Source organism: Perissodus microlepis, chromosome 7, assembly GCF_051167445.1.
Source record: "Perissodus microlepis isolate ML-2025 ecotype Zambia chromosome 7, ASM5116744v1, whole genome shotgun sequence".
In the NCBI taxonomy this organism is placed as follows: Eukaryota; Metazoa; Chordata; class Actinopteri; order Cichliformes; family Cichlidae; genus Perissodus; species Perissodus microlepis.
In genome coordinates, this window is record NC_140467.1 from 41,345,036 (window position 1) to 41,486,560 (window position 141,525).

At 40.0% G+C, this 141,525-nt stretch overlaps 10 protein-coding genes across 18 annotated transcripts in view; 4 read left to right on the forward strand and 6 right to left on the reverse strand.

The window, feature by feature from the left end:
• Window positions 1–8,871: 8,871 nt before the first annotated feature.
• Window positions 8,872–23,198, reverse strand: nt5c2l1 (5'-nucleotidase, cytosolic II, like 1). 3 transcript variants are annotated; one of them, XM_084935087.1, is made up of 19 exons: window positions 23,035–23,198; window positions 21,995–22,068; window positions 20,276–20,393; window positions 20,060–20,155; window positions 17,258–17,349; window positions 17,079–17,136; window positions 16,869–16,962; window positions 16,723–16,776; window positions 16,564–16,647; window positions 15,915–15,950; window positions 15,723–15,830; window positions 15,575–15,641; window positions 15,305–15,475; window positions 15,177–15,228; window positions 14,608–14,668; window positions 12,805–12,981; window positions 12,624–12,714; window positions 12,494–12,532; window positions 8,872–9,826 (listed from the first exon to the last, which is right to left on the reverse strand). In XM_084935087.1, exons 1-17 carry the CDS (start codon window positions 23,091–23,093, stop codon window positions 12,625–12,627), a joined length of 1,491 nt encoding a protein of 496 aa, XP_084791213.1. In that variant the 5' UTR covers window positions 23,094–23,198; the 3' UTR covers window positions 8,872–9,826; window positions 12,494–12,532; window position 12,624. The 3 variants fall into 3 exon arrangements, with proteins under 3 accessions (XP_084791213.1, XP_084791212.1, XP_084791211.1); XM_084935086.1 differs by having other exon boundaries at window positions 8,872–9,830; XM_084935085.1 differs by having other exon boundaries at window positions 8,872–12,532.
• A 1,301-nt stretch (window positions 23,199–24,499) lies between these two features.
• slc2a11l (solute carrier family 2 member 11, like) lies at window positions 24,500–45,447 on the reverse strand. 3 transcript variants are annotated; one of them, XM_084935082.1, is made up of 11 exons: window positions 45,358–45,447; window positions 30,602–32,901; window positions 30,346–30,506; window positions 29,850–30,218; window positions 28,848–28,996; window positions 28,567–28,754; window positions 28,225–28,335; window positions 27,513–27,614; window positions 25,773–25,848; window positions 25,529–25,656; window positions 24,500–25,425 (listed from the first exon to the last, which is right to left on the reverse strand). In XM_084935082.1, exons 2-11 carry the CDS (start codon window positions 30,617–30,619, stop codon window positions 25,219–25,221), a joined length of 1,509 nt encoding a protein of 502 aa, XP_084791208.1. In that variant the 5' UTR covers window positions 30,620–32,901; window positions 45,358–45,447; the 3' UTR covers window positions 24,500–25,218. The 3 variants fall into 3 exon arrangements, with proteins under 3 accessions (XP_084791208.1, XP_084791209.1, XP_084791210.1); XM_084935083.1 differs by lacking the exon at window positions 45,358–45,447 and having other exon boundaries at window positions 30,602–30,700; window positions 31,718–31,786; XM_084935084.1 differs by lacking the exon at window positions 45,358–45,447 and having other exon boundaries at window positions 29,850–29,979; window positions 30,094–30,218; window positions 30,602–31,410.
• Window positions 45,448–45,665: 218 nt separating this feature from the next.
• kcnn2 (potassium calcium-activated channel subfamily N member 2) lies at window positions 45,666–72,653 on the forward strand. 2 transcript variants are annotated; one of them, XM_084935081.1, is made up of 9 exons: window positions 45,666–46,448; window positions 46,849–46,944; window positions 61,186–61,604; window positions 61,892–62,033; window positions 62,190–62,300; window positions 62,379–62,506; window positions 64,311–64,319; window positions 67,106–67,175; window positions 70,585–72,653. In XM_084935081.1, the coding sequence occupies exons 1-9, from the start codon at window positions 45,666–45,668 to the stop codon at window positions 70,858–70,860; spliced, it is 2,034 nt and encodes a 677-aa protein (XP_084791207.1). In that variant the 3' UTR covers window positions 70,861–72,653. The 2 variants fall into 2 exon arrangements, with proteins under 2 accessions (XP_084791207.1, XP_084791206.1); XM_084935080.1 differs by lacking the exons at window positions 64,311–64,319; window positions 67,106–67,175 and having other exon boundaries at window positions 70,585–70,730.
• A 2,137-nt stretch (window positions 72,654–74,790) lies between these two features.
• drg1 (developmentally regulated GTP binding protein 1) lies at window positions 74,791–85,713 on the forward strand. Its single transcript, XM_084935090.1, has 9 exons — window positions 74,791–74,990; window positions 76,551–76,674; window positions 76,803–76,978; window positions 77,084–77,153; window positions 79,828–79,997; window positions 80,676–80,806; window positions 83,339–83,506; window positions 83,652–83,774; window positions 85,344–85,713. The coding sequence occupies exons 1-9, from the start codon at window positions 74,952–74,954 to the stop codon at window positions 85,441–85,443; spliced, it is 1,101 nt and encodes a 366-aa protein (XP_084791216.1). The 5' UTR covers window positions 74,791–74,951; the 3' UTR covers window positions 85,444–85,713.
• A 6,706-nt stretch (window positions 85,714–92,419) lies between these two features.
• stard7 (StAR related lipid transfer domain containing 7) lies at window positions 92,420–97,875 on the reverse strand. Its single transcript, XM_084935091.1, has 8 exons — window positions 96,927–97,875; window positions 96,518–96,681; window positions 96,301–96,350; window positions 95,803–95,913; window positions 95,535–95,617; window positions 95,329–95,428; window positions 95,146–95,230; window positions 92,420–94,581 (listed from the first exon to the last, which is right to left on the reverse strand). Exons 1-8 carry the CDS (start codon window positions 97,379–97,381, stop codon window positions 94,403–94,405), a joined length of 1,227 nt encoding a protein of 408 aa, XP_084791217.1. The 5' UTR covers window positions 97,382–97,875; the 3' UTR covers window positions 92,420–94,402.
• Window positions 97,876–112,561: 14,686 nt separating this feature from the next.
• slc20a1b (solute carrier family 20 member 1b) lies at window positions 112,562–123,765 on the forward strand. The gene is made up of 11 exons (XM_084935092.1): window positions 112,562–112,890; window positions 113,922–114,637; window positions 114,847–114,987; window positions 115,599–115,684; window positions 115,966–116,062; window positions 119,346–119,465; window positions 120,692–120,949; window positions 121,071–121,701; window positions 121,797–121,982; window positions 122,107–122,191; window positions 122,377–123,765. The coding sequence occupies exons 2-11, from the start codon at window positions 114,295–114,297 to the stop codon at window positions 122,530–122,532; spliced, it is 2,103 nt and encodes a 700-aa protein (XP_084791218.1). The 5' UTR covers window positions 112,562–112,890; window positions 113,922–114,294; the 3' UTR covers window positions 122,533–123,765.
• Window positions 123,766–124,867: 1,102 nt separating this feature from the next.
• Window positions 124,868–127,935, reverse strand: LOC146383690 (uncharacterized). 3 transcript variants are annotated; one of them, XM_084935094.1, is made up of 13 exons: window positions 127,811–127,934; window positions 127,606–127,659; window positions 127,475–127,501; window positions 127,224–127,274; window positions 127,096–127,131; window positions 126,992–127,012; window positions 126,871–126,906; window positions 126,723–126,758; window positions 126,568–126,600; window positions 126,463–126,477; window positions 126,229–126,267; window positions 126,103–126,135; window positions 124,868–125,247 (listed from the first exon to the last, which is right to left on the reverse strand). In XM_084935094.1, the coding sequence occupies exons 1-13, from the start codon at window positions 127,863–127,865 to the stop codon at window positions 125,234–125,236; spliced, it is 450 nt and encodes a 149-aa protein (XP_084791220.1). In that variant the 5' UTR covers window positions 127,866–127,934; the 3' UTR covers window positions 124,868–125,233. The 3 variants fall into 3 exon arrangements, with proteins under 3 accessions (XP_084791220.1, XP_084791219.1, XP_084791221.1); XM_084935093.1 differs by having other exon boundaries at window positions 126,723–126,761; XM_084935095.1 differs by lacking the exon at window positions 127,606–127,659 and having other exon boundaries at window positions 126,723–126,761; window positions 127,811–127,935.
• Window positions 127,936–129,838: 1,903 nt separating this feature from the next.
• pcyox1 (prenylcysteine oxidase 1) lies at window positions 129,839–136,886 on the reverse strand. Its single transcript, XM_084935096.1, has 7 exons — window positions 136,637–136,886; window positions 136,281–136,425; window positions 134,625–134,831; window positions 134,369–134,543; window positions 134,071–134,282; window positions 133,828–133,980; window positions 129,839–133,729 (listed from the first exon to the last, which is right to left on the reverse strand). Exons 2-7 carry the CDS (start codon window positions 136,399–136,401, stop codon window positions 133,059–133,061), a joined length of 1,539 nt encoding a protein of 512 aa, XP_084791222.1. The 5' UTR covers window positions 136,402–136,425; window positions 136,637–136,886; the 3' UTR covers window positions 129,839–133,058.
• A 301-nt stretch (window positions 136,887–137,187) lies between these two features.
• On the forward strand, window positions 137,188–139,494 carry timcc (TIM double twin CX3C motif chaperone). The gene is made up of 3 exons (XM_084935099.1): window positions 137,188–137,578; window positions 137,656–137,796; window positions 138,893–139,494. The coding sequence occupies exons 1-3, from the start codon at window positions 137,492–137,494 to the stop codon at window positions 139,079–139,081; spliced, it is 417 nt and encodes a 138-aa protein (XP_084791225.1). The 5' UTR covers window positions 137,188–137,491; the 3' UTR covers window positions 139,082–139,494.
• A 45-nt stretch (window positions 139,495–139,539) lies between these two features.
• The window catches only part of gmcl1 (germ cell-less, spermatogenesis associated), a 9,098-nt gene continuing 7,112 nt past the window's right edge, over window positions 139,540–141,525 (reverse strand). For both annotated transcript variants that reach the window (XM_084935098.1, XM_084935097.1), the window contains exon 15: window positions 139,540–141,525. This exon is cut by the window's right edge and continues 389 nt beyond it. The gene's annotated coding sequence lies outside the window, so the exon portion shown is untranslated.

Below are 141,525 nucleotides of genomic sequence, written 5' to 3' on the forward strand. Positions count from 1 at the left end.
TATTACTGATGCATTTGAGTTTTTTCCCCGTTATTTATTCCAAGGGGGGCTGGGAGTCTCTGGGTAGAGGGGACAGATTGAGCCCCTTGTGGCAAATTTGTGACACTGAGCTGTATAAATACAAACAGAACATGTGTCAACAAGCAAAATCACAAATTATTAACCTGCGCTGACATGATTCATAGTAGACTGGTGAACAGTTTCTATAATTTTTAGTCGAGCACTGAAAGGCATTTTGTTTATTTTTGATATCCTCTTTACTTCTTCATAAACTCCACTCATCTTTTTTAAAAACTACCAACTTTACTAACTTTAATAACCCTCACCCTAACTTTTAGAAGACCGCCATAAACCTTTGATCACTGGTTTGTGGTGCATGATAATGTAGTTGTGACCAGCTATAAGAACATTTTTTGTAGGCTTTGTAGGTCTCAGTATCCAATTTTGTCTTCTTGATTCCTGAAGCTGAGTAATTTACATTAACGACATTATCATGATCTCTATCAGAGAAAAAAATGATGGTTCTGCCTTCAGTCAAATTTCTATTCACCAACTTTATTTATTGTGTGTTTTGTCTATTTTTTAACAAACGAATTACACTTAAAACAAAAGTATAGTGAAGGCGAGGGAGTCTCTGACCGTAAGAGTACAAAAGGTGCAATTAAACCTTTGAGCGACTTAATACATGTGCATGCGCAATGTTTATTCACTATTTCCTTCCACTAAATATCATAGTTATTGCCATTACATGGATATATGGAGAACATTTTTGAGGTGAACTGAAGAGCAAAACGAAAAGTATTGTGATTACACTTACTAAAGATATAGTTCAAATGTTATATATGATATGGAAATGTATTAAAAATGTGAGCTTTCTTTAAACACAAAGGTAGGTTCCAGACAAATGTACACACTGCTGTAGATTCTGACTTTACCTATGAGACATATAACTGGCTATTACAGGCTTTTAAAACTCCAGTAATGGAAAAGCTACATATAAATCACAGATACAGGGCACATGAAAATCTTTCATATTAAATTGTGTATTAAAGCTGCTGCCTACAGCTATTTCCCAAAACATATAACTAATTAGAAAAATCATGTTTATAACAAAAACATATTTTTGAACAGCCATGAGGTATCAAGGTGGTAAAACAAAATTCCAGGAATGCTTCTGAGCTCCTTAAAGCTCTTAAAACACAAAATCAGGGTTAAAGATAAAGAAGAGGGGGAAAATGTGCCGCCTTGTGACTTATTCTTTCACGTGTCCTGCCCTGTGAACTTTTGGGTCATCAGATAACGAGCCATCAACATTTGTGATTACATTTCTCAGGTAAAACCGCGGCACAGAGCTGAAGTGATGAAGTGTAAGTGAAGATGGATCGTGGGCTCCTTTGCTGTTGTGCTTTAGGAGCCATGTGTACTGTTGGAGAAGCTGTAAAGGCTGTGCCACCCACACAGCTGGAATGTCATGTATGCAGTCCATAGAGTCTGTTTCAAGAAAGAGGAGAGAGGGGGGAGGTGAGGTGGGGAAACCTCTTTTAGGAAGGGAGCCGGTGCTCGAGGTGGGGTCTTCTACTACTACGTCTTCCACTACTAGCACTAATACTACTGCTGCTACTTCATGAAAAAAGATGAAGCAGAAAACACCTCTTTCCACTGACCAAAACCTTCTCCATTAACCTTTTTCTGTGTGTGGGAAATTATCAATGACGATCCATCACAGTTGTTTGGTCTTCAGCCGACGAGAGGCGAGAGGAAATGTTGAGGGGGAGAGACACGTAAGATGGAGGGATAGGGGGTTGGTAGAGGTTAAAGGGCAGAGGAAGAAAGGAGGTACATTTTCGGAGGATGGGAGGTTGGGAAAAAGAGAGGGAACAATAACTCCCATGTTTAAAAGGCTTTTCTCAGCCCCCATGACACCTCACACAGGCAGCAGTTAAAATCAGGCCTTTGTTTTTTAGCTTTTAGCTGGTAATTTTCTCCCAAGCTCGAGCTCAGAAGAAACATTTTGTGAAAAATGAAACATTTTTTTTATGTTTAAAAATATGTTTTTTGCTTCTGTTATTTGCTTAATGAAAGGAGGATTTGAGTGCACCACATCCTGTGTTTCTATAGGTGTATTCCTTCTTTAATGTCCTCTAGATTAACCAGTTTAATTAAGGTGTAGCTATCTCTGTTTTGGGAAATACTGATCTTCTAAATGTTTTTTAAAGTTAAACCAAAGAAGAAAAATATTTGAAAAAATCTGATAAAACTGAATTGTTTGATCCTTTTAACTCGTGGTTTATTTATTAAATTATATCAGACGTAATTAGCTCATTTGGTGTGAAAACATCAGCCCTAAATGTCAGAAATGTAGATAAAATGTCCTAAAAGGTGTAAAATTAACTGATAGATGTGTCAGGAACTGCAGTATATATGTGCATGAACGAACGGTGACATTATTGGTGTGTTTTCAGTGATAGCTGCTTTATCAGAAACTGTAAACAAATTTGCTTTATTAACAGTTTATAGTTTAAACCTAAAATGTAAAGGTTGAATTGTGGGATCCTCGTAAATGTGAGTCAAACACTGTATTTAAATCAGGAAACACATGTTTGAAATAATCATAAAACATGTGTTGTTTTAGTCTTTGTTATTTTCAGAATAAATTATTCAGTTCTGTAAATCTCTTAAATTACAGTTATTAAAAAAAATCCAACTGGATTTCCCTGAACTGAAGAATGCAAATCGTCATATCTGAATTAAACACAGCTGAAAATCAACCTTTGGTAACCACAAACCTGATTTGAGTTTAGCTGTAAAATGGTTTAAATTGTCCAATCAATAAATGTCTTTTATCTCCTTTTGTTTGATGTTATTTTATTTCAAAATATAAATATGTAATTGTGTCACATTTTAAATGAACAAATCTGAAAAGAAAGTATCTCTTTGTACTTTCTAAATTTGATTCCTTTTATTTTACCAAAGGTAAACCAAGTGTGTACAGAGTCTAATGAAGTGTATTCAGTTTTATAATCTTACAAAATATATACATATAAATTCATTTTAACAAATAATCAAGTCGTATCATAGATTAGTCGTTGCTGTGTCTTTGAAACAGTAAAATGTTTTTTTTGTAAAAGTAATTATGTCTCAATCCTGTTAAATACTCATTAATCTTTCCTCAAACATTTTTGAAAATATGCTTATTAATAATAACAATAATAATAATTCATTTTCACTCCTTGTGAAACCAGATTTTTATTTTAAATCCAGCCTGAAGCAGCAGTGAATCAGCTCATTTCTCCAAATTGTTTCTGAAACTATCTATTTCCTTTTAATAAATTAATTTCTTTAATGTGAAAAACAGGTCTATTTCATACATCCACCTAATATGGATCCACTCATTTTCACATATTGCATGTCAGTGTTTTTAAACAGATTTCCAGTGTTCCTGGTGTATTTATCAGATTCATTAAAACTGCTTTCCTCTCTGTCTGTTTCTATTTGGTTATGAATGAGGACAGAAACAATGTGTGAAAATGGGCTTCAGCAGCAGTGATAAAATCAGAATATATATACCATAATTGGTCTTTATGATCAGTTTCAGAGGTAGTAATAAACGTTGACAGGACTCGGTCCAGCATGCGGACAGTCACAGGAGGGGAAAAAAGCCTCTCTGTGTGGATTCAGATGGGACATCACTGGCCCAAACCTTCACCGGATCCATCATGCCTCGCCTTACATCAAACATATTTTGCCGACTGGCTGCACAATCAGATCCCTTCTGAGTGGGCTAGAGTCGGGTGGGTGTGTGGGGAGTAAAAAGTGGGCCCTCTCCCACTGGATAATGCCATTATTTCAGCTCCTCTGGCCAGGAATGCCAAATTTCACAGCCCGCTACTCCTCTCTGTGCGTCAATCAAAGCTCTGCGAGGGGCCGAGGCGCCCAGTAGGTCCGCCTCCAGCACCGTGTGATCCGATCCAAGCATTGATCCCTCACAAGCTGATCCATACAGGCTAATTATGGATATTCTTTAAAAGAAAAACTGTCGTAGTGGTTTAAAGCCTGTCCAAGTTGAATTTATTATTCTAGTTTCTTTTAATAAAGGTTGCATATCGGCGTCCACTATGGACTACATACTACTTCCGCCTTCCTGTCATAATTATATTAAATCGATTATTTTAAATTTTGGGTCACTCCTGATGATCTGATCCGAGCTATCCAAGCCGTGAGAATAAGCTGGACTTAGTCCACATTTTAACTAATGAGAAGCTTACTGTCCCCTCAGAGACCAATTACACACCAACCATAATCTCCTTTATAAGCGCACAAAAGGTTTGTGCGCCACGCAGTAAACGCAATAATTAGTGATTAAGTATCCAGATAATGTGCGGGGCAGATGATGAGAAATTTGTGAATGGGAAACATTTAATCAGGTATTCGTTGTACGCTGTGACGCTTCCACGCCCGCAGCCAATCCCGTGCGCGCTGAAAATGTCGAACACGCCGAAACCAAACCAATGGCGCATCATATAGCAAAGACTAGCGCAAGAAGAGGCCAATCAGCGGGAGGCATGCAAACGAGGAATTTGCTCCGGCAGGCTCTGAATGTCAAGTAGTCAAAGATGGAGTCCGGGTCTGCGAGGCCGTGTGCTTGTGCATGGAAGACTTGCGATTTTTTCTGACTCTCCGAGCTCCGCAGATTTGATCCGTATCCACCCGCAGCCTCGCAGGATGACGGCTCGAATCCTCAAACTAGCGGAACGCGAAGTGTGGTTTGTGGAGAGGGCTGCTTTTCTTTGTTTTATGGACAACTTTTTTCCCTTTTCTCCCCCCTCTCCCCCCCCCTCTCTCTCTCTTTTTTTTTTTGCCCATAACGGATTGTCCCTCCCTGGCTTGATACTATTCATGATTTTGGAGGAGGAGGTTATGAAGGTGGAGAAGGTGGAGGAGGGGGAGGTTGGCCACGATGAGTTGTAGCTGATTTTTATTTATTTATTTTTAAATTCTTTTCTTTTTTGTGTGCGTAAATTGTCAGGAGCTCAGTGCAAACTTGGAAGTTGCAAAGGTCGAGATACGAAGATTTTCCTGTTTCTGTGACCTAAAGGAGCAAAACGGCGATAAGAGTTGAGTGAATCCCGCGCGCTGCGCATCTGGAAGCTCGCTTCAAAACTTGATCAGGACACGATTTAACGCCTTGTGGACACACACCCCGCGTCCTGCACCTTATCGCGCCGTTATCTTAGTGCGGTGGGTCTCTCCGAGGGGGGTTCGGTGGGTGGGGGGGACATTTTCACGGTGCTAGCGTGTGCGTACGTTTAGTGCAGCCTATATGCTGTTGTGCAGTCTAACAAGTCGTCAGTATGGTTCTGTGGGTTTGTGAGAGCTGGCCGGAGTGGCTCGCACAGCAAAGCCAGCGCTTCTAGATGGCGTATAGGCCGCTCACAGAGATGTATGGCGGATAAAGCTCCCAAGAACAGGTAAAAAAAAGGGGGGGGGGAAAGAAAAAAGGGGGTGGGTGGGGGGAGAGGAACACCTTGAGGTGTATTTATAGGAATCGTCAGATGTCTGAGGAATGAGGAAGCTACGCTGTGTTCTGGACGCTTGCAACGCCTCTTTCCTGTCATGCTATAGATTCTGTACGTTGTGTAACTGCGCACCCATTGTGTAAACTTGCAGGATTTGCTTCACTTTTATTTCCAGGGATTGCTACAGTTTACTAATTTTTTCCTGTATTGATGCAAACTTTTTTTCAGTTTGAATATGTTAAATAATTTAGCTCAATTTTTCCCCCACCATGTGTTCGTTTTGCACAAAACTAATATTTATTTATTTATTTTTAAAATGTGTTTTTATAGTTTGGCATTATCAGCCCTGGCTCTTTGAATCCTTTGAGAGAGTGTGTGTGTGTCTGTGTGTGTCCCCCCCTCCCCTGTTTCCAACCTCCCATTTCTCCACCAAAATTAGAATGCATGTCATTCACTGGAGAGAATAGTATGGGCCCACATGCTGGGAAATTCCCTTTCTCCCAGGGTGAGAGTAACCAATGCTGTTTAATTTGGGAAGTTCATTTAACTCCTCAGCTGAAAAGCTATACTGTTAATCTGTGACATCCTAACTTTTGTTTCCAGGACATGCACGCTTGCAGGGCTGAACTTTTTTTGAGCTAAACCCATGACTTTGTGCAGAAGTAATAATTTGTTTCCGGTTTAATTTAGTTAGTTTGCAAACTAACTTTACTTTTTTTCCCCCTCTTTTTTTCTGATCCAACTGTGTGTGTGTGTGTGTGTGTGTGTGTGTGTGTGTGTGTTTTAATTCATTTGTGTGATTTAAGCGACTGTTTGTTGCAGGGCTGAGAAAACAAGGTGGGTAGTTGAGTCAGTATGTGCAGTGGAGGCTGATTGTGTCCATGTTGTTGTCCACTGCCCTTTTTCTGTTGCACTACTGGACACTGAGATGAGCAGTGCAATATTAAAAGGGCATTGGCTGATGAAACAGACACTCAAACCTCCCTTTACTGCCTTAACTCTTAACCTGCGTGTGAAGCGATTTTTTTTTTTTTTTTTTTTTTTTCTCGGGTGTGCTTAAATGTGATGCAACTGTGTCTCCTGCTGCACGGAAACCTGTAGACTTAAGTCCACACTCGACAGACGTTATCAGCCACATGGAAGAAGACAGGTAAATTTGCATTTCAACACCCACCTTCTTGTTTTGTTATAAATAACACCTTTTCTTCTTATTTAAGCGTAATTGGAGTTTGGCTGTGAAGAATGGCTGTAACCCCCCACCCCCCACCCCCACCCCATGTCCACGTGCTGACACATGCTGAGGTCAGCTGCTTTGACAATGTTGCACTACTGTACCATCCATTCTAGCAGTGCAATAGTATTGTCATAGCATTTGGCCTCAGTTCACACTAAAACCGGTGCTTAAAGGGCTCGCTTCAGACGAGCTTGTGTAGAAGTAAAGCCAGTGTCTGATAGCAGGTAGCGGCAGAAAGCCTCCTAAGCTGTTTACCTAGTACTGTATTTACAGAGCAGAGTTTACACACATTTTCTAGGCTGACATAAGTCCTTGTGACCAGAGTTTTAGGTAATGGTTCACAAATAAGGCACATGAAGTGAAGAAGACACACATATGGTACAGTTGGGTTTTTCTTTTTTTAGGAGGGGTCAAGCTTGTGATGGAAATCATCACATATTCCCATCAGGCGCCAAACAAAGTGTGAATTTAACTTAAAAACAAACACACACAACTGTAGATGGATTTGAAGTAAAAGCGGACATTGCAGTTTATTTATGTTAAAATGATTAAACAATCAAGTTTTTCTCTTCTTATCAGACTTCTACCTTTTTTCTTCATGGTGTTCTGTTGTCAATGAGATGGTGAGCATGGATGATGGGCTAAAATAAGCAGATGAAAAAGAAAAGGAGGAGGGGTGGGAGGTCAATGTATGTGGGTTTTTTTTTTTTTTTCTTTCTTTCTGAGCATCCTCGGTGGTAGCAGGTCGATGGGGGGAGGGGACGTTTGTGAGGAATGTAGGGAGCAAGGCCCTCTCACCCTCTTGCCTTTTGCCTTCCCTTTATTTTCTTTCTTCCTTCTCTTTCCGTGTCGAGATTAGGTGTCACTGCTCCTGTGTGCGTGCGTGCGTGTGTGCCTCGTGTTTGAACCCTGAAGTAGGAGAGCAAAGACGTTTGTTTTGATGACTGTCAGCGGACCTTTCTGGGTGGAAATGTTTAACCACAGTCCAGTTGCTGTTACAAGCTGCTGGAGAAGGACTCAAGGCATTATTAAAAACAGACAGGAAGCATATTTTGGGGCACAGATTGCCCCGCTGCAGTAAAAGGTTTCAGGTGAAAAGAAGGATTGCTGCGACTGTGTAGTAAAGCTGGTTTATAGAATCTCATTAGGTCTCTCCAGAAAGGAACAAGGGAAAAAAAAGACAAAAAAGAAAACGTATGATATTAATAATACATTTTAAATGGTGACAGAGGTGTTTCAGATGTAAAGGTGGGTCTTTGTGATTGCTCACCAGAGGGAAAACAAAAGCAGGCTTCAGTCACTTGACTGTGTGAAATTCTTCCTGAGTAAAGAACGTGACTTGTTTAGGCTTGCTTGCAATGCTTGCTGGGAAATCCTGGAATGTGTGGAATGGGGGACGGTGGTGCTTCTGCAGCTATCTGACTGCATAGAGCAGCAAGTATCCTGCAGTGAAACCCAACATGTCAGCAGTGCTTTTTGAGCAGCTTAAAACCTCAATCAGAGAATGCACGGTTAAACTCCAGGCAAGAGAAGCTAATTAAATGATTACATGAACTCAATTACAGAGCAAACGCTGTGCTTGTTTTGTTTGTCATTTATTTTTGGAGCTACTGCTCATGAGTTAATGTGTTTGATTTAGTTTTTGGTAATGTACATTTTTGAAAAGGAAAAAAAAAACAAGTTAAATTATGTGATGCATTTATATAATTGATCTTAAACCAAGTAAATGTGTATTTCTTTTAAATAATTTATTTAACAGGTTTATGAAACCTTTCTCATTAATCTGCTGTCATGTTCCTCTGTCACCCTCTCTCTAAATAAAGTCAGTTAAATTTACATCTTTGTCTGTTTTTTATTTTTCTTGCAAAAATATGGGTTTAAATGAAATCACACGATTGCACAGCAGATGCGGCATCCTCATAAAAATATAAACTGCCCTTTATACTCCAGTGACAAAGTCTAAAAACTAATTAGAAAGTAGAGGGTGGAAAAAAAAACATGAAAATTGTCAGTTTTTGTACCGAAACTTTGAAATCCCTGCAGGCCTTAAACGGACGGTTTAGCAGGGTGCACTTGCAGCTCCGACAGTTTTGATGCACAAACAGATTTTTGCTCTGGATCTTGTTGCAAAATTGTGTTGCATTTATTAAAAACATTTTTTATTTATTTATTTATTTATTTTTTGCAAAACTTACAGAACTCCATTTTTAATTTGAGAGGAAACTAGAAAGTTTACAAAGATGGCAAAAATCCTGCCTTAAATAATCAACTATTGTGAGTACGTGTGAACCGTATCGGTGTTATTGTTTCGTGGAAAAAATAAAAGCATATATTTGGGTTTAAATTTCACTTGGTGTAGACTATCCAGTCAAGTGGAAGACGGGGAAAACACTCAGAGCTTCACATGCAGTGAGGAAAAATGTTTGTAAATGCAAACAATGACACAGCAAAGGCATAGGATCAACAAAGTGAAAATCATTAGGTTTAAAATTCATATGGCAAACATTAGGGGGTCAAACTCATCTGACTTCATGGGCCTTATACAGCCCAGTTTGACTGTAAGTGGGCCGGAGCAGTAAAAACCACCAGTAACTTTCAAATTACACCTCCAAGACTTTCCATTTGTTTTACTGTAAGTAAGCACAATTTATTTTTAAATGTTTATATTTACTGAACCTTCCGTTTGCAAAGTAGATGATGAACAAGAAATAAAATATGATTTTTTTAGTTTGTTGTGAACAATAGTATCTTATTTGTAGGCTCAGATCTAAAACCACTTTGGCATTCCATACATTTTCACTCTCGTGCAGTGATGCTGCTTTCGCTGCATAATAAAGCAAATAACTGGAACTATTAACGATTTCTTTGGCATTTTCACACTTTGCAAAGCAATTCAGTGTGGTGACATTTTTCACATTCTAATAAATGCAACAAACAGTTCAGAAAGGCCTCCAACCAAAAGCACATTAGCCACTGTGTTTAAATCAAACAGCAGGTTCTGGATGCTTCGACGGTGTGATGAGCTCTCTGGAGAGCAGACATGCTGTCATCGTTCAGCCGGGGTGCCATGTTAATCCTGTCTGATGATAAAATACATCTAAACTGTAGCAGTAATACACATGTTGCATATATTGTAAAATATTTGCATAATTGTTCCCATTATATGCTTTTAGAAATTCATAACCACAGACTCTTTCACCACGTTTGTGCACTTGGATTTTGAGTCACATTCATTTCCCCCCAAAGCAGAGAACATATACGTGTTTTAAGGGATTTCACCAACAGTATTATGGCTACTCATGTTTCAAATTCTCCTTTAATATCATGATAAAAATTATTGCTGTGAATTTTGTTTGCCAAAAATAATGCTGGTGTGAAACTCTATTAATGTGACGGCCCTATTTTGGATCCTGATGGCATTCCTCTTCCTCCTCTATTTATGCAGTTAGGCTATTAAAGGAGTGATCAGACGCTAAATTATTTTAAAGAGAAACAGTTATGATTCACAGTTCTTCCATCAGAGAGCGGTGTGGTGGCTATTGTGTGATGCGTAGGGTAGATTTGTATGTTAGTCTGATTTTTGGACAAGTCTAAAAAGGAAATTATTGTATTTTAGGCAGGGAACAAGTTTCCTATTTTATATAATCTCTTTTGTATTTCAGCAACTTTCAAAATATTTGAAACAGGAAGCAATGCTTTATTTTCAAATTAATAATGGGAGCTGGTACATTTGAAAAGAAAAGCAAAACTTGTCGTTTCTCTCGGCTCTTTTCTTTGCTGAGAGATAAATGAAGATGCACAGCCTCTCTGCTGATGTGCTGACCGTGCCCATCATTTAACCCTCTTCAAAGATTCCTCCCTGCTGCAGAGAGGCAGTTTAATGCCATCCAAAGGACAGGCGCTGTAGTGCAGAGGCAACTAGTGCATCTGACACAATCACAAAATGCTCGTTATTTGCTGATGTGATAAATGATTAATGATGAAATGAAAATTTAACACAGCGACAAACTGATCATCAGAGCCTGCTTTAGTTTCACTGAACATCAAATAGCAGCGGACGCCGAGTGTGGGTTATTCTCACAAAATGCATTCATTCAAAAGCAGATTAAACAGAAGCGATCAGCTGATTTGTGCAGGTGAGAAAATACAACAGGACAAAGCGAACACAATGACTCAAGAAACAGCAACAATAAACACGGGTGACCAACAGACAATGGGCAGGCAGAAATCCAAATAAACCAAAATAGCCCCGATACAAGAAGTGAAATCATCAAGGAAATGTTTATGTGCCTGTTTTGACAAGGAGGAGGAGGAGGGATTGAAAACTGAGCATTGGATTTACCTCTCGTGGCTTATCTGAAAACAATCTGAAGCAAGCAGCGAAAAAGCGCAAAAAAGTTCAGCTGTGTTAATCTTAAAGCAGCTGAAAGTTTGAAATGTTTTTAAAACAATGATGACTTTAGATTAAGTTAGATTCACGTTTAATCTCCTCACACAGGAGATTCCATCATCTTTACTAATGCTCTAAGTAGTTAATAAATTAAATAAAATAACACGATCAGCACATCACTGTGAAGCTGAAGTTTGGCTCCAGAGTGAAGCGTCACTGATGGTAAAGGATTTCACCATTTTCACCATCGTGACACTCTGATAGAAAATTCATCCACAATCACACATGAGCGCTGAAATCCTACAGTAACAACAGAGAGAAAGTGTGTGTGTGTGTGCGTGTGTGTTCCTGAGATGCAGAAGGAGAACAAATGCTAAATGTTCAGGTGCCCTGTGTCCTGCAGAGCCACACATATTTGTGAGTGTGTTTAGGTGTTTGCTCATGGATTGCATCACATCTGTTTATGTTGGTGCTCTCCATGATGAATGCATACCCAGATGGAGGCTCCTGTTATTAACATCTGCTTCTGCTTTGATGTATTCAAAATAAATGTAACTTATTTAAGTTTAACGATCAAGACGAGCTTCTGCAACAGCTGTGAGATAAATGTTTCTGCTATAAAAGTGATGAGAGCTTTTTGGAAGATTAAATATTTGTTTAAGGAGATAAAACTATTTAATATGTTTGTTGTGGGTATAAAAATAAACTCATTCAACCACACAAGAATCAATCCTCAGGTGGGCTGCAGAGGTGATCAGGCGCCACCCACTGGACAAAAACTTTAATGCAGAAAGTAAAATCTTTAACTAAAGTATGCTACATTGCTATATTTTTAAGATTTTGCCTCCTAGTTTAAACGTTCTGTTGCTGAGCTTTAAAATAATAATACTTATATTTTTGTGTGAAAAATCACATCTAAAAACTGGGATTGCAAAAAAACTACAAAAAAAGCCATTCTGAATATTATTTCTCTCTCTTAGAAAAAATTGATTTATATGCTTATTTGGGAGCTTTACTTCATTGAAAACAATAAAAACGGATTTTATGAATGTTTTATTGAACCAATTCAACGGATTATGGAGTAAAGCTCCTTTTTTTGAACATTTTTTAAAAAATAAACCATTACATAACCTTTAAAACTAGAAGTAAAAACACTGAGTTTGTTTCTGTTTGAAATCCTAAACTGTCAGCGTGTTTGAGTTTTACCAAAAGTCACATTCTGCATGTGGAGCACTAAGTTAATTTCGTGCTAATGTGTGCACCTTAGGTTTACAATAAACCCTTCATGTGTGCACGGGTACAAGCAGCCGTCTTCAGTGTGTGAAATGTTAATGACAAGAAGATGCACATTACTCTGTAGCTTCTTCATCCCTGAGTCTGACTCTGCCGTCACTGCAATGGAAGAAACAAATGAACTACTCATGAACTTTTTAACATGAACAAATGTAGAGAAGAAATACAGTTTATCATAAAGATCTGTTACCTCAGTTTTTGTTTGTGAGAGGATAGCTGTTGAGAGTAAGCGGCGATGACACAAAGTCTGGAGATGCCTCAGAAACAACCTCATGGGGCATCTGAGAGAGAAAAAAAAAGACTCTCAGGATAAATGATGAAAGAGACAAACATCTCCTTTCTGTGATGTTTGACCAAAGAAGAGGGCTGACCAGGACTGGAGGAGCCATGAAGAGGTAATTGACGGGGTAATGCATCAGATTCAGGCAGGAGGAAGAGTACAGATCTGCATAGCGCATGAGCTGGCTGGCGAACAGCGTCTGCCTGGAGCCGCTGCGCAGGAGGCTGCCCATCTGGCCATATGACATGTCCATCCTGTAGGTCAGCAACTGCAAGTATAAAATAAACAATGCAGTGGCTTAATGGCACACATCACATCGAACATTTTAAATGTTGATGAGTGAAAATATACCAATCTGACTTCCTGCTTAGTCCAATTTAATTCTAAGAAAGTTAACTTTTTTGGGAATAGACTTCTTATAGACAGAGGGAGTCAAAAGTCATAATCTACCTCTGATGTGTTGATTTAAGGAGATTCGTGTTACGCTCAGGAGCGTGCAGAGGTTTCCCTGCAGTCTTGGAGACCACAGATATTATCTGTTACTCGGTCATTAGTGTTACTGTCCTTCTACAGTTTTCATAGCAGAGTGCAGTTGCTGTTGTGTTGGAAATCATGTTGCACCATGAGTGTCCATGGAATGTAAATTTCCACAGAGGAAATGTGTCAGTGTACAGTTCAAGTCTCTGGCATGAGAGACACATTCCAGGAGCATGTTCATTCTTGCTCATTCAGGGATGATTTCTTGTTCAAAAACAACTTCATTTTAACCATGAACTTTTTTGTACTGTTTTCTTTTATTCTGTCCTTTTAGCAGTAGACTGCATATGAAAGCTAGACACAACCTCAGGGTATGAAAACTAAAGCATATTTTGAGGTGCCTTAAACCTGTATTTTTTCCAAAGGCCAGCAGGGGGCATCACCACCAGCTGGCTACAAGTCAGAATGTATAAAAGTCTATTATAAAATGATTCCCTGTTCACTTGATTTATGACCTCAGCAAACACTTTTATTGTTAACACTCATGGTTATAAGTTTTAAGTCTTACTGAAAAGTTGATTGTGGTCTGGTTTATGGAAAGATTGGGTATCCTTCAGTATGACACATGAATGAGTTATATCCTCAGGTTTTTTTGTAGCCAAACTCACCTTTTGCTCCTCGCTACCACTATTGAACAGCCTTTGGTGGACTCTGTTCCATCTTTTTCATACAGTCTATGGTACTGGGCGTGTCAGTGTAATCGGGGATCGTAAACAGACTCCGAACAGTTTCCATAAAATACAAATCAGCACATGATTTCAACATCGAAGCCAATTTTATGTCTTCCGTACTGTTAACATGCCAACACCTGTATTTACTATTAAAAAATACACTTATTCTGTGAAGCTTAACACTATGGGTGACTTGTGCCAACTAGTGCTGCAACTCTGTGACTGTGGAAAGTTACTCAATACTTTAAAAAGTGTAGTTTTAACCATATGTAGAGCGAAGGAATAGAAACACTGTCAAAGTGGTGAAGTGAACTGTAATGGTGCTGAACGACAGTTATGCTGCACAGACACATTTGGGTTTTCTTCTGCTACAATAGTGAAGCATTGCTATCGTAGTGGTAGATTTTAGAAGTGCATTTATGCATTTAAAATGACATAAAATGTATTCTAGGTATATCTCAGGACATATGAGACATATTTATTTCATGGTGGTGATAATTTAGCTCCCATGCAGGACTTTGAGCTTTCAACATACAGAGAATGAGGCAGAATTTGAATCCAAAAAAGCATTTCTAATACCAGCTGAAGGTACAGTGTAGGTTGTACGAATGCATTGAACTTTACGCGCATCCACAACTAAGGTGTGGAAATCTTTAAAATACTGTGTTGTGGTGTGCAGAGCTCACCTTCATTCTCATATGAATGGAACCGATGTCACGATATTCTTGACTGGTGGCGTCTGGGTGCCTTCAAAATACACATATAGAAAAATGAACACGTGCTATGTCACTTTATCTAACTGTGTCACATGTAGGAAATGAAAAATCAAATGCTAGTCTTATCAGCATTAGTGTTAGTGAGTAAATACGCAGCGAAGAGTTCTCTTGTTTGGAATCTCAAGAGCTGCAAAACATCAACAAACTTGTTTAATTTCCAGTAAAAATGCATGAATTAATAAAAAATTTAAAATCTTACATATGGTTACTGAATAAAATGTTAGTCTATCCCATCTATTCATGACACAAGATGGGATTTTTTTTTTTTCCAAAACTGGGGCTTGTGGGTGCTTGTGCTCCACCTGCTAGCCACATATAGAACCCTGCACCTTATGAGAACATGTTGATTATTTCATTGGGTTTAACTATTTTAAATTATAGTAATGGTAAAGCACACCGATCTAAAAACTGCAGATCTGAGTGCCTTTCAAATCTAAACATATCTACAGGAAATATACCGAAACAAAAAATAGACTCACTTGTTAAGTTCAGCTAAGTAGAAATCAAGACACTTGAGCTCCTCAAAGATATCTGAAAAACCAAGTACTGCATCAAAACCATGACACCACAGTAAAACAGCACACAACGAGTGGATCATTGTTCTTACTTTTCCTTTCCTCCCACACTTGCAGCTCTTTGGTGAGCTCAGGAACGACCAGGAAAGTCTTCCAGCCCTGTCGCTTCTTAGACTTCAGGATGTCGCCAAAGATGTGATCTCCGACATAGAGGATGTCCTTGCCTATGACGCCCAGCAGATCACAAACAATGTCTGAGGATCCTGTAACCAGAAAACACAAGTTAAGCAGCTGATACTGAACAGAATTGAACTTTACTAATAAGGACAAAATAGTCGAAGGAAAACTCAGTGCTGTCTCACCTCCTGAGTAGACTGTTCCATGCTGGAGGTCACCGGTGTATGTCCCGATGCGAAGCTTTCCTGTGTTCTGTGTATAAAAATGAAACAAATTACTGGAAACTGTTGATGCTCAACATTGTGATGCAACTCTTCAAACACTCTTTCACACCGTGTCCACTTGTCTCAGCACAGTCCCCTCTGCAAAGAACAGCGGCTTTTTGGTGTCCACAACGACAAGGTCGAAATACGAGCGCCAGCTCTTTTTGGGGCTTCCAGGCTGGAAGGAAAAAAAAAAAAAAATGTCATTCTCATGATTCTCTTTAGAGGACAGAAAGTCCAACCACAGTTGAAGATGCCTTACCTTCACATTACTTTCCAGCAGGTATGTCATGATGACCTTGATGAAGAAGGTAAAGTGTAAAATATACAGTTAGAATGATTTATAAGGCAGAATTATCATTTACAATGATCTCATAAACATTAACAGGTCGCTTCATTAGGTCTACCTATTCAACTGCTTGTTAATGCAAATATCTAATCAACCAATCAAATGGTAGCAACTCAGTGCATTTAGCTGTGCCAGAACCCAGAGAAGCCAGACTACTTTGAGCCATAAAGGAAACAGTATCTCAAACAACCACTCATTACAAAAAAGCTATGTAGAAGAGCATCTGAATGAACGCAGTCTTGAAGCAGATAGGTTGCAGTAGCAGAAGACCACACTGTGTGGCTCTCCTGTTAGGAAACTGAGCCTACAATTTACACATTTTCCACCAAAACTTGACAAAAGCTCATTGAACATTGCCTGTTCTGAGATTTCTTGATTTTGGCTTCAACATTCAGACTCAGAATTTGTTCTCCGAGGAAGGGCCTTGTTGAATCTATGCCACGAAGAATTGAGGCAATTCTGAAGGAAAAAGGGGTCCAACCTGGTAATAGCAAGGTGTAGCTGACGATGGGGGCATTGATTTTCCGTTGTAGTTGGAAGGTTTTAGTCATGGCACACTCACCTCGGTGTAGTAGTAGTCACTGTTAGTGGCGAGGAAAACCTTGGCCACCTCTTTGATCCGGGTGAGGAGCACAGGGAGGTTTGGCTGTAAACATTTATACTTTCAGTGGTTCAGTCTGCTAACATAAACTCAGACTGATAATCTTTTCAGTTTACTCACATCTCTGACAACATATTTCTCCAAATTCTTGGTAGTTAATTCTTTCAAGGATCCCTAAAAAACAGTTTGAACATTTTGTAATTTTGAGAAGTCCACACATTTTCTTTGTGTTTAACGTTGCACTTTGGCGGGTTTTGTGAACTCACCGTATCATGAGTGTAGTCCACGGCATCTCGAACATCCTGGAACATGCTTCTGTACGACATTAGCAAGTCACCGTGCTGGAAACCTTTCAGGAGGCTGGAAGAGTTTAACACAGGTATGGAAGGGACAAAGAGTTTATTCAACAGTGAATATTTCTCCAAGTCTTGGTGGGATGATAGTTTAATATAATATGGATAAAATATGTGACTTACTTTGTGTATCTGGTACATCCAGTAAAGAAGTCAACCAGGCAGGCGTAGAGATAAGTCTCTGCAGGGTGCATATAAATCGTAAATTGTTTATAATGCATAGGAAAATTTGAAAAATTGTAGAAAAGCAAAGACGCTAAACAAAATTTACACAAAGTATAGCAGAGTGCAGGATTTTATACCTGAAAGATTGAAGAGAGTGTTCAGGATGTAAAAGCGATCAGTGTCGTCTCTCTGGATGAACATGTTCGGGTAATATTTGTGAATGTCTTCACTGTGGCACAAAATGATAACACGAATCAATGTTAACAACCCAGATGCACTGACTGGCTGCAGAGAAAAAAAACATTTTTGCAAACGTGCATGAATTTACATCTAGTTTGTGTAAATTCTTAGTTTTGAACTCACTTGCTTGTACTGACTGCTGCGATTTACAAGCAAAAAAGAAGAAGTTGACAGCCATTTCAGTGAGACAATATAAAGGCCAAAACAAAACTACTCAATTTTGAGATTTTTTTTCTTCCTTGTCTGTTGGATATCAATGCAAACCGGTGTTTGTTCAGTGAGGTAATATCTCATTTTCATATTTAAAAGGAAACCTGATGTTGCTTTTTTTATAACAACAAAAAAAAGGTAGGACTTAATTACACAAGTGAGATAGCTGATGCTGATAACTGTTTGTTGACATTGTGTCAATATCAAACAATTTTATGCTGACTTGATTTTTTTAAAACAAGTTTATGGAATTACAGCCATGTTCATACCCCCATTTTCAGAGGCTCAACAGTAATTGAACAAACCAAAATTACTTTATATATAAGAATTGCTTATAATACTTCAATAAAAATCCTTTGCAGTCAGTAACTGTCTGAAGTCTAAAAGTCTAGAAGAATGGATGTCACCAAGTGCTACGTTTCTTCCCTGAAGTTTATTTGGGATTTTCAGTCTGATGATGGCCTTCTTCACTTGCACTGACAGCTCTTTGTACCTCCTGTTGAGAGTTTCAAATATAGTTATGCACTTGGACCAGGACCTCACCTGGCTATGAAACTGTCAGTGAGCCCTCTGTCACAGAAAATAGGGGACTGTGTATAAAAATTACTGTAATGTAATTTTTGAATTAAAGCTGAAAGTTTATAAGTTAATCACATCTTGATTGTTTAATTGAAATTTAACTCTAGTGGTATATATAGAGGTGTATATTATTACTTCATAACATATATATATATATATATATATATATATATATATATATATATATACAGGGAGTGCAGAATTATTAGGCAAATGAGTATTTTGTCCACATCATCCTCTTCATGCATGTTGTCTCACTCCAAGCTGTATAGGCTCGAAAGCCTACTACCAATTAAGCATATTAGGTGATGTGCATCTCTGTAATGAGAAGGGGTGTGGTCTAATGACATCAACACCCTATATCAGGTGTGCATAATTATTAGGCAACGTCCTTTCCTTTGGCAAAATGGGTCAAAAGAAGGACTTGACAGGCTCAGAAAAGTCAAAAATAGTGAGATATCTTGCAGAGGGATGCAGCAGTCTCAAAATTGCAAAGCTTCTGAAGCGTGATCATCGAACAATCAAGCGTTTCATTCAAAATAGTCAACAGGGTCGCAAGAAGCGTGTGGAAAAACCAAGGCGCAAAATAACTGCCCATGAACTGAGAAAAGTCAAGCGTGCAGCTGCCAAGATGCCACTTGCCACCAGTTTGGCCATATTTCAGAGCTGCAACATCACTGGAGTGCCCAAAAGCACAAGGTGTGCAATACTCAGAGACATGGCCAAGGTAAGAAAGGCTGAAAGACGACCACCACTGAACAAGACACACAAGCTGAAACGTCAAGACTGGGCCAAGAAATATCTCAAGACTGATTTTTCTAAGGTTTTATGGACTGATGAAATGAGAGTGAGTCTTGATGGGCCAGATGGATGGGCCCGTGGCTGGATTGGTAAAGGGCAGAGAGCTCCAGTCCGACTCAGACGCCAGCAAGGTGGAGGTGGAGTACTGGTTTGGGCTGGTATCATCAAAGATGAGCTTGTGGGGCCTTTTCGGGTTGAGAATGGAGTCAAGCTCAACTCCCAGTCCTACTGCCAGTTTCTGGAAGACACCTTCTTCAAGCAGTGGTACAGGAAGAAGTCTGCATCCTTCAAGAAAAACATGATTTTCATGCAGGACAATGCTCCATCACACGCGTCCAAGTACTCCACAGCGTGGCTGGCAAGAAAGGGTATAAAAGAAGAAAAACTAATGACATGGCCTCCTTGTTCACCTGATCTGAACCCCATTGAGAACCTGTGGTCCATCATCAAATGTGAGATTTACAAGGAGGGAAAACAGTACACCTCTCTGAACAGTGTCTGGGAGGCTGTGGTTGCTGCTGCACGCAATGTTGATGGTGAACAGATCACAACACTGACAGAATCCATGGATGGCAGGCTTTTGAGTGTCCTTGCAAAGAAAGGTGGCTATATTGGTCGCTGATTTGTTTTTGTTTTGTTTTTGAATGTCAGAAATGTATATTTGTGAATGTGGAGATGTTATATTGGTTTCACTGGTAAAAATAAATAATTGAAATGGGTATATATTTGTTTTTTGTTAAGTTGCCTAATAATTATGCACAGTAATAGTCACCTGCACACACAGATATCCCCCTAAAATAGCTAAAACTAAAAACAAACTAAAAACTACTTTTTTTAGTTTTTTGGGTTCATTGAGAACATGGTTGTTGTTCAATAATAAAATTATTCCTCAAAAATACAACTTGCCTAATAATTCTGCACTCCCTGTATATATACATATATATGCTGTGTTGAATCCAACTGGCCCAGCCTTGCTTGGGCTTTAGTCTTTATGTTTCTGTCTCTTTCTCTCTCCCTGTCCTCACCTCGATGATCTCTATTATTCCAAACAGTACAAAATAGATTATACAAACATTTTTTTTACTGTATTCACTTGTTTCCGACTTTACCCTTTGAGGAACTGAAAGCCATGACTGCAGACTAATATATTCCCATTTGAATCCACCTTCAGGAGGTTCCCATATGTAGTGTCAACCACTAAACCACTGAGGGGGAGAAAAGGGGAGAAGGTTTATCAATAATAGACAAGAACAAAAAAAATATATAAGAAGAATTGATTGGCTACTTCATTGTGGCGTAAATCGTTAGAGAGACTTGGAACTAACCGAGTGGGGAAGCTGGGGTCATACTTGTAGCGCAGAATCTCATGAGGGTATCCAATGGATACCATCCTGTCTCTTATCTGCTCAAAGCCCAAGCTCTCGTAGTCGGGAGACGTATACGCTGCAAGCAGAAATGCACACAGCGAAAGCATGAATACACAATCATCCACTGTTGTGCAGCTTGTTTGAAAGGAAAGTCAGAAACTATAATGAAGAATTCAGTACAGAGAGTTCAAAGTTATGAATGAAGACAACATGTAGCATCTTCAGGGTGATTTAATATTTTATACACATGCTGTAAAAAATATGATAAGCAAAATATAGTTTAAAAATGAACAAATATAGATTAAGTACCTTATACTTCATTCTGCTCAGGGAAGGGTTTTATCCTTTGTTAAGTAATAATGACTTTATTGGTTTATGCCGTAAAACAGCTAGTAACAACTTTGTAAGTTTTTTTTCCTGACATTTTTTTATTGCTATCAGGTAAAAGTATACCAAAATAGTTTGGAGAAATTTAAAATGCATCCCAAACAAGAGCTCGGGTCTCGGAAGTTTAACATAGCAAGAAATACCACCTATCTTGAAGATTAAAAAAAAACCACTTCATAAAACTTGGCGGGGACTAATTTTCTAATAAATAAACTAAAAATGTCACTATTACCTGAATATTTTTTAGGTCAAAATTGTTTTATATAGTCACTCACTTAGATCTTGAGTGTGCTGGAACAGTGAAACTCTCCTTTCTATCAGTGTAAAGAAGTTTAAAGACATGAGGACATTTCAGTTTTTCTACATAACATGGAAAGACATGAAATCTAAGAAATAAATGTGTAAAATTACAGAAAGTGTTCTGGTAGTTCAGTGCCCAGAGAAAATTAAAATGTTTTAACTACAGTGGAACTAATAATTATTTATTTTGTATGTCTGTGTGTAAAAAATGAAAAAAAAACTATTGAAAGTGAATAAACAGGACAGTTTCTGACAGTTAATTGTTTATCTGTTACTTTGGTGTTATATGAATGGTCATCGAGACGTCTTTATCAGCAGGAAAAACTCTAAAATTTACGAAACAACATTTAAAACAGCAACATTTATGCCCACTTGTCCAGTGGGCTGCTAGAGTTTTTGCAAGGCAGATTTTGCTCTAGAGAGTTTAGAGTACTTGTAAGCAATACTTCAATTATTTTTTCTTAGACATATTCCTCACTTGCTGTTGTATTTATTCTTGTGACCCAAAAACATCTCATACTTACAGAAATGTTAGTTTTACATTTCCAGCATTTGAACATGAACAATGAGACGGGATAATCAATGGAGGAAGATCAGTCATGGTATCCTGTTGGTATCTAGACCATTATACACTCTATATATTGTACTATAGATAAATAGGTGGCATTTTTTTTTAAAAGTGTGCAGTAAACATAAATTAAACAACCAAGTTAAAGTAAAAGTAAAAATGACGTTATTACATAGTTATACATAAACTGTACTGTTCTTGGCCACAAAAACACAGCGAAAGTGTATCAAATGTAAACATTGTATAGCTGACATAATCACAACACTGCAAACTTAAGGATTTGTAGGTAAATAATAATCCCATGACTCTCTGTGCTAGACACAGTCATGTTCCTCAGTAAGCAAGGAGAAGTACAGATAACTCAATATCAAATAGAAGAAATAAGGACGATTAAACTTTTTTTTTTTTTTGCTTTTACTTACTTGCTAGCGTGTAGTCCATGTCAAAGCCATAGCATTTAATATTTTCCAGCGTCAGGCTTCTGTTGACAAACACCCTGTGATCAAACAGAAACACAGCTGAAAGCACAGGGTCATAGAAATGCATTTTTTATGCACTAGGGTCAATTTGATGTTTTCATTTATCAGAATGGGTTTCCTAAGGTTCAGTTTGCATCTTGGCTTTTTGACATCAGGTCTGCCCTGAGATGTGGATTAAATGAATCTTCAAGGGGCAGAAGTCATTTAGTGTGTGAAGCTATGATTTCATTTCTCTTTTCCACCAAAGAAATTCAGAGACTTCCATACTTAGTTTGAACCTATCCTACCCTTGAAGTCCCTCAAGTCGGGGTGGTGCTGGGTGGAGGCTAAAGATGTTATCAAAACCAATATCATCACAGATGTTTGAAATGACTGCCAAATACTTAACATGGTGTATTTTGAACAACATATTAAAAATAATCATGACGTATTTTTAACACTGTCATTTATTTTCTACATCACTTGCCCCCAGATGCTACCTTTTAACCACACAGAGCAGGGAGGCCTGTCTGCAGCACCAGGATGGCCCAGTCTCAACCTTTCCTGACAGTTCATACATATAGAGTTGCTGTAAATAATTAATCTGCAAGCTCTTGTTCTGTGAATGTGTTTCTCCTGAGTTCCAGGCAGAAAATAAAAGCTGTCAGCGAGGGAATGTTTCTGATGCAGAAACACTTACTGACAGGAAGCAGCTGAATAAGCTGATGATTCAAATAGTCATACAGGGTTAGAGTGCAAACTTTCAGAATAGAGAAATAGGTCAGAATGTCAGAAAGCACTGGAAGTTGTGGAAATATACCTGTGGATCTTTTAAATTTATTTTTTGCAATTCATTGTCTAACTTATTATATGTGTTCTTTTTTAAAAAATATATTGTAAAACCTTAGAAATTCTGATCGTGTAAATTCATCTTTAGGTTAAAAAGTGTTTCAATTAGCAGCAGTTTACATATTAGTGTGCAATATTACCCCAGTTGAACTTACTTTTGTTCAAGGCGCCTCTTCTTGTCCTCGGTGGAGATGCTTGTGTCCATTGCCTCCATGGTCCACACCTGCTGATGTGCAGCTCCTCTTTTCAAAGAGGTATTTAAATTCTCAAATGTACCCAAAACTTTGTAGGCGTGCCGTTGAGCGTCTTCTCTGTTTTTGTGCACATGTTGAAACCCCTCCTTTTGACTAAGTGCTCATTAATGACGTAAATGGCTGTGGGACACGCGCACGCAGCCTGCCGCCCCCCTGCATTGACACCCATGGTGCTGCGGAGCTTTCAGCTTGGAGTGGGTAGATTGTGTTATCAGAGGCACACACATGTGCACAGGCTACATGTGTGCGTAACTAATGGGAGTTTCCTGATGGCTGTCAGTCCCGCTGCGACTCGAGCAGCTCAAGTACAGGCTGCATGTATCAAAGCAAAACATTTCTGATATTTGATTTATGAATCATTTGGTTTGCGTTTCATGTGCAGAAGCGTTATCAGCAGCACGCGCTCAAAGTAACAGCAACAATTTGGAGACATACTGTCCAATTTCACCCAGAAACACATCCTCATCCTCACATTTATGCACAAAGCAGCCTTAAGGGTCACCAGGAAGAGAAAAACTGTATACAAGCATCCATACATTGGAAATCATTTTAATTTCTCTTTCAGTCTCCCTCTCTTCGTTTTTACACTGTTAACTTCTTCGTAGTTTTGTATTCATATGTATAGTGTCACACAGGTGGTTTTACGTAATTGAATGATGTCATTTTGTTTATGCATTGTGAATGTAAAAAGCCCAACAAGGGAAAAGTGTTGGAAATAGGCAACAGCTATATACTATGTGCCGCACATCAGTCTCATGCTCCATATTATATATGTTTAACATATATGTTAAACTGCATTGCCCCTTTAAAAAAAAAAAAGAAAATGCGTTTTCAAGTATGCTTTTAAATCTCTTCACCTTTTAGTAACTTACATCAAACTTGAGCTTCGCAGTTTTTGTTTTTTGTTTGTTTGTTTTGTAGCAAATATTATTTGTAAAACTCATGTTTAGTACATTTGTGGTTTGTGTACTGCGGTTGTTTCACTATGTGCTGTACTGTAAGTCCCTTTGGGCTGGGACTTATCTGCATGACACACCACCATGACATAACCAACCCTCTTTTTCTATATATAGTGTCACACAGGTGGAAAAACGTCATCAGTATTTAAACGGCACTCCAGTGATACAACAGGTCAGGGTGGAAAAAGACTGTGGAGCAGTTTAAACTATAGAAATGCATCATGTTTCAGATGAGTTAAATATTATTGTGTAATTTATGTTTGATTTACCACATTTGAGGAGAAATTAAAAATCATAGCTTATAGCAAAAAGCACAATAGCAAACACAACAATATTTTAAGGTCTGATATTAAAGTTTTAGAGTAAAGTAAGAAAACGCAAATAGAAAAAATGCTGCTACAAATCACTTTAAAATCATTTTTTTAATAATCAAACAAGAGTGAAAGATCTATAACGTGTCAGTAATGTCAAACTCACAATATGGGTCATGGGCCATATGCAGCCCACTTTGATCATAAGTGGGCTGGACCAGTGAAACTCTCCTTTCTTTCTGTGTAAAGACATTTAACTACACACTGAATCCCTAAGATGTCTTAACATAAGAAAAAGAAGTGCAGTTACAACAGCACAGCTCAGTTTTTCTACGCCATATACTATACTGTTGTAGTAAATGAAAGAAAGTTCGGGCATAAACTGTAAGAAAATGTATGACAGAAATGTTAAAAATTACAAAAAAAGTTCAGGTATGAAAACAGAAATAAATTATTCATTGACAGAAAATGTCCTGTTTTATATTTTATTTTTTGTTTGTTTGTTTTTTATCTTACTGCGTACCCATTGTAAAGAAAGAAAAAGAAAAAAAGAAAAAACTTTTTTATAGTAGATAAAATGACTTTTCTGTCATTTATTTGTTTTTTGTATTACGCAGTTATTTTGGTGCAGTATGAATGTCCTTCATCAGTAAAAGAAAACAAAAACAAAAAAAACACCTCTGTGCTATGTCCTTGATGACCAGTTTAATCCTAAATATTTATTAACGTCATTCATATCCTGTCTGTCTGACATACAGTGACTAATTCAAGCTGCACATTTAACAGCATATTTTCATTTTTTTAAATAAATCTAATCACAGTTTGGTTTCGTATGATATGATTCTATTGGCGTACTTCTCAGTGACGTCTTCTCTTTTGGGTTTGCAATGCATCTTATCAAATTCTGCAGCGATCTCCAGCGGTGTCTTATTTTTGATATCGGGGACGTTGAACTTCATATAAAGCCCACAGATGAAGCAAGAAAACAGAAAAATGAGAAAGCAAAAGTAATCCAGTTTCTCCTGGAAATAAAGCATTTGGAGGCAATTTGTCAGTCCTTGTGCTTGACACATTTCAAATGATCTTAAAAATATGCCACATTTTACATACTTTTAACATACTTACCACTAGGATGGGGAAGACCATCCCAACCACAAACAGGCATAACCAGTTGAGGGTGCAAGAGATTGTGTACGCAGCCAATCTGAAAGGCTGAGCAAAGAGTTCCCCTGGAAGACTAGGTGTAACTCCAACTTTGGGGAAAATGTACATGCTACAATAAGATCTCCTCATTGTTTGGTCAAAAAGAAAAACTTCTTGGTGTTAATTTTACAGTCTTTAGAAATATTAGCTTGAGAGATAAACGTACCTGGACCAATGGCAAAAAAGACTATACAGAGGAAAATGAGGACCATGCTGCAGTACGGCATCCAGGAGACCCAACTCTGAGGAAAACGAAAGGGTTTAAGTTTGTTTATTTATTCAAATATGCAGATGTATACACTATCTGTCAAAGGTTTCAGAACACCCCAATTTTTCCAGTCATTTATCGCAATTCAAGTCATTCAAGTCCAGTGAATAGTTTGAAATGGTACAAAAGTAAGTGGTCAACTGCCAGATGTTTTTTGGTTTTTTTTATAAAGGTAAGTTTACCCAAAACTAAAAAATAATATACATTTCAAAATTATTTAAAAAAGGTCTTTTTCGGGGAACACAAAATGGGTTAACAATTTAAAGCTGTCCTTCAGCAATGGAGGTTGATCAACCCTTGAAAGCTGGTGCTACTAATTGCTACAGGTGTTCCAACTTTTCTGGATTACTTACTGCCCCCTCTGTCTGCATAAAAGCAGTGCTAGAACACACTGTAGTACCATGCCCTCGTGAGCATCAGTTGAACAGTATTGTACTACAGAAAGTGTGTGGCTACAAAAATGGCGAGAAAAATGGAAGAGAGACAGACCATCATAGCACCTAAAAATGTAGGTAAAGTAAAGGTGTCAGTGAATACAGTTTCCTTCGACATCAAAAGGCACTCAGAAACTCAGACGGGAAGAGCTCTGGCAGACCCAAAGCCACAACTGAATCAGAGGACGAGTTTCTGAGAGTTAACAGTTTGCGTGATAGGCGGCTCACAGGACAACAGTTTCAAGCACAGCTTAATAGAGGTCGTAATAAGCAAGTCCCAGTTTCAACTGTGAAGAGAAGACTTTGAGCAGGTTTAACAGGACAAGTAGCAATAAGAAAGCCATTGCTAAGAATAATCAGAATAAGACAAAAGGCTTGCCTGGGCCATGAAACACTGCCATTGCACTACTGAAGACTCGAAGAAGGTATTATGGACTAATCAAAATTTGAAATCTTCCCATCATAACTACCCTTTCAAGTAGGCGAAAGGATGGTTTCACAGTGTGTGGTATCAACTGTTAAACGTGGGGAAGGAAATTTGATGGTCTGGGGCTGTTTTCCTGGATCCTAGTTCGACGACTTGTACAGAGTGAGAGGGACCCTGAACCAAAACGGCTACCACAGCTTTCTGCAGCCCCAAGCAACACCCTCGGGTATGCGCCTAGTTGGGGTTTATCCTACAGCAAGATAATGACCCAAAAGATAAGTCCAAGCTTTATCAGAACTACCTAAAAGAATAAGATAATAAGCTTGAAAACATGGAGTGGGCAGCACAGGCTCCAGACCGAAACCCCATCATACTGGTTTGGGATTAACTGGAAAGAAGAGTGAAAGCAAAGCAATCTACAAGTGTCACACATTTATGGGAACTTCTGCAAAAGATATGGGAAGAACTTCCTGAAGAATATTTGATTTCTATTGCAGAAAAAATGCCACGGGTGTGTTCAGCTGTTATATCTGCCAAAGCTGGCTACTTTGATAAATCAAAACTTTAGAATACATTTTTGTCTATAAATTGATTCCATGATTTCTCTTTTAACTCCAACAGCTTATTTGTACTATGCTTTCATTTCAGGGTGTAATGAGACATTAAACAGCGTAATTGTCAATTAAAAAATGGAAAAATTAATGTGTCCTAAAACATTTGACTGGTAGTGTATATATAAATATATTTTTAAAAGTGGTTAGTTTTGCAGTGACTTACTTGCAGGTACAAAGTGATGGTGAGGAAAACTAGTGTCACAGACATTCCTGCGTAGCTTCTGAAGAGCAGGGCCGTTTTTCCTGTTCTGTTAATAATCATGAACTGCAACATGAGAACAGATTTAGCCTGCTGCTGTAAATGTTTTGCACAGAATTAAAATTAAACAATTAATTAAACAGCCACATGGGGGAGCTACGATTACACATGAAAACAGCTGCCACAAGGCATTCACATCACTGGTGAGACCTCCAGACGTTTTTTCCCTTAAATGATTTGATACATCAGCAGGAAGTAAATAAAACAAACATTAATGATAGAGTGTTTACAGGATGTTAAACACAAAGTTTCCCTAAAATTGCCTTGTGCTAAGTGACTAACATTTCAACAGAAGTCTGAACAAAGAAATAAGGTAGATAATTATATTCAGTCCATATCAGGTGTACAATGTATAATTGGTTGATTAGCACTTGTAATATATTGGACGATGAGTCATAGGACACAAGTTGCCCTTGTTAGTTTTTGTCCACTCTGGCTCCACCAGCTGAAATGCTAGTCTGTTTGCACAAGTAAACACCTTTGGATCAGTCATTGTGCTGCACTACTTTTTGTCCTTTAAAGTTTGTCGTCCTTGAGCTGAGCACCTATATTTTGCTGGACAGTCCATTTTTTATTGGATACAAACATGATTGGATATCAGTGAAAGAGTACTTACACAGGATACAACAGTAGAAAATTCACAGAGCCCTGTCCCCAAGGCAGCGTATCGTAACTTTTGTTCTGGGATTCCCGCCGCACGAAACACATCAAAAGAATAAAAGTACACCTGTAGAGAAGTTAAACATACACAGATAAGAAACTGTGTAATGTTTCTATTCATTTTACTGAAACTGGCCAGTTTTCCTGCTGAATATTTCACTGTTATTGTTAGTTATGTATTTATTACATTTTATTATATTTAGACATTACAGGATTTTTTAAAAGAACATAATCTAAAAAAGGAGATTACAGAGACTGGTGAAAGAAAGACTCCTCTCTTTCTAGCATATACACTCACAGCATTGATGCCACAGAGCTGCACTGAGGTGAAAGTTACAGCGACAGTGATCAGCTGCCAGCGGACCGTTTTGTTCTGAATCAGCTCCAACATTGAGTAGCTGCGGACACTCTGCAGGGCAGCTTTCTCCTCCAGCATCTCCTCGATCTCTCTGCTGTAGTCCTTATTGCCCCAAAGCTGCTTTAAAGCTAAGGTGGCATGAAAAAACATGAGATTTAAATGGTAAGTTAACAGTGACTAAGTAAAAAAAATCCCCTAAGGCTAAAAATGTTTTTGTACACCTTTTTCACAGGCTCGTTGGTCTCCTCTGTCCAGCAACAGGAAGCTGGGAGATTCTGGCAGGAAGAACAGGGTGATGAGTTGAAACAACCCAGTGAAACCGATGAAACCAAGCAGCCAGGGCCACAGCTTCTCTGTACCAAGTAACTCACTGCAAGTATAACATCAATAGTCAAGTTATCACAGGTTAATATCTAAAATAGCAACATGCTTCCAAAAACACAGTTATGAAAAGTTTTAAAGGGCGAAAGATTTTTGCATATAATTCTTTCATACATGGTAACAAAGTGCAATAAATTGCACTTAAATAAATTGCAAATAATACGAACCATAAAGGACTGTTATTCAGAAATACAGTTAAATACTATAAAAACCTTAAAGTAGTGATGTTGTGTAGAATGCAAATAAAAGCTGAATGCAAATGATTTTCAAATTTCAGATTTTGTTCAAAATAGAAAATATATGTTGTTTAAAATTTCATGTAAAATATTAGCTCATGATGAATTTCATGGCAACGAGACAGCTCAAAAAAGCTGGGAATGTGCAATGAAAGGCTGGAAAATTAAGTTTTACCAAGGAGTTGAAGGAACATTTTGCATCTAATTAGGCTAACGGTAACAGGTCAAAAGAACATCTTACAGAGAAATGGCCAGATGAAATTTACCAATCCACAAAAAAATGTCTACAAATATGTGAATATGTCCCACATTGTAATACCACATGATCTGACCCTTTGCAGTCCTGTTGCATTGGCTGCAGTGACTCAGTCAAAATTAAGACCTGATCGAAATGCTGTGGTGAGCTCTTAAGAAAGCTAAATGAATGCTCAAAGCAGTGCTGTGAAGAAGAGTGAGCCAAATTTCCTCCACAATGAGAGAATGATGAAGTTATACAGAAAATGGTTACTTCTGGTTATTTCTGCTGAAGGTGTTAGAATCACGAGATGTACTTAGTTTTTCACAGGACTGTGAGATACTTTCGTTTTCACATGTAGGCTACCTCACCTGATCCCCAGCAGTTGACCAGAGAACTTCCCCAAAGACATGAAGGAACCAATGAACACGCCAACAATCCCTTTCAGCTTCTGAGGAGCGATTTCCATGACGTACATTGGATAAACTGCAAGACTGGCTCCTAAAGTAACAGGAAAAATCAACAACACCCACATACACAATCTGACCAGATTCAATGAGGTGACTGTTTGGACAGCCGGGAAACTAGCTCCAGTGAGTTTGCTCAAAAGGTTACCTGAATTAATGCCAAAGAAAAATCGTCCTGCCATGATCATCTCAAAGGACATGGCTGTTTTACTCAAGAGCATCAACACGCTGCCAAGTATAGCCACAAAAGTGTTTAACAAAAGGCATCGCTTTCTATGGGACAGGAAAACAGAGACTTAGAGCCTGAGGCCAACGCAGAACATCTATTTATGCATGTCTTTGACAGTGCCATGTTAATAGCTAAACAGAATATGGAATTTTTAGGCTCATGTACACCAACCTGCCAAATTTTGACGCTAGTGAACCAGCTGCTAGCGACCCCAGTAAACCCCCAATGCAGAAAATGGACACTGTGAAGGACCAGATGAGCGAGAGCTGCCATGGCTCCAGGGAGAGACCGTATCTTTGCACGCATGTTTGCTTCACCAGTTCCTTTATAAACTACAACAAGGTGAACAGGTATAGACTTGTCTATGCATGCTGAAAATACAGCTTAAGATTGTCTGTATTTTAATTTAGTAAAGTATCTCACTTACAACAGAGGGGGAGGTCATCACAGACACGCTGTATCCATAATGAAATGTCCCACCGATACCACACACAAAAATGGCAGCAAATACAACAGGATAAGCTACCTGTAAAAATGTTTTAAAAAAAATTAAGCAAATGTTTTTATGGAAAATGTAGGTACATTTTGTTTAACGTCAATCATGCTAAATAATCAAATTTAAATTTTTCAATACCACATTTCCCTAAACTTACATCTGTCAGTCTGTATGTTCAATTATTTTTATGGATTGTGTCAATTCTCCATATACAGCAGTCATTTAAATATCAAAAAAAAAAAAAGAAGTTTTCCTTTCATTTATATGCTTGAGCCAGCCATTCACAATTCAAAAAACGTAATGTAGACATAAAAATAGTTTTAACTGTTACCTACCAGGAGTTCTAAGTGCTGAATCATTGTTGTAGGTCTGTCGCTTTCGGGTGAGAAGTCTTTTCAGATCATTCACATGGATGCAGCACACATTTAACTGAGCGCTGAAATGATTAACTTTTTTGTGGGCCAAAGAATAAAGGTGTTTGGAACAAAAACAACAACTTAAAAAGTTATGTGTCTGATATGGAATAAGTCATGTGGGCATGACTTTTGTTTGCTTAAGGATTCTGCCCAGTGATCATGAAAGACTCTTAACCCTCTCCAGGCAGACGTTGCAGATTTGCAACAGTTAAGAACTAACAACCTGATTACCCCACATACATATTTTACGAGTTTTTTTTACTCAGAAGTACCACTGCAGGACTTGGTTGCGCATTAGCAACAAAAAACTTAATCTGGGCCTGAGAGGGTTAACAGGCTGCTCTAAAGAAAAGTTATTTATTGTCCTGCAATCTGTTTAAAAGTTTGAAAAAGTTACACAGAGAGAGACAAAGACGTGATTATGAAGTTAAGCCAAAACCTTTAACCTCTTTTTATTTGTCTCAAAGCTTAGTGGAGAATTGCATCACAAAACACAACAGGAAAATCATCTCATGGAAGGGACACAAATGTCACAGAGGACAGAGCCATAAGTCTCAAAAGAAGGGTTACATTTTGTCAGTAAACATTAAGCTACAACCAACATCAAAACTTCCTTAATGTTTGCACATACCTCATTCAGTTATACAGTGAACAGGAGAAACTGGATGTTGCTGGAAGATTCTTCTTCAGCAAAGAAAGAAACACATTGGTCTTGCACTTTTTGTACATATAAAAAAAATAAATATTGTGTGGGAGTTTCTTTTTATTCTAAATCATCCTTTGTTAATTGTGTATAGTAATCTGTCTTTGAAAGGCACAGGGAGATGTCTATTTATTCAAAGTGTTGCTTCTTAGGTTTGATACCCAAATTAAGCTGTTTCAGTCGTTTCCACTAGAAAAACAAGAGTGGCCCAACACACCTATTATTACAAAACTCTGGTTCCAAAGTCAGAATCACAAATATAAACTATCAACGAACGATCAAAAGCAGCAGTAAGACGCTTCACTGTGAAAAGCGCAAATTTTGTTACATAACATCTGGTTCTCAAAAGTAAGCCGGTTCTCCAAAAAGGACAAAAGCTGTGCACAACTGTCCCAAGGAGACAGTGTGTCTGTGTCTGACACATGATGCAGCCAGATGTCACACAGCTGACCTCCAGAGAGGAAGCAGAGTCAGCTTCAGACTAAAAACACTGTCAATAAAGCACTGAAAGACCAGAACTTCAAAAAAAAAAAAAATCCTGCTTTTGCAACTGCCGTTGAGGCTGTATTTTCAGCTTGACTGAAGGAGAAACGGCTGAGACTTTATGAGAAAGCTGTAAGACTTTTCTTACGGAGTCATTACTGCGAACTGAATGATGAACCAGTGTGTTTTTTCTTTCTTTGGAGAACCACACATGCACCCTCAGATCAAATTATAAAGGATTCAATCTCTAACTTGGTCTCCAAATTGACTCGTTGTCAATAGTGAAAAGGACTAAAGAAACAATGGGGATAAAGGGGAAAATGATCTTCATCTGAAATCAGTAAAAGATACATAAATATATATTTCACCAAGGAAGGCAAACCTACATACATATAAAAAAAAACACAATATTCATGAAAAACCTACTAATGCAGGGCAAAAATAAAACCATCAGTATCAATGTTGTACAGGTTGCACACGTTGCTGTTCAATTCTCTGACTTTGTTGTTGGATAAAAGTTATTTTGAATAGGTGTGAGTCTCTATGTCAGACTTCCCACTCTGAGAAGCATAGGCCGATCTTCTTTATAAGCCTGTAACTGCAGCCACATCCACCTGCCCATCACTCTCCTGTGTGAAGAGAACATTCCTGTCAAAATACTGTGATGATCTATCAAAACAAACAACTAGAACTTAAATACAATACACTGGTTTTAAATGGTGTTGGTGAAACATGAGCAAAGTTAAACCATGAGCAATCTGTGTTGTGTGCTAACTGAGACCAGCTATACCAAGCAAACATGGCTGGAGCCCCAGATGGGTCCCAAGCCCATACTATGTGCCCCATGGTACACTATCACCATGACCTGGTGTGGCTTTGTAGTATGTTTGCTGGGTACTACAAAGACACTTCAACATTATGATGCTTTCTTTGTGCTAGCTATCCTCAGAAAACATAAAGACCCCGTCAGCAATAATAGGGGTGACATCAGCGTTATCGACTTTCTTTGTTAACTCGTGCTCTCTCCTTTAGGCTCTGTTCTGAAAAGTTCTGAAGCTGGGTTTATTTAAACATGCTCTGCCGTCTCCCACTGGGGAGGTTTCTGACCAAGTCTTCTAAGCACTTACATATCACATGATTGCTAACTCAGTTGCACTCGGTCCCCATCAACATCAGAGTCAACTTTCATTCAGTAAAATGACTAGATGCTACAATGCCTGGTAATGCATTGCTTCAAATGGAGAAAGTCTTGAGGGATGGCTGTTATGAGGAAAGGCAACCCACAAACTTTACCAGCGAGATACATCATTGTGTGCCTCAACTTCACAGGGTGTTTTTGTCTTTTATCCCCAGGCTAATCCACCATTTTTTACCTTCCTTGGTTAGGTTTAGGGATTAGAGATCTGATCTACATTATCATATTAAAATTTGGGACACATCGTCAGTAGTGGACCTTGGATTCATCGGGTGTTTTGGCCATTATCACTAGATACCCTCATCCAAGGAGGCCCTGCCAGGGTTGATCAAGCCCCAGAGTGTGTCAGTGTGTCAATTTAAAATAAACTTTTAAATTGTTATTTCTCTTCTACTTTCTTCTGTTTAGTTTTCTACAATTTATTTTCTTCTATCAATTCACCACAACTGAGAAATAATACTTACCTCTCTAATATTTATGGAGCCTCACTTCTTCAAAGGGATAGAAAAGGTGATAGAGAAGAGTAAGACAAAAGAGACAAGATAGGAGAGAGCAGAGAGCGCCTGGCATCCCGCACCTCCTCACCAGATCGGGCTGTGCGCTCTACTTCCCCACTGCCTCCCAGAAAAGGGGAGAAGAGCAGAAAAAAATTTTCTTTTTCTTTTTTTCTCTTTCATTCCTCCTTTAGGTTTCGCTTTCATGAACTGCACAGCCCCCAGTAGGCTCTTAGCCAGCTGTATCAGTCAACCAGCAAAATTTCTACTGTTAGGTTTTCTACCCTTTTGACACCCTCTCCTGAGGCAGGCCCACCACGGGTTGATCAATCCTGGGTGTGTGTCTCGCAGTTAGCAGACTGCCTTAGCTACCCAAGTGATGTCAGCCCTCTTTAGCCATAGCCAGTGACTGGTCCTCTCAGCAGTGTTAGCTAATTCTCTTATAGCCTGCTGTCGTGCCTGTCCTCTGATCCCAATCTCTCTAAGCAGGTTTGCTGTTGTACTGGCAACAAAGCACCTGCACCCCACTTCCACCGGGCACACTTTGATCTCCCAGCCTCTGTCCTCTGCCTCAGCTTGGCATAGCGCAGTTTCTTACGCTCAAATGCTTCTTCAATTGCTTCCTCCCATGGTACCATCAGCTCAGTGACGTACACAAATTTTTGGGAGTTAGACCAAAGGACGCGGTCTGGTCGCAGAGTAGTTCTTACGATCTCTGTGGGAAAAAATTAGCCTCTGATCCAAGTCCACTTGTATCTGCCAATCCCTGGCAACCTTCAGCGAGGTTGAAGGGCTAGTCCTCGGCTTGTCCCCCTCCCAGACAAATGCTGATGAATACTGACGCTCCTCTTGGTTCATGAAAGGTCGAGCGTTGATGGATTTTATCTTGCTCTCAATTTTCTCAGCTAGACACCTGAGGACCTGATTGTGTCTCCATGTGTATCTGCCCTGAGTAAGGCTAGTCCTACAACCAACCAAGATGTGCTTGAGTGTTGCTGTGACTGTACACAGGGTGCAAGATGGGTCCTTTCCAAACCACAGCTGCAGATTTATTGGGGAAGTAAACACATCGTATGTCGCTCGGATGATGAAACTTAGCCTATTGGACTCCATTCCCCAGATTTCACTCCATGTGAGTTTCCTCTTTTCAGCACTCTCCCAATTCATCCAGCGACCCTGCTTGGCCAGCGCTATGGCTCTGGCATGTCTTACTGTTTCCTCCTGTTGACGCACCTCCTCCACCACCATTTTTTGACGTTCGGTTACAGATTCCTGTTGCCACAGAGGTGTTACTGCTCCAAGACCAAATCCTCTTCTGCCAAGTTGGACGTGACCCACCACGTCACAATGGCGAAGAGCAGATTTGGCCTGTGGCACAGCTGTGGCTGGGGTCCACTTCCTCCCTGTTGCTAGGGTGGGAGCAGTGCCTCTCACTATTGGGTCCCGGAATTCCGTGAGTGAGATCTCAAGCCTCAATTTAGGGATAGGCAATGACAGTATCCGTTCACTGTAGATTCCAACTCTGCTGAGGAATTTGGGAAGTCTGAGCCACTTCTTAACGTAGGAGCTCATTAGCCTCTTTAGTTGATTGGCATGACTGAGTGAGACCTCGTACATTGTCAACGGCCACAGTAGCCTGGGTAATAACCCAAACTGGAAGCACCAGAGCTTCAGTTTCCCTGGGAGTGCAGTGTTGTTAATCCGCTTGAGGTCGTTAGCCATGTTCTGCCTTAGTTGTTCAAGTTGCCACATCTGCATTATACCACTGTCCCAGGCTCTTGATGGACTTCTCTAAGACTGTTGGAATTGGTTCTCCACTGATATAGAATTGCTCGGCTGTCAGTTTTCCTTTTATGATGGAGATGCTGTGAGATTTACTTGGCTTAAACTCCATTCTTGCCCATTCAATGTTTTCCCGGAGCTTCTGTAGCAATCACCTAGTACATGGTTTTGTTTTTGTAATGATGGTCATGTCATCCATGTAGGCTCTAATGGGAGGAAGACGAAGGCCACTGCTGAGTCTCTCACCTCCCGCTACCCACCAAGATGCCCGCATGACCAACTCCATTGTCATGATAAATGCCAGAAGAGAAATCGTGCAGCCTGCCATAACTCCAATTCCTAGGTGCTGCCAGGCTGTGGTGGTGTTCTCAGCTCTCACACAAAACTATAAATCCTGAAAATAGGTCTTGACCAGTCCTGTGATGTGGTTTGATACACTGAAATAGTTGAAGGCCATCCACAAGATCTCATGCAGAACTCTTTCTTGGCAGTTTGAATCTGGTGCCAGATGACGGTGGCATGCTCCAGACATCCCGAGAAGCCCCGGATGCTGGCCTTCTGCACTGATCTGTCAGCATAGTTATTTCTTTGCAAGAAAATAGATAGTCTTTGGACCAAGACACTGAAGAAGACCTTTCCCTCTAAGTTCAGCAGGCTAAACTGACGAAAGTGGCTGATGGATGAGAAGTTCTTCTCCTTAGGGATCAGAATACCTCCTGCTCTTCGCCAAGCCCTTGGAACCACTCCTTTATGCCATGCTACCTCCATCAGAAGGTGAGAACTGTTTATTTTATCTGGCAGGGTTTGGCCTGGGATGTTATGAGAGAGAGAAAGATACCACTGAAAGAAAATCAAACTGAAATCTGTGGTAAAACAGCAAATACAAGGGTGAAAGTACAAGTTAAAATAGGAAAGCTTGTTAAACCTAAATCTGAAGCAAAGTCAGCAGGTTTTAAGCTGCATTTATCAGATTGAACTGGTGATTGTACAAATGTACTTTTTATGTCTCCATTAAATTTTAATTTAATTAAGGTTCATTTAGATAATGCTTCAAAATAACTGCTCAAATAAATGTCCAGAGTGGTTTTGAGTGGGTGCAAAGCAATGAGACTCTTCTCTTCTATATTCGAAGAACTTCAAACTAAACTGTGTCAACAACTACCAGATATCCATAAGACAAACCCTAATAACCCTGGTGATCCCTAGCCCTTTTATTTAGCATCACCAACAGGACAAATGTTCACTTAATGGTAATGATAACAATAATAATATTATTAATATACATTCTGTATATAGACAGCCAAAGCGTCCCCGCACAGAGATGGAGGCAAAACTCATTCTTGTTTTAAGTGGTCTCTTGTGAGCCCTCCAGTTTAATAGAAGTGCAAAATGAATCAGTGAAGAGCGCCTTAAATGAAGTCAACCTGAAAAGCTGCTCCAAACCGAGGTGTCACTTAGCATTTTCATGAGTGCTGTTATTTTTCCATTGCATTTATCCAAACTGTCTTCACTTTTATCCAAGCAGTTTCGGTTCTTGCAAACTTTTAACCACGGCAGAGATTTTGTTTATATTGTGTATGGTGTAAGAATGTTTAGTAACACAAATGGGAAAAGCAGCACGGTGGTGCAGTACTTAACACTGTCACCTCAGATGAGTTTGCATGTTCCTCCCATGTATCTGCGTGAGTTCTGTCCGGGTCCTCTGGGATCCTCCCACAGTTCAAAGACAAGCAGTTAGTGGGGTTGGGATAATTATTGATCCTAAATTTCCTAGAGGTGTAAATGTGAGGGCAAATGGTTGTCTGTCTCTTTGTGTTGGCTCTGTGATAGTCTGGTGTTTTCTCTTGTCATGTGTCAGTGACATGTTTTGCATCTTCCATCCCTTGCACTGACTTTAGATTTGGAACAATGTGTCAGTTTCTCCATTTATATTCCCAGGAAATAACTCTGTATTTCTGAGTCTGGACTCTTTGTTTCAGGCTGTCTCAGAAACACTTGGCAGTAGAAACTGACACTCAAGGCCTGGTGCCAAACTTGTGAAGTCCTCCTAAGTAGACGGAGACCCATGGCAACGCTTGATCACGATAAATAATGAATGCCTAACAGGTTCACTTTACAAGGAGCTTTTCAGGTTCACGCACACACCTTCTATATCCTCATTAACTCCAGTCTGGTCAGGGTGACTTAAACTGTCTAACAGTTTTATAACCTCTCCTCTTGGCTGATTATTTCCAGAAACACTGCACCCCTGCTTGGCAGGAATCAACCCTTTCAGCTAAAATGAAAGGCACATGATTGCAATAAATTATGGGGATGGGGGGGTCTCTATCAGAACTTCCACTGACTCTGTGGAGAATCAGGCTAAAGAAAACTGTTGAATAGGCTTCCTTAGAGCACACACAAAGCAATCACAATCCTACTTCTATTCAATGAACTTAAACTAAAATCACTTTTTTATAGTTCAGGGAGGTGAGGTTGTGATAATCACTTGATTAAACATACAGATGAACAAAAGGGGAGAAGCAGAATATCAAACTGAAGATATAACCAAGCCAGTCTGAACGAGAAACTCAGAGAAACCACTAAACACACAATAGGAAGTGGAAAAACTGGCTAGTTGATCAAGACTGGAGGAAAGCACAAAGAATAAATTTACGCAAGGGAGGCCAGGGTGAGCACAAACAGTTCACAGCAGAGCAGGCCATCACAAGGACAGGAAAAGAACAAAGACAGGATGAGGCACAAAGAAAAGTATTTACCAAAATAAAACAGGAAGAGCAGATAACTGAGACCCAGAAAGGACACACACACACACACACACACACACACACACACAAAGAGAAAGAAAGACAGACAAGAAAGTACCCAAAACACAAATAAGGATTAAAATAAAACTGGAACTAAAACTCAAATACTTAAAAAAAGAAAAAAAGAAAAAAAAAACTATGAAAATTGACTGGTGCTTTCACCGATCAGACATAACATTATGACTATCTGTCTAACATTATCCTGGCGGAATAGACTCACTAGTCCCCTAAAGGTGTGCTGATGTATCTGCACCGAGATGCAAGCAAGTGCTCGTTTAAAACCTGATACAGAGAAACTCGTTGTTGTGCATCCTGGTCTTATTTTTTACCCAGTAAGAAGCGCACAGGCACCCAACCATCCACATGATGTAAAAGAAAATGTGATTCATACGACATGACCGCCTTCTTCCTGTGATGGCATCAGCCACACAGGGGTAAATCAGTCCATTTTTTCACTTTATTAGTTTGCTTTGCAGTTTTCTTCATTAATATAATTCATTAATAATTTGGTTAAACCTAACACTGATATTACGAGGCGCGCACATAGTAGCATCGTGTGGTTTTTCTAAAATGTTTTGTTATATTAATTATGTTTCTCTTTCTTTGAGTTCCCTGGGTTTGGGCGGTGGCTGTTTCCTGTCTGGGCAAAAAGCGTGGCTGAGGACTCTGGGAACAAAATGCCTGCTCAGCAGGACCAACCATGGGCTTACCAGGAGCAGGGGTGTTTTAGGTTTAGTTAGGTTATTCTGTGCTTAGTTAATATTAGTGTGTTTTTGTTTTCCCCCCTATTGTGTGTAAATGGTTTGGCCAAATCATTATAAAAGCTACCCTCATGTGTCTTTGTAATTAGGTCAGTTTGTGAGTTGTGTCTCACTTTGTTTTTTGTTTAAGTTTCTGGAAATTACTTTTCGTAGAGTTATATTTAGTTGACCTCTTTTATGGGCCTGCTAAGTATGTTTTTGAATGTTGTTAATTTTGGACTTTTTGAGGGTTAAAATAAAGAAAACCCTTTTTGAAGATACTTTTTTGCCTGTGTCCTCTTTGCTTTGGTTGCTTGGTCCCTCACACTTCCATTGCTCTGTGGTCCGGTTCTAATGCTCATGTGCCCGTCTGCAAACTTCTGCAAAGTGCTTTCTAACTGTTACTATCACACAATCAGAGTCCAATAGATGCATGAGAAGTAATTTAAGGTTCAGTATCCTGAACCTTGTTGTTGTGGTGTTCATATCTCATACAAATGCCGTCACTGGTCTTTCAGCTGCATTGCTATAATGACCGCACACATATTTGGTGGTGCTCAATTGTAATGGAAAACATCAGAAACTGAGATGTGTCAAGTTGAGCCATGTCAGCCGAGTCGAGGCGAGTAGGTGCTAGTGGAAAAGGACTTTTTGACTTGTGGACCCAGGTGCTGCACCGCCAACACTCTAAATGACACACAACCATCTCTGTCCAACATGTCTGTGGGAGAACATGCAAACGCCACACAGAAAGGCTGAGAACCTCCAAACCCAGCATCTTCTTGCTGTGAGGTAAGAGTACTAAGTGCTACACCACCATGCTGCCCAGAATTAGACTCTCCATGCTTAATACAGAATTATTATTCCAGAGAAGTTTTCTTTTGTTATCTGCAGTGTTGGGGAGTAACGGAATACATGTACCGCCGTTACGTATTTAAAATACAAAATATGAGTAACTGTATTCCGTTACAGTTACCGTTTAAAAAAGGTGGTATTTAGAATACAGTTACTTTGTTGAAATAAATGGATTACACGGCGGTAGTTCCCTGTTTCATGTTGTCGCGGGTCAGGACTGTTTGGGTTTTGTTGAGCTGTCATCGAGCAAAAACGGGAGCTGGAAGCATGTAAATATAATAATAACCACTGCAGCCAAGAAGAGTGCCTGACAAGCCCAGTAGTAAGTAAGCTATTAAGACTCGACTATACACCGTGTTCGTGTTTTCCTCCAAAAACAATAAGTTCTGTTGGAGCAGCTTTTCAACGCTTCTCTCTGTCTCTCGCAAGCAAAGTTGACCCAGACAACAAAGTAAAGCTAGTTTTCGGCCCGACACAGAACCCACCGTATTAGCCAGAGGTCCCTTTACTACGGTTCGGAGCCGCGGACCTTCAGTAACAATAATAAATCACAGCAATAGTACATTCACGTAGTTGTAAACAGCATGATAATATATTAAGTAATCCAAAGTATTCAGAATACGTTACTCTCATTGAGTAACGTAACGGAATACGTTACAGAATACATTTTGGGGCATGTATTCTGTAATCTGTAATGGAATACATTTTAAAAGTAACCTTCCCAACACTGGTTATCTGTAGGTGGGGTTATAGAAATGATCAAAGAACAGCAAAGGGGAAAGGCACAGTTGACGTCAGACTTTCAGATAACCCCTCATTTAAGTTGCTGTGCTCAAAGCAGTGTCCTACTAGGTACTCGAGCGATGCTGCATTTCTGGATCCATAATTTGTACAAAATGACAAAGAGTGGTACTTTCAGGTTGTCAGACAGACACACACACACACACATAATTTGAAGAAAAAACATGCTGAGCTTGTCAGGGTTGTCCTCAAAGTGCCACTCACAGTGGATACATTTTCTAATCTCCAGTGGCAGGAAAGAGACAGATGAAAACAAAGCAAGTTTAATAAAAGGATTTTGCAAGTACTGATGTTAATTATGTTCAGATACGTAAAATATGTCTTTGTGTTTTACTACTAAATCTTCATTTCTTGATGCTACATGCCGCAGTCAGAAACCTCACTCCTCACTTTGTGTTTCACATTCATCTTCAGTCTTCTTGCCATAAAACACACGAAAGTCAGACAGACTAATTAGGCTGCGAATTTCTGCCAATGCATGCATGGCTGCTGCCCATTCTCCAGATTACAAGTGACACATTTACAGATGAATCAGCACAGCAGCACTATATCACTCTTCCTCATGGAAATAAGCTTGAAACTGAGAGTCAAAATCCCAGGTTCCATGACGCGCCATCGTGCCCTTGAAGGTGCCACTTAAATCAGATTGCCAGTAAATCTGCGTCTCAACACAAATGGCTCTTCTGTCAGGTGTGACGCACCTAAAAGCCCTCCGTAATCAGGTATCAGCGACATTAGAGGAGGAATTGTAGTGAAAACAGATGCAAACTGATGCTGGAGTTAAAGTTTCTCACTCAAGTCAGGTATCCAGTGTCCATATGACTCACAGCTAAATAAATCATGTTTAATTCATTCCCAGCACAATGGAGGTGGGTGACATTGATCTTGAAATGCCTCAAGAAAGTACTTTCCCTTCTTTATCTATCCATCTACAGAATCACAATGTAAATAATTACGTACGCATATTTACATTGAAATACGAATCATTTATGTGCAGATGGACAACAGCAGGATACCGCCCATTATAAGACCAAATGATAATAACAATTATAAGACTTATTTGTCATTTTACATAAGAAATATGCATTTAAACATTAATTAATATTAAATGGGTATTTAAAAATAAAAATAAAAAACATTAAGAGCAGACACTCGTATTTGTACATGTTGGACATGACTGGGCTTGTCAAGAGATTATATTGAAGGCAGTATCACCTTGAGCAATTTTAATACTGTTTTGTCACCAAAGCGTCTAAATAAAGATGTTCGGGAATCTGTTTTGGTGACACTGGGTTCAGGTGCACGACTCCGTCAGATGTGCTTTGAAAGGAAGGAGCAAACTATACTGTTGACTAAGCAGGCTGTTAACTTTGCAGCTTCCTTCTCTCCTCACTTTTTCCTAACCTACTTGTCAGTATGATCAAAACACAGTCCAGTAGATAAACACATGGAGTTGCGGAGCAAACTGGTGCTGACTCTGTAATTGTGTAAGGAAGCATTATGTTTCTCTTTCAAGGTACATCAGAGGCAAGAATGGAGAAATGGCACAAAGGAGGACAGACATAACTCTGGTGCAAAACTCATGAATCTAATCCTGGAAATTTCAACACACATTCCTGTCGACGGAACCAAAGCTACACACGTTCTCTTAATTACAGTACAGTTTAAGCCTGAATGAACAGAGATAGCATCCTTTTAGATTGTAAATGCAAAGGCCCATATATTCAGTCATGTGGAAAAGGAACTTTTTCACATGACTCCATGTAGTCCTGTAAAAAACGAAGTACTCCATTACTGTTTCTAAAGAAATTAAGAGGGTAAGTAGCAGCCAGGTGCTGCTAATCAAAGGTACTTGGTTAATTTATCATCAGCAAATGTGAGCACCTCTGAAAAAGCATCGGTTTTGACGGTTTGCTGCTCTGGAGCATTCAACTGTGTGTAAACACAATGTCACACTCTGTGCAGAAGTTGATGTCCTAACAAATTCACTCCAAAGTCAGATCATGCAATGTTCAGAGAAACTGCAAAATGTTATATCTCGAACTCTACAGGCTTCAGTTAATGTGTTAAATGTTAAAGGTAAAGTTCTGAAAAAAGCTGAACAACTGTGTCTTGTTTGGAAGGATTGCCAAGAAAACGTCTTCCATGTCTAATAAGAGCATGACAGCAAGGCTCAGGTTTGCAATGTTGCATCTGAACAAACCACAGAACATCTGGAGCAATGTCCTGTGGACAGATGGGACCAAAACGGAGATGTTTGGCAACAATGCACAACACCATATTTGGAGAAAACCAAATACACTATATTAGCACATATCAGCACGCCTTGCAGGACGCCTTGCAGACATTGAGTCGACTATGAACTCTTCTGTATATCAAAGTATTCTATAGTCAAAGGTGACTGACTGAAATGCTGCAGCTGGATCTTAAGAGAGCTGTGCATAGATAAAGCCCATAAATCTCAATGAACAGAAGCAATGCTGTAGAGAAGAGTGGACCCAAATTCATCCCTAACGATGTGACAGACTGACAAAGTCAAACGAAAACCATTATTTCAAGTTATGTTATTCCACAAAGACCCAAAGTTTTCCATGGGACTCCATACGGTCCTGTGAAACACTTTGGTTTCATATAACTGGATGTACATTATTCAACACGAGAAAGCAAAAGAGCAAAAAGGCATGAATATAAAACGATTTATCTGGGTTTATTCTCTAGCTTAGAATTCACATTCATGTTTATTCTTCCTTGTTTGGTGCACGCAATTTTGAAAGAATAAAATGTACACCATCACAGCTGCCAGCATCTCATTAGAATATGTGCTTCCTGTCTCCTTGTCCACTGAAATCTCTCTCTCCCCTTCTGTGCAACCACTAGAAGGCGCAATAACTAGTTCCTCTGAAGTGAGTAACTCGATCATAAATCTGTACCTGGGTGGGTTAGCCAGGCTTTAGCAGTTTTAAAATACTATTTTAACTAAATATAAATTACCTAGAATGTCTGATTTTATAACTTCCTGTTTTTCCCATATTATTGTGCATATGATTGTTCTGGATCTTGTGGTTTTTTCCTAAGATCTGGAGTTCAATTAGAGCTTCTCTTTTTTTTTGCCTTATTACAAAAATAGAGTGTTATGACATTGTAAAATAAACATATTTTTAAATTACCTAAGAGGACAAACATGTTGCTGTTCTTACGGTGTAATTTCAAAACACCGCTCAAAATGCTTTTAAGGACTAAAATGGTCTGCCCGTTTTGCAGAGAAACGAAGGCTAAGATATCTGACAATGCTTTCTATTTAAAGTGGGGGGGAAGAAATGACCATTCAGCTTCAATGAAGGCTGTTTTATTTGCCTTACAGAAAAGAGTCCATAGACTCCCATAGATTGCGTGCGATTTGTGGCTTGAATTAACGAGCACGGCTCTCATTCACCGGACTTCACAGAGAGAGAGAGGGAGAGAGAAGAAGAAGCTTCCGGCTCGTGAAGGCGAGAGATGTCACGTGGCGTGTGCATCAGCCAATCGGGAGTAAGTGCGCATTGCGATCCTGTGCTGAAGGATTGTTTTATTGAGGGGTTGGTAGTGATCAATGGGCGAGTGGAGCAGTCCACGGCGTCGAAGTTTCTGAGTTTGAAGACTCAAATTTTTTGTCTGTGAGCTCCAGTAAACAGCTCCAATTAGATTACTGCAGGAAAACACATGCACTTTAATACTTTACCACGCACTCTCGTGCAGTTCAAACTTTTGCGCCCGTTTGGAGCTGTTTTGTTGTTTCTGGATCTACGCTTTATGCTTAATTTACATATTGCGTAGAAGGGCAACTTTACGACTTCACTGCAGATGAAGCAAAGAAATCATTCCGAGCAATCAAACTGCGCAGCTCGCACTCAAATCCCACCGCAAACACAACAATATAACTCCAATAGCGCCAAACGGCCCTGTGACTAAATTTGCTGCTGCTGCTGTTACGCCGCGATGTGTGGATGATTGGGTTTCGGTCTTTGTTTTATGCCACAGCTGCTCAATCTCGGGCAGTTGGTTGTATTTCCTCGGGGTGATATAACTCTTGGACTCCATTAATAAGGCAGCCACCAGCGCTCACATCAATCTGGCTGCGGAGACACAGGGCCGTTGCTCGCGAAGGCGTCACGCGCTCAACGGCCAATGAGCTGAATGAAATCAGCACCTTGTTGTAAATCACGGGTGACAGCGAGCTACTTGTGTTTCCTCTCAAGTCAAGAAATTGGAAATCAGTCCGGGTTTTATTAATAGGAGGTGCTGATGTGTTGTTGGGGGCAAAAGCTAAAATGCACCTGTGGGAGTGGCGGTGTCTCAGCAAAGCAGAGCTGCACTGATCAAGGGACGTTTCACAAATCAATAGAAATAATGAGAAATAAAAAAACACACACACCTTGAGTAAGTTTTCCCTGTGTGTCTTTGTAAAGGTGTGACAGTGCAGGTGGGAGGAAGCAACAATTCACTCGCTTATATTGATGAGAATGAAACGAGGCTGGGCTTCAGTTCCTGTGGTTGCAACCTTTTCATGACGTTGAGACAGTTGTTTTGGTCCCCTCTGCCCAATCGGAGGCTCCTCTCACACATCTACCGGAGCCGAAATGGATCTATTCATGCAGCAGCTCTGTCCTCCCGTAAGGACCGTGACGCCCTTTGTCGGGGGCTCTGTGGCGCCTGGTCGCTGCTTTAAAAAGCAGCACTGACATGGAAACCCCATTACAGCTGCAGAACGATTTCTTCCCAGAGCAGCACCTCCAGCACTGTAAGTACCAGCACTACTGCGGACGCGAGGATCGCCTCGGCAAGCAGCACGACCAATGCTGCACCTGCAATAATTGCACCTGTGATGCGAGAAAAAGCCTCGTCTTTCGCGGGACGTCGCCGGCCACTGTGGGAACTTTAAGGGCACCTTCGGAAACGTCTTCGAGGCAAGGCTGCCAGTACAGCGTCTGCGAGTTCACACCTTCTAGTCATGGTAGTTCATCCAGACATCATCATCATCATCCTCACCATCAGCAGCAGCAGCAGCATTGCCGCGATAGGCAGCGGGGCAGCCTGGGCAGCAGCCACAAAGACAGTAACTCCTACAATGAAATAGCCATGAGCAGCTGCAGATACAACGGCGGCGTAATGCGGCCGCTGAGCAACTTGAGCTCGTCCCGTAGAAACATACACGAGTTTGATTCCGAGTCCCAGCCTTTGCAGCCCATCTCCGCCGCAGATGCGTCGGACACTTTAGTATCCAAGCCGGAGAATAATTCAAGCACCCTGATGCCTTACGCATCGGGAGACGGAGGGGGAGGCTGCAGCCACAGCGGGGCCAAATCGGGTAAAAAGAAGAACCAGAACATTGGGGAGAAGCTGGGGCACAGGAGGGCCTTGTTTGAGAAAAGGAAACGGCTCAGCGACTATGCTTTAATCTTTGGGATGTTTGGGATCGTTGTTATGGTTATAGAGACTGAACTCTCATGGGGAGCGTATGGAAAGGTGCGTATAGCCCACTCAAAGTCCGTGCCTCGCAGTCCCATGTAGGCTAGAGTTGGTTTAGGGGACATGTGACTCACGAAACAAGTGTTTTTAACGTTAAACAACTTGTGGTAGGATAAAGTGTTCTCAGGCAGGTCCCAGGTACGCAGGCCAAAAGGCCCACAGCTGTCCAGCCATGAAGGGGGCCCCCCACCACCATCACCTCCAAAAAAATGAATGGGAGAAGAAGCTGCAATGTTAGAATTTGTTGCACTGTGTCCTAAAAAGCTAAATCATGCAGTTTTTACTTACTTATTTATTTATTTTGGCACATTAGTAGGAGTTACTCCAGCATGTAAGACAAGATCTTCTGTCATGTTGTTGTGTCTTCTTTGACTTTACTGTCCTTGCTCTTTTGCAGGAATCCCTATATTCATTAGCTCTAAAATGCCTGATAAGCCTTTCTACAATCATTCTCCTGGGGCTGATTATCATCTACCATGCAAGGGAGATACAGGTAATGCTGATGCACTCTGTTGTTTTTTTGTTTTTTGTTTTAATCAAAGATTGTTTTATCAGTTTTATGTCTAATCTGCTGTATTTCTGCACACTTTTTTCCCTTCTTTTACACTGTTACAGGTTGATTTTAAAGTCATTGCTGCTCATTTAGTGTCAGATTTAAGTATTTTGTGCATTTAATGCATGAACATTGTGAAACGTGTGAAATGTGTGCTTGTTTCTTTGCCATCTTTTTTTTTCTTTCAAAGAATCAAAGACTTTCTGCAGCCCTGTGAGTGTGTAAATGATGGGAGAGGTTGTTGCACTGGTGCTGTTGTAGGCCTAATCATCAGCTATTGAAGCCGCATTAACAGTTCATTATAGATATTGGGAAGATTAAGGAACTCCTCGCAGGGTTGAGTGGATGAATGATTATTAGCCTGAGATGCTCCAACATGACAGTTTTATGACCATGCCTCGGAGCATTGTTGCATTACTGTGCTTCAGTACTCATGTCTTTGCCACAAATTTTCACTTCCTGCAGCATGGGCCTCCGTTGCATGCCAGACGGCTTTCATGTGCCTGATGTGTTTCTGTCTCTTTCTTTTTAAATTCACCTAAATGGGAAAAGCTTCACCTTAAAAGAAACACCACCCAAGCATTTTCTCGAATCCTAAACAACGCCATGTTTAATCATGTTAATGGAGTTTCTTACCTTTGCACAAGAGGGTGATTTTAAAAATGCCTTCAGCTGAACTGTAAAAGCTGATCCAGCTGTTTTCATCTGACCTTATTTCTTCACTTTGTTGCCAGTCTATTTAGTCTCAAACTCAAGACGTAGCCTCATTTTGTTTATGAAATAGTGCATTACACTTTGATAAAACATCACTTCTTACCTCTTGCATCTGGCAAACAGAATCTTCATCAGCTTTGTTGGTATATTTAGCAGCTACAAACCCCAGGAGAGGATCAGTCATTAAAATAGCCCAACAGTAAAATGTGTCACTGCCTTGAGATCTCTCATTGTAAACCTTTCTTCATAAGAGATGGTAGAAAGGCATCATTATCATATTTCACCGTACAACAGAAGCTGTTTCATTTCCCCTGCAGATGGTTCCCAGGAGCTGTGTATAAATTAGAAAGAAAATCATACGTTGGTATGAAAGTATCAAACCCATTTTTTTCTTCTTCTTCCTCTTTTTTTTGGCCATTGGATATTTCTGCTAAAATACAGAACAAATAAATAAATCCATAAACAGAGCTTTTTTTCACCATTTGCTTATGCAGCTGCCGACCGGTGTAACAATTTAGTTTTGATGTAAAGAGACATTCTTTGTACACAGCATGTTTCTATTTAGGTAGAGGTATCAAATTAGTCCTGCATCAGTTATTGTTCCCATTCACAGGAAACCAGTTTGCTGAGACGCTGAGACTACTTTTATGTATATATATCCTTGCTGCAATGTTACAGCAACACATCTGTATATTATAAACATGGATTCAAGAAGTTTAAATCTCTTTTCTCTGCTTAAAATGACTCTGAGGAACTGCTGTTTCCTGAGCTCAAGTGATTATTTTAGCTCTAAAGCAAGGCCTTCTTTCCATTCCTTTAATTGTCAGCAGATGCATATTTAACACACAGGCAGGCTGCTCAGACATCTTTGATCAAGTCCCCTCTGACAGTCACGTCAATATCCACAACATTTTTCACCCGACATAGCTCTCTTTTTGCTATAAAAGACATTTCCTCCTTTGTTGACCTAGAAAACTTTATTAAGGCAGTTGTTTCTTCACAGCTGATTATTGCAATTCACCACATATTCACGCTGACTGAAGTAGAAGCTGGAACACTTTGATGAGTCAGAAAACATTATCAAGTCACCGCAGTCTTACTCACTAGACCTGCTCTGTAAATATACAAGTTGATTAGAAGGTCTGTCCTCTAATTCATCACATTCCCTTTGGGAGTAACCAGTCCCTGGAACTGACTTTGTCTCACTATTTAAATCCAGTTCACACTGTTATACTTCAACATCCACCACAACAGCTGCTCCCATCCCTCCTTGCCTGAGGCTCTTTTGTGTCAGTTGTTGCTGTTTTTTGTGCCAGTTGTGGCTTTTTTGGTTCCTGCAGATTGACATATGTGCCTTCAAAAACGTACACATGCACATGTGTAGACGGCTGAATTAATTCTGAATCTGTCTTGCTGATGGTAAACGCAAGTACACACAAGCACACAGAACAGAGAGAGACCGGAGAGAGCTGATAAAATGTGTTTTTCTTTCTGATTTTCTCTGTCCGTGTGCTGCCTGCTACTCAATACACTTGTGAAAAAAACAAACTGATTGTTTTCTTTCGGTTTATTTTTTGTTTAAGGAAGATAAACTGAAACAGACTCCAGATTGAATCCTTAAACATTTAAATATCAGGACTAAATGAAGGTGTAATGCCCCAAATTGAAAATCCTGATTGAAGGTTGACTTTTTTATTAGCAGTGAGGTGCTACGTCGGGTGCATTAGGAACGACATAAACTTGTCCAATGCAAATTTTACCATTGCCAATATTTTGATAGATGATTAAATTGGGGTGATACAACAGTTAGCACATTCACTTCACTTCAAGAAGGTTTGAGATTGAACCTGGTCATCTGCAGGCACTGTGCTGAGTGCAAATGTCTAAAGGCATGCATGTTAGGTTAACTGGTGATTCTAAACTGGTTTGGGTGTAGATGTTAGTCATGTGATGCACTGGTGATATGTTCAGTGTGTATGTCCAGTTTCACCTGGACTTTAGTGTCTTTGCAGTTAGGATTGATGGAGATGGATGGATTTAAATGCGCATTTTTCTACGTGACATCATGTTACTTCAGATTTTATATCATTAAGTCTTCACTATATCGCTAAATAATCTGGTATCGTTTATTGGTGCTGAATTAGCCTTTTTTCCATTATTAAATGTAGAGGATTTTGTTCAATGCTTGCAAACACTGACAGTGATGTAATACAAACAAAAATCAGCAAATTGTCACACCAGATGAGCTGAAACAAGAGAATTCTTGGGGGGGAGGGGGGTTCTTGATTTTTAATTTGGCATTTAATTTTTAACTTGATTATCTGCTTAACTGGCAGTTTTGGAAACTCTTTTGAGAAAAGCTTCTCCAAAGTCAGAAACATTACTTTAACAGGTGGAAGAATACGGCTACTGACTGGTAAATTTTCAGTGATTTGTAAATTCACACAGGGAAATCTGGCAGTGGCAAAGAGGTTATCAGATGCTATACAAGTATTAACAACAAAGTACAAAATCATATAAAGTCAATCATTTTAAAAGCTCAGCTGAAAGTAAAGCTACTGAAAGTGTTTCTTATGTATCTATAAATGTGATTAGGAAGTTTACCTAAAATATCAGAAGCTTTCGCTGCAAAGAAATGAACAACGTAACATCTAAAAACACGTGTTTTATCAAATAGTCTAAACCTAAAGAGGAATCAGTTGCCAACTAACTTTCTGATAGTTGAATCATTCTGTCTTTGACCATGTTTTGTTTACCTCACATATAGGCTGCCAAGTAGTAAGTGTAGCAAAGCAAAAAGTACAGTATTTTCCCATGAATGAAGTCAATGTAAATGTGCACTACAATGCAAAAGCCAACGGCAATTGCTTCATATTTTCTTTCCAAGGAACAAGATGTGTAATTTTTTTAAGTGCTCTTGAACAATAGCTCTCCAGGATGGAGGTGTTTTAAAGATTTTCTTTGGACATTGCCCATTTTCAGAGGAATATTTTTACCTACTGCATGAATCATTCAAGTATTAAAAAACACCTAACTCAAGGATCAGCCAGTGTTGTGTCTACACATAACACACAACTTAGCAAAGAATGAATATTGAATTGAGTTGTTAGACACTTTGTTGCTAGCATCCTGTCACAAAAGCTCATCCTTTGTTCCCGTTTCTTTAGCTGAACCAGTTTGGCAGACTTAAAATAGGATTTTTGTAACAAAAGGTGATTCCTAAAGAGCTATTAATCGAAAACTTGGCATAACCCAGCATGCTGTGGAGCATGTCTTTAAAATTTTGAGGAAACAGGGCAGTGGAGGGCAAAACAAGAAGTGGCAGGTCTAAAAAAAATCTCTACAGCTCTGAAAGTTGTGTCCTTGACAAATTGGAAAAAAAATCCAACAAAGACCTGATGCAGGACCTGAAAGATGCATCTGACACTCCAGTTTACTCATGTACAGTTCACTGAAGACTCATCAGAAATAGTCTCAGTGGCAACAGGTCTGATGCAAAGAGTGTCTACAGCCTTTTGTAAACACAGTGGAGGCTCTGCCATGTCAGCATCCAAAGCAGCGCTTTAACAAGAAGCCTGGAAACTATTCTTGAAGACAAAAGTAATTATGAGAAAGCTTGTCTAAAAGAGTTCAAGCTCTATTTCTATATTTGTTTAGACAATTTCTGCATCTATTTCCCATTTTCCTAACAAAATGTAAAGAAATGAGGGGTGGCTACTCCAAATATTTGACATTAGAGCCTGAGTTCAGAAACTAATCACTTTAAATGATAGATTTCCCATGTAGAGCATCACCAACCCAAATATTTTTATTTTCTATCTGCAAATGACGTCCCCTGGAGAAAAAGTTTGAAAACCACCGCGCCCACCAAAACACAAACCCACCCATCGACTGAATCCTTATTTAGCATTACTGCATCAGCACTCTGTCAGCTGTTGTGTTATTCGGTTTTATGCAATGTTCTTAGGTTTAACACGCCCTCCCCATCCACATCCCCCGCGCTTCATTTTTACGCCTCTACGAGAGCCTAATGTGTTTGCAATGTTGCAATATGAATTGCTGTTTCTAAAGTGCACTTTTCCATGTGGGAAATGTTCCTGCAGTGAAGTAGATTATGCATGCACATCCATGTGTACTCACAGATGCCTGTCAGATGTAGAGGCATAAGTCAGGGTGATGAAATGGTTTCCCCACCACTTCTAGCCCCTTAAAACTGATTTACTTGTCAAGCTCGGTAAAAGTCTGCGCTCTCTGATTTCCACAACACAAAGTTTGTTCTGCGCAGAGTGACTGAAAACTCAAAAAAAGGTCACTCTGAGCAGGCAGGACAGAGGTCGGACACAGGCTGTCATTTGTTTAGGGATACAACTGCTGTGCTGCATTGGCAGTGAGGAGTGACCTACTGAGCTGAGTGTGCTTAAAAAAAAAGAAAAAGATTTGTCCTTAGTTTTTTTTTTTTTTTAGTGTCCACAAGGAAAATTATATGTATTCCTCCCTCTACACACCAGCTTTGATAAAGAGCCGGAAGCATGAATCTTATTATACGTCTCCTTAATATTTCCAGATGAGTAATTTTTAGACTTCTTAGTTAGGCAATGCAGCTGTGTTGTGGAAGTTAACACAGCTGCATTGAGAGTGTAGCTCTTTCCTAACTGTGACTTGTCCTTGTCAGAGTCTGATATGAGCTGCAAGCTGCTGAGGTGGTTGATGAGTTCTCTCTGTTTTTCTAAGTGAACACAAACTGACATTTTGCAAGTTTCCCTCTTCTTCTCACATCAAAGTGTTGTGTTAAGGCCACTGCTGTGTCACTCTACCTTGTGATGACAGTTCTGCTGAGTTCTCTTAAACTAATGCAAAATGCTTTGGGGGCTGGGTTGGGTTTTTTTGTCTTTGATGTGTACTTTTGCGATAAGAGTCTGCGCTGATGTTTCACAGTCGCGCAATATTACATTTTTCGGTTCAGCAGAAAAGATAAAACAACAACGCGTCACCCAAACTATGCCAGCAAAATTCTGCCAAAGCCAAACTTGGCTGTGCTCTTCAGATTGCCCCTGAGTGCTGCGTATGTGTCAGAGATATGGTGTAACTGCAGGAGACGCTCTACGTTTCTCACAGTGAAATCTGTCCTCTACCTGAGACTCCAGACTGGAGTCAGATAACCACCACTGGCTGGTGACCTCAATGTTTTCACTGAACGTACCGCCTTTCAAGGGCAGAGATACCAAACCACCCATAGAGTTGAGGATCCTGAAGATTATTTATGAAATTGCTCTTTTTGTGTGTGTGTGTGACTCCAAACATGCAGCTGAATGTAGATTATTAATGTGTGGCGACTTGGCTGCAGCCACAGCACTTTAAAGAAAGATTTATATGAGCTTTTACTTTGGCTCGGAAATGTTTCACTTTGCTCGAATGGAAAAATTGCACATGCAAATGTGAGACTTAATCTCGGAAGCGAAAGCAAACAGAATTTGCGAAAGCTTCAGATTTATTCTGCAAACTGGCCTCTTAGTGGCTCACTTTGATATCATAAATAAAGCATTGCATTAATGCCTAATTGGACTGAACCTCTCAACCTAATTCACTAATGAGATTGAGTGATTTCATTCTCAGTGACAAGATATATGTTCCCATCTCCACATTACACAGATTAAATATTGAGCTGCACTCCATTAGTTATATTGAGAGTAGTGAAACCAGTAACCAACCCAGCTAGCAGCGCAGGTGAGCTCCTCCGGGGCTGCACAGTGCAGACGCAGGACATCGGCAGGCAGGGAATGAGCTCAAGACATATTCGACTGTGCTGTCTCTCAGACTGACATGAAGAAGCCTTTTCGATGATGGGAAAGGGGCATGCACTCTGAGTGATTAGACTGTATTTTAAGTCCATCAGAAAACAAGATGAATGTCAAAGAGAAACCGCTGATTTGCCCCGAGTTAGAAACAGGCTGGCGTCCTGTTCCCTGGGCTCTGTTGTACATTGCAGGGGATTAACGTCTGTGCTCTTGAACTGATTTTAGGTTTTTTTCCTAAGGTAAGGTGGGGGTTTTGGAGAGAGCTGTTTTAGAATAAAGGCACACAGTTAAGGTTAGGACACATATATAGATACAAACAAACGTGTCTTTCAATATCCATGTGATAAATATAGATTGTAAGAACTTAAAGGCCTGTTTTTCATCTATTATTTTTGTGACTAAATTTTTAGCCATTTTACTATTAAAGGAACGACCATGAAACTTTATTATAGGCATTCATACTGAGCAGATAAGGATAAATCCTAATCTCTTGTGTGATCCCCAGACTTGTCTTCTTGTGTGACCACACAGTTCACATTCAAATAATATGTCTGGGCAACTATTGGATGGATTGCCACTGAATAAGGTGCACATGTTTGTCTTTCCCCCAGGATGTACTGAAATATATTTAGTGACTCTTTAGCTTTTAATCTAATGCCATTAATGTCTTGTCTTCTTTTTTTTTTTTTTTTACCTGATCCTTTAGTTTATAACCTCACAGACTTAATGGCATTCCCATCACTCTGAGCTGTACTGTGTGCTAATTAGAAATGTCACTGGCCACTATATTAGGTACCAGGTGCTAATGCCAGGTTAGATCCCCCTTTACATTTAGAACGTCTTTAATTCTTCATTGTACAGGTTCAACAAGGTGCTGGAATTATTCTTCAGAGATTTTAAACCATAGTGACATGACAGCATCACACAGCTGCTGCTGATTTTTCAGCTCCACATTCCCATCTTTGTGCTTTATTAGATTGTGACTGTGTGGGCCATATGAGGCCACTGTCATATGCAAGAAACCATGATCAGGAGATGATTTGAGTTTTGTGATATGGAGCTTTATCCTGTAGGAAGCAGGCATCAGAAGATGGGTGCACGCACTATGGCCATTAAGGGATGGACATGGTCACCAAGATACTCAGGTAGACCGGTGCTGTTACTAAGGGGTCCAATGTGTGTCAAAAAAACATCCCTCAAGCCAGTACATGATCGGCAACCTAAACTGCTGATACAAGGCAGCATGGATGCACACTTTCAACTTGTTTATGCCAATTTCTGGCTCTACCATCACCAGACAACATTTTTTTAGGCTTCTGTTATCCATTTTTGGTGAGCCGAATTATAGCCTTAGTTTCCCAGCTGGAGTGGCACCCATTGTGATCTTCTGCTGCTGTAGCACATCTGCTTCAAGGTTTCACATGTTGTGCATTCAAAGATGCTCTTCTGCATCACTTGGTTGTAACAAGCAGTTGTTTGAGTTTTTGTTGCCTGTTCATCACCCATCTAGCACCGATAACAATGCCACATTCAGTGTCACATAAATCTTCCTGCAGTCCCATTCTGACGTTCGGTTTTGACTCTAGCAGGTCATCTTGACCCTGTCTATAAGCCTAAATGCACTGAGCTGCAGCCATGCAATTGGCTGATGAAATATTTGCATTAACGAGCATTTGAACAGATGTACCTAATAAAGTGGTTAACAAGTGTACGCTAAGTAACATACACGTGTAACATTTGAGCAGATTAAACAAGTTGATTTTAGCAACTAGGTTGCTAATTGACACCTGATAAAGTTTCTGCCACTTTTACAAAAGATTAACCGTATTTAAATGTCATATTTCCACACAGTGAGCACGACGAAGAAAGTCTATGCACAAGATTTTTTTTGAAAAGAAAAATGATTTCTTCTATTCTAGCTGTGCCTCTGTTTCATCTTCAAATCTTAATGACCCACTGTGTACGAGGTTAAGATGCGGCGCTCTTACCGCTTTAAATAGATTCTTTTTACCTTCTTTATCTTAAAAATAAACTTTCAGGTATGTTTCTCAAGTCACAGGCCTTTATTTTAATCTCATGTTAGGTTGGACATATTTTTAATAATCATGTCTCTGTGGTTATAATTTTCATTTATGTAATTGTCTATATGTAAATAAAAAAAAATGTAATAATAATTTAATGATCACCACAAGATTTACTTGTGGACTCATTTGGTTTTTTTTAACCTCTATTAATTGTTTCATATTTTCATTCTTAACATTAAAAAATGTAACTATGATGTAACTGAAATTATTATATTTATAGCCTGTTTTTATAGTACTTAAACCATCTGTGCTGTAAATAATTAACCTTCTATTTCTCATCAGGGCTTTTGCTTTTCACACTGTTAACATAAGTTTTTTCTTTTTTAAAAAAATAAACCTCACAGTTGAATATTTTTCATCCATAGATGCAGTTTCTTCCGCCTCTCTGTCATAACTGCTGGTTTTCCAGCGAGTATGAAATATTTCATGCTGTGCGGTTAAAGCCCCATGAGTATTATATTTCAGGTCATCCATTACCATAATTGCTTTTACTCACCAAGTAGGCTTTCCTTATGCAAGCTCCTGCTAAATGTTTAATTACATTGTTTGGAGGTAACAAACTTTGTAACTGCTTTTGACACGACCGGTTTGTTGTTTAAAATGTAAAATAAAACGTCGCTTGTGCCGCGTGCAAACAATAGATTTAGCCTCTTTCAGAGAGCTAATTCTGTAAGTAAGAGACCACAGTGTGAGTGGAGACACAGCTTGTGTTTCCATGTCTACATTACACTCAGCTGGAAAGCCGAACAGGACAAGCTGTGGTTAGAGTTACACACTTCTTTGTCAGATGTCGGTTTGTTAAAGGAGCTCAGTGTCGCTCATTTGATAGGAACAACCACCGCTGAAAATTTAATTCACGTGTTTTCTGTGTTTGGGGGAGGGCGGGGGACTTTGATTGTAGCTTCTGAATAAATACAAATGAGCTGCAGAGGCTACGTGGGGTTGTTGTACCGTTTATTCAGGGACTTGTTGCTGTTGTTGTTGGCTGGTGTTGTACTGTGCCGGCTTGTTGACAGCTGATATTTCCTGCACATTTCTTGGCTCAGAAGCTATAATAAGCGTGCAGTGTGCCGTTTCTGCATTAAAGCAGCTGAAGCTGTAGTCTCGGAGTGCCTTTGAAGCTGTCGAACTGTAGCATGTGGAGCACTCATACACGTCTGTAGTGCAGTCTTATTGATTTCTGCGCGCTCGCTTTGTCCTTGAGATGAACGCTTTGAATGGGGAGCTTTATTTAAGATGTGAGAAACATGACTGTTTCAGCGATTCCATTTTAGGTAACATGTCACAGCTAAAATTACAATCTAGGTCAGTGATCCCATTAGCCTTTCAGGAGTGGGACAGTTTTCTTTTTGCTTCTATAATGAGAAATTCCAAATTAAATGGAGAGTTGCTGGCAAACTGCCGAGTCATGATGTATGCCTCCAGAGTGTCTGGAAAATTATGACCATATGATTTGTCATAAAGTTTAAGACAGACTGATTTGCAAATCATATAAGCCCTATATAAATGATTAAAAGTGCGAGGGCAAAGTAATAGATGCTGAAAGGGAGGCATATAATTGTTTTTGAAAAATACACCCACATTTTTAATGCTAGCTACACATTTTAAAAGGGTTAGGATCAGGTTTTTCTCTGTTTCTAACAACACACTCTTTAAATGTTTGGGGATCGAGGAGACCAGCTGCTGCAGTTTTGTAAATCAAATGCTTCTTGCTGCTTCTTGTTGTCTTTTTTTTCCTATTAATCCAATGTTTTCAATAGGCGACAGGTCTAAACTGCAGACAGGCCAGTTTTTCACCCTGACTCTCTTGCAACAGAGCCGTGCTGTGTACTCTACGCAGAATGGGGTCTGGCATTGTCTTACACAAATAAATAAGGCCTTTCCTGACAGCAAGACAACAAGTCGAACGGTCCCTCTCCTCTTTAGCCTGGTTAGAGCAGCGTGCGTGAATTCAAGCATGAATTTAAAATTTGATAAATAAGAACACAGACAGTTTTCCACTTCACCTCAGTCCATCTTACACGAGCAGAGGAGGCAGCAACATGTTTCTTTCTTTGACAGTCGGTTTTGTTTTTCAGTGTTGTCCTTTGTGTGTAGGGATTTCTTCAGATACAATGTTTACTAACATTATGTGCTGCAAATGATGAATTATTCTAAAAATGGTCATCTAATTTTCTTTAAAATCTTTTTACTTCTATTCAGTTCAATTCAGTTTTATTTATATATTGTCAAATCACAACGCTCACCTCAAGGCACTTTATATCATAAGGTAAAGACCCTACAATAATACAGAGAACCCCCCTATGAGCAAGCACTTGGCAACAGTGGGAAGGAAAAACTTCCTTTTTACAGGAAGAAACTTCCAGCAGAATCAGGCTCAGGGAGGGGCGGCCATCTGGCGTGACCAGTTCGGGGGATGGGGACAGGACAAAAGACATGCTGTGGAGCCAGGCATCAATAATAACTAATGATTAAATGCAGAGTGATGTATAAACACATTAACAGCACGTTAAAAGAGGTGAGTGATGAAGATACACTTAATGCATCATGGGAATCCACCAGCGGCCCAGACCTATTGTAGCATAACTAAGGTATCACTCAGGGTCACCTGATTCATCCCTAACTATACGCTTCATCAGTAATTAAAGTTCTAAGGCTAATCTTAGAATAAGAGAGGGTTTCTGTCTCCTGAATCCAAACTGGGAGCTGGTTCCACAGAACCGGGCCCTGAAAGCTGAAAGCTCTGCCTCCCGTTCTACTTTTATCCTAGGGACCACAAGTGAGCCAGTGGTCTGAGAGTAAGGTGCTTTATTGGGATGATACATTAATATGAGGTGTTTAAGATAAAATGGGGCCTGATTATTCAAGACCATGTATGGGAAGAGAAGGACTTTAAATTCAATTCCAGATTTAACTGGGAGCCAAGCCAAGCGAGAACTCAAAAGGGTTTTTTGATGGCTCCACCTCTCGAGTTATATCACTGACACGTTTAAGATGACCTGACTGCTTGTGAGATGTTGCCCCTGCAAAATGTGCATTTATGAACAATAGAAACTCAACGACATAGTTGCAGACCACATAAAGTTACAGAGCGGCATCACCGAGTGCTTCTGAATGGCACAGAGAGAAAAACTCGCTAACGCTCTGCCGACTCAGTAACTGCAGTGTTTCAGCTGTTCTCTCGCATTAAGATCAGCACAAAAACTCTGCAGCAAGCATCATGACTTTTTTTTAACTATACATTTTCTGTGACTTACAACATAACCTGAAACTAATCCTTCCATTAAATATCTGGGTTATTTTTTGATTTTCATTTCTTACCATTGAGTAAGCAAACAAATACTTCAGTATTATATAACACATTAATAGGACAAATTGTGAAGATGTTCCTCTTACTTTAATAATTCTTGTACATTTCTGAGCTGAAAGATGAACAGAACTGTGCAGGATGTTGTTTCAGAGGGCTGTAAGCAAAATCATTGTACTGTATATCATAGTTAAGCCTGAGAAGTCAGTGGACACCCCATAATTTATTACCGAGTACATTAGGGAGGTTTCTGACGACACGTAATAGTGCAGTTTTTCTTTTCCTTTTTCCCCTTCATAAAGGCGTCTGCTCTCATGGCAAAAAAAAAAGCTGCCAGGAAACCTCGATTGGATTTGCTGACAACAACGTTTTGTGAAAAATCTACTGCCACTTGTGACAGCTTGTACAGGCGGAGGACCTTGATGTGATTGAGTGGATAGGGCGGGCGCATTAGAGAAGGGATACCAGTGCGAGGTGTCAGAGAGAGGAATACAGTTTGGAGCGCTTTTTATCTACAAGCCTCACAATACAAAGTAACAGGTATAAAATTGAGATCATCTGTTTACAACCTTTAGCGTGAGAAGTGGAGACCGTGAAGGAGCTGATATTGGTAGTTGTGTGAGGACACGAGTTGAAGATAGCTGTAGAAAGTGATAAAGAGGAGTGAAGGGACATCAGCAGGAATGACCATGTGAGAAAGCAGCTGCGTATATATGACAGAGGACGGGGTGGAGAAGAGCGATGGGAGGTGTTGAAATCCACTCACACTGAAGTCCCCAGTGAGACAGCCAGCCTTCTGGTCAGGGTGGCCAGGCGATCAGCACCTAATGCTAATGTGGAGGTGGCAGATGTTCTCATTAGTATACTGCTTAGAAGTTGAAAATGCTTACTGCACACCGCTAATGTATTGCCTGATGTAATAATATTTTATTTTAATGCATTTTAATGAAGAAGTCAAAATCTTCAGTCATCTTCAGAACAATTTATTCTATAGGCACTAAGATGCTTTACACTAAGGATTGTCATTTATTCCAGAAATTTCAATAATTTATTGTATGCAGAAGCTGTTTTATACAGTATTGATGAGTCTGCCGTTTCCTGGCTTTCTTTTTCTTTTTACATTATTTAGTTTTCACGTCAAAGTAGCTTTAAAAAGTCCATACTGCCCTGACAATCTTTAAATGTCTCGGTTTTGTTGAAAAGGTAAAACTTTAAAGAAAGCTGGTTTACAATCATAAGTGAACATCTGAAGTCTTTGGACTATTTTGTTTTTTAAATTTGATGCTGAAATAACCGTTTACTGTACCAACAGTTAAGTTGTCCACTGCCACAGTGGATTTTAAATCAAGCAATTGAGATGTAGGTGAAGTGCAGACTTTCAGATTGAAATCGATGGCTGTAACAAAAGTATTGCATTAACTGTTTAAGAATTGCAGTCGTTTTTATAAGTAGTCCCATTTTCAGATGCTTTCAGATCAAAGAAAATAAACACACAAATCCTCTCTGAACCCAAGCTCATTTAAGATGGACTGGGGTGGAAACTAACTCTGCTTTGGTCAGAACAACCAAAGGTTTCTACATTTTCAAAAGCGTCTTTAATGCTGAATGGCATACGCAGGTTTTAGAGGAACATATTGCCATCCAGAAGTCTTTTTCAGAGGTTTCCAGTGTTTTACACACATCGCAACAGTGAGTCTGTGTTGAAGTCAAACAGCTGAGCAGCTGAGATCCCACATCAAGCAAAAATGGGGAAACGTTTGACTTTCAAAGCTTTAGTTCTCAAATGCTTTAAGATTGTTGTTAAAAAGGGGGGGTGATGCAACACAGTGGTAAACATGACCCTGCCCCAGTCTTATTTTGTTACAAAGACCTTTGGCATTAAAGGAAATGGGAAAAATAGCAACAAACGTTCCTTAATGCATTAAAACTTACACACCTGGTGTGGTGCGCTCACAAACACAGATATGACATTAAAGCCATGCTGAGGTCATTAGATGTTGTATATATCTGTAAATATCTGAAAGCTTGTAACATCCTCCCCTTGTCATGAAATCTTTTCCTTTTTCTTTGGCTACACTTCCTTCATATGTTGTTCTGAGCACAGTTTCTTTTTAAAAAAAAATGTAATTTAATGGCTTGAGGCGATTTGCTGTTTACTCTTTAATGAGTTTAATGATTTCCTGTAGTGTGCTGTGTCAACATGATGAAAATTTCAGCTGTTTCCTTTTTTTTGATTGCTTTTTCTACCCTTCATCACCCTCATGGTGCCCTCTCCTTGCAGCTATTTATGGTGGACAATGCAGCTGATGACTGGAGGATAGCCATGACATACGAGCGCATCTTCTTCATCTGCCTGGAGATCCTGGTGTGCGCCATACACCCCATCCCAGGCAACTACACCTTCACCTGGACGGCACGCTTGGCCTACTCCTACGTGGCATCCAAGACGGATGCAGATGTGGACATCATCCTGTCCATCCCCATGTTCCTGCGCCTGTACCTCATCGCTCGCGTCATGCTGCTGCACAGCAAGCTCTTCACCGATGCCTCGTCCCGCAGCATCGGTGCACTCAACAAGATTAACTTTAACACGCGATTTGTGATGAAGACTCTCATGACCATCTGTCCCGGCACTGTGCTGCTGGTCTTCACCATCTCGCTATGGATAATCGCTGCATGGACAGTGAGAGCCTGCGAGAGGTGCCTGGATCAGTTTTCTCATGCTATGCCGCGCTGCTCAGCATGAAACATAGATAAGGCTTAAAAATAGATAGAATACTCACTCTCTGTCTGAGCATCAAGATAGAAGGATTAACACAAGCTGTAAGAAAAGATTATGAAACTGCAGAGTCCTGAAACGTTGGATTTTAGGCATTACAGTCGCTAAAACCTCTTTTTTTAAAAAAGAAATAAGTAGCAGTCGTGAGCATCAGTTTGTTCAGGTGCATGAAGGTGTGTCAGTCTGATACATTTATTATTCATTACAGGTACCATGATAACCAGGACATAACCAGCAACTTTCTTGGAGCCATGTGGTTGATCTCAATCACGTTTCTTACCATTGGTTATGGGGATATGGTCCCACATACGTACTGTGGGAAAGGAGTCTGCCTCCTGACTGGCATTATGGTGAGATTATGATGCTTGTTTTGTTTTTTTATCAGCTTGTGAAACTATTGAAAGACTCTTATTAATTATGTAAAAGCAGCCGATCTGCTGCTAATTTATCGTGACTGAAAAATATTGACAAGTAAAGGAACGCTGTATATTTTGTCTGGCTCCCAGGGCGCTGGCTGCACTGCCTTGGTGGTGGCTGTGGTGGCAAAGAAACTGGAATTAACCAAAGCTGAAAAACATGTTCACAATTTTATGATGGACACCCAGCTAACAAAAAGAGTGAGTGAAAGCTCTGCAAGGTGTCATAGATGCTTTATTTCTTTACAGTCTTAACCAATTTTGTTTTTGCACCCTAAGGTGAAAAACACAGCTGCGAACGTTCTCAGGGAGACGTGGCTCATCTACAAGAACACTAAACTGGTGAGGAAGATGGACCACGCCAGAGTCAGGAAGCACCAGAGAAAATTTCTCCAAGCCATTCACCAGTAGGTGCCGTGCTCTTAACCCTGACCTCGCCACTTTTCTCCAGCAATTTCATTCACCAGAGCAACACAAACCTGAAATCTGAATTGTTTGACACCTGTAGCAAAGCTTTGTGCTCATAGATTTGGAGGATCTTGTATTTTTATAACCATGCTTTGACTTGACTGATTTCACAACTTCCTCTGCTGATGTTTGAATGTTATATATGTATATATACACAATGACTCATTGGAGATTCCTGTAAAGCATTTACCCGTTTTTAAAAAGGCATAAACTAGCATCATGAAAAAGAAACTCTGTGTAAAGTTCATTTTACCTCAAAATATGCAGGTTTTACAGAATTCACAGGAGTATGATATCGATTTCTTCACCTTTTGCTGTCAGGTTGACTCTTGTGTGTCTTCTTCACTGTGAGTCAGATGTCAGGCTGACCTCAGGGCTGACACATTTCGGTTTCTACTCCTCTAGCGCTTGCTCAGACATTCACCTGTCAGCTAGTGTTTTAGTGGGTCCCCAAGGACCCCCAAAGTGCTATCTCACTCCAAAACAGTATTGATTTTAACCTCACCTCACTGTTGTTTTCCTTCAGCTTACAGTGCTTACCAGCACAGCCACACTGAGGCTTCTTTCATTAACTGGCAATCACCTCGGCGCTTTATTAGAATAAATAATAGCAAATACGCTGGTATATTGTTCATACTCAAGTAAAATGTCCTCTGTTTGTATGTTTGTTTTGCTTTCTGTGGTTTTATTCACACACACACATATATGAGTCTTCGTGGTCTACTGTGTGCAACTTTGCTTTGCTCATGAATCCTTTGGACACACATTTAAGTTTTAACGGCATTTGGATGTTTATTGGGAAGGTAGGGAAACACAAATATACGCAAACTGTCTGCTGCTGCTGCAACCCACATCCAGACTTGCAGTTTAATAGCTTTCTCTCATTGTTGCTGCTTTTCGAGTCATTATGCCCTTGCTGTTGGGTTCAGGTGATTCGCGGCATTGATGACGGCTTCTCATGTCCACCTCCTGTTCTCTTGGACAGCCTAATAATGGAAATGGCTCAGAGCTAAAGTGCAATCTATAAAGAACCAGATTCAGTTGGGAAAAGTCACGTTGCTCTGTGTGCTTGGAACGACCACTCAGCGTGGTATCAACATCTCCCGGTCACATTCTTTGTGTTAGAGAGATTCAGTCAGGTTATGAGTGTTCACAGGGTTCGCGTGGGAGAGTTTTAAGTAGGGCCTGTAGCCTAATCGCAGGGTGTGACAGACAAACTCTGGCGTGCAATTAATATAGAATAGGAAGTGGATTAACAAGTGGAGGCTTTTAATAGGCCTACAGCAATCTTTGACTTCCTCTACTGGTCAAAGTTGTAAGACAGCGAGAAAACTTTGCTCACACATCCTTATTAGTTGAGGGGGGTAAAAGCTGTTGTTAAACAGACACTTCTGGTTTGCCAGTATTAACAGGAAGATTGCTTTTATTCACTGTCTTTCTGATAGGACCAGAAAAGGCTAAATTAGATTCAGAGAACAAAAACAGCTGCAGCCACCAGAAACGGTCCACGCAGGGTGAAATGACAAACTGGTTTCAAGATGAGGGAAGTCAGGAGAAGCGGTGGCTGCTCTTCACAGGTGACAGTGTAGCGATGAGGGTTTCAGCAGCCAGACGTGAGCAAACAGAGTTTGCCATCTGACTATGTTTATCTGATATTGTAATAATTCATTTGTCTACTTCATGTTTCCTTTTTGTTCCTGTTTTGTTTTTGTTTTTCCTGTTTGTGTCGACACAATGCAATAGAGCTCGAAAGTAAGTCTTCGCCTCTCATGTAGATACAGACCTGTTGTGTGCATGCTAACGAGAGCTTGTCCTTGAACCCAATAACTACTAAAAAAAAAAAAAAAAATTACACTCCCTCATTTGATAAGTGAAATTCATCCCTCAAAAATCTTTGCTTCACACAACCCAGTCACACCTGCTAAAAGTGTGTTTTTCTTAGTTGGCATGTCAGTTTGACGAAACACACAGCATCACATTTTTCTTTGTCTGATTTAAATCACCGGTACAGGCACCTTGTTAGTGAACAGACATGTGCTGCACATTGTATACACACCCACAGATGCAGTTTAAGTGAATTTCAATTATCAATGATGGAGGGTGTTTTTCTTTCCATTTCTGCATGGATGTGATGAGACTTTTGATCTTTAATCAGAAAGCAACTGATTAAACTCCAATCAACTGTGCTTTCACCTACCGAAGGATGACGACCAGAGTGGCATTAGCCTGCAGACGTGTACGTTCTGTGATACCCCAAAAAGTCATGCGATACGCCCAAGCGGCCACGCTCGCACAGATCAGGGCTCAGGGTCATCTTTCGGCAAGTGGAACCATTGTTACGCCTGTTACGACATTTGCAGCTACATTTCCTCCATTTCCCTGTTGGATGACACAGTAGCAGAGATGCCAGTCCATTGTTGTTGTCGTGGCTGGTAAACAGCATAATAGCAATGACATGCAGCTGCCATGCAAGAAGAGTTTTGAGACACAACAACACTGAGGTCATTTGGATGACACGTGCTAGAGGCACGGTATCACACAAGTGCTAGCCAAATGTCCTGCAGAATGTTTTAGGCCATAACGGCTGTGAAATCAAACGTCTCCTTTGGGGAGGACGTCTTTTTCCATGCGCAAGGCTGAAGGAGGAACCATAGTGGGGACAAAAAAAAAAAAAGCAGGACAGTGAGCGCTTGTTAGCTCAGAGATCAGCGAATTGAACAAAGAGGGAAGTGACCTAAGAGGAAGGTCAGGGTAAAGCCTTGAAGAAATCCCGTTTGTGCTCGAGAGGCTGCAACTGTGACCAACAGTGTGAATGGTCAGCAGGGACAAGGGCGACGGGGGGGTAAAAAAAGAAGACGTCAGACCCATCCATTACTTTGAAGAATAATTTGCATTTCTTTTCACCATGAGTTTAATGGAGGTCATGACAAATAAAGCAACTTGAGAGGGTAAAAAATGTGGAGCGGCACTAACTGAGATTGAAACGCTTAGCATAGCCGTTTTCCCCCGATGAACACCAACCGCATATAAAGTGCCCGTTCACAAAGGGAAGTGCCCATGAGCAGTGACTGATTGTGGAAAACATACTTTGAATATAAAATAGAAGGTCAGCAGGCTTTCTCGCCCTCACCTCAACCTGCCCTCTGACAGCTATTGGTCATCCAATTGTGAAATGTATATTTCTAACAGGTCTCATGTCAACTACAAAACCATGTAACCCCGACCACCTATTATCTTCTGTAATTTAGAGCAGACTACTGCTCTTTTCTTTATTTGTTTCATTATAGCTAGAAGAATATAAGAGTGATGTTTTGAAATTTGTTCTGCATTTGTCTGAGAGTCTTCTTTGTATGAAGCATTATGGGGCTAAGGTGGCAGGACATTTTTGCCCCATGCCTGAAGTTTTCTTTAGTGGCTTCTGTGGGACTCTCTGTTGGTCTTCGCTGCACATTTGGGAGTTTCTCGACAAAATATCCATCTCCCTCAAAGACTCTTGAATTTCTTCGTCTTCAGCAATCTTAAAATTTGACCCTCAATCATCACTTAAGAGTCAGACTGTATTAACGGTGTATTATTATTTTTAAGCGATTCAGGAGGAAGGAAAAAAAACGGTCTTTAATATGTTGACGCCACATGTGGCTAATACTCTACAATAGGGCACATTTTGCTGTTTTTAAGTCCCCTGAGAAGAAGAGTTTTAAAAAAGGTGCTTCAGTAGCACAATTAAACAGGAGCTGTAAATTATTTAAGCACATTTTATAAAGTAGGCAAGTTTCAGTCTTTGCAGGTAGGATTTGTGGGTGATAGAAAAATTAGCATTTTGCAGGGTTTTTTAGCCCACAAGAGAGTTTCTGGAAAAATCTTTTCATTTCCTGCCCGCAATTAACAATAAAAACGATTCTTTTAGTTGTCACGATGACACGATTTTCTCTGTTCTAATGGGAATATTGGAAAGTCTCAAAAGGGAAGCAGGCTCATAGCTGCTGTTTAAAGGTTAATCTTTACCCTCTGTGTTAATACAAAACAGTGTGTGATGTTTTTGGCTCTCTGAGTGACTAAATAGGAATAGTAAAGAGAAAAAGGTTAACCAGAAGGGAACTTTACAGGAACAGCAGCTGACCTTTTTACCCTTGCTGTTGATGTTTTCTAATCTCATATGTCAAGAAGACATACAGTAGGACTTGATAAATGCTGTTTACACTGTACCCAGATATGACCCCCCACCCCCATTCCCTTGTGGTGTGTATTGGTTGAGTAGGACGCAGAGCTGATTTCATTCACCCCCCGTGGCAGCTCCCTCTCCTCCCCCCACCCTTTCTTTCTCTGTGGTCTCCTTTCCACTTGCATGCAGCTCAACCAAGCAGACTGCCCCTCCAAACCCTGCATTCTCTACACATATCCCATGCATGTCCTGGGAGTGTTCTCCATGTGTATGCCTTGTGTGTGCACAAATTTACAACAAGAACAAAAAAGAAAAGAAAAAACATATCGACACTAATAGCGTTAATTTATTGGGTTCTGAATGGTCTTGTGTTCAGATTGAGAAGTGTTAAAATGGAGCAACGCAAGCTGAATGACCAAGCAAACTCACTAGTGGACCTTGCTAAGGTAAGCTAGACTAACAGTACACTGCTGCCTTTGTAGGTTTCCTCCCTCTGTGTGGCTGAATCCGATGCATGCTAGCTGACTGGCTGAATTAGTTGTGTTTTCTAATATAAATCAAAGTCTACAGGTGTCAAATAAACAGACAGGCTTTACAATCTGTGTGTTGATTGCAGTTGACTGCGCTTACCTGGAATTCAATTTGCTTGGGGTATGAAATAATAACGCATCTTTATTTTGCAGTGTAAATCACTGTCCCCGGGACAAAAAAATTACTGAATGGGAGTAATGAGAAACCCGGCACAGTTTTTCCCTCTATGTATTCTCTGATGTTTGTCTCCAGATGCACTAAACAGAAGTCGACAAACCTTAGGGAAAGACCAGGCAGTGCGCCAGCCTGACACAGCAGAAACAGTAACCTGGAAAGGGAGACACACTGTGATCTGATGATTCAGCCAGAAATAAAGGCAGAGAAAAAGAGGAGAGAAAAGCAGAGCACTCTGACATTCAAAAGTACACCGCAGTCAAACTGGATTCAGGCCAGCATGTCATGAAAGGTATTAGTTAATATTGCCTAATCACCTCATGCTGTAAAACAGCACGGAAACCTGCGACGTGACATTGAGTAAGGTGGCTTATGGCCAGTGTTGTACGAGTCTGCAACCATAGGAGGGCAGTGTGGCTTCAGTCTTTTCACGCTCTCGGTGGAAAGACGGAGCTAAATAGAGCTGAACATATCTTTTTGGAAGATGCATTGCCACTGCAGTGCACAGTGAAATTCCTCAGATCACAACGTATCCCCTTATTTCATTATCTCCTCCAGAGTCACTTATACAGACCCTGTTTATTCATCCAGCGTGACATAAATGATGTAACATTGGCTGAATGCAGTTTCCTTCCACAGGATTTTTTTTTTTCTTTTTCATTTTTTCCAGTACATATCCTTAAATTACAAAAGTGCTCACTCAAGTGGCTTTAACAACCATCTCTGCCACTCTGCTCGCGCTTCTTCCCTTGTCTTGTACAGAAATTGGTTTATAATGTCAATTTGCGGTTTTACATTACAGCCCAAGTAGATGCCTATTAACCACCTGTATTCTTGCTCCATCACATACATTCCTCAATGATCTACTAATGGTTTTCTTGCTCTCTATCATCCATTCCACCATATTTGAGCATGTTCTCCTTTCATTTCACGGTTTGAAACTTGGAGGCGTGTGCCTGGATGCAATCATTTCTTAATTACACTAAGAGGAAAAAGACCTTTATTGGATTAATTTGATATTAATAGCACAACCCTAACAACAGTTGTCAGGTTAAGTAGTGTCATGGCTTCCTTAGTCCTCACTGATTCATATAAACAAGCTATCCCATCATCCCCGCCTCAAATCAGAAGAGGACAAGGTAAGTGATGGATGACATCGCCTCTAAGCTGCCAGGGGTTATTAGTCCTGCACTGAATAGTACCTCAGAGACCGCCTTCCAGCAGCCTCACCACCACTCCTCATCTGGAATGTGACATGAATTTCTTAGGCTGTTGCTGACTATTTTGGAAGCCCAAACCGTTTTAGAGAAGAGTAGTTATAGTTTTATAATTTTCATGGAGGTTTTTTTGTTTGTTTGTTTGTGTGTTTGTTTGTTTTTCTTTTCTTGTTGTTGTTTTTTAATAGCCTGTTATGAGATGGCTGATGCATCAGAAGAGCATCATGTCAAGTCAGCAGGCACCTTTCCTGTCTCCTCAAGGTCACAAACTAATGTACTCTGGTCTGCATGAAAACATAAAGCTCCTGTAAACTGTCCAAATAAAATTCACCCTTCTAGATCAGTTTACGGTAGATACTGTGCTCCCATAATGTTCCTCTGACCTTATTTTGAAGGATGGTGAAGGTTTCTCTGGGTGAGACACAAGCCATTGCAGACAAGATGGATAAAATGGCAGTATCATAAAGCAGTTTGTAAAATCTGAACTGTTGATTCAGCTCAAGAAGCCTGTGCAGGAACATCTCACCGTGCAGTATTACGACAGCGTGCAGCCTGACACATAAACTGAAACATTGGTGCAATCACCACCCTGTCATATTATGCAGGTTCTGTACAGGCTGATCTCGTGTGTGGCGTAAGGTGTATACACTCACTGGACACTTTATTAGATGCACCTTGCTAATACCAGGGTGGACCCTTTTTTGCCTTCATAACTGCATTAAGTCTTCGGGATACAGATTCAGCAAGAAGTTGGAAACATTCTCCTGAGAGATTTTGATCCATATTGACATGACAGCATCACACAGTTGCAAATGTGTTGGCTGCACATAATGGAAATCTCACATCCCACTACATCCCAAAGGTGCTCTATTGGATTAGGTTGTGATGACTGTGGAGGGCATTTGAGAACAATTTTGATGATTTGAGGGGCATGTCGTGGTGCACTATCCTGCTGAAAGCAGCCATTAGCAGATGGGCACACTGTGGCCATAAAGGGCATAAAGAGATGGACAAGATCCGCAGCAATATTCAGTTAGGCTGTGGCATTTAAATATTCATTTGGTACTAAGTGGCCAAAGTGTATCAAGAAAATATCCTCCACACCATTACAAGTAAATTGTAGCTCCGTTTCCTGTTCTTAGCTGACAGAAGTGGCACCCAGTGTGGTCTTCTGCTGTAGCTCATCAATATGTTGTTCATTCAGAGATGCTCTTCTGCATACCTTAGCTGTAACGAGGAGTTGTTTGACTTCCCGTTGCCATCCTATCAACTCAAAGCAGTCTGGCTGATTAGAAGTTTGCATTAACAAGCAGTGGAGCAGGTGTACCTAACAAAGTGGCCGTTGAGTGTATCCGTGTCATTACTGCACTCAGTCATGAACATTATTGTTGTCATTTAAGAGAAACACGAAATCCTAAAATACTTTGAATGTGATGGTGAGTTTTTTCTTCCTTCTATCTTGGTTTAGCAAGCAAATATTGTGCAATACAGTGAAAAAAGCCTGTAACATCTGAAACTGTGAGCTTTATAGAGCTGACTCAGACTGTGGAAGCATCATATTAGCTGAACTTTTATTGCACTTTTACACAGCATAGCGCCATTGATGTTTATTCACGATTTCTGACATTGAAATTGCAGGCAGAATGTGAGTATTGTTTTCAGACAGACGTACAAATAGATATACATCAGTTTATTATTTTAAAGTCATTCTTTACTTTGACTTTGATGTGTTTGAACAGTGAATCTTTAACACTCGTAGCCTCTTGTAACCAGTTTTCTTTCTTCTCTTTTCAGAACTATCAGTGCATCTTGATGTGATGAAAATGCATTTTCCCTATTTTTTTAATGTATAATAAATTTTCTGGTGGTCCATCAAAAGTAACATCGGTTTGAAAATGTTAACAATAAGCTTGTTTTATCTCTCCTATTCCAGACTCAGAACATCATGTATGACATGGTGTCAGACCTGAATGAGAGAGGGGAGGACATGGAGAAAAGGATTGCCCTGCTGGAGACGAAGCTGGAGACTCTACTGAGTAACTTGCAAGCTTTGCCCGGACTCATCAGCCAGGTCATCAGCCAGCAGCACAGGGACTTCCTGGAGGTGCAGCTCCAGCCTTATGACAAACACAGCCCTGAGCGCTCACAGTCAGTGTCCCGGCGGAGGTCGTCCTCCACGGCACCGCCCACCTCCTCCGAGAGCAGCTAGAGTCCAGGGGGAATGCCTCCACTGGAGACTTTTGCCATCATATGGCCAAGTTGCATTTATCGTAAAGCCTTATGGTTTCAATAAGTATTATCCAAATTCTGATGACAGAATCCAAGATACTGGGGACAATACATTTTAATGGATAACTTCATGCTGTTATTTATTTTTTATTACCTCAAAAGATGTTGTTATCCTTGCTCTGGTGACATAAAAATAATGGCGCTTCCCTCAGTAACAACTAAAAGGCCTATCGATGGGGCTGTGATAAGAACTCTTCTCCATCTCTATGCAGAGGTAGCCAGTTTTAGGTAGCAGGGTTACCAAGTGTGAAACTATTGCACTAAAATAGTGCTTCTCACAGACTTTGTGCTTCTGCTGGCTTGATTCAGTCTCTGTGTTCCTCAAAGGAAACCGAGAAACCACTGAGAAATCAGTCAGGGAGCATGGCAGTGATATTGAGGAAAAGTGCTGCGGTTTACGGACTGGAGTGAGCTGACAGCAGAAGCCAGATGAAAATCGCTCCTACACACTGTCACTCAGAGATAACTTTAAAAGCTTGAAATGAGGAAAACAGCATATATCTTTTAGGTTAGAAACAGCATCAACTATAATGGTTTTCCTTTGCAGAGTGCCCCTGTAGAATGACTATTTTTTGGGGCCACGTTGCAAATAATTTAATCCTCTAGTAAAAATGAATGCATCAGAACCTGTACTTGCACTTACTTTTTAATCAATGCACTTCAATGCTGACTAAGATATGATATAAAGATACGTTGCTCATTAAAAGAAGAACATTTTAAATGTTCGGGCATGGGTTTATTATTGTCAATTATCGAGTTGTGGCTAGTGTTAATGATTCAAATCGAAGCCCTATTTCTGTTTCTCACAAAGAAGCATCATCTTAGACCTGCAAAAGTCTTTAGAAACTTACTGAGTGATCATACATTTACTAATTAACCCCCGGACTCGCTGTGTCTCACCTCCTGTCCTTTGTTTTTCTTTTGCCTGTGCTCTTTATGCTTGCTGCCATCCCAGCTGGGCAACAACAAATGCTGAACAACAAAACCGTAACCATATCTACCTTTTAAAAAGTAAATGCCTATTTTTATATACTTTAATGAGGAGAAGCACACCTCTTAAAACTAAACAAACAACAACGTGGGATCTATTAAGATGCAGATTCAGCGTAACTAGCACACGGTAAGGATATCTCGGACTGGAGTTAAGATACATAAAACTGTCTGTGAGACTTTTTCCTGAACATAATTAACAAACAGTGTGATTTAAAAACTGTGGTATTCTTCACACTTCATCTATCGTTTACAGCATACGCTTTGGATGATACTGCTGGATGAGCTGGAAGAGCAGGGCTGGTAAATGTGATTGGCATTTACTACACTTGGAAATGTTACGGTCCACAATTGATTTAACATATATTCTGATTTTATTCATATATCCACTTTGGTCATTAATGCACTGTAGCTACATATGAACTGTGAGATCTCCTGATGTGTCCAACATACCCTTTTATGCATTATTACTCAGTATACAACCATAATGGTTGTGTATTTTGAAAACAGCCGTTCCAAGGGTCACAGAGCATCGCATGGGTCAGAGGAGATCCATCACAGGTCTTGTTCAACCAGCTCACTCATTAACCAATAAATCAATCAGAGAGTTGACAAAACACAGATGTTCCGTCCACAAACTTTAGCAGCATAGAAACCAATGACAGACTATACTGTATGCGACTTAAACGATAAAGAATTAAACAATAAAAATATACAATTTCACCGGTCTCCATCCTTTTTGTGTGCATTTAAATGTGGGTTTGTATCTTATGTGCTTTTGTAGAAAGATGTTACACAGTTCAGTGCAATAACCAGTGTTGTAGACAATGTGCTCATCAGTATGTACGCTCCAGGTAAAGTGCACCACAGACTTTGTAGAGCTTCTAAAGAAATAGGCTCGCTATGACATACATTAGGTTATTTGATATAGCCAGAGTTGCCATTGTGTTGGCAAAAGTAAGGGGATAGTCCTTAAGTATATAACAAAGTTATAAGATTTTTCTTATTTAGAAGCAGAAAGGTAGAATTGATTATTTCTTAAAAGTTAGCATGCAACAATTTTACAATTATACACCAGAAATCCAGTTACAGTATTTAAACGTCTACCTGAATAAATGTAATTATTATTAAACAAATGTGATATTATATTAATCTTACCAAAGCATCAGTTTGCAATACTTTGTGTGCATTCAGCTTTGACTTTATATGCAGTTATACACTCACTGGATGCTTTTTTGGTACACCTTTTCAACAGCTCATAAATAACACAAAAACCCATGTATTAAATATGATACACATCACATGGCAGGTAGATATGGTCAAGACAACCTGCTGAAGTTCACACGGAGGATCAGAATTGGGAAGAAAGGTGATTTAAGTGACTTTGAACATGGCGTGGTTGTTGGTGCTAGACGGGCTGATGGGTGACATGAAATATGATACATGAAATATAAACAAATTTCCATAATATCTGTTATGTTATTTATTCAGTTTAAAAATAATCATATTTTATTGTCAAAGCAAGTCCTGGATTACTCGTTTATGCTCTGCCTGACTCTACTTAGATCTGCCGTGTTTGTGCCAACCAATGACAGTCATTGGTGCCAGCAGAGACGTTAAAGAGTGCCCTCTGGTGGACAAACTATGCAACATGAAAACTGATAACATTACCACTCATAACATAACTCATAATATCAGCAGTGCCGATATATCGGTCGGTCTTCAGTATGATCACAGTGTGTCCATCTTCTGATGGCTGTTTTCAGGAGGATTACACATGACGTCCCAAAGTCCAGATCATCTCACACTGACTGATAATGAGTTGACTGTACTCAAATGGCCTGATCTCAATCCAATAGAGCACCTTTGGGATGTGGCAATGGGGGATTCTCATAAAGGGTTGTGCAGCTGCAAAATCTGCAGCAATTGTGTGATCATTTCAACATAGACCAAAATCTCTGAGGAATGTTTCCGGCGTTTCGTTGAATCTGTGTCACGAAGAATTAAGGCTACTCAAAAGGCAAAGAGTATTCTAACCTCATATCACTAAGGTGTACTCAGTGAAGTGGCCCACGAGCTTATTTTTTCATCAAAATTTTCTTCTATAGAGGTGTTTTTTATTCATAACCTAATTTAGGAGACGATAATTTAGTTCATGTGTAGTTAAATAGTTTTGTTTTATACTGAAAAGCACTTCTAATATTTAACTTGTGGATTATTTCATTAAAAGAGCAAAAGAAATAAAAGCGCACTATCCAACCTGAGTAAATGTACTCATGCAGTATTTTAGGTACAACTTTTGTATGAAGATATAAGACAACAGTGGTACATTCTCAGCTAGACACTGATTAAATCTGATGTTTTACAGCGTAAAACAGTTATTTAAATCAATTTAGAGCGACGATGTCTCCTCACAACTCAGAAACATCCGAAACTTGAGAAAAGTACAAGCCAATGCTCATCTGCACAGGCACACAGGCCTCATTAATTCTTAATAAAATATTGTGTTTAATAGCTTTGTTGTACGTTTTGACGTAAAGATTTTTTTCCTTGAAGAGCTAACTGGGATTTATCAAGCAAGTTAACTAAACGTTTTTTTTTTCTGATATCCAGTGAAGTAGAACAACCTTTCCAAATGAATAATGGAATTTTCCATTATCCATAGCCGTACTATAGCAGTACTTGTGTTTATACATTTTATTTGAAATTTTAGTTGTACTAAATTCCACCTTCCTGATTCGCAAATGAAGCATTTGCACTTATGGAAGCTCATGCTGCGTTTGCGTTTCTCTTTTTTGTTCAGTGAGCAACCTGTGAGTGAACGCGGGCTGTCATTGGTCAACGCACCGGGTATCATACCTCGCCTCTGTCCGGGTTCTCGCGAGATTTCCCTGGAAACACCGCACAACCGCGTTTGTGTGGTGTGCATGCTAAAGTACCCCAATAACTTTGCCAACTTCCATGTAAAACCTTTTCAGTTTCAATCGGTAACGTGAATTGTACACGGGGAACACCGTCACCATGAGTATACTCGCCAAAATAGCAGAAATTGAAAATGAGGTAAGATGGAAACAGCGGGCGGGCTAACCCGCTGACAGTCACGTTTAAGCTAGCCACAAACTGTTAGCGTTAGCAAAAATATTACAGCCGGGCTTTGTTTTGCTCTTAATATTTCTAACTCACATTTTTTTCTTTTGGCCACAAAGTGCATATAAAGTTGTTTTACCCAATCAGTGAACTTGTGAATCCATTACTAATCATATAAGACAGTGTAACGGATGTGCTAGTGCAGGTTGATGGTGGTAACAAGTAACAAGTTCGCCTTTGCATAACGTGTACACTTTAACTGTTCAATACAAGTTAACTTAAAACGACAGTGTTGTCTTTTAATTCACACGTATCCATATATTATGATCTTTGTATGGTGTGCCGTCTGTTGTTGTATTGAGAAAGCCTCAAATTTGAACATAAGAGTTCGTACCAGCAGGGGTACTTGCTTTAAATTACACTGAATGTTTTAGTTTAAGTTTTTAGTTAAGTTAAAGTTAAGTTTAAACTAAACTTAACATTCAGCAATTGTTTCATTTCAGCTCAAAACATTCAGCTATCAGCATTCACGCTGCAGTTTCTTCAGAAAATGCCTTTTCTAGTTTTTAATGGAAACCTTACTGTATTATCAGAGGCAGTAAAAGGAAACCCTCCAGGTTGCAGTGCAAAGACGACTTGTTTCACTGTCTTCTTTAAGGGTTGCCACAGCAGATCATTGCTTTCATCTGTCTTCTCTGTGGTCGTCCTCTTATCTCCCTGCCTAGCAGATCCATCTTGAACATCCTTTCCTTTGTTAGCCATCTCTCTCACTTTACCAGCCATAATTCCTACATTTAAAATCTTGCCTTCTATTTTACTGCCTCCAAACATGCCTTCCCCCTACTATTCTTTCTCAGTCTTTGGCCATTAGCAGCCACCCTGCTGGTCAGTTGTACCGGTAGCAGTTCTTGTAAGTCACTAGTAACATTTCTAGCTAACGTGTTTGATTTGGCGAATACTTTACACCGGACGCCCTCCCTGTCACAACCTACCCATTTATCTTTAACTTGAGACCAGCACTAGGTGTACATTTTAATGTGCAGAGAAACACAGCTGTGTTGATCTTGGCCAGGACTTTTCCTGCCTATTAAAAATGTTTCCTCCCACATTAAATGCTTTAAACTGTATTATTTATCAAATGGACAGAAAAACTAGGATTATTAAATAAAATGAATGAATATCTGTTAATTGAGGTTTAAAAAAAACTCTTTGCCTTAACTATGATCATTCAAGTATGTAAGTTTGAGTTAAAGTTGCATGTCAAATGTAAGAAACTCTTGCATTTAAGTTGGCATAAAGTAAAAACTGTACAACATGAGAGAATGGGAGCAGGTTTATAGTGTTGTTACTGTGTTGTTACTGCACTGACATTACAGTAAATCCAGATGGGCAAAATTAAACTTTGAATTGTAAAGGATAAGTCTATTCTGTTTTAAGTTTCACCATGACTGTACCTGAGTGCAGTCAGTAAAAACTGCTTACTTAATGTTTTTAGAAAGTTCTCATGCAGACTGGTATTATTGTTCACTGTAGATGGCCAGGACGCAGAAGAACAAGGCCACAGCTCACCACTTGGGTCTGCTCAAAGCACGTCTTGCCAAACTCAGAAGGGAACTCATCACACCTAAAGGAGGCAGCGGTGGTGGGACAGGAGAAGGTGAGATCAGGATACTTGTGTCCTAATGATGTTACCAAAATTTTATTTTAAATATTTCTTTATTTTTGCCCGGCAAAGAATGCTAATGCATATTTGATTTTTTTTCATGTGTTTCCTCCAACTTTTAGGTTTTGATGTAGCGAAAACCGGTGACGCTCGTGTCGGCTTTGTCGGCTTTCCTTCTGTAGGAAAGTCTACACTGCTAAGTAACCTTGCAGGTGTATACTCTGAGGTTGCTGCCTACGAGTTCACCACTCTAACAACAGTACCTGGAGTCATTCGGTATAAAGGTGCTAAAATTCAGGTACAAGAGTTTCTGCTTTCTTCAAAATCTGGAATATTGTTCATGCTGTGGTAAGGTTTAAGTTATTTGCTTATATTTTTCTTTTTCTGACTTCGTCCTTTTTAGCTCCTGGATCTCCCAGGAATCATTGAGGGCGCCAAAGATGGAAAGGGCAGAGGCCGACAGGTCATCGCAGGTAATGATTTGATTACAGTGGAATCTGCTTGGAGGGAAATACAATGGCAGCTAGAGCAGGGCAATATGACCAAAAATATTTATCACGATATACATTTGAAAATTTGCGATAATGATATAACTGACGATATAATTGACACTAGACAAAATACTTTACAACTCCACAACTTTATTAGTGCAAAAAAAAACCCATCAATGTATTTTCACTTAAACAAACAGCTGTTTTTTATGTGCATTAAAGTTATATAAAAATTTAACAGTGCAAAAGCAAATTCCTTGCTGACAGTTTAACCAAAAGGCATTTCCAGTGGAAATTGGCCGACATAGCCTCAGCATAACCATGTATAATATCCACAAAACTTAAAAAGAGGTTATACATACACAATACCGTAATACTATGCTGAAGCACAGTACGTATCACTCAGCGAGGCTCCTGCCTACGATAGCCGTAATGCTCCGACAATCCATCAAACGCTGTGGGTTCGTAGCTTAGCAAAGTCGTACTAAAACATTTGACAGATTTTTGAGCGCCGTGTACCACATAAAATCGTTTCGAGGTCAGTAAACACAACCAGAATTCATACATAAGGCACACGGGATTATAAGGGGCACTGTCGATTTTCAGAAAACTCAAAGGATTGATTTTAAGTGTGCCGTATTTTCCAAAAAACACAGTAATAACGACGGCCCACTAGCATGCTCTAGCAAAAATAGTGCCTTGTTGTGTATCTGACAGACGAAAGCTTAACCAGTTCCACACCACTGAAGTTGCAGCATTTTTACAAACCAATTCTGGTTCATCCGTTTCATTCAACGATCCGCTTTCGCTCTTCTCATTCTCTGTCGCCGCCATGTTTTTTCCGTCATGTGCGTATGAAAACAAAGGCACTGCGCATGCGCGTTTTACCCATATTCTATCGCAAGATTTCATTTTCTTATCGTTACCCAACATTATACCGGTATTACCGTGAACGGTATGATATGGCCCAGCCCTAATGGCAGCACAACTAATAGTGCTACTAGAATTTAGTTTTCTCCTGTATATATTTATAGACAAATTAAATTAAATCATAAGATGTTGTATTTGTAGATGCGAGAACACTAAAATCAATGATTTTCAGTGAGACAATGTTTCACGTGTTTATCTAAAGTTTGCTTAAAACACAACTGCTGATGCTCTACAGATTGACTGTGGCCTTTGGCCTGGAGCTGATGTCATGCCCAGGCTTAACCTGGCGTTTCAACCCTTAACTGCAACACCCTCCATCTGGCGTGTCAGCAGCGATGGCCAAATCACTGCCCACCACCTCCACACTTCCAACCCTACACCTCCCTTTTATACCAGAGCCCATAAGAGGCTCTTTCTGCTGCTTCCACCATCCTGCATACAGCTGTCTTCCGCTCATTTTCTGAAACTCTGAGTGTAGTGAGTGCCATCTACAGTGACTGTACTGGGAACCTTCCACACCCCACTTCTAGAGGAAACAGACATACTTGCCACCCTTTCACTCTACACTCTTGGATAAAGTCTTGGTGTTTTAAGCTCTTCCTTTCATGAGCCTCTTCATTACTGTTACATTTTTCTCTGGCATCAAAAAGTGCAAGCCTGCTCAAAGATTTCTTTTGACCATTATGGCCAGGCAGTGAACCTCAGCTTTATCCACTCACTGGACAATTTATTAGTTACGCTTTCATTGTACCAGGTTGTGGTACTTCCATTAGAACTGCTTTCATTCTATGTGGCACAGATTCAACAAGGTGCTGGAAACATTCCTCAGATATTTACATGATAACGTGACACAGTTGCTGCAGATTTATCAGCTGCTGACAACTTAATGTCATGTTTACAAAATCTGTTTTAAGATGCTTTGTGACATGGTGTGCTATCCTGCTGCAACAATACCTAGGTAGGCTGTGACATTTTAAATAATGCTCAGTGGTCTATGTAGATTTTACAGGTCATGGTAGTCTTAAGTGCTTGAAAAGAAGGTAACCAGATTTCTTTAGGTTTGCGAAGACATTTTTTGTACCTCATATGAGCTATCGAGGTCACCTGAGGCAAGGTGAGAGTGGGTGTTGAAATGCTTGGGAAAGTTTCTCAAATTTGCATTGTAGGTGGCTGATAAATTGTGTCACACCCACCACCTCTGTTTAGTGACAGACATTCACAGTGGATGTAGATGGACTTCTTTACTCGTCTCTCAAACCGTCTGTGTTCTTGGTCCAAAATGTGAACACTGGCATCCTCAAAAAATGTGCTTTCTCCTTTAAGTTCATTTGTTTTGTTCTGTTGAGCTTTCCCTCCTGTATTGTGCCATGTGTTTATGGAGTGGTCATTTGGTTTCCATAAAAAGCACTCCTCACAGCACTCTCTGGATATTTTCCCTTTTTCAGACAATTCTCTGTTGATCCTGAAAGCTTTTTCCGAAATGCAGACCAGCTCGTCCTGCATCAAAAACCAAAGTCACTTAAATCCCCATTCTGAGGCTCAAGTTTGAACTTCAGCAAGTCGTCTTGACCCATATGACCTACCTGGCTATATGTCTAAATATTGCCTTGTGATTGGTTGATTATATATTTGCATTAACGAGCAGCTGAACAGGTGTACTTCAACTGGGATTTCTTTTTACACATTTCTGACTGATGTTATTGTTTCTTTTTCCGCTCTCTCACAGTGGCTCGAACCTGCAATCTGATTCTGATCGTGCTCGATGTGTTGAAGCCTCTTCTTCATAAGAAGCTAATAGAACATGAGCTGGAAGGCTTCGGCATTCGGCTTAACAAGCAACCACCAAACATTGGTTTCAAGAAAAAGGACAAAGGAGGCATCAACTTTACCGCTACGGTACGTCTCATATAATAAACACACTAAATGAAACTTCACACTTACAGTTTTCACTTTAGAATTAATAACTGGAGTGAACAATTACACTGATACTTAAAACATCATTTACTTGTCATTCTCAGCCTCTACATTCAAGTGTAATGTGTTCTCCAAGCTAAGTTTTTAAAATCTCACAGTCCCAGACATTTTGATGTTTTGTCCTTTATTGGTGTTTATCCTCCTGTCTGGCATTTGTGTCTATCTGTACTTTCGAGAACAGTTTAACCCTCTTGCTACATCTTACCTGCACTAATGTTAGCCTAACAGTAGTTCTGTAGCTTATCATGAGGTAGCAGAATGTCAACTATCCCGTTTTCTCTAATCAAACAAACATGGGTGGTATTTAATTTTCCCTTTTTCGTTTATGTCCAGAGCTGAATGTTTTTCATATTTTGCAGTTTACTGTAACACCTTGGAGAGCAGCCACTTTTATTAATTCAGCAGAGCATTTAGATGCAGAAATGGGTAGTGATGCCACATGGATTAGAACATATGGATTTTTATTGTATTGCTGACTCTAATATGTAATAATTGATTAATACAGATCTTTAAATTGTGACTTTTTTAATGACTATTTTCTTGCTTTTTTGTGTTACTTTAAGTCATCCATCCACATGCACTCTCTCTCTCTCTCTCCAGTGTGCACAGAGTGAGCTTGACGCTGAAACAGTTAAGAGTATCTTGGCAGAGTACAAGATCCACAACGCCGACATCACTCTGCGCAGTGACTCCACAGCTGATGACCTCATCGATGTGGTGGAGGGAAATCGGTGAGCTGCTGAAGTGTCACAATGGGCCTTTCTTAGTCATTCTCAGTGGGTGTGGCCTGCCGGTCTGAAATCCCATTTAACACTCCCATCATTCCCACTACAGATGGATTTAAATATGCTGTTTATGTGCTAGGCAGCATCTGGGAGAACTCCTGTTTTAATCTTACTTAGATGACTCAAAGGTTTTTATCTTAATATAAGAAGTCAACAAATATGGGATCAGAGATATGTGGAGTTGAGCATGGTCCCTCCTCTGAAAAAAGCAACTAGGAGAAAGACCACAATACAATAAAATAAAAACTACAATTTCAGAAAAGAAACAAATTCACCAAACACTATGTCTATAGAATATTTTTTAAATAATGTCTAAATCCTGTACACCCCCTTTGTGGATCTTAAGACTGGTCAATCAAAGTCTGAAGTCCGGACTTTCAGCTTTATTGTAAGGGATTTGGCCAAAAAATGCATTACGTGTTTAGGATTTACAGTATTTCTTATTGCTGTAAATCCTAAACAATCCTGAAAAGTAATTGGACAAACATAATTTTAAATACAAGGACTTTTTTTGTGTAATTCTTGCAGTGAGTGCTTGAAGTCACCCTTGGACATCACAAGATGTTGTTTCCTCCCATGAGATGCTCCACTAGGCTTTTACGACAGCTGCCTTCAGCTGCTGCTTGTTTGTGGGTCTCTCTGCCCTCACTTTTGTATTTAATAACTGAAAAGCTGCTCTACTGATTTGAGATCAGGTGACTTGGCCACTGGAGAATGTCTCATTTCTTTCCCTTGAGAAACTCGTCATTGCTTTTGCAGTATGCTTTGGGTCATCATCCATTTGCACTGCAAAGCTCTGTCTGATCAGTTTTGCAGCATTTGGCTGAACCTGAGCAGAGAAGGGTTTTTTGTGAAAATCCCTTGAATTAATGATGAAATTCTGGCTTTCATTCACATTTAATTGAGTTAAAATCCACTGTGATGTTTCATAAGGGCAAAATATTTTTAAAAATTCTCATAATTCAGAAGCCTATGGGCCTATTAACTGTAATTGCATAAAGCATTAGGTGGGGCCCCCTCCTTGCCTGTATACTTACAGTATTTATTTGAAGAGAGGTGTCTTAACAAAAGGAAATGTAGCACTACATATTTTAAACATGATTAAAATTACTTAATATACATATATAAAAAAATAAAGTCAAATGTTCCTGTGAAAAGTAAACACTTTTTCCTTCAAAAAATTACTGAACTTTGGGGGGAAAATGGACACAGTGGAAACTGTAACCACCTGTTATACAATTGAATGAAATATACATTATTTAATCCATCCATCCAGCCATTCTCTTCCATTTATCCGATTCAGGATAGCAGAGGGTTCAAGGCTATCACAGCTACCATAGAGAGGTGGGGTACACCCTGGATAAAACACCAGTCTGTGGCAGGACTAACACGGAGAGACAGACAACGATTCACACCGACACAGACGGCCAATTTGCAATCACCAATTAACTTAAACCCACTAACTGCATGTCTTTGGACTGGAAGGAAGTACAGCGAGAACCCAGGCGTGTAAACTCCACATCAGGCAGTAGTGCTTAAACAGTATATAGATCGATAAAATAAGATATGTCAAAAGAAATAAGGCAGAAGGTAATTTGAAGTTAAAAAAATAAATACAATAAATTAAGTTTACATTTAAATGAAAATATTAAGCTTTATATGAAAAACAAAATATCTCAAAATCAACAAGCAGAATAAAGGAATTAAATGTCTTCCTAAATGTAGTAGAAACAGTAGAGCATGTCAGTGACTCAGAGTATACTAGAGTGTATAGTTGACAATGCAGTTCAGTTTTATTTATGTAGCACCAAATCATCACAATGGTCTCAAGACACTTAATATTTTAAGCTAAAGACAACATTATAGACGAACCCCAGTGATTCAGCGATTTCCTTATGAACAAAAACTTGGCATCAGTGGGAAGAAAAACTCATTTTCAACAGGAAGAGGCTTCTGGCAGAACGCGGCTCAGGGTGGAGCAGCCATCTGCTGTGAGGGGAAAGGGAAAAGCACAGAGATGGCGAAGCACAAACTGTGACAGAGTGCAAAAAAAGGACTTACTCTAGTCGCATGTAAGTGCAAGAGGAGTGAAAGAGGCAAATGCATTATGGGAGGTCGTGCATTATTCTGAGCCAACAGCAGCAACACAGAGGGATAGTTCAAGGTCACCTGATCTTACTTTTACTGCAAGCTCTATGAATTTATAATGATATTCATTAGGAGTTATTCTGCCAAAAGTAATTGATTTGTAAATCTTCTGTTTGAGACCGCGTGCACCCTGTGCTAGGCAAATGGCATTAGTTGTAATATCTAACATTTGCGTATCAGCTGACATGTTAGTTAACAAGTAAATGTAGTAGAAGGCTTCATGCTGCACCAAAATATAGACTCATTTATTCACCATTTTATTTCTTGGATTATTTGGTATAACTGAGTATGTAGTGGTTTCACTTACAGACTCTGTCCCTGTCCCAACAGCGTCTACATCCCATGCATTTATGTGCTCAACAAAATCGACCAGATCTCCATTGAAGAGCTCGACATCATCTACAAAGTGCCCCACACTGTGCCCATCTCAGCCCACCACCGCTGGAACTTTGATGACCTGCTGGAGAGGATGTGGGACTACTTAAGGCTTGTGCGCATGTAAGAATTTCCATCAATACAACCTGCAAAAGATGCTGTGAATGCGGCGAAAGTCAGTTATAGATTTAAAGCAAGTCTTTGGAAAATTGAAGTGTTTGTGTGTTCAGACTGGAAAAAGTTACTGAGATGATACGTTTACTTACAGCTACACCAAACCCAAAGGCCAGCTTCCTGATTACACGTCTCCTGTTGTGCTCCCCAATGAACGAACTTCAGTGGAGGATTTCTGCATGAAGATTCACAAAAACCTCATCAAAGAATTTAAGTAGTGAGTATAGTTGCCTTAGCTAAAATGCTAATATTTTAAAAATATTTTTGTCTTTCGTTTATTTAAGTTACTGAAATAAGTACACCCTCTCTCAATTTCTAAGGTTTTACAGATGAGGACAAAATAAAATACCATGTGATCTTTAAAAGGTTCTAAAGTTATTTAAATACAACCTGAGATGAACAGCATTACATTGAATATTACACAGTGTCATTATTTATTTAACAAAAGCTTGGCTGGATATCTGTGAAAAATATACAACCCCTGATTCAACAGCTTGTAGAAAACCACCTTTAAAGGCAATATTATAAACTAATCATTTTCTGAACGACTTCATCATTCGGTGACATTGTTGTTGAGGAATTTTGCCCAACTCTTCTTTATAACGTTGCTTTAGTTCAGGCTTCAAGGGTCGGTGTCCTGTACGGTTTAGATATCACCCTGAGTCAGCACACCCGAATCAAATGATTAGTTCATTACCAGGTCTCTGGAGAACTTCATGAAATGTTGAGGAGGTAATTTAGCCATTTAAATCAGCTGTGTTGACTCAAGGACACATCTAAAACCTGCAGGACACCAGCCCTCGAGGCCTGGAGTTGGACACCCCTGCTTTAGTTTATCAAGGTTTTCAGAAATTTGGCTAACTGAGGCCTGTAGATATGACATTATCTGACCTTGTGCTGAATTTGATGGTACGTCCACTCCTGAGAAGATTGGCAACTGTCTAATGTTTCCAACTTGTGAATAATCTTTTTCTCTGTAGAATGATGGATTTCAGATTATTTGTAAATGATATTCAATAACTGTTAGCATTTTGATGAGCAGCAACAATTGGTACCTGTCATTAACACACCTAAATCCTCCTGACCAACAAACTGCCAAAATTTCTTTTTTGAAATGCATTCTGAGTAGCTGCATCTGGGTGCCACTTACCCTCATCATTATTATGGAAGCAGGAACAGTGTACTTTAGTTTTTCACACATCGTTTCTTCATTTTTGGCTTCATTTTTGTTAAATAAATAATGACACATATGTAATAGCTCGTTTTTTTGGGGGGGGGGGGTTAGTTCATCTGAGGTTGTATATAAGTGATTTTAGAGCGTGGTGTTGATCAGATTATTCTTAATGTGTTTTTATGCGTCAAAACCTTAAAACTAAAACTGGGTGTACATTCTTTTTCTCATGACTCTATCACCTCCCTTAATGGCAACATTTACCAGACTAAATGTTGCCATCACTGGAACGTTTGATTTTTAGACATGTGACCGCGTGTTGCACCACCATCTCCAAATGGCCCTGGCAAGATAACATCGTCAATCATTCATTATGTTAGTGCTGCTGAGCATTAGCCATCCTCAAGGGAACGGACGGGTAAAACTGTGACACATGGAAGCTTTTGCTCCTTAAGGATGTCACATACCCAGTAGGTTCCTTTATAATAGAGCTGTAGCAAAGAATGATTTGTAGGGCTACTTTATAATGGCCTGATGTCTTTTCTTTTCACACTCTTGAACGAATCATCAGTCAACCAGGATCAAACTCTTTCTTTTCTTAACTCTTTCTTTCAGTGCACTTGTTTGGGGCTCCTCTGTAAAGCACAACCCTCAAAAGGTGGGCAAGGACCATGTGATGGAGGATGAAGATGTTATCCAGCTGGTGAAAAAGTAAAAAAAAAAAAAAAAGGATTCTTAATGCTCACTGCATGACCCATGTTATCACAAAGTGTTCTGTACAGCTGCTCAATAAACTACCGGACATGTCTGTCATTACAGCATCTGTTGTTTTTGCTTTCATTGATTTAAAACAATGGCAGGTTAAAGTGTCATATTTAAAGTAACACACAGTGCTTAACACCATGAATAGTTCATATTGAATATTGGTTAAGGCTTCCATTGACTCCTAAAAGAACTGTACAATAAAATCACAGTGGAATCTCAATGTGTCTGTTATTTTATGCTTTTTATTATTCTGTACTTTTATTCAGATAATAGATTTATTACTTTATCAAAAAGTGTAACCAGGAGTGTTCTGTGTTGTGCTAAATTTGGTTTTTTAGGAAAAATCCGACAGAAATGTTGCAGATGCGTACCCGCAGCCAGCATTATGGCTAACATTTAACTGTGGCTCAGAGGGGGGAGGGGGGGAAAGAGATTTATATGACATTGATGATGGGGATAGTTATTCAAACTGGTGGCCCACCCACTCCCCCGCTCTCTGGTGGGGACGGCCACTCAGGTTAATAAGTTCATTCACTCAGATGCAGTCTGAGGGTTGTTGGGATGTTCACAAGTAGCCAAACTCCACAGAGCAAAATGAAGCTGCTTTTTATTGGCACTGGGTGCACTCTTGGAAGTTGGTGTTATTTAATGTCCGTATGTTACAACAAGACCACTCTGAGTGCGAGTACCAGAAGCTAATGAATGAATGCGATGGATGACACCAAGCATGTAAACTGTAGTATAATATGGCTAGATTAGAAATTTGAAGAGTGAAATCAAGCAGTCCAAACATGAAAGATACTCATGTTTTGTTTTTTAATTATCAAGCGTGTGCACAAAACCCATGCAAAGATGTTGCCAAGCTAAATAAGAGACCCTTACAGTATATTTAATATGTATACATAAAATGCAGACATTTTATCATATATTGGATATAGTATTGCAAAAAAATGCATGCTTTTATCTTCATTTACTAAATTAATATGATATGGAACCGCAAAGAAAAAAGATTCCAGTTTGCCAGCGAGAGAAATCCACTGCATGTTTCCACAAAATCTTTCTCTGCTCATAAGTAAAAAGCCACTTATTTGTTAGAAGTGTCATCAACATTGTGCTTTTTTCTAAAATAAATTGGTTACAGTGTCTAATTCGGGATCATCCTTAACACTTTAGATTTGCACAGATGTGTTTAGAAAAAAAACAGATGTGAAAGTGAGACAGCATGACCGACAGTATAACGGTTCATGGAGTGTATTTGATATCTTTTGACTCCAGTTCTTTTAGCCCAAAAGCCGCTTTTTAGTAAAAGCTGCAGTGGTTGAAGGTGATGCCTGCCTGTCCAGCAGAAGCAGCAGCAGCAGGATCAACCCTTCCCAGACACCGCCTCTTCCCCACCCCCTTTTACCCTGTAAATTATAGCAGCACTTTAGCTAATGAAAGAGTTGAACACTGGGCACTAATAAAAGCCATTAAGTGAATAAAGCACTTCCCCCTCTAACAAAATTAAAGAATCTACCCATTTGGAGAGAGAGGACTCTGTATTAATATTTATGAAATGCGGAACCGGCGCCCCCCCATTCAGACTCCCCAACCTACATTCAATCCCAGCCTGACCAAGTCCTCCTTGCCAGTGCACCTATCCCAAGAGAACATCACCAACCCCTCCTAGCTTGAAGGAGGGGCAGGAGTTGGGGACTTGAAGGGTGCTGAGGACGCAGTCAGGACAGTCTGTCTCCAGTAGAGCAAGCTGGAAGACCCCAAGACACAGCTCAGAGCACCCAGCGGTCTTCACCACCCCTCAACCACCTGCGCCTTACGCTCGCTTTGAGGCTAGCGAATGGAAAGGTGAGTTTCTTGGAAAGACAATGTGTAGAGGAGACTTTCCAACAAAAGCAGCTGGAAAGTTGTCCGTTAAACAGAGTAGGTTGAGACCAACTGTTTTCAGTGATACTGTGCTGGTCAGTTTTGAAGAACAGTTGTTTTAGGTTTTGTTGCTTTAGCTCAGAAAGCACTTTTTTCAAATACTTCTCTTAGTATTTTAAGCCATGTTGGTTTCCAGAAGAAGACAGGAAAATAGAAGGTAAGTAAGCGTAATCATGTATCACAATCATCATCTGTGCATAAAACCCATTAAACCATCCCATCAGCTGCGCTGCATCCCTTTCAAACATCCTCATTGTTCTGAAAAACAAAAGTCTGTTTCATCACCGCTGCCCACCATCTTCACCCAAAGTACTCCAATTTTCGTGCCATTTGGTCACTTCCAAATGCAGCTTTTTTCCTGTTTGGTGCATTAATATGCATTATGGTGTAATTTCATCACACAAAGTGGTTTCACTTGCTGAGCCCTGTAAGTTGATTATTGTGCCGTGCCTTTTCATTGTAGTAAAATGTCCTCAGGGAGCTAGAAAGAGACACAAGGGAAGGTAACAAGATTGTCAAACCTTTTGGAAAAGAAGCTCTCTTAGCCTGATGGTATCACAACACAGGAACACTTAACATAGTTAAGACTAAAATGTTAGGAGTGGTTTTTCTTTGCTCTTAGTAGATGGCAGATGCACCCCAGATGGACTACAGAGAAGTAGCTATACCTCTAATTCTTAATTCAATAGTGTCCAGGGAGCATGGTTTGTTTTTAGTCAATAACTACTAAAATTTCAGGGACTTGGACTCTATGAGATCTTGCGACTCTAACAAGATCACAGATGAATTACCCAAACTCTGTTTCCATTGATCACTTTGGGAATGCCCAATGAGGAAACAAATTTAATCAAGCCAACATTTTTCAGGCCTGCTGCAGGTCCTTTCTTAAAAATGTTTGAGATTTGAGTTTTAAAAGAGTGAAAAGTGATCAAATGGTGACTTTTTTCCTCTGTTAGAGTTGGGCGTGAAGGGCGAGAGGGTGGGGTTTGACGCAGTTCGTGCGCAGGGAGGGTGTAGCCCTTTTTTCCCGCAGTGACCATGACCTGTGAGTAATCTTTCCCTTTTTTAATTCTGCAGATCTTCCTAGCTACAAGTCTCTTCATCTTTTTTTGATCGTAGAGCAACCAGTAGCATTTCTTTCTTTCTTTTTTTTTTTTAAACATCCCCATGAGATCAGATCACTTCTCTCACACTTTTTGGATTTTTCTGAAATTTTGCATTGCCGACAGCTCCGACTGCAGGACCGTCCTTCAGCAAAACCCATAAAATATTCTAACAATGCTGTGTCTTTTTTTCAGGAAAAAAATAAACCTGCTACTTAACATTTGCACAAAAACCTGGTCGATACGGCACGTTGCTTGGTTGATTTGTGCAGAGTTGCATCTGTGCAATATCTGTTGGACTTTTTTTTTGTCGTTGCTCATGACTCCATTGTGCTTGATCTAACCATGCAGTGCATCTTCTGTCCATGGTTGTGCCAAGCACCTTGGAGTCTTGTGTGCACTGTCTGCCTCAGCTATCTGGATATCTATTTCAATGTCTCTGCATTTTTCCAAATATTCATGTATAAATGAAATGATCACGAAAAATAGGGCAGTAAATAAGACTGGACGACAGCGGTGGTGTGTGGTAGAAAAACACAAAGAAGATCAATAACCACAGGGTCAATTTTAATAATATTACAAGTGTTTAGTTTATATTTTAATAAAATCTCATGATGCAGTAAGATGTGGGGCTATGGCTCATTAATACCATCTAAATATTCTGTGTATTTTTACTGGTTATGTTGAATAAAGTGGAAAACTTAACAGTGAAAGCAAGCAATCGGGTTCATAGCATTCATATAAATAAAGTGGGGGTTTTTTATCTATAAGTTGGATAGCAAAAAATATGGGAGGTTTGTGGAAATGATCAATTACAATAAGTGCTCAGTGATTTTGAGCATGTCCAGTGATTTCAGCCTGGTAGAGGTCATATATTAAAACAATGTGTCGTTTGTAAGGACTGCAGACTCATCACAGATCTGTAAATCAAATGACGAGACTCTTAGAAACACCTGAAACTTACAAGCCAATATGTCTCAGCCCGAGTTTATGTTCTTGAAATGATCATCAAATTATATTACTCCCTTTTCTCCGCAGAGGTCGGCTATTTCTTTTAAAATTCAGTCTGTGTCGTCCAATCCCAACTAATGCATCAAACCAATAAATCTGAAATATGAAAACCAGACTCCTCCTTTCTTTACGACTCTTATTTTAATAAATCAACTCATTACGGATGTGGTGCCATGCCATTTGTTATTCCTCAGCTGTAGCTGCTATTTTAAATACAGTAATTGTGTAAGTGTTACTAATACATTCTAGTCAAATGTCTCACTGAGACAGTTTGCAGTGACAGAGTCATCCATCCATCCACTTTGTTAACCACTTACCCAATGCGAAGGGGCTCAAGCCATTAAGAGAGAGGTCGGGTAAATTCTGGGTACGTGGTCAGTCTATAATAGAGTTAACAAATGCACAGGGACACAGAAACATACACACTCACAGTCACGACAACTTCAGAATAAAGAATGAACATGCTCTGAGAAAACTGATGGAGGCAGCAGAAGAACATGAAATATCGACACAAAGACAGCCACAGTCAACAAGCAGCTTCGGACGTCTGTCAGGCGACATCCTAAACACTGCACTGCCATGCTGACTGCAGACTGTAAAGTGAAAAATAATAAGACCTCACCATCTGCCGTTCAAAACAATGATTACGTAGCCCTAAATTCTGCTGTGAAGCATAAAAAACACTTTAAGGTATAATATTCGATAAACCTCTCAAACTAAAACTAGTTAGGACTGGATAAGCAGGTTCAGTAAAGTTAATTCACTAGATACACACATCACAGTGGACAGTTTTTATTTTTCAAACTAGACTTGACAAGAATATTGTTAAATGAGAACAACTATTCCCATTCCATGTGAAACTACTCTTAGCTTGAGCTATTCAATCTTCAGATCTCTATCTATGAATTTAAACTGGCAGATTTGTGTTTGCAGGTCCTCAGTCTTCAGTGCTTGTGTTGAAGGCGGCTAGGCTTCTTTCTGGTCTGCGAGGATGTTTCACGTTTCTTTCAAGTGGCGGGTTCAGCTAATCGCGTGTACCTGGTATTTAACCCTGGGAAGCTGTCATCTTGGAGGTAGTCCTGAGGGTTGTTTGCCAACTTAAAGTAAAGACTACACAATGTCTGGTGTGCAGTGAAATGAGGAGTGCTTGTACATATAAAAGACCAAACATCCACTCCAGAGATGCAAAGAAGAAATACCTCATCAGAATAAGAGCCAGTGGTACGTCTGCACTTAAAGGAGAGGGGACGCTCTTGTGAGAATCCGAATGTTCCCATTTTGGACAAAGACAGATGGTTTGAGAAAGGAGTAAAGGAGGACATCAACAGCCAAAGTGAAAGATCATCACTGAAGAGAACTGGTGTCCTGCAACACCAGCAATCAGCCACCTATAATGCAATCCAGAGATCCCTTCCCAAGTGTTTCAACCTCTGTAACCCTTCTTTGTGTGTGTGTGTCCCTCTTTCGCCTCTTTTCCCTCCCCTCATTGCATTCATAAATGGTCACGGCAGACGACTGCCCCTCCACGATTCTGGCGCTACTGGAGATTACTTCCTGTTGAAAAAGGGAGGTTATTTTTCCTTCCCACTGTTGCAAAGTCTTTATTCATAGGGGGTCCTCTGATTGTTGGAGTGTTCTCCCTATTATTGTAGGGTCTTTAATCTAAACTATAAAGGATATTGAGGCAACTGTTGTTGGGATCTGACCCTACAAAGGGTTAAAGATTGTTTGACCTCTACCTGTCAAATCAGAGTGCTATAGTGCAATGTGGGGAGCAGAATTACTTAATAAGTGACATAATAGCTTATTTGGAGTGCCAGTAGATCTTTCTCTGAGTAGACTGATCAGTCACCTATAAAAGCAGCAGCTGACCTGTGCTGCTGCTTTCTGTGGATTAAGTCAGTTGAATTAAAGGTTGCAAGATGTTTTGCAAAAACATCTGTTGTGCCCATTAAGGTCTCTCTCTCTCTGAGAAATACAGCAACTGCACATTAGCTAGCAGAGAACTTTTTTGTGACAAACTGTGCAGAAACTGTTTGCTGTTATTTAGTAAGCAACTTTGAAAAGTTGCATTTCAAATTTCCTGCCACTTGAAAAAAAGACTACTCTGTTTAAGTTGTCTCCTCTCTTCTTCCGTACAGCGACTGCACCTTTTATTTACATCTGCACCATGAACACATCACAAATATATATTTTTAAAAAAGCATCCTAAATGCAGCTATGGTTTAAATTTGGAAATCATTGGTAATTTTCAGAAATTATCTAAGAAATCTCTGACTTTTAGGTTAAGGTCACTGGGACTTTTAACGGATGGACCCAAGATATCAATTGGAAAATGCTACGTCACATTGTCCAATTATCACCTTCACAAACTTCAGCCACATGAACTCATTCAATACTATTATACATAAACCTATCAGATTTAAGTGGTCATTAATTGCACCTGGGACTCATCAGTTTTAGTACTGAAGAAGCTTCTTGGATGAGAGGTAAAAGGTCTTCATGAACCTAAAAAGATGTGAAGGTAACTTCAAGTCAAGCACTTAAAAATATATTTTATAAACGACATGCAGCTATTTTAACACGTATAAATATTTGATGCTAAAGTAGTACACTGTGCTGATTGTCTGCAAAGAATCAATAGTCAGCATAGATATAGCAGTGAGTGTTATCCAGAGCAGACAAATTAAACAGTGTGTGTGCAGTAAAGCTTATATGTGCAGAGTGTCACAGACCGTCTGACCAGACAGCCTATTGGATTTACAGATTATCCCATTAGACTGGACGATGGTGGCCCTTCAGTACAAACACTATGCTAATCAATCATGGCCCCGAGCAGCACAAGTCAAAGCCAAATGCTTTCTGCATCAAAAGTTGAACCCACAATGATACACATCAAGGGCTGTTTATTTCATCAGATTAATGTTTCTTCCATTTCAGAAATTAATTTTAAATCACATGGATTACAAGTGCACCTGTTCATAACCAACACTTTCCCCCCTCTTTCTGTTCCTAAAATAGTTTAACAATGGAGAGAGAAAAAAAAAGTTACCTGCAAAACAAAAATAAGATGTGAAAACTGGTTTTAAATACTGCAGGTGGCACAGAGGTGTCTTCAGTTATCAGATCGTTCAAATGTTACATACACACACACACACACACACACACACACACACACACACACAAGTTAAACATTAGCAAGTATGACATACTGTTTAATTGGGTTATAATGAGAGTCAATTTGCACAGTCAACCCATGAAGAGTATCTCATCTTACACTGCCATTGTTAAAAACACAAACAGCAGGAAAACACTTCACAACAGAATATAATTACACACACTTTTGATACACTGGGAGCATACGCGTATCCACACACAGGACCTCCCTCACACAAGTGGAAACCACCATATAGAATTAGCCGATTCACTCAAATGTACCATTTGAGTGAATCACATCTCGTAGCACAAGCTTGCGCTACAAGATGTGAGGGTTTTTTTACAACATAAATTATTTCAAGATTCTTGTGCCAGTCTGTAAACAGTGTACTTTGTTAGGCGATGTTATATATTCTGTGGCATGTGCTGCTATTTGTACATTCATAGCACCCCCTGCATGCAAGGGTGACTTGGAAAGATGAATTCAAAGGAGTTTCAGTAGGACACACGAGAACAAAACGGTAGCATCAAAATTTAGGAGAAAGACGTGAATCTCATTGCACCCATTGACAAAAAAAATAAAATAAAAGTCCAGTCCTCCAGATGTGACTTTTTGAGTATACAAGATCTACAGCAACACAGGAATATCCAGACCTCCAGGAGTGCAAACTGTGTTGATGAACCCAACAGTAACAAAATAAATTCTGAACTGAAATTGGACCACCTCTTAAAAACACAAAAACAAAACAAAAACAAAACTATAACATGAAATGCAAATGGCTTGGGATGTGGCACAAATACCTAAAACTTTACACCACTGTATCTGAGGATTTATATGGTTGTTATAAGACACTATGCCCCTAATGCTGAAGGACTGGTTCATCTTCAGAAGGCTGGACGCTTTAAACACTCGCAGGAACACAGTGAGACGGACCGTCTGATACCTCAACAGGGCGGATAGTAAACTAATGTCGATAGCAAACAAAAAGCTTTATTTTTTTATTTTTAAATTCAGTAATTGTATCATTTTTTGGCCAAACTCATAATTTAACTTGTCATCTGTCATGCTTCAAACAAATCGAAAACCACTTGCTTTAAATTCCCAGCAGGGGGCCTCAGTTCTTCTCTTAATGCATAATTTGACCAAGCGTCAACTTCTTAGTAAAAACAAGCCGGGTGTAGTTGCAGTTCTATGTCATACTCATTTCCGCCACAACTTGTTGAAATCACACTAAAGACGCTAATACAGTAGTGAGCAAGCTGGCGGTCTGAATAGAGTTTAAAGTCAAGCTTTGTCTAAAAACATAAGACAAGCCATTAAATACTAAAATGAGTAAAACTGTGTGTTTGGCAAAAACATGTCTATGGTTAGGAAATTTGGCTCAATTGTACAATTGCAAGAAAACATCAGGTGGCATTGACTGGCTGAAGAAGAAAAATGCCAAAACCAGCAGTCTGAACGACAACTTGCATTGCAACACTTTCTCCAGTGACAACAATGCCGTCACTAATGTAGTCCATCGTTCTTGTGACATCTCCTCTATAAACAGCATAAACATGTCTATGGATGGACACGTGCCGCTAACGTAGATCGCACCTTTCATTTTCAGTTCTTCTAATCTACCCCTAAGTTTGGGGTTGGAGGGTTATTGTTCCTGACTTGAGTGCAAGTGAAAACACACCAAGAAAACCTCTGCTCTCTATGAAATCTCCATCTCAAGCGTAGATCTGTCCAGAACCACCTGTATGGGCATTTTCTCCAGTGAGGCGCTCCTGGCTTGACGGCCTGTTTGTGTCACTGGATTTAATGACACTCGTGTAGTCTTGAATTCCCACTTCTAAGTTTTTGGCCCGCAGGGCAGCAGTGTGCAGTTTATCCAGAAATTCAGGCATACCTAGACAGGTTTTAAGAGGGAGAACATTCTCAAAATCAGGCTGGAAAAGGCATAACATGATGGACCACTCTCTCTGAAAACTAAATTTTACATTTTAGATTGCTACATTTCTGTCCAGACTTCTACAAAATGTAGTATTATTCATATATATTATTCAATTAAATATGAATACATGTGGTTAAATATGATGTAAAATATGGTCAAAATCTTGCCTTATGTCCGTTAGTTATGGTGTTGATTAACAACATCATGACAAATTGCACTGCCACAGTGTAGTCAACTTTTTTAATATTGTTTTAAACTGTGTTTGCCCCCAAACTTGTTAGAGCATCCCCCACCCCGTCAACCCTGCTCCTTCCACTGAGACTTTTAAAACTAGACTGAAAACTTATATTTATTCACTGGAATTTGAGTCAGTTTCCTTTATTCCATTCCTTTATCCTCTTTCTCTGTTTTGTGCTTTGTACAGCTCTTTGATCAACATTAGTCATTTTTAAATATTCTTTTTTGAATAAATTTCAGTTAATCCTTTCGTGATTAGCGTATGACTTTTTCAGTACTCACCACTCGACACCATCCAGCTCACACAATAGCGGGGGAAGACGGTCTGAGGGTCGTCACTGTAGGTCAGCAGATAATCAAATCCATTCTGTGAGGAGATAAGCAAACCTATGCTGAGCAACTTCAAAAAAAGGACACAGTTGTTTAAAATTAAATAATCTGTGCAGCATGACATTCATCACAAACCTCATCAAAGGACTTGTGTGGGCGAATGACCATCTTTGACTGGTATGAATGAACTCTCACATATTCCTGTGTCTCTGGTACTCTGGGATGCTGCACGGCTCTGCACAGCCAGATTATCAATGCACAAGATAAGATACAGCATTTAGTCTGATTATATAAATACACCCCAAAATAAACAAATTAACAAACATCTCTTTAAGTCTGACCTGGAGACCAAGATCATTAGGTTGTTGTTGAAATCAACATCATAGCGGCGCACATAAACATAGTCCCTCGAATACATGGGATACTGTGAAGGACATCAAACAAGATCAAATAACAACTGAGTGTACGAAATGCAACCTAACCTTACTTGGTTGGCAGTTGCTCTTGATCAAAAGGTAAATGAAGGTTATTCATACTTTGACTGATAACAAAAAAAGTGTCACGGGTGAATGCAGTTTAGGCTGAACAAATAGCAATCTACAAACTCACAGGAAAGTGTGTAGCCCAATGCACAACTTCAGAGCCAGTATTGGCATGTCGGTCCACCACTTCAAGCTTGATAACGAGAGAATCCCACTTCTTCCTGTACTCTATGTCCAACTGGGGGGAAGGGAAAAGCAGAGTGTTATTGTTGTTAAAGCATTCCTGTGATGTGTAATGCGATTCCAAAAAAATAAATAAATCCCATAACCCCGAAAAACCCACTCCAATTAATATTAATCTATAACCCAACTTGATGTGTCGATTTTAAAAGGTTGTCTGAGTAAACAGTGGTTCAGAAGGTCAGACTTCAAGAGTAAAGAGATTGCTGCACACCTAAATCCCCAACAATGGATTAGGAGTGTAGCCTAATCGTACATCCTAATCATTTCCTCATGTATGTCAGCACTGAAATAGAATAGGTGATCAGCTTCACGCAGTTTCCTCAACGACTTAAACTTTTGAGGTAGTCAAAATTGCACATAATTAGACTGAACTTAAATATACCTGTACATTGAAGAATTGTCTTGGTGTGACATCGTCATAAGAGCCCAATACTGCAAGTAAAAGATAACAAATCAGACCAGCTCAAAGTACCTTCAATTACCTGCTTAAAATGCAAGAAAAATCTGCAGAATCCTTTAGAGCTACAAATATTTCTCCCTCTATGACAAAACTGGACAAATATGTGAGACCCTGTTAAACATGTGTGTGACTAGCTGACCTCGATATTCGTAGAGGTGACTGTTGGGAATAGGTCGCTTCCACACTCTGAAGTCCTTCTTTTCCACCACAATTTCCCAGCCAGATTCCTGTTGCCCAGTTGCAGTCCCCGAAGACACACTTAGTCGTTTTGCTGCCTCCAGCGCCTGCAGCTCCAGTCCACACCTTCACAAAGATGCAAATATCAAGCTTAGATTACTTACAGGTTATATTCAGATCATAATGAAATGCTTAACTGTGCATACAAATGTAAGAACAAATTTAACTGCACTGTTTACTCAAATTTTGAATCAAGACAGGAATGTCAATGCTGCTTTGTTGAGAGTGCCAACAGAGTAAGAGGCATGTTTACATCTATTCCTTTTTTTTTTTTTTGCAAAAATATATGCCTTTATAAAATGTTGTCCCACCTCTGAATTTCCTCATCTTGGATTTTCTCATTCTCCCACATGAAGACACCAGCCAGGGCAGCCACAAATTTCCCAGTAGGGGCGTGCTTGCTCTGTAATCTGCGCCATATGTTGCCAACCAGGGTCCACTTGGTGCGCTCCGAGTACAGGTTGGAGTAAAGCTCTCCAACCTGGCATGCACGCCGGAGTCTCTGGCCGGTCACAAAGCCGCAATGGTCCGCAAATATGGACAGCAAACCCTTCCTCTTGGGACCAGAGGCCGCGGAGTCGCTAGCACCCACACCTGCCCTCTGCAGCCAGGACAGCAGCAGGCCCACGTTCCTGCCTAGCAACGGGAGCCTCTCAAGCTTTCCCCTTCCCTCCTCGACAGTGCGTCGAAATGACCAGCTGCTCTGAAGCCTCACTGTATTTATACCGATCTCACAGATCGGGCGGCGGGGCACCGAGTGAAACATGACAGCTGTGTCCGTGACACAAGTTCACAAAGACAACGTGAATTCCAGAAGTAGCAAAGTGCAGCAGCAAGGGTTAGCTAACAAACTTTGTTTCCAAAGCTAATGCGCTGCGAGCTACCACCGCGCATTCCCTCTCTACCTACGCAGATAATGATGCACAACTATAGAAAGCAAAATTCATAACTTACTCTAGTAGTGCCACTAGCTGCGGAATTGTCTGCAAACACGCGACATGTAACGTTAGCCTTAGCTAACCTTATCTCTCTTCACTAGCTTCTAAATTAGCGGAAGTTACCAGCACAAACTAAAATACACCGAAACCCCCCCCCCCGCTCCTGCCTCTGAATATAATATCTAATAACTTCACTGTAAACTGAACTGTTATATTGTAGCTTTCCACCTGTGTATCTGTCCTGAAACAGCCTCACGTTTTCACTCAATACATTTGACCTCCTCTTCCTACTCTCTACCTTATGCACGCGCTTTTTAAGCCCGCCCACAATTCGCTATACGCCCTGTGATTGGATGTTTCTTGCTTCATGTCACTTCTTATTGGACAGGGCCACACTCCGTTTGATTTTGAGTCGTTTAATCACCAGCATGTCTGGTTGTCCAGCTTCGTGTGTCTACTAAAGCCCATCCTCCTCAGTTGCAGCGCTTAAGCGATGATCTGGGTTAAAGGTGAAGAGAAGGTAAACTGCAGCTGGAGTCCAGGATAAGTGTTTACAGAAAGTAAAAATCATGCATAATAGAAAGGGGAATGCTGGTACTTCGTGCTATGGAGCGTCTGAGGAAGAGGAAGTCAAGTCGCCCTCCAGCGGCGCAAAAGTCGTAGTAAGAGTGGTGACTCTAACCATGACCATAAATTACGCGCAAAACGTGACTCAATAGAGCGGTGATACTTGATTGCTAAAGTATGGTCCGTGGCCACATGGAGGTCCTGGAGATACTTCAAGTGAGGAGTAAAGTCATTTTAACTTCAAACAGGGGAGTCAGATAAATCGAGGAACGTACTCCTCGTCATTAACTTTTAATAAATGTACACATTAATTTGCAAAAGTCTTAAGACACCCATCATTTCTTTATATTGTGCTAGGAAAAAAATTGAATAGGTGAAAGAAATTAAAAATAATGTGCAGTCATACATGAAAATACAATATAGAAAGGGAAAAAAGTTTAATTCTAACGAGCTTGAAAGTCAATATTTGATACAACCACTTTTATTCTTTCTTTGCTTTTGTTTGCTATGTTGTCTGTTATCTACAGACACAGAAATGGTTCATCCTTTCAGTTAGATATTTTGAATGATTTCTAAGTGGCCTAAAATACAAACAAACTGTTAAGTATGGAAGCCCGTTTCCCCCACTAAAAAAAAAAAAGTATCCATAACTCGAAATTTCGAGCTGTCTTTCTCGAAGTATATTTACTTAGGAAAATGAAGAAAGGTTAATTGTATTTAGGTAACTGCAAGTACTGTTGTTTTCTTTTTTCAATAAAAATATTTTCAAAAAAAAAAAAAAAACTTGTATCACTCCAAATATAAATGGACCTAACGGTATGTAAAATATGAATTGGTAGAACAGTAATGGCCATTACGGCCACTGTATTCAGGATGCTAGGGTAACATGGCAACTTCTACAAACCTCTGCCTCATGGTATATACCATGGCGGGCCCATTTCTCAAGCTCTTTTTAAATAACCATAACTCCATTGTGCTAAAGACAAAATTAGAAGGGTTTCAGAAAAAAGACAAGACAAGCTTTACAGAAATATTCAATATATTATGGTTGCACAAGACATTCACAAGGTACTGCAGAAACTGCGCCATCAAGTGGACACAGAGCAGAGCACAAATTAGTCAAATTACAAAACAGCAGATTTTAAAGTAAACATACATCTTTGTATCACTGGAAAAAAATCATATGACTTCATTTGTGATGCAACTGCTTTGAATTGTTTTATTGATATGATTTAATTCAGTGTCTAGGCAGAAGTGAGGCAGTCGATTAGAGAGCTGAATTTCCCCTATTTATATCAAATAGATAAAATATACCAATAAAAATATCACAATGGTAAATAAATGCAAGGCATACTATCAGCATGGAAATAAGAAACCACCTGTGCACGTCTGTGTTTTTAAACATTTTGTGAGCTGAAGTATGTTTCCAGTTTAGTTAGACATCTATAACTTCACCATGTCTAAAAAGTAAATTTATTAGGTCTGCTATCATCTGCTTCTGGATCTTTTAGGACCACAGATCATTCATTCTTCTCCTAAAACTGCTAAAATGATTGTTTACAAATTGACTTACTTGACAAACTTAACTGGACCTAGGGTTTTTTGATTCACCTAACTGTGGTGAGACAAGTTAAATCTATAATGGAACCTCTTTATGCACTGATAATAAAAAATCTCTTTTAAAAAATGATACCAGTCACAGTAAATTCTGGCCCATTAAAGGATACAGTAAGCATTGCTTTGTGTTTCCACACACCACTAAAATCATATTTTATCAGTACCTGTGCACAAGTAAGACAGAAAACCATACCAGAGTCAAAGTTTTTGGTATATATGTACCAAGAAGGGGAAACTCTCCTATCCCAATTTCACAGATTTACTGAAGTGAATAAGCAAATGAGCACATGGATACCAGCATCATCAGGCAGTGCATGACAGCGCTGGTATGCACTTTCCAGTTTTTCACCTTAGAAACTTTTTGGGTTTTTTTTGTTTTTGTCTTTGTTTGTTTTTTTGCCAGGATTTACTCCCAACTTTCAGGGGATTTTTTTTTAATTTTTTTTTTTTAGAAAATCTCATTTCCACGAGGAGCTACTCTTCATACTAGTAAGCTTTGTGAATACCAGAATGGGATTTTATATAAAATAATGGTAATAATAATGTGCAGCAGGTGGCACTGTTAGTTTTCACTTATAATAATAATAATAATAACAAGTATACATTTTATTTATAGGCACCTTTTAAGGCACTTACAAGCAATTAAAAACCAAAATCACAGTGTGCATAAAATAACAGAATTAAACTTGAACAATGCATAATCAAATTAAAGGTATTAATAACGTTTCTATGGAAGGATTTAGACTGTTTTCATGAGTTACTCTTAGCTCTAGGGAGCTGTGCAAATTCGTGCAGGACAAATAGAATAATAATAATATACACCAGGTGGCGCTGTTACACCACGCATATCTGTTCGTGCAGACATGGTTTATGTGAATTATTTTTTTTATAGTTAAAGATCAAGCTGTAAATTGGGTGCACCACACAATTCTGGTAGTCTGAATTTTACAGACTTATAACTAAAACAAAACTCTGTAGTATCTCAGTATCCCAGAGAAAGGTTAATATCGTGTCTCCCTTCGTGGAGCCCACCATCAGTGCCAGCAACACAGGTCAGGGTAATAAAATAAAAGACTTTACCACAGCATGTCTTTTTCTTCCAAAAGTGCTGATGAAGAGGGTGAGGCAGATTAAATATACCGCATGCTCAGTTCATCACATTCTTTAAAATCTTGTGTGTTTGTGTCTGTGAAGGTTCTCAGTCATCCAGGTCATCGTAGTCAAAGGAGCTTGCAAAGAAAAGCGTCTGGACTTCTTTAAGTTTACTTGAAGACGTTTCACCTCTCATCCGAGAAGCTTCTTCAGTTCTAAGGTCAAATGGTGGAGAGTCCCAGATATAAACCTAGTGGGAGTATCCCCCCACAGAGGGACAAAAGGACCCCTTGATGATCTTCTAATCGCCTGAGCCAAGGTGTGAAACTGGGTGTGGGTCCCAATCAGCCAGAGTTTCGGGTGTGTTCATTGTGAAACCTGGCCCCACCTTATCATGCGAATTCCTGAGGTCAGATGGCCCAGGATGTGAGTGGGCGTTAAGGCGTCTGGGAAGGGATCTCAAAACTGGATTATAGATGGCAGAGAGTTGGTGTCGTAAACCCCCGCCTCTGTTCAAAGATGGTCGCTCACAGTGGACATAGATGGCTTCTTTCACTCCTCTTTCAAACCATCTGTCCTCTCTGTCCAAAATGTGAACATTGGCATCCTCGAAAGAGTGTCCTTTATCCTTAAGATGCAGATGGACTGCTGAGTCTTGTCCTGTGGAGGTGGCTCTTCTGTGTTGTGCCATGCGCTTGTGAAGTGGCTGTTTGGTCTCTCCAATGTAGAGGTCTGGGCATTCCTCGCTGCACTGTACAGCATACACCACATTGTTAAGTCTGTGTTTTGGCGTTTTGTCTTTCGGGTGAACCAGTTTTTGTCTGAGCGTGTTGCTGGGTCTGAAATGCACCGGGATGTCATGCTTGGAGAAAACTCTCCTAAGTTTTTCTGATACACCGGCTACATAGGGGATGACAATGTTGTTGCGTCTGTCCTTCTTATCCTCCCTCGTTGGTGTCTGGTCTTCTTTTCTGTGCCTCTTTGCTGACTTTAAGAACGCCCATTTAGGATAGCCGCACGTTTTGAGTGCTTCCTTTACATGTGTGTGTTCCTTCTTTTTTCCTTCAGGCTTAGAGGGAACATGTTCTGCCCGGTGGTGTAGGGTCCTAATTACTCCAAGTTTGTGTTCCAAAGGGTGATGGGAGTCAAAGAGGAGGTACTGGTCCGTGTGTGTGGGCTTCCGGTAAACTTCGATGTTGAGTTTGCCGTTCTCTTCAATGTGCACAGCGCAGTCCAGGAAAGGCAAACAGTTGTCCTTTGTGTCTTCCCTGGTGAACTTGATGTTTTTATCCACAGCGTTAATGTGCGCAGTGAAGGAGTCCACTTCTTCAAAAAAGGACAAAATTATTGACCGCCTTACATATCACCGCCTTTACCCAGGGGATGCCATACCCTGCATCTACGGACTTCCTAAAATCCACAAGGAAGCTGTCCCACTCAGACCCATAGTCAGTAGCATAAACTCAGCCACTTATAACATTGCTAAACACCTTGCTACCATCCTTGCTCCTCTTGTGGGGAACACCCCACACCACATCAAGAACTCCACCGACTTCACCGACAAGGTCCAGAAACTTACCCTGGATCCAGATGAAACCATGGTGTCCTTTGATGTAGTCTCTCTCTTCACTTGCATACCCACCACGGAGGCCGTGGAGACTGTCAGAAAACGACTACAAGAAGACAGCTCCTTGGAGGACAGGACCAACTTCACACCCGATCAGATTTGCACACTGTTAGACCTCTGCCTCACCACTACATATTTCAAATACAACGAAGGCTTTTACAGACAAAAACATGGCTGTGCCATGGGCTCCCCCGTGTCACCTATTGTAGCCAACCTTTACATGGAGGAAGTGGAAAGGAAGGCTCTTGGCTCTTTCAAAGGAAGAGTACCCAGCCACTGGTACAGATATGTGGACGACACCTGGGTCAAAATCAAGACACAAGAAGTGGAATCCTTCACTGCGCACATTAACGCTGTGGATAAAAACATCAAGTTCACCAGGGAAGACACAAAGGACAACTGTTTGCCTTTCCTGGACTGCGCTGTGCACATTGAAGAGAACGGCAAACTCAACATCGAAGTTTACCGGAAGCCCACACACACGGACCAGTACCTCCTCTTTGACTCCCATCACCCTTTGGAACACAAACTTGGAGTAATTAGGACCCTACACCACCGGGCAGAACATGTTCCCTCTAAGCCTGAAGGAAAAAAGAAGGAACACACACATGTAAAGGAAGCACTCAAAACGTGCAGCTATCCTAAATGGGCGTTCTTAAAGTCAGCAAAGAGGCACAGAAAAGAAGACCAGACACCAACGAGGGAGGATAAGAAGGACAGACGCAACAACATTGTCATCCCCTATGTAGCCGGTGTATCAGAGAAACTCAGGAGAGTTTTCTCCAAGCATGACATCCCGGTGCATTTCAGACCCAGCAACACGCTCAGACAAAAACTGGTTCACCCGAAAGACAAAACGCCAAAACACAGACTTAACAATGTGGTGTATGCTGTACAGTGCAGCGAGGAATGCCCAGACCTCTACATTGGAGAGACCAAACAGCCACTTCACAAGCGCATGGCACAACACAGAAGAGCCACCTCCACAGGACAAGACTCAGCAGTCCATCTGCATCTTAAGGATAAAGGACACTCTTTCGAGGATGCCAATGTTCACATTTTGGACAGAGAGGACAGATGGTTTGAAAGAGGAGTGAAAGAAGCCATCTATGTCCACTGTGAGCGACCATCTTTGAACAGAGGCGGGGGTTTACGACACCAACTCTCTGCCATCTATAATCCAGTTTTGAGATCCCTTCCCAGACGCCTTAACGCCCACTCACATCCTGGGCCATCTGACCTCAGGAATTCGCATGATAAGGTGGGGCCAGGTTTCACAATGAACACACCCGAAACTCTGGCTGATTGGGACCCACACCCAGTTTCACACCTTGGCTCAGGCGATTAGAAGATCATCAGGGGGTCCTTTTGTCCCTCTGTGGGGGGATACTCCCACTAGGTTTATATCTGGGACTCTCCACCATTTGACCTTAGAACTGAAGAAGCTTCTCGGATGAGAGGTGAAACGTCTTCAAGTAAACTTAAAGAAGTCCAGACGCTTTTCTTTGCAAGCTCCTTTGACTTGTGTGTTTGTGTTTGTTGCTCATTAAAGCTGTGAAGGACTTTTGTGTCTTAACCCTTATGGCAGTAGTTACCGTACCTTTTTTTTTGCTAGGCCCCCCTTTGTTCTACAAGAAAATCCCCCCCCCCCCCCACACACACACACACACACACACACACACACATTCTCCAACCACACACCCATATTTTGTTTTCAGACTCCATTGCTGTTTATTTCACACACATTTAATAAACAATTACACAATTAAAAGTAAACTGCAATAAATTACAGGCATCAATAAAATAAACTACGGTAGTAATTTTTTTATGCCTTGTCCACACCTAGACCGGTATTTTGGAAAACGCAGCTTCCACACCTACGTCCACCTTCACACCTTTCATCCACACATAAATGGCGTTTCCAATCACAGAAAATGGAGATTTTTTAAAACTCCTGTCAGGTTGGAGATTTTCGAAAACTCCATTTTTATGTTTAAGTGTGGACGAGGAATACGGAGTTCGTCACGCAACGTCAAAGGTATGCGCCTTTCACGTCACGCTGTGCGCCACTTTATTGTTTACATGACATGAATTTCTACAGTGGCGGATAGAGACAAAATAATGGTACTGTTAGTCTTGCTAGCTTCAGGTTTTACACGCTTACATACACACACAGTTACTGTTCCTCCATTTAGAAAGGCAGAGGCGTCATGGTGTAATTATTTTACGTGTAGTTGTGTTTTTTCCTGTGTAATAATATTCAACATTGCTATCAATACATTTTTCAAAAAATGCCTCTCTGTGCAAAATGGGCTAAAAAACATAAACAACTGTGGGATACTGTTTGTCCGTGATTTAGACAGGGGGAACAAATTGTGGTAGGATCAGCCTGACATTATTTCTATCCCGCTGTAACTTTACTGTATAAAGAGCTAACATCTTCAAAATGTCAGGAGTAGTTAGTCATTAGAAGAAGTGTTTGTAAACTAAAATTAAGAAAGTTGGATACTGTTTGTTTGTGATTTGGACAGGCCAGCGCATGCTCCCGACGCAGGGGAAGCTAATTTTCTAGTATTTGGCTTGGAGAGAAGTTGGTTTGGAAACATATTTGACGGTGCTTCAGCTTCTGCTTTGGGTTTGTGTGGAAGCACAGTCATAAACCTTTCAATTATGCAAGCAGTGTCCAAGCATTTTTTTTGTTTTGTTTTTTTAAATTCATACAGCGCCCCCCCTAGGGGGTGCGCCCCACACTTTGAGAACCTCTGCCTCATGGTATATACCATGGCGGGCCCATTCCTCAAGCTCTTTTTAAATAACTCCATAACTCCATTGTGCTAAAGACAAAATTAGAAGGGTTTCAGAAAAAAGACAAGACAAGCTTTACAGAGATATTCGATATATCATGGTTGCACAAGACATTCACAAGGTACTGCTGTCTGAAGTCAGACAGAAAGAATCAGCTCTAACTAGATTTTGTGTGCTTCACATTACCTTAGTCCTTTTTGCAAGGAAGAAAATTCAAATTGTTCTTGAAGGAGGAGACTTTTTTTTTTAAAATTTTGCAGCTAAAATTACAACAAAAAGTCAATTAGGCTTGTACAAATCTTGGTCAATAAAGTTATAAGTCTGGGCAAAAAGAGAAAAAAAACATTAATGTAATGGGATGTTGTTTTATCCCATTAGGTGTCTCTCTGTGATTTTGATATTTGATCAGTGAACAGCCTTATTGTCGGGATGCTGGGACAGTCATTCTGGGGTTTTGAAATATGTACTCCCAAGTCTTGCTAATCGTAATGGGTTAGGGTTACTTATCATTACTGATGGTGATTTAGACCTCACAAATCAACTGTAACCAGAAACAGTCATTCTGAACTCATTCTGACTCCCTTGAGTCGAAGCAATAAACAAACTCTAAATATTCTGACACTGACAGTTCTGACATTTCTGTGTATGCAGCCTTTGGCTAATGGAGGAAACGATGAACATTTTCTGAGTTTTGAAATCATTTCTCCCATATTGCTGCAATGATGCCTTCAGGTGCACTAACAAAACAAAGATCCAATAACAGAAGACTTTTATTTTGGAATGTCCAAGTTTGGATGTGCTGACCAGGAGCACTGTGGTGTTAGTGGTGCCATAAAACATTCACATTTAAAATGAAAACAGAACTAATAAAGGAAGAAAGACAGCATGAGTTGCACACTTCATTCTTCACTCCAACCAATTTAATGATCAAAAGTTCATTTACTTCTTATGTTTATTGCTAATTTTGTCGTATACTGGCTGTTTTATGTGTTCGTTCAGCTCTTAACATTAACACTACCAAACCATGAAATTGTGAAAGTGAAACTTTTGAACCACATGGTCTAAACAGATTGTGAAAACAAGAATCTAAAGGAGGTTATGCAAGCATGGTCCCTTTATTATTTACATGCTGACTGATGACGCTGGTATTCCTTTGTAGTTTATCACCTCCTTTCATCTGTGACACTACACACAGAAGAATTCCTGGTACTAGCTTTAAGTATGAAACCTCCACAATCCCTGATATGAATCATGTTCAGGTTTTTATGATCAATTTGGGTACAGAGACAAAAGGTGACTGCACTGGTGCATGAAAGCACAAAGCAAGGCCTTCTCTATCCCGTAAAAGATCAGAGTTTACTACAAGCACAAGTGCATAAAGAGATTCCTGTGCTGAATTTAACTTTTTTGGGTTTTTTTTTTTTTTACACAGTTAAATATCACATTTATCAGTGCATCAACAACCTTAGCCCTAAAAAACTGGATCGACTTGAAAACAACCCTTTCAGTGCATTTTTAGCCCAGGGAAAAGGCATGCCTGGTCCTAAAATATTCAAGCAAGGCAATAGAAGAAGATAACAGTAGACTCTATCAATTTTGAGTTTATATATGCTGCATTTTTGAATAATATCTAAATAAACTCGAAAACATCCTTTAGCTTATAAAATGACAGATCTAAATCATCACTGCTAAACTGTTCAAATACATTATTAAGGCCCTGCATGCTCTTTTCATCACAATCATGGAAGCTGCCCAGAGGCTTTAGTATCATAAGACCAGCCAAGATGTTATTGAAGAACCTCGTGCTCCACAAAATAAAAATTAAAAAATCTCATAATCACACAATTATTTTTCTTACTGCTTTACGTAGAAGACTAATATTTAAATTCATAACACAAAACATGTGGAAGTGGTTATGTTGTTCCTACATCATCATAATAGTGTTGGTCCAGGATGCTATTCCATTAGCATTATCCAAGCTAAAGCTTTTAAAAACTAGCAAACCAACATGAGCAACCTAAAGTCTGATGGCAAAATCCTAACTCGGCAATGTATTTAATGTGTAATGTATAAATTAATAAAACACTGAAAATCCTTCAAGGCCATCCGCGTTGATCGAAGTTTGTTGACTTTTGCTTAACCGGGTGAAGAGACACTTTCTCTCGGTTGAACACGGAACACACACACACACACACGCACGCATGTACACTGACACAGACCTGCACTCACCCACCCCCCTCCAAACACTTTCGAAGCTATGTCTTCTATGTTGTGAGATGTGATGATTCATGTGCTATGTGCTGAAGTGTTTTTTTCTGTTCTCAAACTGATCTCCCTGTTGGAGCTCAGTCTTTTAAATTGGCTCTTCCCATATGGAAAAGAAATAGTAAAAACTTATATGATTTACTCATGAAAGTGGCCACTTTCTCATTACTTTCATATATTGTTTTAGTAAGTATCCAAAACATACAAGTTTCATTATATAATTTTTCAAGGGATCTTATATCTGTTTTCACTCTTGTATGCTTTTCATACAAGTTTCACACAAGACAGATACAAACTTTATAAGATTTATATATATCTTTTCCATATGGGTTTGCTAGGTTGTCTGGTATGTGTAGAAACAACACTGGCTTATCCCTTGATTTAGGTGCTTTTTTAAATCCTTGAATGGTTCATAGATTATTGTTAATTTGCTTAAAAAACACAACAGTCATGCCAAACCATATGCAAAGAAGAAAGGTTGAAAGACCTTCAGAAAACCTGGTGACCTAAAGACCACTTTAAAAACTCTATGTATGTCTTGTGGGGTAAACTTAAACTTTTGCACAGTACTGCATACCTACTAAAATTTGTAACACATCAGTAGCACTTTCAGGATGACTGGGCATAGAAAGAGGTGATGTTGAGTCTTTCTAAATTAAGTACAGATCCAAAGAGTTATCCACTCTGTGAAAGACTGGCAAATAGATTAACATTTTATGCAAACACTTTGTTAACATCCTCATCTTTGGCACATTGTCGTTATAAGTTTCAGCAAATCAAAAGCCACTGCCTGTGTGGTTATCTGAATAGCATTACTCGTAAGTAGTTGTGAAATCTTTTCTGAGTACAAAGGTTAGGAAACCAAAGGACACACGCAGGCAATACAGACAGCTTGTCCCTGTTTTAAGGTGTGGCTCACTGCACAATGGTGCTAGTTTCCATGTTTTGGTTTATCACTCCAGTACCTCTTTGATTCTGGGAAAGACAGAAGTATTTCCACAACTTGCTTCAAAGCTCCACAATCATGTCTCTAAAGATCTGTATTACATACTTGGGTACAGGTGGTAATGCTGGTTGAATTTCTCTCTTTATAACAGGGGTGAAAGCACCTTTTTTTAATTGAATTTGAAATTGGCCCTTCTTTCCTTGTGAACGTGCGCATTATCTTCCCCAGTATCCTATTGTTACTATTCTTATATTCATTTCCCTTCAAAGGGAGCCAAATACACGACAATGAAACCCAGGATCAAAATGCTCAAGCAAGGATAAAGAAACAAGCCGAAACAATAACAAGGAGTGTGGTGATTTATGTTGTGAGCACACCCCCACTCCCATTGGTCACCTGAATCACCAGAATCCAAATTCACAACCCAGGGAGGTAATAGGAATCCACATGACCCTAGAAAACCCAAGTGACTACAACTGACAGTGAAGACCAAGCCACAGTGGACACCAGCACCACCACTCCACAACAGACCACCCCATCCCAGAGGGCTGGGTGCGGGGACCAGGCACCCGTCCTGCAGAAGGACTCCAAGTTTGCATCACGCGGCCCAGCGCAGCACAGGGAGCAGACCAAGGGAAAGAGAAAGGAAGGAGAAAGCGGGCAGGAGAGGCCCACGCATTTCTGTACTGAACCAGGCCACCCAAGGCAGGGAAGGGGAGACATTGTGCCCAGACAAGGGTCCAGAAAGAAATATCTTTCCATTTGCCTACCAACTACATGCCACCCAGCATAAAACTCCACAAAGGCAAGCCAGCAGGAGCCATTACCCACCATCCCCAACATCTAGGACCACACCCACCAAGAGAAGACAACATAGCAGACGTAAATATGCAGCTCCTACATAAATTCCACAGCAGCAACCCCACCACAGCAAGCCTCTGCCCTGCCAGGTGCAGCATGCTGAGATATGCAACATTTTCAACAAATAGGTCTTTGGTAATAAAATAAAATATAATATTGTGTTTGTAAACTATGTTATGTTCCTTTTTATCTTTTCTTTTTATCGCTACCCGAGTGGTGGTGATCTAGATCGCATTAACCTACTTAAAAGCATATATTTTTTAGAAATGTTATTACAAAACAAAGAGACACACAGGTAGTACAGACAGGTTGTCCCTGTTTTAAGGTGTGGTTCACGGCGGAATGATAGTGGTCTCCATGTTTAGTTTGTTTTATCACTTCATTGCAGCTGCGATTCTTGGGAAGAAGGAAGTATTGCCACTACAAGCTTCAAACCCCGACAGTTCTAGATACGTGTCATGTCTCTAAGGTTATATATGATTTGCATGGGTACAGGTAGTGATAAAAACAACATGTGAGACTTTATCCCCTAAAGGGTCAGAATTTACTAATGCTGGTTGGTTCTTTCTTTACATCAGAGCCTGAAGAACCTGTCTATTGATGCTTTCACAAACACAAACCATAAATATTAATAGATTAGTTTTGAAATACAGATTTGACCATAGTTTTAGGGCAGGAACAATAAGTCTTTGGTTCTGAAACAACCAGAAGCCGATAATAGTAGATTTCATTAATTTATGGTTTAGATATGGTATTGTTATAAATAATGTGTAAATTATTTTAAAAACATCCGCAGGCTGATGAAATGTTTGGAAAAACAGGCCTAAATGTGCTGTTTCTTGTTTGATTTAATTTGTCGATAGTTATATTTACTGCTAATATTTGTGTCTTTGAAATTAACAGAGAAAATGTTCAGCTTTTATCAGTAACACTAAGCGCACCGTGAAACTGTGAAAGTGTTCCAAGGGATCTAACCTGCTGCTTTTAATTAGCTCACTGTTATTCATCCTTTGTTTCTCCCTCCTCTTTGTAGGTTACTGAAGCCCACAGATGACTCTTCTGCATGATCAAAATGTGTGATGCTTCAGTAAATGCAGAAATTCCTCCAGTTGCCATAAGACACTGTATAAATGGTGAGGCCTGCCTTCTATCTTTACAGCAGACTCTTTCTTGCAAGCTTGCAGCATGTCCATTCAGATTGTTTGGTTTTTTGTTTTTTGTTTGGCTTTTTTGTGCATCACACTGATGGTGTTCCCTGTCAAACTTAAAATAATTAATTAACCTGCATGTCAATGGGTTTTACGACTGTATTTTTTCTAAAGCTTTTAATACTCTTAAAGGTCTTCTTCCCCTCGCCTAACAAGTTTTCTGCTGAGGAGCTATGGGCTCATGTGCTTTGTGAACAGTCCTAACTTAAAGGTGAAAACATTTCTAAGAATTTGATCACTGGGAGCTACTCTTGCTACAAGGAAGCCTTGTAAATATACGGGCCCAGGGTTATTTATATATAATAATGTACTCCAGATGGCGCTGTTTAACCAAGCAGAGTGTAAGGTTTCAGTACAGGTTAATCTGAATTACCTGCCATTCATTAGATTTTCATTCAGTTATTCTATGTAGCCTAAGACCTTTGCAAGCAATAAACAAGGGTGATAAACGACTGTACTAATACAGCAGGTCTCTTTTTTTTTAGGCTCAGCTCGCTCACTTCTTTAAGGTCATGTGTTTGTTGCTCATGAAAGCAGTGGAGTTCAGTATTATCAAAAGGCCAGGCTAAGTGTTTTTTTCAGAACCTGTTGTTTAGCTTAACTTATCTCTAAGACAAAAAAAAGAAGAATTCAACACAACCATTTGTTTCTATGCTGCTTTAGATATCAGACTTGCTACAATTTGCATATGTAGTCAAATAAAAGTGGTTATTTTATCCCATCGGGTGCTCCTCTGTGACTCTGAGTTTTGAGCAGTGAACAGAAAGTAGCCTGAAAATCTAACCCTAACCCTGTGTTATCATAATAATGTAATTTTTTTTTTTTTTTTTTTTTTTTAATTGTTCTCCCCAAGTCCTGCCAAAGAGGGTGGGGTTATAATTACTTGTCAGTACTAATAGTGGTTTAGACCACAGAAGTTTAACTATAGCCTCAGGATGAGCAATTTTTAATCTGGTTTGTATACCATATTGATTTCCTTGAGTTGAAGCAATTAAACAAACTCTAAATATTCTGACATTGGCAGTTCCTCTATACGGCCACGGTCGGGTCACATTTCTGTGTCTGCAGCCTCTGGGAGTAAACAAGGCTTTCTGGGCTGAGGTGGGAGTTAGAGAAGGCGCAAATTATGTCGTTAGAGGTTATGGTAGGAATTCTTGAAACTTGTGTTTTGACGTTGCCTCTCCTATACCTTGCAGTAATGCTGCCTTCAAGCTCACCGACAGCAATCATAATTACTGGAGTCGTCGAAAATTTCCATGCGCCTCAAAGAAGTGACGTCACAGAGCCAGAGACAATAACGACATTAACAAGGCCATCGTATAATAAAATAATGCAATAATGTATATTTTATAAAATTACGCTATTTACTACATTGTTTACTGTAACGTGTGTAATCCAATCCCTACTCGTTGTCATACTAGTAGGCTATAGATTATTTGCCTAAATTACTATAAACCTATCGCATCTCAGCGCACAATATGTTTTGTCATGCTTTTTGAAAACTTCTTCTGTCCAGGATATCACGTCTCTCTTGATAAACATAATAAAAGAAGAGCGACCAGAGAAAACTACTTTTGTTGACTGTGAATGTTGTTATTTCCGGACAATGCACTTCAATGAGCGGCAGGTCTTCTGTTATGCGGTTAACGTAAACACTGACTGTTTTCATGCACTGTTTCCAGGTGACAGCTTCTCTGAAGTAGACGATTATGGTTTGTGTCTATGTATGCTATATTCCCCCGTGAGAACGCGCAGTTTTTTCGTTCTTTTCATAAAATTATTTCTTCTGAAAAGCATCTAAATGTGCAACATTTTTTGTGACGGAATCTAACAGTTTTTTATGTGTTTGTCGGTAGTCAGCTCACCAGACAGTGAGACAATGGCGCGAACTACAAATGTATTAAATAAGATTTTACAAAGAGGGGAGACGCTCCCAGTGGGCAAACACGAGCAAGCACGACCACGCACCCTTCACGTGAAAACAGGAAGTTACTCCCGCCCAGTTGGCGGGTGGGGCTTGTACAACAGATGCCACCCCCAGCTCTGTTCACCGGTATAAGCGAGTTCCTCTGGAGTCTGTCAGGCATTCATTTAAACTGAGAAGTTTCTCGATTCCATAAGGCGTTTTTTTCTCTCCATATTGACTCACTTTGTCGCAATTATCATTTTTCTTTAGTCGCGTTATTTAAAAAAAAAATTTAAGGGCAGATTTTTTGAACGGGTTACATTTCATAATCCGTTTAAGTTTTTCTTTATCCCGCCCGCGCTGTCTTAACGTCTGTGTGCGCGCGCTAATTAGCTTAACGGCTAGTGAGCACTACTCTACGGGACTGATAACTGCAGTGTGTGGTAAGTTTTATATTTAACATTTTATACCTTTTTAATGAAAAGCTCAGTGGTTCATTTTACGAATTTTGTAATTAAGGCGTACGTCAAAGTGCGCGCTGATGCTAACCCTAGCCATTGTATTATACATTCGATCCAGATGGTGGCTAGCGTATTTACTCGGTAGAAAAAAATACATTTAATATGGATTAAATACTTTACTTGACTTTGAATTGATTAAGACTGTTATGTGTGGGAGTCCGTTAGCAGTTGGCCCATACAATGTTAAGTTTGTATCAGTGTATAACGCCGATGTAATTGCTATTCTTAATGTTAATGCTAAGCGAATATAGGCAGCAAGAATTATATCTGGTTTGCACTTTTTATAGACCTTTAAACCGGGTCGACACACGCGACACAACGAACCGGTGCCGCATTGAGTTGTGTTCCCTAAACTGAGTCATATCCGGTTGCGTCTCCCTGTTACGGAAAATAAACACGTCAAACACTAGTAAAACGCTGTTTATGGACGCAGCCACTATTATGGTGGATTAAAACGCCAAATTTGAGATCGGTCCAAATGTTTTTTGTTTTTTAAGATTGGGCCAGCCACTTCTGTAGCGCAGAGCGTGAAGCTGCACGAACAGACGGCGCTCGTGTTGCGCGAATGAATGACGACACGTGTGCGAGTAGGGAAAGTTAAAATGTCTCCCACATAAAACGGCTCGACGTATCTCGAGCTTCCCATCATGATCGCTTATCATCCACCGTACAGCAATTAACATTTTAAATGCGACTATCCTGAGTCAAAATAAAGGACATTGGTGTAATATAGTTGCGGTCTTTCATGCGCCATTTACTAAAAATGGCCTCCGTTTTAAGGAAGGGCAGCAACCAGAGGTCCTTCTTCCGGTCCACAGTTACTGCCGGTTTTCTACTCGTATATCTTATTCGTGATGTAAAGGTTTATTCCTTATGTAAAAGCGTTGTTGCCTGTGTTTTGACGTTAGTGTTATTGAAGGATGCCTTTTTTTTCTTGTGTGTTGTCTTTTCAGGATGTACCCTTGCTCATCTGCAGTCACAGTGGCACAATGGCTGGCTTTTGTTTCTGCTTAATCTCTCGGCACCCAAAGGACAATAACAGATCCACCAAAATTTTAGGATAGCAATAGTTTTTCACTGTACCTCTAGTTTACTTTAATTGTTTTCTGGTTAGATCCAGATAAACCCATTACAAGTTTGCACTGCTGAATCCCACAAATTCTGTTAAGACAGGTGGGCCTAAAAATAAAGCTAATTATTTATTTACCTCTATTTACCTCTTTATTTTACTAGCTGCTGTTTAGAAACAGATTTATATAAAAACCTATTTTGTCTGGCATTTATTCTTTTAAGATTGTGAATCAGTTCCTTTAAAACTTACAAAAAATGTTTTCAACAACTGCAACTGCAATAGTGCTGACCACTGCCATGGTAACCTACACACCTCTGACTGAGTATGTGTGGTTGCTGGTTGTTGGCTTTATCATTGCCTTCATCTTAGCCTTTTCTGTCGGTGCCAATGATGTTGCTAACTCATTTGGTACAGCCGTGGGCTCTGGAGTGGTCACTTTGCGTCAGGCATGTATTCTAGCAACAGTGTTTGAGACCCTGGGGTCTGTGCTTCTTGGGGCCAAAGTGAGTGAAACTATTCGCAAGGGAATCATTGATGTGGGCATGTACAACGGCTCTGAACATGTCTTGATGGCTGGATCTGTCAGCGCAATGGTTGGTGAGTATCTGCAGCTTATCTTTCATGTAATTTGAACTGTCTGTCAATGAACCCTGTGGACAGAGCATTGCTTGTAGAAATTAAAGATGTCAAAATGCATTGGAGTAGTGGTGAATCTGGTTGTAGAATATTTTTGGTACCAGTCTTAACTGTATAAAAGCTGAAATTATGACACCATGCAACTGATGTCATGAATGTATTCTGGTTAGGTTCTGCTGTGTGGCAGCTGGCTGCTTCCTTCCTTAAGCTCCCCATCTCTGGAACACATTGCATTGTTGGTGCTACTATCGGCTTCTCGCTGGTTGCCAAAGGGCAGCAGGGCGTCAAGTGGCTTGAACTCCTACGTATTGGTATGTAACCAGTCAACTGACATAGAAATTCCCTTTAATGGTTAGCTGAATTTCATCACAGGCATTTTAAGTATATTTTATTAATGGCGGTGTGTGAAGACTCTTACAGTGTGATAATACCATCCCAAATCCAGGTCAGTAATCAAATATGTTCATGAATGGCAGGAACAGCATTTCAGCTAAATCCACATTCAGACATGGGAAGCATTCATTGTACAAATCAATAGTGATTTCCACCACTTTGTGTTGGTCTTTGGGAGGAGGCGGTACAAATAAGGAGTGTTATTTGATAAGGTCGTATGATGACTTGGAGAACAATAGGCAGTTTTAAAGGGTTGTTCTAGAGTTCAGTTTGTTGCTTGTGGGGTGGGTGTCTTTCTTCCTTCTCCCTTTTAGTTTTTAGTTTCTATGAATCATGCTCATGTAACTATTTAAATAAACACATTCTTTATTAAAAATAAGCTGTATAGTAGGAGTTAAATGAATTTAGGAATTTTTTTTTCTACTGTTCTTTGACAAATTCTCTCATTACTTTTCCACTGTTTTGTAATGCTCCCATTTGTGTTTGGATTTATTTATTTATCTATTTATTTATTTATTTATTTGTGCAGTTGCTTCCTGGTTCCTGAGTCCCCTGTTGTCTGGAATAATGTCAGCCGTTGTCTTCTATTTTGTGCGCAGGTTCATCTTACAGAAAGTAAGTCTCCTTTTATCAAAATTGTGGATACGCTCGGTTAATGTAACATTAGAAGAGTGAAGTTGTGGTTTAAGGCTGTTTCAACACTGTACTGGTCCAGCCCCAAAATGCAATTGGGAAAATGTTTATTACATGGCAGGAAATAAGCTACCATGCTTTGAAGCAGTTCCTTATAGGAACACATGGTTCAGATTTCCACTGTGCTTGTTGTGCCTTGAAATGTAACCTGACAGCAAGATGAGGCAACTTGGATTTCTGAACATTCTATTTTCTTCCTGTAGGAAGACCCAGTACCCAATGGCTTGAAGGCCCTGCCTGTCTTCTATGCGATGACAATGGCAATCAACTTGTTCTCCATCATGTTCACTGGTGCTCCGGGTGAGTATCATTGTTTCATTTTGCTCTGCATGCCTGCCCACAGCCACAGCTTAAAATAAGCTGCTCCCTCAGACAGCCGGATGCCCACACATATTCCAGCCTGAACCAGACTGTTTAACATTTTCACAGAAGCCGTGTTTATTTTAACATGTTTTTTTGAAGCTCTCTTGCTTTGTGGTTCTATGTGGGTCATAGCTGGCATGAAGTTTTAGAGTGGAGCACAACAGGGAGATGGAAATAAGATTTCATTTAACTCCTGACATCACTTCAGGCATGCAGGAGGAAAAGAGAAGTAAAGAGTGTGCTGTCAAAGTTGTCTGCTGCTAGTAGTTGTATTATTGCTCTGAATCTGTGTGGCAATGCTCTTAATATTTGCTGGTTTTTGGTTTACCAGAAACTCTTTATTAAATGAGCCATTTTCGCTCCTTTTGTTTTCTTCTCTCTGCAGGGCCTAACAGTTCCAGATCTTAGCTGGCCTGGGCCATTTAAATGACGGCTACAGGCCAGAGTTTGACCAGATCTGGTGAGCTGATGTGTGAATGCACATCAGCACACTAAGAAGAGAACACTTGCACTTCCCACATAGACAGTAAATCCCTGGTTAGTCAGGCACAACAGTACAGTCATATCAAGTTCACCACATGTGAAATTGCCATCTGCAATTTTGTTTTTAAATATATTCACAATACAAACTAGCATTCATATACTCCACATGTTGTACACAAAGACAGAGGTCATAATACAAACTTTGGCTCATTGTAAAAGTAAAGTAGACCAGGTTTTACTCTACTCTCCTCAGTTGTTTGTCATTGGCCCAGTAACACAAATTCATCACTGCATTTATAATTAAAAAACAAACAAACAAAAAAAAACATTTAGGTTTTCAGACCTATAGTCTAGGCTTGGCTTTGGTTACTATACTGCTCTGGCACCCAGGACGACAGCAGATGAATTGCTGATGAATGCACCTTAATGCAGCAACAGTATCTGCAGCTAACTGAGTCCAGTGTGTTTGGTTTCCTGTGACATTCCCTGATCTTTATGCTAGCTTAGTGGTGAAGTTGGATACCAGACACCCCACAGCACATTCCTATGCTCAATATAAACACCAGTGCCAGAGACCTCAAGTCAGCATTTGGGCCAGAGAATTTAAGGGTCAGCTGACTGTCCTGTACAGATGAGGCTCAGTGTGACTTCATTCCTTCATAAATCATTCAGCTGCTGTCACTGCATTGCAGCCCCATACATTGTAAAAGGGAGACGTACCCTAAAAGCCAACTTCATGCCATTCAGTCATGAAGACAAATGAAGTTCAGGTAAAGTACTGTTAAGCCTTCAGAGCACAGATGCTGAACGCAATTCCCTGTTTATGACGTTTGCTGAATCTGCCCTAAATTTTGTCCTCGTTGCTGCACGTCACTCAATTGTTCGCACCTGCTCTATACACAAGTCTAAACAGGACCGTGGCTTTTTTTTATTTTTTTTTTATTATGTATTTAAAGTGTCAGAGTGACAGGATATCTGGACCCCTCATACCAGCCTCAATTGATAAACTTCCATCTTTTGTAGCAGGGCACAAATTTTCTGCCTCGATAACCCACTGAAAAACAGTCACTGGATTTAGTTACCATGGGGGCACTAAACAATTGGCATCACAGCACGGATGACTTGTTTCAACCTGAGCCATGATCCTGAAACAACTTTTAAGCGATTGCTATAGTCAACTCTTGTGTAACAGATTTTAATTCATTATGAGTTACAAATGTCATTAGTCCTTAGTGCCCTAAGGACAGATAACCAAAAGGGTTCTTACCAAGTGACTCAAACTCCTCCTTTAACTGTCATTGTAATTGAGGTTGGTGGTGTACTGCATGTACAGTACTGGGAGGGGAAAAAAAACAAACAAACCTTGTTGTTGTGTAATGCAGGCCATGGAATATAGGTTTCTGCAAGGGTTTTGGAACACAGCTGTGGTTAAATTTCATTTACTTTCCAGTTTCAGTCATCCCACTGCATGCTTGTGGTATAAAGTCACTTCTTTCTGTAAGAGTGTTAATCAGACTACAAAATGCAGCCCGGCTTTTTAATCTATACTACTTTTTTTCCTTTAAAAAAAAAAAAATAATAATAATAATTACCATCCGGGTGGATAATTTCCCTCTTTATTCTGTAGTTTTAAAATCCTGTTTGATATCAGATGAGTTCCTGTTTAATAATGCATGGCAGTACCACGTGTGTTTGGATGTCTCTAGTAGTGAGTCAGTGTACTCAGTCCTAGACAAGACTTAACTGTTAAGAGTCACCGTCCACTTTTTCCTTATGCCTCTCCTGTCCCAAAGGGAGTGAGCTTCCATTGCGTAACTAAATAAACATGAGTTAGGTGCTCCGCAGTCTCATGCTGCAGCGTGACTCAGTGCACTGTGTGGACTGTGCCCTCAAACAAACACAGTAACTGAGACACTTACCACCTCCCCTTGGCCCTCATTTACTTTTCTTCTCTTACACTTCCTAAACAATCCATATCTTAGTGGAAGTGTGGCGTTTATGGCCAAGGTCATGTCCGGACATTCAAACAAGGTGGTAGATTTTTATTTTTTATTTATTTTTATCCACAATTTGTTTTTGTCCCCATGAAACTGCTGACTTTGTGTATGACATGGATAACTGCTTCTCCAGGGAAATGTAAATGGTAACTTTCTGCCAGCATGCATTGCGCTACATCTTTGTGCTGCACCAGGTTTGCTGCAGTGTTGGCAAGAGGGTAGAGGGTGCCTTCATTTTTTACAGCAAAGTGCCCTAGTACAAGCCCCCCCCCCTTCCCCTTCTTTTTGCTTTTCTTTTATGCTACCCAAGTTATGTCTCCTTTTGAGGAACTCATTGTTTCTGTGTAATTGTTAGCTGGGCACTTTGGGGTCTTGGTGACATTGGTGTTGCATAACTGTTCATGTCTGGGGGTACACATGCTTTCCATTTTTAACTACGTGGCACAATGAAGCTATGCAGTCACTGAAGTTGTTGCAGAGTACTTGAGTACTTTCAAACATAAGTGCCATTAATGAATGAAAATGAAACTTCATTGCCCTCATAGGACCTCTTCTAGAGGGGCTTATATTTACATATTTATAAAACTGCTGTTCTATATTATATTTTAATGTTGGTGTATTACTTTGTGTGGTCTGCTAGAAAAGGTAGCTCCTGCTGCCTAGTTGTTTTGTTTTTTTTAAATGTGCCTTTCTCTTATTTGCTTTTGTTTATATCTGCGTGGCACTTGGCGATCCTCCAGTGCTGGGATTTGACATGATACCTTGGTGGGGCATCCTGCTCATCTCATTGGCCTGTGGTCTGCTGACCTCCATTGTGGTTTGGTTTATTGTCTGCCCTCGCCTAAAGAAGAAGATTGAACGTAAGTCCCATTTTTGCCAATCTGACTCACTGTTCAACTCCATGTGACTCAGTTTCCTTACTTAAGCCATTGGACAAATCATGACTGGAGCGTTGCACTGCAACTCCACCTATCGAGTGTGGGATTATATTAATCCAGCAAATGGAGTTCAGGGATATATTTTTCACAATGGATTCGCTCTAATGAAAATAATGTGAAAATATTGTCTTTGCTTTAATCCAGGATTATAGAATTAAAAACCAGAGTAAACTCTGATGCATTTGCATCCGAATAGTGTGATTTGGTGTTAAGACATAACCATTTGTTTTAACCTCCATGAATGTATTTTTGGCTCACTCTGTTATCTACAATGCAGTTCTTCTCTTTAATGACTCATAGGTTTAGTCTCTCCTGGCATAAGTTATCTTTTCGGGTTGATTACAGAAAAGCTGTGTCTGATACAACCTATGACTTAGGTTCACAAATATTGCCTTTTATTACTTAATAGAACTCTAAATGGTTCGTTAATGACATATTTGGGGGAAAAATGTGTCTCCTAAAATGAGTAATAACTTTTTTTGAAGAGAGGGTTCGCTCTCTTTTAAAAAATGTATTTGACAGATCCTTTATTCGTCACTTCTCTCTTAGAGCAGCAGGTTTATCTGACAAGGCATAAACTGCCTTGATTCAGTAGACAGGCTGACTAATTGAGTCATAAGGATTCACTAATTGGTCTTTACCTCCTCGACTAAAAATAAGCCTGCACTGACTTTGTGTTTACGTGGCATTGGCAGTGCATTGGGAGGTGTGTTTGAGGGGGACCTATTGCTTCAGATCCAGCCATGACCAGTTTGGATGATGCAATCTCACCAGGACACACTTAGATTTATTGAACAAAAAATAATGGCACTGAGTATCTAGTTCACTTTAAAGCTACAAAAAATGTCATGTGAGCCTCGGACATTTAGTTTATGGTCTCTCTTAAGACAACATAATAGTGGTAATATGAATATGTCCTTTGTAATCCTGTTAATCTGATCCTGTGAACATCGGAGTCCACCCTTGGACACAGAGATCTTTATATTTACAGTACAAAGGGTTTTCTGAGTTTAAGGTTATGCAACACTTGGACTCCCTACAGCTGAAGTTGAAGGAAAAACAGATGCTGGGTTAGGATGTCTCTGCTATGCTAAGTATATGTTTGGATGCGATCCAAATAATTCTCAATCCAACTCTTGCCCTAATAGGAGATATCAAGTCCAGTCCCACTGAAAGCCCTCTGATGGAAAAGAAGGAGCTTAAAGAAGCCCACTGTCCAATCCTGAAGCAGGCATCTACCACACCAGCTGCCAATTACAACTCTGCTGACCCTCTTCCTGGCCCTGAGGAGCGCAGGGTGGCCTTTGACATCGGAGATTCAGATGAAGCCGACAGTAATAAGGAACACAGGGTGGCCTTTGACATCGGAGATTCTGATGACACAGACTACAGCAATTCAAATGATGGTAAATATGCCAAAATACAATACGTTTTAAAAATCTCTTTGCCATCTTAAAATGACCGTTGCTATAGATATTTTATGATTAACTTGCAGATGATTTTATGACATTTCTTTTTTTTCTGCAGCCCCCGCACAGATTCAATCAAACAGTCAGGTCCATTTTAGTAACCAAGCCCAAAGCAACGGTGCCTCCACAAATGCTCAAAATCAGGTTCAATTCAAAAATCATGTTCAGTTCAACAACAGACCTCCACAGCCACCAAGTAACGGTTATAGCCAGTACCACACAGTCCACACGGACTCAGCCCTCTACAAAGACCTACTGCACAAGCTCCACCTGGCCAAAATGAGCGACTGCATGGGAGAGGGAGGCGACAGACCTATCCGGCGCAACAATAGCTACACCGCCTACACCATGACCATCATTGGCATGCATGACAAGCATAAAGAAGGGGACTTCCGTGCTTGTGAGGATGGCAACAAGGCTCCAGGATCAGGCAGTCAGGAGAGAAAGCGACTGCGTATGGATAGCTACACCAGCTACTGCAATGCCGTGGCAGAGCACACAACTCCTGAAGGTCTGGTAGAGGGTGATGTGAGGCTAGACATGGAGATCAAGGATACAGGTAGCAGCCAGAGTTCCCTGGATGATGAAAGGCCTGAAAAAGACAAACCAGAAGTCTCAGTCTTGTTCCAGTTCCTTCAAATTCTTACTGCTTGCTTTGGATCCTTTGCCCATGGAGGAAATGATGTTAGGTATGGTTAATGATATCATATCAGACAAGTGTGTGGTGACCTGTGTTTCTTTGTCAGATTGTTAATAACAACAAAAAAATTTCTCCACTCTGCAGTAATGCCATTGGACCTTTGGTAGCTCTGTGGTTGGTTTACGAAACAAGCAGCGTGTTCTCAAATGCACATACACCCATTTGGTTACTGCTGTATGGTGGCGTGGGTATCTGCGCTGGACTCTGGGTATGGGGTCGCCGGGTGATTCAGACAATGGGGAAAGACCTCACCCCCATCACCCCCTCAAGGTAAAGACTCAGACAGTTCATAAGTTGTTTCCACCCAGAACCACATCCTCCCCAGACATTACTGCTCCTTACATTTGAGCTGCTCAGACACATCCACATGAGTTTTTTCTTTCTCCTCCTGCAGTGGTTTTAGCATCGAACTGGCCTCAGCCTTGACTGTCGTGGTTGCTTCTAACATTGGCCTGCCTGTCTCCACCACCCACTGCAAGGTAAGCTGGTCAAACACTGTGGTCTGGGAACTCAAACGAGAGATGAGGGAAGAGACTGTTTCATAAGAGGGAGGCTTGAGTAAACAGTCTGGTAGAAGTTCCACATGTGGAGCAAGTTTCTCCTCAATAAAATGTCAGGCATATGCATGCACAAAGATCATTTGACTGTTATTTATCTGAAATAGGTGGGCTCTGTGGTGGCAGTAGGTTGGCTGCGCTCAAAGAAGGCAGTAGACTGGCGTCTGTTCAGGAACATCTTCATGGCGTGGTTTGTGACGGTTCCCATCTCTGGTCTGATCAGTGCTGCTATCATGGCTATCTTCGTCCACGTCATCCTGTGAGCATTCAGCTGCACCCCAAGCAGGGGGAGGAGAAAAAAACGCTCCGACGTGCACCCGGAGAGAAAGGAGTGAAGTTTGAAGGCCAAAATATATCGCTTACCTCTGGCCAACAACTTTATAAGAAAAAGGAAAAAAAAAAAAAGTTAGAAAGGGTTCGGTGACATGTGCCTGTGGTTCTTGGCTGCATCATTTTCAGACTATAACTTGCTATCTGTTCCATTTGGGTCACATAACTTGTAGTTACGACCTTTTTCATTTCTTTTGGCTTTCTTTTTCATATCTCATCATTCTGTAAAGAGTTAATCTTAAATCAACTGTTTGTAATAATTCATGTTCTTTTTACTTTGCGGTTATGTATGATTATTATGTACAGCCATTTTGTTTTATACATTAGGCAGGAATGAACAACTTAAAATGCAGTATTAGCCTATTACAGATGTAACACTCGAGTCATCACACATGCTGGAGACTGATTCAAGAAAAATAAGAAGGCAGTATTTAGGTGAAAGTGTTTCGCTGTTTTAGAGTAGCGTTTACAGCCGGTTTTCTTTCAGCTGACAAATTAGGACCCTTTTTTTTTTTTTTTGTTAAGAGATCAAAATGTTTTTCACCTGTTTGAGCATGTTTTTCTACCGTGCTGGATGACTACAGCTGAACATTATGAGGAATACTACGTAATTGTCATAAGCCATCACACTAGTAAGAAATGGCACAGCCCAAATTGGTAGTTGGTGAGTTATCGCTCTGCGTCTCCAGGTTGGGACTTTCTGTTCTTGATCAGTGCGGAAATAACAGATCTGTTGAGAAATGTCATTTCTGAACATCAGCTAGTGCAACAACGTGTTCCCAAACATTACCTTAAGTCTGTTAAAACTTGATTGAATCGTCCCTAATGGTTTAAGCGCTCTAGGTCGGCTTCAGCCTTGTTTTTGTAGTCCACATTAAGATGCATATTATTACACATATTCAGTTTGCCTGGACAACTAGGTTTTCCCGCCCTTCCTCTGGATGATACATGATGAGGATCAGGAACCTGAAAACTGGAAGTTTATTGTGTGCCCAGTGTGTGATTGACTGCAGTAATGAATGCATTTCACAACCTAGATGCTGTAGCTGCCTTAATTGTTTTATTTTCCATTAGGTACCAAAGAGTTTTTGTTTTTAAGGCATATCAAGATGTACTACTCCACATTTGTGGAAGGAAAAATGGAAATAAAAATTGAAAAAACAGAATACTTGTTAAACTTGTCTTTGTTGATGATCTACAATGAAGGGGACGTTACTGCAATGTGTATCAATACAAACACAGTATACAGCTACTGATATCTGTACAGATTATTATTTTATTTTTAATAAATTTCCCCTCTTGTGAACATCTCTGGAAGGCCTTCAACACCTTAAAATATACCCCCCTCCAACTCATTTTTAACAGTATTTTGACAATTGGTAACACAAAACAAATATCTGCTCCCTATTTTCTGAGATGAGGTGCTTCCGGTGCATGCAGCAAGATGTCAGAGATATACCAGACTGTGGTAATGGCAGCCATTTACTTTGCTGCCAGAGATGCTAGTAGGATCAACAAACTAATCGAAAAGTTGGCCAGAATCCGGGGGCGTTTGAGTCGCTGAGGGACAGGTTTGAACAAACTGCAGTCTGTCATAGACAACCCATCGCACCTGCTCCATTCTGCACTAGAGGCAGCAGGGTTCATTCTTCTTATCCAACCCCACTGCTGTAGATAATGCTTGAGGAAATCATTCCTGCCAGTCTCTGCACAAAATAAACAGAAACCTGTCCAACAGCTGTCCTGTGACAGGTGAGCACACCTCTTAAATTGATAGTGTGCATGTTGTTTATTAATGCCGTTGGCATTCTAGAATTCTTTTGCACATACTTTTTTTTTTTTAACTAATTTTTCTACTCGTTGTGTCACTTTTATATCAAATTTTGCACTTCCTCACATCATAAGGCCTTCAGTGTGGGCCTGTAGTATCTTTAACTCTATCAATCACCTGTTTCGTGTCTTGTTTTCAAACACATTTCGAACAACATTAACAGCATTTCTAATTCCAGACGTTCTCTCTTTTACCTTGATAAGCTGTTGGGAGGCCTACAGTAAACTGACCATGTTCAACCCCAAAAATGTAAGGGCCTGGACCATCTGGATGATCCAGTCCTCCTTCGCCTCAGTGATGATCAGATTGCAGCATGTATTCTTAATTTTATCGCTCACACATCAGGTCACAGGACATTGTGACGTGAGCTGTAGTCCTTATTCTCACTGAAAACAAAAACTGAATCTAAATACTGAAAAGCTACAAGGCTACACCCATTTCATTTTAAAAGGTTATATTTATTTATCCGCAGCTACTCTTGTACATTGTTCTTTATTTATGATCACATACAATGTGTCCTTTTATTATGTGCTTGGCTCTCTGAATTTTGACACATGTTAAGTACACTGTGTTGATTAAGGAGTCAAATTTCAGCCTGAAGGTAAAATGACGCAGCATTTTCTGAGCTGCAATCTTGAAAAGCACTTTGTGTTGCAAAACAGGAAACAGGAAACAAGGAGACGGACAGGTTATACAGACAGGTAGGATGGGTCCCTTTTTTTTTTTAAATTTACTGTAAGCTCGGGGTAGTTTGCACACTGCATGATGAGCCAGTGCTGGTATCCACGTGCTGCTGTGCCCTCTCACTCCAGTGCATCTGTGACACAAGAACAGACAGAAGAGATTCCTTTACGCCAGCTTTACACTGCAAACACCGCAATTTAGTAGTTTTCCAGGCCTCTCGACATGAGGATACCAATCATGAGGCCTGCTCTCCCCTCTACTACACTCAGTCTTTTCAGACCAGTGGCTGGAGAGATCACCCTTATTAGAGAACCTTACACCTAAATAACTGGATCAATTTTAAAACAGTCCTTTTAGCACACTTTCAGGACAGGGACAATGCATCCTTGGTCCTAAAATATCCACAAGTATAAATCAAGCACAATAAGCAGATGTCTGGGGACAGACGTCTCCGAGTGGCCTGGATTCTTGTCCCAGATTTATCACATACAAGGAGGACTCTGTTCAAACAAACAATCCTAGCATCTTATTTTTGAGGTCGAGCAGTAAACCCGTCTCTGTTGTGACTCACATACCTCTTCAGACACTTTGTAAACTGTTAAAAAAAAGAGTTTCCCCAAACTGCCAGGCTGTAAACTTGTAATTGCACTTGAGGCATTTTTAACTGTTGTTACACAAACATCTATGGAGGGTTGGGGTTTTTTTTATGTGACACTGTTTAAATCCAGCTGAGACTGGCTCTGTCTGGCTTTGTTTTTGCACTCGCCACTCTATTGCACAACCTGCAATTTAAATTTAAAGTTGCACAGCAGTTTACCACATCTTGCCTCAGCAGGTACTTTTGAATCAAAAGAAGAAAAAAAAATGTTGATCATAGTCTTTGAGTCAGGCTCAATTTACTGCATGATAAACATTAAACAGCTCAGGATACTTTCACTGTTTTGTGTGATTCATTAATGCATCTGTGGAACATTTTACACACTGTTACCTTGCTCCTTGGTTGAATCCTGAGTGTTGTCATCTACAGAGGAGAAAAAGCAGGATTGGAGATTGACTGAAGGTAGTCGGGGTGTTTAATTCAAATGAATTTTCAGTCTTTTGATTTTGATCTTACCCAAACTGGTCACAGCCTCAGTTACAACCTCATGGTGTTCTAGGAAAATATTCAAATAAAAACACTTCCTGTTTTTATTTACCTCTAAACAAGCTTTAAATACATTTTAAAAAGACACTAAAAGCACACAAATTGTCTTGGCTTTGTGGAAAAGTCACAAGCTACTCATTAGCTCCAGGCTCAAAGTGTATTTGTGCAAACTGTTGTGGTGTAATAAAGATTTACAACACTTACCCTGCCTTTGTGGCCCTGTCAACATTAATAAAAGCAGACTTTAACACTAGTGTAAGGACAGGAGCTTAAATTACACTGCCTAAAAAAAATATGTCACAGACTCACCATCTGCGTCCTCAGAGGACTCAGACTCTGCCTCTGTGTGAAAGGGGACAGGGATTGAATTATGTGTTGCATGTCACTGTGCTTTGAGCTGGAGGTCTGCCCTCTGCTTTGCTGCCACCCGCAGGCTCACGATTGAACTGTAAATCCTCTCTTACCTCCTTGACCTGCAGCATCAGAATTTCCACCACCTTCTGCTGGAGGAGGATTTCACAGTTAAGTACTGCTTGTTGACCCTTCAGGTAAAGAAGAATCACCTGCTTGATGTGCTTTTTGTTGTTTTTTTGGGGGTGTTTTTTTACACACCTGCGTTGGCATCCTGAGAGTCCACGCGCTCCTCCACTGATGGAAACATGTTAACAGATGATGAAGGCGTTTAACTTAGCGGTCAGTTCAGGTGTTCGTCGTGTAATTAACTGGAGCTTACCAGAGTGATCCTGAGCGGCCTCTGAGAATGAAAGACAGCATTACCACCTGGAACTGGATCACTCATTAAAAGGTTTAAGTTAAATATTTTTAGTCTGCCCTCACCGAGGTAGCGGGAATCTCCACTCTGATCTTCAGTAGCTTGATGGAAAAAGGCGAAAAATGAGTAATCACAGTGGGAATAAATCTTTCCTCATTTATTCATCAAGGCCAACTTTTTGTATTAAACTTACCATTCATGTGAGCGTCCTGGTTTTTCTGAGCAGCCTCAAACTCCATCTGATCTTAAGACATGAAGTGATCAAAATTACAAAAGTAAGAGCCGAGAAACATCACACAGAAACGTATTAACAGTTAACTAAGACAAGGGCAAGCCAGTCTGGGTTATTTTGTGGAATATACTACATGATCTTAATTACTTTTAAGCCACTTTTAATGACCAAGTGTCAACTGTGAACACAGAGGTGCTCTATGGATACTGTACCTATTTTCTGCAGCTCAGCTAGCCCATCTGCATGAAAAGACAAGAAAGGTTTGCAGCAATGCATCTGCTACCAACATCATCTTTACTGGTTATCATTATCATTATTCTTATTCTTATTATGAATCCCTCACCATATTTTGCAGCTTTTTCTTCTTTCTCTGCAGACTCCAGAGATGCTGAGAGCACTAGGAGCCATCACAACATTTCATATATCTGCTCTCTTAATAAACATCAGCAACTTAAGGTTTCTGAAGAGCCACACTCACACATACAAGTATGAAATCTAAGAAAAACATGACAACACAAAACTGCATCTTAACGCTTTATTCCTCTTACCCGTGTGAAATGCTGCCACAGCAAGGAAAACAAACAGCGGCACTGGAAATCTCATCTTGTTTTTTGCTCTGGTTGTGAAAGATTTTTAGGGGGGCTTGTCACTCCAAATATCGTATATGGGGTTGTTGCCACTTTGCAGTCTTTTATATCTTCAGTGCCATCACATGTTGCGCTTGGACAGGCGGCTCTGGTACCATTGTCCCTCCCTACCTGAGGGGACAGCTGGGTGGCACATCTCAGCACAGACGTATCCTTATTCCGTCCGTCAATGCCACCCATTGTTGGCCCTTCAGTCACACGGACCTTTATTTGGGATGTTCGAGGGGGAAAAATATAGGGACTCCGTGTATCCGAGCTGACAACAATGTTCGTTTCCCTTTTCACGAATGGAAATGATTTCATCGAGAATACTTGGCTTACAAATGATGGGTCACAATGTAGCCCGGCAAGACAATCCCTCAATTAATCTCACACAGATCAAAGCGATCCCAATCTCATGATTACAATGCAAACTGATGCAGCTTTTAAACATTTTAATCCTTAATCTGTCATAAAAAATGACCTGCTCTTCAAAACCTCGAGATCAGAGGAAAAGCTGAATTTTAAATGATGAATTTTAAAGATTTATAAGAGCAAAAATAAGTTGGAAGACATACACAATTATAATTACTTATTTAAACCCTGCATTTAACTGAAAATAGCAAATAAGACAAAGCCAATTTTAAAATATACTATTAATATTAGCTAAGATGTGCAAATGGGATTGGGTGTGAAAAAACTAATCTAATTCTTTGTAAGTAAAGATGGGAAGGGGTTGCTTCTTTAAGTGGATCAAAAAGCAACAATAATTATATTTATAAATAATAACGGGAGAAAAGATTAAGCAAATACAGAGAATGATGGTTATCATATCAGAGGAAATCAAGTGAGACACAGTTTATGCTGACAGGTGGGATGGCGCTCTTTTTTGTTTACCCGTTGTAGCTCACACTCTGCACGTGCTGCTGTGCTCACTCACTGCAGTTAATGAAACGGGGACAGGCAGGAGAGATTGTGTTACACGAGCGTCACGTTGGAAATGCACCACACCTCTAATAGTTTTTATATGACTCACTTGTTTACGGGCGGTTAGGACATATGATTGTAGTGGCGGATGAAAGCAAAGTGCAGCCTAATCTATTCCCTGAAAAAGGGGAAGAATTTACTGCTCCTTTTACACCAGCAACCCAACAAAGTTCCTTTATTTACTCCGAGTTTCTAAAAACATAAAGATGACCTTTATTAGTGCATCAACAGGCTTTGACCTAAATAAGCTAGTCTTTTTTAAAACGAAAGAAACACTTGCTGGTGCCAGATGAGCTTGTCTGAGTATTTTAGAAACAGCTGATCTGCTGGGATTTTCCTGCGTAACCATCTCTAGGGTTTACGGAGAATGGTCCGAAAAAGAGAAAATACCCAGTGAGGGTCAGAGCTCTGAGTGAAAATGCCTTGTTTATGGCAGAGATCAGAGGAGAAAGACTGCTTCAAGATGATAGGAAGGAAACTCCAATTCAAATAACGACTTGTTAAAACCAAGGTGTGCAGAAGAGCATTTTTGAATGCAGCTCACATTATACCTTAGCAATAGTAAAGTTCTGCCTGGTCTGATGAGTCTCGATTTCTACTCTGACATTCAGATAGCAGGGTCAGAATTTGGCATAAATAACAAGAAAGCATGGATCCATCTTGTATTAATAGGTCAGGCTGCTGCTGGTAACATGGAAGATATTTTGTTCACACTTTTAGGGTCACTTAGAAAAATCTGAGGAATGTTTCTGAATCTGAATTAAAGCAGTTCTGAATATAAAAGGGGTCCAGCTCAGTACAAGCAATATCTAGCTAATAAAGTGGCATGACATGTTGACTTTGTACTTTTTTCAACTTAAATTTAAACGATAGCCAACTCATTGCCACGTGTTTTTATCATCAATATTCAGAGCACCCCAACTTTCTATTTACAAACAGATTGATTGAGAAATACTACAAACATAATTTAATTAGACTTTTATTTTGAAGCTGAAGGCTTTAGAGCAAACACACACACACACACACACACACACAAAAACAGTACCAGTCGCACTGATCACTTTACCATCATTGGAAACACTTTAGAGAAATACAGTTTCAGTTTGAGAGTTTTCAGCACTGTTGAAATAAAAGTAGAAAATTCTTTTAATCAGTTAAAGTGCATAATATTAATAATATTTCAACTATTTAAAAAAAAATCTAGAGAAAATGCCTCTAAAGGTTCTTAGGAAACAATTAGCAAACTACATTTTCTTTGTCCCAAAGTAGTTAAAGAACATGAAAGCGCCGTATTTCTAAACAACATGACATCCTACAAATCACAGGTACAGAATCATTAAAAACACACAGGAAGAACCAAATCATCTCTTAAACTGCAACTAAAATTTAATAAACACATACGCCAATTACCCTGCTTAAGGCACAATCATAGTTTAGATTAATTCTTACACACGTTATCTAGTGTGTAATGGGTTTAGACTGTTCGATTGTAGTCACTGTGGAACTAACAATGAGTCACAACTGACATCAATGTGATTTACTACAAAGAAAGTGTCTTGGTGGCACATTTGTTGCTGACAGCTGCCAGTACCCAATAAAAAACATACAGTAGTCTGCTGAGGAGGTAGAAAGACTGGAAATCCATCCGAGGACATACAAACAGATCAGCAAAAGGACATCAGCATGTTAGTAAACACCACGTGCAAGAATTTGGCTAAAGGGAAATGACAAGCTGACTTCTTTCTCTGTACATTACACAGAACAGGAGCAACACACTAAAGAAAATGACAGAGAAACACTTGTGTGTCTGGCCTGCAGTGCAGCATGGTTCACAGTGATTGCACAGTTCAGCACAGTGCAGTTTTGTTTTAACATTTAATGTGATTTGTGTTGTGTTGCTGGTGATGCCTGTGGCTTGTGATGCAGTTGATCTTTCTTCCTTTCTCTGCCCACCCCCCCATCAGTGATGAGAACAGTGTACTGCCCAAGTTAACTTCTGTGATCTGGGAAAGCATCGCATTAAAAAAAAAGAAAAAAAAGAAAGAAAGAAAGTAGTCAAAACAGCCAGAAAGCATCTGAAGAAGTATTTTTAAAAGGAAAATTAAACAATTTAGAGATGTTTTATTTCATATTTTGTTTATGGAAGTTATTTTCAATAATTTTGTCCTGCTTTTCTTTGAGTATTTTCCTTTTAGTAATTTTAGCATGTGTGGAGTTTGTATTTTCAGTTTTAGCGCCCCCTGTGGGTTAGAGATCACACTGCAGGTAGTAGTAGTATAGTAGCTTACACTTACTTCTGTGTAATAGTGTGTTTGTATGTTAGGTTAAGTGGCAATTCTAAATTGGTCATAGGTTTGTATGTAAGCTGGCTCCCTGCATCCCTGAACTGGATATAAGTGATTAAGACCATGAATTTATTCACATTACCTAACGACAGAGTGCTTCACTTGTTTTCTGTGGCTATGCTAGCACCATATAGGGACAGGGATAGCTAAGTAGGTAAGAGTGGTGGCCCCATTATCGGAGGTCGGGGGTTCGAACCCATTGAACGGCTACCCTGAAGTACCCCTGAGCAAGGTACCGTCCCTACACACTGCTCCCCGGGCGCCCAATGGCTGCCCACTGCTTCACTGAGTGAATGGGTTAAATGCAGGGAGGAATTTCAATAAAGTATACATAACATAATTGTAACAGTTTCCTGGATTTTGCATTTCAAGGGCCACGGGTCAAACTCGAACCTGGACTGCTGCTCTCCAGCCATGTTGCATGTAGTTACCAGCCTGTGGTTGCCTGCTCACCCACTGAACTAAAGAGGCAAACCCCTAGATTTTGCTTTTTTGTCCTTCTACCTGCCCCACAGAGCCACCGTTCTTCCTTTTTTGTAAACTAATTTGAAAACCAAATGAGAACTCTATGACCGCCTGTAAATAGAACAACTTTGTTATACCATACCAACCTACAATTATCTGAAGTAGTTACATCATCCATGTGCAATAAGTGATTAAAATAATGATAGAATTGTGATGTGGGTAAACTGCTGGCTTGTTTAACTCCATGTTTATTGTCAGATTTTGTTAGACAATGTTACCTGCAACTAAAGATTATATTCAATATTTTAGAAAATTATTTCAAAATTACTTAAGAAATTGGTCTGTGGATTCATAACAAGCATGTTAGACTGTAACACCACATTTGCAGGATTATCCAAATCATAAGCAGGAAAATGTTACTTTCTAGAGTCTGGAACCGCCAGTGTCCTTAAATGCATGTGGAAATTTAAACATATTAGTCCAGTACTGAAGTAACTTTTTTCTTCAATAGATCATAATGCTTTCAGTGGTTTGGTCTCCCAGTACGTGTCTGACTTCTTCAGTGTGTATAACCCAGTCAGACCTCTCAGGTCACCAGTGGTGGATCTTTTAACTGAATTAGATCCAAGAGTGCTGGGGGTGCTTCCAACCTCAGCACAGCATTCACAGCTGCCTGCTGACCTGAGGTCAACTACAACTGTGTCTATACCCAAAAACTCAAAACCTTTTTACTCTCACAGACTTACACTTAATGACTGCGTGTCAACTTGTATTTTATTTCTTTGTAAAGTTTGTTTTGTTGGGGGTTTTTGCCTTAAGGCACTGTAGACTTGCACTGCTTTTTATTTTTTTTATCTTAAACGCATTGAATTGTGTAATGAAATGTCCTTTATAAATGAAATTGCCATTGCCAATATTAATCAATTGCTACTGGTATCTCGCTATAAATGAAGGACTCTCTGTATGTATGTGTGCTTCATCTATCTTGTCCACTGTTTATCCATTGGTAGGTGTATGTCTGGGGTTTGGAGCAACTGCAGTGCCAAACTTTACTGTGTCTGAATCTTTTTTGGGGATCCCATGCATAAAATATAGCCAAAATATAAACATTAATTTAAAAAAAAGACTGGCATAATCAAATGCCCCATTTGTCCACACACACAGGTATAAAATTTTTCAATAATGTAAGACAAATATTTCCCAAACTAGAAAAGCTGAAACCACTGATCAACTAAAGTTGCGGCTTTAGTGTCACCATGCTCCCACAGATCAGCATTTCCTCTGGCGACTACGATGTTATCCAACATATAAAAATGGGCTCGATTGATCTTATTTTATTGCTTCTGATTCTACTCTCAAGTAGTTCTCACTTTTCAGAGTTCTCCTCTCAGGCGCGTGTGCAGGTCTTCCTGGTCGATCTTGCTTTTTTGTTCGTGCCAGTGGTGGTGTGCCAGCAGGGCCATGTTCCTGGCAGCGATGGCGCTCATCTCCATGGCACTTGCTGCCCACTCCACAGCATTGAGGTAGTACAGCCGGTTGTGCAGGATAAAAGGAGGGGTCTTGCGGTGCGGCGGATGGTACGCGGGGTATGCCAGCCATTTGGTCTCAGACACCGAATCATAGGAGAGGAACATGTTCTCCAGCTGCTCCTGGGACAGCGGCTTTTTGGAGAACACCTTCCAGACATTAGCTTGGCTAGCAGGGGGGCGCTTGTAACCTTTGGGGATGTGCACAGGATCCAGAGAGCTCAGGCTGTTGATGATGGAACCGTTTGAGTCTGTGGTGAGGACATCAGACACGGTGAACTCTGAGGCAGCTTCTGTGGTCCCCAGGTAAGACACGTTGAGCAAGCCGTGGACAAGAGTGGCGACCGTCTGGTGGTAGTGCCCGGGGTAGTGAGAAGGGATTGGAGGGGAAAAGCCTGAAAATGTGATGTCAGATTTCCCCCGGTGAAGAGGCGTTGCTACTATCACAATATCATAAAGGGAATGTGCAGCTCCTGATTGGTCAACATAGTTAATCTCGTATAAACTGACAGGGGTGCCTGAAAGTGGGACATGAAGGGATATCAGGATGAAATATGAAGAATCAAGAAAGAGAAAAAGGCCGGATCTATATGACAGGAAGGAATGTTAATAGTACCTCTCTTGGATGGTCGAACTTTCACTGAAATGGAAGTGACTCTAGCAGGGATGAGCTCACTTTTGCTGTTGTAAAGAAGTCCAGAGCAAACTTTCTTATTGCCTCCATCCACTGCCCACAGGCCTGAATCTGCCCCTGCTAATGACACCGCCCCTAAAAACAAGACATGCCCACTCCATTTCATCAACCAACAACCAAAAAAAACGGTGAGATCTGTGCTAAATCACACGTTTTGTAACATACCCACAAAGCCATTGATGCGGACACTCTGCCCATAGTTGACACGAGTGATCGGTGCAACAATGTCATTGATGAAGACCTGAGAAAATCCTTCTCCCATCATGGCTTCCTCCAGGGTCTGATTCATCAGAGTGAGGAAACTATCACCTCCCATGGCATGCAACAGCCTCTCTACGGTGGAGAATGAGTAGCCAAACTGCTGGTACTGGTAGATTCTGTTCAGAAAATGATTTAAAGATAATTAGGGCAACCTAACAGCAGTGAAATTTAGAAGCCACCAAAAAGAAAACAGCATCCTCACCTCATAAATTTATCCAGAACAGTCTCCACCCACATCTGCATTCGAAGAAAGTTCAACCCGTATCGCCAGAGCATGCGGAAGAAATTTACTATGAACCAGTCGCTCTCTTCGAACAGGATGTGCTTTCCATCAAAGATCGCCATTTTAGAGGGGACGTCTTTTCTCTGAGTAATACCTGTGAAAACATAAAACATAAAGCTACAATTTACGCACTTCTTATCTTTAATCCAGGCGGTTTAGGGGATGTTAAATTTACCTAATTTATCAACAAAGTGCTTCATATGTAGGTTCAGAGGATGGATCACTGAGCCTCCCGTTTCGTATTCATAATCTCCGATCTTCACCGTCGCAAGTCGCCCGCCAACACTGCCGTCTTCGAACACGTCGATCTTGACCCCAGGTCCAAACTCTTGCCTCAGGTAATATGCTGTCGCTGCGCCGCCAATTCCTGCTCCAACCACAGCTTTAAAAGAGAAGTGACAGGAACGTGAGCTAACATGAATTAACCTGCACATCTTTCAGATTGAGGGCTAGAGCACAATCAGAAAGTTTATTCTTCCTCCCGTTCTACCAGCGATGGAAGAGATGAGAAGTACAACAGCTAAAAAGAGTGGAGATAATCCACGTTCTGACTGTCTGTAGTGGAAAAAGTGTCATAACAAATGTAGGCTGAGTATACAATGTAAGTAATAATAACTTGAAGTATGTATAACAGCATAACTAATCTTACTTCAGGGTCACCTGATTCAGGCCTAACTACAAGCTTTACCAAAAAAAAAAGAGAAGTTTGAAGCCTCGTCTCAAATGTAGACGAGGAGAGAGTGACAGATAAGGGTGCAATGTATTTAACAAGAAACTGCACGTACACTAACACTAGTGCAGTGAATCATTATGCTGTCATCATTAAGAGTCACCTTTCAGTCTCACTCTGTTCTTCCCAAAACTGGAAGATAGAAAAAAAAAAGAAAAAAAGATCTTTGCAATATTTATTTTGTTCCATCAATGTATAGTAAAACATATAATGATTAGTCTTCTGTTGATTAGAATGCAATGTTAAAAAACAAAAACAAGTCAACAAGTTTAAAATATGTGGAGGAGCTTTGCAGTTAAATCTAATCCTTGAATATTTGACTTATTAATAAATATAACCTCACTTTTTGATTAGTAATTACAGAGAAAAAGGCAGTTTTATTATAGCTTTTTATTAACACATTCACATCCTGCTATGAACTTCTGGGAACTCTCAAGTCTACATGAGTCTCATGACAATCCCACGTTCTGAACCACCAATTAGGCGACTCTCCATTCAACAGCTCTGAACAAAAGCAGAAATACCCTTTATTTTCATGAAACTGTCATTTTCAGCCTGAAAATATTAACAGATTTTGGCACATATCATCATCACTCATCAGGGAGTGAAACATGACCATGCCATGAGATTAAATTTACTTTAGATTTAGATTAGATTTACTTTTTAAAATTTTATTCGAAAACAGAGTGCACTGGTTTTCTTTGGTGGTTTAGCCTGTTAAAGGGAATCCTTATTATTTAAAACCCAAGTTAGTTTGTCCAGTTTCTTTAGAGAAATTGGAAGTGGGGGACTATGCATTAAGCTGGCTGTTGTTTGTGAACAGCAGATGAAATATGTTTGTTAAACCCCTTAAATTAAAGATCATATCCTGACTTTGATAAAAAAACAAAAAAACAAACAAAAACAAAACATTGTGCTGGTATACAGGGGCAAAATTATTGTTCAGTTAGTCGTGGAACTAACTGATGATGATGAAACAACCAACAAACCTGCCACAAAGATAAGTTTAAGAGGGCTGACAGAATGAAAGTACTTCTCTGTCCTCTAAAGAAGCTGAAGAGTGACAGACAGCACGAGTCCATGTTTTATTTTTTGCCTTACCTATCTTCTTAGGCTGTTCCTGCAGCTCTGGGGCTGAGGCTAGACTTCTCCTTCCTGTGTGCCAAAGCCCCAGGAATAGCAGCGCTCTCAGTGACAGGGTTTGTAGTCTCATTGTGGGCATCTACAGCTCTGCACTAAGAAGCACCTGCAAAGGAGGGTGAAAACGTGAGATACTTAAAGTGCCTATCAGCCTTGGTCAAAGGTTGCATTCAGGGCCTCAAAAATAGAACAGCAAAGGAAATAATGGCACAGCTTTTTACACAAGTGAAACTAGCATTAACACACTCACCCGACTTAACGTTTTAAACCTAAAAGAGAAATTACTGAGGGGGTACAGGGCGCTTTCGAGGACTTACAATTTCAGAAGTCAATGGTGGGGAACTACTGTTGGTCCACAAGTAGCCTTCAGGGTGTCAAGCTTCAAAACAAGTGTAAAAACTCGTTTTAAAGCTCACTAAAACTTTTGTCAGACTGCTTAAATACAAGACTGAGCTATTCACAGAGGCCCCTGTAAAACCCACGAGAAAACTAACTAAACTAGTTTAACGGTTGAATCACGTCTGCCCACCCTGAACGTCGCTAATTATTGAGACACACTTCCGGGCACGGTTGCTTTGAATGTCACAATAAAAGCATAGGAAATTCGTAAAAGCGATTAATGAGAAATGTGTGCGCAGAAATTTCGAAACATTTTAAAGCTGCCTATTGTAGGATTTATCTTGTCTGTAATAATGACTAATAGCTAACATAATTGTTATCCATATAGTTTTCTCTGCTTTTTAGCGTCCTTGCGCTACACTTATTTTGTTTTATTTTGAAAGATATATGAACAGGAAATGGGCTCAAATGTCCTTTTTTAAGGAGCTCAGCGGAAGTAGTTATTTACTTAATCACGGCAAAATAAATATAGATAAAGACGAGTTAGTTAAAAAGAATTTTTGTGTTTATTTAAACGTGTTGACACTTTTCAACCCCGTTCCCTAATTCTGAAGTAACAAAACGTATTTTTTCAAGTACGGAAGAAAATCGGAAGTGACGCAATTACTTCTCCTCTTGAACCATGCTTGAATGGAGGTGACCTTACTTATTACCAAATTGTAAAGTAAAGAAAGTTGGGGACCCCGCGGGCAGGTGAGTCCGGTCCGGGTTTGATAATAAACTTGTGGTGAATATCTAAGCGGACCTTGAAGGTGTCTCCAGAGTGAGCAGAAATGGCAGAGGCTCATCAGGCACGCGTGCAGAATGTGATCGAAGACATGGTCCAAAGCCTGGAGAAGGACCACATCCGTAAAATGCAGGTAGGGTGTCTGCGGGTTCTCGGTGGTGTATGCAGGTTCGAGTCCGGGTGGTAACAGGTTGGTTGTTCTCGCTGCAGGGGCGCATGTTCAGGTGCAGCGCAGAGTGCTGCGATCGCTCCACAGACAGCATGGCTCAGGTGCATCAGTGCATCGAGACGTGTCACACTCCCCTGGCCAAAGCTCAGGGCCTGGTCACTTCAGAGCTGGAGAAGTTTCAGGTAAATCACCGTGCAAACACCTGTCATCACTTTGTCTGTGCCAGATAACTAAGATTGAAAAAGTTAGAAAGGCAAGGCTGAAATGGCTTGGACATGTGCAAAGGCGGGATAGTGGGCTTACTGGACAAAGGATGTTAAAGATGGAGCTGGCAGGCGGGGAGGGACATGGATGTAATGAGGGAGGACATCCAGAGAGTTGTGAAAGGGAGGATGCAAGGGATAAGGAGAGATGGAAGCATGTGATCCAACATGTAACCTATATTCTGACATATGGTATAAACATAAAATTAATATAAGTGAATATTTAACTTAAAGAATAGATGTAGTAAATTATATCCTAGGCAAAAATAAGTGGGCATGTTTTTATATTTTTGCAGTTTCCCCATTTATTCTCCAAGTGTTACAAATCAAATGTCTGTTACAGGGTACTTGGGTGTTAACTGAGCATAAATAATGTATAGACTTGTGGTTACTGGGTTTTGGAGTCTAGGCAAAAAAAAAACTACACCTTTACATTGGTGGTAAAGAAGATGGCTTACTATTTTGATATTCCTAACTGAAACTGTGGTGCCGTTTGTCTTTTCATTTGAGTTTTTTTGACATTGGTCTTTAGGTAATAGGAAATAAAGCAAGCCATGTTGGATCTCCAGTTTGGAACCCTTAATTGACCCCTTTGCTTAGACTTGAGCATCATTACAAGTAAATGTAACTGATTTTAAAATAAAGTACAGCAGTTTAAAATGTCGGTCTCTCAAGCTATACTTGCACACCCTTTCAAAGCACTAGTCAGATAAGCTGTTAAAGTCCGGTGGGTTTAGGGCTCGCCTGAATCCACAATATTACTTTTTGCTCTCCTTTAAGTCTCTCAGTTGCCAACTCTTCATTTTTAGTGTGGCTGAAGTTCTTCATGACTCTGGTTGTTGTAATGTTTGGATCATGTGACCCATCACTAGTAATATTGAACTAGATAAGAATATACCTAATATTTAAAAAGTACATCTACAGCTGGTTAGATTTGCAGTAGACATCTGTAAAATAAATAAATGAATAACATTTTGAAAAATCTAAAGTCCAATCCTTCCTGGCCCACCTTCAGGACCGTCTAACTAGATGTACGATGACCTGCAACGATAAAGCAAAGGATCTCTTTGACTCCGGCGCCAAGGAGCCAGCTGTTCGATCGCTGATGGACCGCTGCGTGGGCAGTTGTGTGGATGACCACGTTAACCTGATCCCCAGCATGACCCGACGACTAAAAGAGAATTTGGACTCTATACGGCAGTGAGGGGCAGGATAAATGACTCGGGGGCATTGAGTTTATTCATCTAAGGAGTGAAGGGCTGGAGGTGCAGAGGGAGAGTTCAAAGACTGTGATTATTAATGCTGATGTGTAGAGATTTCAACTTTGAAATGAAAGTTTCTGGCCTGTTAGATCCAACTTTACCTGCAGTGAGAAAGAAATCCAGTAATGCACAAGGAGTCTTAAGGTGTACATTTGTTAAACACGGTTAATGTATTTAATGCACATCTGTGTGTTGCATTTCAACATGTAAAGAAAACCAACCTGTGTAATCCACGTGAAGGATTTTTTGTATTCTCGATGAAACTCCTTAAAATCATGATCCCTCTTTTTTTTTTTTTCTCGTTTCACATTTAATTGTGAATTTATATATCTGAATAAAAAGAACCCAAACCTTCTTTGGATGCATTACTCCAGCAACACTGAAAAAAAGTGATAGCAAATAACACTTTTGCATATATTTTAATGACAACAGTGGAGTATACTCTTATATACACACATGGTGGTACAACAAAGACAACACTGTCAGCTTTTCAGCCTGAGTAAATGATATAAAAGGAGCAATAAACACACTGCAGACCTGATGTAAACCACACAGATAATTTTACTACTTGAAATCTAATATGTTTATTTAGAAAATGTTTAAATTGCACACGTCTAATTATGCAGCCTATCTGGCAGAATGGAAATGAACTCATTTTTGTACAAATGACCGGAAAATGCACAGCGAGTCAAACCCGAGAAGTAGTCAGCAGGTAGGAGACGACGAGTAACTGTGTGTTTGTGACCTCACAACTTACAAGACTTTTACTTTTGGTCCTTACGTCATATAAATGTACAGCTGGGAAACGAGTGTTCTCTAAACTCTTTCAGTGATGTGGTGCTGGCTCTACCTCGGTACCTCATGAGAACCCGCCCATATTTCTACAGGGCTGAGAACCGACCATTAGTTAGCAGAAGTTGGGGGTAATTTCTCCTTATGTAGCCTGCCTCTGAGAATTTCACTTTTTTCCCCATTACAATGACTGTGTTCAGCACTAGATTAGGCACGCTGACAACAGAGAGATAAAAGAGAACCCAGATTAGATAAAAATCTCTTTGGTGAGCCAGGCTCTTATTAGCCGTTATCTTCTGAGCCTTAAATTCATTTATTACTGCAGAGACCAGAACAGACTCTGAAGATGAGCCAACTAAAACAAAAGATATGCCAACAGCACACTGACCTTTGAACCTTTTGACTAAAGAGTGAAACAAACAGCAACTGATCAGGCTTCAAGTTTCTTATGTTATTGAATTGGCCATATTAAACTGATAACATGCCTATCTATCATCTGTAGTTAAAACATAACCTTGCAGCTGCAATAAAAACCTTCACTAGATACAGAGATTTCGTGATAGCACCACAGCCCGTGTCAGAGGGCAATTTTATTGGCAGTGGAGAAATTGTTTGCAAAAGTACATCGATACGAATAAAATGAAGTACAAAATAATAAATAATGGCCAAATAAAAGCTTTCACCTCCATTAGATATCAAAACCACATGAGGTAACAACAGATTAAGAAAACCGCCAAACACATATTTCTCAAATTAATATGATAAGTATTCAAAAACAGAACTTAAATGGTACTTAGAGTATAGATGGTAGAGTGCCAAACAAGAAGCAGCTGCACTGTAAAAGAAGAGTGAGCAGGTGACTGCCTTAATACCAGTAAACACACAGTGGGGAGTGTAGCTGATAAATACTGCAGAAAGGAAATCTGGAATTTTTTTTATTTTGTGAGCCAAAAAAATAAGATTATGCTGAGAGCACCAGATAGCACAAGTATTTACTGCAACCTCAGCTTTAACTGGGGAGGATTAATGAGTCTTAAATTTGTGATGCTGGTGGACATTGTGGATTATGAATTTTATACAAGGTGGTGGAAATGACCAACTCAGAGTGACCCATGGAAGCTACAGGGTGATAAAATCCTGCTTTTTTGTGCCTCTGCATTTGTCGCTTCATCTTTTTGTCTACTGTTATGACCAGCAGCCGTACATTGCATTGAGCAGGTGTGTGGCTTCTTATGCAGCAGCAACGCAAAGGTGAGTTTACTCTTGTCCTTACTTAATGCACAATTTCTCCTTCTAAGAACAGATGTGTGTTTCCTCTTAGGAAATTGTCAGAAGCTCTGAAATGTGATGGAACTACTCAGTTTCACTGTGTTTGTTTGTGCTCCCGATGACGATGTCCTGTACACAGTGAGAAAACAAAGTGTAAAGTCAAGCCCTACAAAGTCTGCTTAATGACCACAAGTTCATACGTGATAAGTCACGAGCAGACTATGAGCTTCTCCAAACACCTGGAGGTTTCCCATCTTTAAGAATGGTCCAGCATCCCAGTGCAGATGGTTAACAGCAGAGGTACAAGGTGGAGAGAAGCTTCTCT

Coding starts and splice junctions, on each gene's coding strand:
- timcc (XM_084935099.1), top strand. CDS start 137,492: ATGGCAGAGGCTCATCAGGCACGCGTGCAGAATGTGATCGAAGACATG. Junction 137,579..137,655: donor ACCACATCCGTAAAATGCAG/GTAGGGTGTCTG, acceptor TTCTCGCTGCAG/GGGCGCATGTTCAGGTGCAG. Junction 137,797..138,892: donor CAGAGCTGGAGAAGTTTCAG/GTAAATCACCGT, acceptor GCCCACCTTCAG/GACCGTCTAACTAGATGTAC.
- stard7 (XM_084935091.1), bottom strand. CDS start 97,381: ATGTTTCACTCGGTGCCCCGCCGCCCGATCTGTGAGATCGGTATAAAT. Junction 95,914..96,300: donor GACAATTCTTCAATGTACAG/GTATATTTAAGT, acceptor CCTTCCCCCCAG/TTGGACATAGAGTACAGGAA. Junction 95,429..95,534: donor CTAATGATCTTGGTCTCCAG/GTCAGACTTAAA, acceptor CTGGCTGTGCAG/AGCCGTGCAGCATCCCAGAG.
- drg1 (XM_084935090.1), top strand. CDS start 74,952: ATGAGTATACTCGCCAAAATAGCAGAAATTGAAAATGAG. Junction 76,979..77,083: donor ATAAAGGTGCTAAAATTCAG/GTACAAGAGTTT, acceptor CGTCCTTTTTAG/CTCCTGGATCTCCCAGGAAT. Junction 83,507..83,651: donor TACTTAAGGCTTGTGCGCAT/GTAAGAATTTCC, acceptor GTTTACTTACAG/CTACACCAAACCCAAAGGCC.
- nt5c2l1 (XM_084935087.1), bottom strand. CDS start 23,093: ATGGAGGCAATGGACACAAGCATCTCCACCGAGGACAAGAAGAGGCGC. Junction 20,156..20,275: donor GACCCCAGCTTCCCCACTCG/GTTAGTTCCAAG, acceptor TCTCCCCCTCAG/TGGTTTAGTGGTTGACACTA. Junction 14,669..15,176: donor TACTTAGCTGAACTTAACAA/GTGAGTCTATTT, acceptor TGTATTTTGAAG/GCACCCAGACGCCACCAGTC.
- LOC146383690 (XM_084935093.1), bottom strand. CDS start 127,865: ATGAGATTTCCAGTGCCGCTGTTTGTTTTCCTTGCTGTGGCAGCATTT. Junction 127,275..127,474: donor AGCTGAGCTGCAGAAAATAG/GTACAGTATCCA, acceptor TCATGTCTTAAG/ATCAGATGGAGTTTGAGGCT. Junction 127,013..127,095: donor TGGAGATTCCCGCTACCTCG/GTGAGGGCAGAC, acceptor TTTCATTCTCAG/AGGCCGCTCAGGATCACTCT.
- pcyox1 (XM_084935096.1), bottom strand. CDS start 136,401: ATGCCCACAATGAGACTACAAACCCTGTCACTGAGAGCGCTGCTATTC. Junction 134,832..136,280: donor GGAACAGCCTAAGAAGATAG/GTAAGGCAAAAA, acceptor TCTCTTTTAAAG/CTGTGGTTGGAGCAGGAATT. Junction 134,283..134,368: donor GTTCTGGATAAATTTATGAG/GTGAGGATGCTG, acceptor TTTTCTGAACAG/AATCTACCAGTACCAGCAGT.
- kcnn2 (XM_084935081.1), top strand. CDS start 45,666: ATGGAAACCCCATTACAGCTGCAGAACGATTTCTTCCCAGAGCAGCAC. Junction 61,605..61,891: donor ACAGTGAGAGCCTGCGAGAG/GTGCCTGGATCA, acceptor TATTCATTACAG/GTACCATGATAACCAGGACA. Junction 62,301..62,378: donor ACACCCAGCTAACAAAAAGA/GTGAGTGAAAGC, acceptor TTGCACCCTAAG/GTGAAAAACACAGCTGCGAA.
- slc20a1b (XM_084935092.1), top strand. CDS start 114,295: ATGTTTTCAACAACTGCAACTGCAATAGTGCTGACCACTGCCATGGTA. Junction 116,063..119,345: donor CATGTTCACTGGTGCTCCGG/GTGAGTATCATT, acceptor GCGATCCTCCAG/TGCTGGGATTTGACATGATA. Junction 119,466..120,691: donor CCTAAAGAAGAAGATTGAAC/GTAAGTCCCATT, acceptor TTGCCCTAATAG/GAGATATCAAGTCCAGTCCC.
- slc2a11l (XM_084935082.1), bottom strand. Junction 28,336..28,566: donor AGCTCTGTGGCATCAATGCT/GTGAGTGTATAT, acceptor ACTTCTCTACAG/GTGTACTTTTATTCTTTTGA. Junction 25,426..25,528: donor TGGTCTTCCCCATCCTAGTG/GTAAGTATGTTA, acceptor CTTTATTTCCAG/GAGAAACTGGATTACTTTTG.